Source organism: Zosterops lateralis (genome assembly GCF_965231275.1).
Source record: "Zosterops lateralis genome assembly, chromosome: 6".
NCBI lineage: Eukaryota > Metazoa > Chordata > Aves > Passeriformes > Zosteropidae > Zosterops > Zosterops lateralis.
This window is the reverse complement of record NC_139761.1, coordinates 42354003-42498181: the sequence shown is the minus strand read 5'-3', so window position 1 is coordinate 42498181 and position 144179 is coordinate 42354003. Positions and strand designations below refer to the sequence as shown.

General features: G+C 36.2%; 1 protein-coding gene across 2 annotated transcripts; it reads right to left on the bottom strand.

The window, feature by feature from the left end:
* Window positions 1-55238: 55238 nt before the first annotated feature.
* On the bottom strand, window positions 55239-143766 carry LRRC4C (leucine rich repeat containing 4C). Of its 2 annotated transcripts, none has more exons than XM_083864402.1 (2): window positions 141713-143766; window positions 55239-58122 (listed from the first exon to the last, which is right to left on the bottom strand). In XM_083864402.1, the coding sequence occupies exon 2, from the start codon at window positions 58078-58080 to the stop codon at window positions 56164-56166; it is 1917 nt and encodes a 638-aa protein (XP_083720528.1). In that variant the 5' UTR covers window positions 58081-58122; window positions 141713-143766; the 3' UTR covers window positions 55239-56163. The 2 variants fall into 2 exon arrangements, with proteins under 2 accessions (XP_083720528.1, XP_083720527.1); XM_083864401.1 differs by lacking the exon at window positions 141713-143766 and adding an exon at window positions 106072-106187.
* Between the last annotated feature and the right edge of the window lie 413 nt (window positions 143767-144179).

The following is a 144179-nucleotide window of genomic DNA, read 5'->3' as shown; positions in this document are numbered from 1 at the left end:
CCTGTGCCAGCTGGGGAAAGCATGCTCACTCCTCTTGAGCAAAGACTGAGAGGCTTGTCTTGAAATTATAGAGCAGCTGAACCTGAGGAAGAAAGAAGCAGAACAGTGAAGCCTTGACTTTACACATGAGTAGTCTAAATGACTTGTGAGGGTTTGATGGTTTGGCTGACTTTTATTGCTTCTACGATTGGAAGACTTAGATCTACTGCCACAATGCAAAGTCAATGAGGCTGACCCAATAATTCCTGCATGAGGCATGAAACATCAAGTCTCAAGTGAAGAATGCAAGTTTACATCCTTTTACTGCAACAGTTAGAAAATACAGACCTCACTTCCAATCTAAACTTACAGTGTTTACATTTCACTCTCCAGAGGTTCCATTTCTTGGTATGTTAGAAAGCCATGAATTACAAGACAATTCTATCACTTTGACTTTATTTTAGATGAACAGAAAAGAACTTCTTAACTCTTTCTAGAATTCAAAACTTTCTGTGCACACGAAAACTGGTGATATATTTTCATCACAGATAAGCAGGTCATGACAGAATCACAGAAGTCCACAGAAATTAACATATTAGCAAGTGCCTGAAAGGTTTTTTAGAAGCATTGAACCAATTAATGAAGATCATAATGTCTCAAGCTGTGTTGTCCTTGACAATGAGAAATTATAACGTGATCCAGCAAGGTTTATGAAAAATGAATCCGCACATCATTCAAATACAAATACAATACAAATATATGCATACTTGTAGAATTATAAACTTGGCTTAAAGACATGACCATGAAATTAAGGAGAGGATTGAAAAGTAAATTCATTCTTTAACTGAAAATGAGTGTTCTCAAATGCTTCTCTGTTATATTTATGCAGCACTACTCATTACTGTCCAATTTTGATTCAGCAGTAGATTGAATCATGATGTGATTTTATCATGTTCAACTCAAATCTTATCTAAGCAGTTTGGCTTTTCTGTTTTCTTGCAAAGAAGTTTTTAATTATGTCACATAAACTGGAGAAATTAGTTTTATTTTCAATATTCGAGAAGAAAAAATCTCTTCAATTACACTATTGCAGATGTCCTAGGTGGACTTGTGTTGTCTTTTGTTTGGCTCCCCACTTCTACCCTTTAGGTAACAATGCCTCATTTGGAAAAAGCTTCTCTCCTTTTTATATGTGCCACTGCAGCAGAATGTGCCATCAAAATTAACAGTGTGAGGCTCGCTTTTGGGATTTACATCAAAACAGCCTATATCAGGCTCACTTTGGGGATTAATTTCTATTTATCAAAGTATTTGTTATTTCAACATACAGTTTAGTATTTTAAGCATCAGTTTCTTACATATTCATAATAAAACAAAGCTCAAAAATGCTACCAGCACCAAGAGCAAAATTTAATTTTCCAACAAGCTGAAAATTTTGGGTTGCAAAATTTTGTGGTGAAGACAGAGTAGGAGGAGAGTTGAAAGAGGTGAGCAAAATGTGAAGGGAGAGGGGGAGGACACGGGGGAAGCATATGGGAAGGGCTTTTCTCTCTTTTAACATATTTCTTCTCTCCTCTTATCACCACAGTTCCTGACAAAGTAAAACCTGCTGTTGTTACTGTTGGGGGAAGAATAGTGGGCTAGATAGATCTTCAGTTCCCACCTAATAGAGCATTTATCAGGTTCTCAATTTTTCTCACTAGAAAGCTAAAAAAAGGAAAAAATTCTGGTAAACATGGTAAAACAGTGAGAAATGTGCACACTTAAACACACATGTATTACATAGACAAGTGTCATGCTCAAAGACAGAGAGCAAACCACAATAAAAAAAAAAAAAAAGTTCAATTATCAATCTAAGTCAAAGATTTATTCAAATGCCAACCTATTGCCACTACCAGATTTTAACCACATGATCTATGTTCCGATGACTGTCTGTAGTCATCTCTGATCTCTGACACAGGACTGTAATGACTGAGAACACAGACTAAGTAAAATAAGGAGGAAGTCAATAGCAAATCCTAAACCAGAATTATCCCAATTCAGGACATCAGTCCCTAAGCGAGCATTCTCTAACAAGCAGTAACATAAGAAGTAGATTTTATTTGAACCTTCTCCGGTTTTCATTATTATTCCCAGCTAGAGCACAGGAATTGGATAAAGTATACCAATAGTAGTTATGGCAGAAAAATACACAAATTCTCGCACTTACTTTATCTAAACATATTGATATGCATTAGTCCTCCTAAGTATAGTTTTGAAGGAAGGCCTGTGAGTCTCAGTTTAGCATCCCTTACCTAGAAGACACTGATTATACACCTGTTATAAACTCCTTTCTACTTGATACCAATAAAATATTTTATTCAGTTATGACAACAAACGAAGAATGCAGATGGTTTCGTGCAAGGGACATGTCTTTCCTATTACTACTTCCAAAGTTCTGTATCACTGTACGTATCTGTATATTTCAAACTTTGTCATCTATGATTTGGTGTGCTCCTTCCAAGTCATGGATGTTAAACAGCACATAGGCAATGACCAATTATTTTATTCTCTCTCTAAAACTACAGCAACTCAGTTTGTGGTATATTTTTCAGACCTACTACCTTGGTCTTTAATCTGTGATACATTGGTTATGTGTTATTTTTCTTTCTAAATTAAGAAGTAATATTATATTATACTAGTCATACTGTGAAAATTCTTTACTCTTAAAAAGTTTCTCAAAAATCTGTCATTGAGGGGGGATTTTCCCTTCCTTTTATCCATTTTCTATGAAGTAGTTCTATTATCTTAAATGGTGTAATTTTCCTTTTTTCTTTGTTAGCTATCCATTACCTTCCATTTCTACTCTTAACCAACATATAGTTTAAAAAATATGAGTGTTTTCCACTTTTTTCTTTTATATAATAAAATGGTTTTAATGTGACTCCCAGAAACCTTTCACATTTTCCCTTCTGGTACTTTTTGTCTACATTATTTAGATCACAGTTATTTTCCATAATGAAATCATACCAAATGAAAAAAAATTCTATGCCTTGGACAGCCTCTTTTGACTGATGAATGTATAATCTATATTTTCTTAGAAATTCTAGTGATATTTAGCTTTTGGTAAATATTCTAGTGAGCCTCTCAGATTAAAGTCCCCTATGATAACAAAGGTGTGTCATTTTCTTTTTTTTCCTAAAATAACAAATGTGTCCTTAGGGAGCCAGTCATCATCTTTCAGCCTCACACAGAAAGAGATCTCTTGCATAAAATGTCTCCTGATTATTTTCATCCACTAGCACAGCCCATCACCACTGATGCTATCTATCATTCTAGTCGTATGAATCACACCATCAAGCCTCATTAATGTCTGGTTTCTCATATATGTGCTCATAGGTGAGTAATTTCTCAGGCTTTGGATAACAGTCATGACAAGAATTCCACCAATGAATTATGATTCCCATTCATATAATCTCTGTGTCAAAATTTTGAACTAAATCTTTCATCTTTCAAGTTGCACTGTGTTTCAATGTCTTCTATCTCCACAAAGCACTTCAATAAGAAAACACAGCTGGTAAAAAGAAGGCCCTGGTCAGTAATACTGTGCCACTCCTTTTTAATGCAGTTTAAGCCATGTTTTGCAGTCTTCCCATGGGATAATGGACTTCTCACTGGGCTTGCCCAGTACACTAAGCCCAGACCCCTTTCTCTCTGAACCCATGAGTCATTTCATGATTGCCAGTTATATTGATCGTGTTTGGTTCCTGTTGGCTTTTTATTTTGCTAGGATGCCTACACAGTACATTACTAAAAGCGCAAAAAGCATCAGAAACCCAGCTAATGGTATGCAAGCAGACTCTTAAAACCATATTTTCTTCAGTTCATTTTGTACAAAAGTACCTTTCCTTGCTTTCATATTTGTTTCAAAGCTTAAAGTTTAACCTTTTCACATCATGGCCTATACATTAATTTTCATGGCTCAAATCAGCCTATTTGCAGTCTATTTTTACCTTTCTGAATTGATCCAACCAAAAAGACATTTGTTTAGCAGTTGCACTCACTGCTCACTTTATCAAATGAATATCAATGGTCAGGATAATAAAATTGGTTGATTAAATTCTCTTCTTCCTTGGTTGAAAACTGTCACTCTGCACAGACTTTACAGGACAAAGCGTTAACTATGACAGTAAGGGGAGCAATGATAATTTTTATGTACCTTGCCAAGCTGTCTTAAGAACTTCATCATAAATTCTCAAATAATGATACAGTATGTCCTTTTCTTTTTATCCATTCATTTATATTTGGTGCAATAATTATTAATGTAATTCTATAACAATTAAGTCAAATACAAATTTGCCACCTCTATTAAATTTACAACTAACAATTTTCCATAGGATGATGATGGAAACTGTTGATTGCCTAGTTGCTCCACACTGAATTCAACCACTTCTTTTAGGTAAGTAATATTACATGAGATTTGTTCATGCTTAAGGCATGGAGGATACTCCTGATGCAATATCACCATTTAAAATATCAAATGTCTTTGGTAATAATATAGTTCTAACACTCTGTCCTCTGTAGCTGCAGGGATACTTGAAAGTGATGACTTGGAATGACCTACTGGGAAAAATGGGATCTAGATTATAAAGTCACCCATTTTTATTTTCTTTTTTACCAGAATTTTTCAGTCAATGTCTGCTCTTAATAAAACATGCTGTCTCTTAAAAATTCTTTATCAAATTAAGGAAACAGCTTGTGAGGGGAGAAGTAAAAAAGCCTCCAAAACTGTAAAGAAAGAAAACTTACTGAATAGATATTAAGATATAGACAACATATACATCAGAGCCTGATATTGTAAAAATACAGATGAGTGTAGAACATGGTCCTCAGGATCTTGGGATGCTTCTAACCATTGTTGTTAGAGAAGATATGCACATCTTCTGATACCTGCAGAAAGATACTTGGATCTGCAGTAACCTATAGTAAATTAATCATAAAACATAGAATATAATTCACTGCTCTTTTTAGTTACAAGTACAGGACGAAACTTTAACAAGTCAGGCCTTGATCCAACAAGATTCTTTCAAATTCTTATTAAGGACACCCAATGTTTAACTGGTATTATCTCTGACTACATTTTTTTTAATGTTGGAGGGCATGATTGAGTGGACTTAATTGGATTTCTGTGGGTAAAAATAAATTCCGTAAAATGGTGAAAAGTATTTACTTTTTATATCGTTCTGTCAAATGCTTATATTTGGAGATGATAAAAGGTGAAATAGAACAAGCTCTTCCAATCAGTAAGTGGCAATCAGGTTATGTGATATGTTTTCAGAGACTACACAGCTCTTCATAATATAAAAATAGAGAAGTGCCTGTCTTCATCAGACTAAAAGGAAATTCCTACAATCCCCTTCCTAATGGAATTATACTTCTTCTGCCAAGACGAGGGATATTTAAGCACCCTAGAGAAGAGCTCAGAGAAGCTTATTCCAAGTACCCATCATCAGTACAAAACCACACTATCTTCACATTATCTTCTTTCTCCCCTAAACAAAATCACAAATAGCCACCAAATTCCCAATTCTTCTAGACAGCTAGATTGTAGTAACTGAAGTTCATATCCAATCAATGTAAATGATATTTGGTTGTGTGTTCCATTTTTCCTGTCCTAGCTGACTGGATTGTTGAGTTAGTGCACAGAAAACCAATGTACTTTGCTTTGCTTTCAAGGACTATGGATTACTAAGTGACAGAGTCATTAAAACAATTCCTAAGGAGAAAGAAACCACAATTGACACTAACATTAGTCTTGAAAAAATCTCCATCAAATTGTTGGCCAGAGGCACTGACTACATGTATTTTTAAAAATCATTATAAATAGTTCTAAGACTATTTAAAATCACCCAAATAAGAAAGAATGCGAGAAACAAAAATATATGTTCAAATGATGGTAAGCAGAAGAACACATACTGTATTTGGCAGAAGGTAAATCTACTATGAAATAGTAATGCTATCCATATGGGGGCTGAACATAAAGGGAAGGGAAAGAGCAGCAAATTCAACTCTTTTGCAGAGAGGAACAAAAGACATTTTATAGGACAAGTTTATAGGTTTGAAAAGAAGCCCCAGTTCTACTATGCATAAAGGAAGGAAATACAGGATAGGCTTGTATCACACTGTCTGTGATCCAGGGTTGTCTTTATACCAGAGTCCAGCAATGTGTGCAAATGCAGGTTCATTGTGCTGTTTCAGATGTCAGATCTATCATTAGGCCATTGGTTTTGTTTGATCCTATGAAGCTCTATACAGCTTCCCTTTTGGCCTTTCTGATGAGATTACCATAGTTCCTCATTTTAGATCATTGCTACTAATACTACATGCAATGTCTGAAAAAATAGAGAGACAATTCTTATATCAGTCCCAATGGGATTCTGACTGTACAACCATCATAACAAAATAGAAACAACTGCTATTTAAAATTAAAATGAGACTTGTGGACGGCTTCTAAAAAGAATATTTTTAAATGGTACCTTTCTCTTCTAGTAACTTAATATCCAAGATCACACTGGGGGTAATCCAAGATTCGAAGACAATTTTCTTTTGAATAAAAAAGATAAGAACGAAATATAGCATATGACCAGATAGTAAAAATGTCTCTGGAAACAAATTATCCACCAACAATCCAATTACTTGTTGCTTGCAGAACTTCAATCTGTTAATTATCTCCATTCATTCTGAGTAACTTCTTCATTACTGAGATTCATTACAGGTCCATTCAGGTCTCTGAAACTATTTAACACCTTTTGTGTCCGAAAAAAGTACATCATCATGAAGCTTTCAAATCTCAAAGGTAGGGCTTTGTCCTTGGATATATTTATGTATTACCTATTGCAGTCAAATAAATTGGAACACAATAACTGATCCAACAGGATTTTACTACTTTTTCACAGCTTAAAAGATTCTTCATGAATTTTTATGATGTCTAATATCATCTGGAGATTAGAGACAGCTTGATCCCTGTCTACCTAAATACCCGGAAAAAAAACCCAATCTAATATCCACATACAATCAGACCTTTTTTATTTCATTACATTGGCCCCTCAGTATGGTTCAGTACATATCTAGGACACTTAAGTTTTCACATAAAATTATTTTTTGAGAATGTATATCCACATAACTATGGGAAGATGCAGATTTGAGTGGAGTTATTCTAACAGACACTCAGGATGAAAACTGCATTCAAAAGACTACAATCATCATTAGAATATAAACACAGTGTGAAATTTAGCCATAGAATGTCCAGAGGAGCTGTAGGATCTTTATTGGAACACAACAATTAGGAACAACAATAGGGCATAAAATAAAACAAAATATCTATTCCCACAAAATAGCAAACTGAGCAGCTTTTTAGGAAATATTAAGGTTTGGGAGATGTCCAGATCTATCTTGTCAAAAACACTGAGAAAACAAAACTGAATCTAGAAGTAGATACTATCTTTACTTGTGATTTACAAGAACTGAGACAAATTTAATCATTTTGACTTTGATGAGAGAAGTGAAAACAAATGACTTTCATTACTTTAATATTTGACACAGCCATCAGGGATGAGGAAAATCAGGATATTTATTTAGTAAAATGTCAAGTCAATGGTTGATGGAAAGCTGAATATGGGTTAGCAGTGCCCTGGCAGCCAGGAGTGCCAGCTGTGTCCAGGAGGGCATCAGGCACAGCATCACCAGCCGGACAAGGGTGGATATTGTCCTGCTCTACATGTTCAGCCTGGAGAAGACGACACTGAGAGAAGACCTCACAGCAGCCTACAGTTTCCTCACTAGTGAGGTGACCAGTGCCAGGACCCAAGGGAATGGCCTGAAGTTGTGTCAGGGCAGGTTTAGGTTGGATATTAGAAAACGTTTTTTCACCCAGAGGTGTCTGGGCACTGGAACAGGCTCTCCAGGGAAGTGGCCACAGCACCAAACCTGACAGAGCTCAAGAAGTGTTTGGACAATGCTCTCAGGCACAGGTTGAGATTCTTGGGGTGTCCTGTGCAGGGCCAGGAGTTGAACTTGATGATCCTGATGGGTCCTTCCAACTCAGAATATTCTATGATTATATATATTATATATAATTTGTATATGTGTATTATATATAATTTTATTATCAAAACATATATTAATCTCTTCCTGATGTTTCTGAAGCAACATACCCTTCAAGGAGGCTCTAGATTTTAAATACTCTGAATTATGCATGAAAACACATCACCCATACTTCCATATTAACTCAAAATGGTACAACTTAAACAGCTAAGCATTGAAAAGAATCCATCATCACCCAGTTGTTGGCATGGTTTTCTATGAAGTCTAATGTTATAATCCAATTTGTCTCAGTACAAAAACACAGATCTGAAATCCATTTGTTCAGAACACAGAATTATTCTAACCGTGGGGAGGGAAGTTGCATGGAAAGGTAGGTGGTGTCTTCCTCATCTGTGTGTTGTAAAGACATCCTTCTTTTGAGAAGGCAGACTCAGTAAAATCCCTGAAATATCTTAGGTCCTCACTAAAGCCAAAAATACTTTATTCATAAAGTACTCTTCAGTCATGAAAATATCTCTGTGCATTTTAATAATTAACCTCTTCATACACTCTATCATCTATACATCTGGAATTGTGTAGGCAATATAACCCACTCTGCAGTTGGATACTAACAACAGTAGTGATACTGTTATTTCCTAACAAATGACTTAGAAAACAATAATGTAGGCAAACCAGAGTTTTTTCAGCACAATAATTCTCCTACATCCCAGCTTTTAAAAGCACTGGTCTTGTTATTCCAAAGATATCTGGATTTTTTTTTTTTTTTAAGCTTATTTCACCTAATTTAGGCTGTATTTGAAATGAAGCAAGCTGAATTGCCATACCCTATATTACTAACACCTATCAGAGTGCGTTACAGCCTAAATGAAGCCAAAATGACTAAGAAAAGTTTTGCTTTTAGAAATGTACTCTAGAAAAGGGAAAGTTCTCTTTTTTAGCAGTTTGTCGGCTTTATCTTAACTGACACCAGGTAAGTGGCTCTGCAATGCCCTCTGTGTATTTCAGTGTGAACTTTCACTTACAGCCCTGTTCACAATCCTTAATAAAGTGATATAAGTAACAGCAGTTGAAGCATATGTTCCTTAATACTCCTCATCAATACTACTGTAGTCTATAAAAACACATTTTTGACTTCCCCCACTTCCAGGAGAATAAGAAGATTTGTGCAGACATCATGGAAACAGAATATGGTCACTCAATCTTTAAAATCAATGAGTGTGAAACACAAAACACCCACTATGAGCAGCAGTCCACAAACTACATTTGTAGACCTAAGACTCACAAAAAAATAAAGCAATTATAATTACTCAAGAAATAAGCTAAAATAACAGCAGATCCCTCCTTCCCTAGATAATCTTCTGCCTACAAATTGAAGACATCTGATCTGCAAGCTTTGGAACATACTGAAGAACCTCACGTGACTCCCATAGCTGTTTTTGTATTTTAGAATAATTACTCTCCCCTAGCATGCAAAGCTACTGATTGTCTCTGACACTGATTTCCACTAGAATCTGAGAAAACATCCAACCCAACAAGGACTTGCTCTTTCCTGCAATACTGTCACATAAAAAGCTGGAGAGTTAAAAAGAATTTAAGTGCACCAGAGATGCATTCAGGCTGTGTTGACAGCCACAAAGACTTTCCAGGACTCTGTGGTTACAGTAAGTTAGGAGGCAGAGCTTACATTTTTCACTTACACTATGGTTTGACAGATATGATAATGGATCCTATTCCAGTGTTTATGAAAAACTGCAACATGCCGAGGATGTCTTACAGCTTTGGTTGCATAACTGGCAGCTATGAGCTGTTAGTGTGAGCTATTCAGAGTACCTTCGTGGAGTTAGATAGCTTACTTTAAAAATTAAAGTATTTGTATGTAAGAAATACTTCTTTAAGAATGAGGAACTGCTAATACCAAGATGGCAAAATGTTTACTGGAGCAAATGCATTATATTGATATGAGAACAAGCTTCTAAACTTAGCTCCTTAAAAAGGATGTAATTTCCAATAGCTGATCAAATCAAATCTATTTTGAGATATATTAGTCAGCCTTCTTGGAAGTCTGTAATTACTGAATCATTAGTTGGGTTGTCATATGCAAAATCTGATGCTAAATAGTTTTTATTTCTTACATTTAATTTTTTTTTCTCTAAGTCATGCTAAGGAATACAAACTGAAATAAAGTCATGTGTGTGAAATAAAAGACTCACTAAAGTTTCAGCTCACTATTTTCAGTGCCAAGAGACAGAAACACAGAAGTGTCATTTCCAAATGGACACATGTATATCTATTTAGGAATAGAACATGAATTCACAGGGTGGCAGTGTCAACCAATAAAACATAGGAAGAACACCCTATTAATTGTCTTCCAATTCTACCACAGTCCCAAATTCTTTAAGCCATTTACTTCAACCTGCACAACTGATAGCTGCAGAACAGAGATTTGATGTTAAAGTCACTGCAGGTTAAAGGGTGATAATTAATCTGCAGGGAACATAAAAAAGAGGGCAATGCAAGGTGTTTAAGGAGAGTTATTGTCAAAAAAAGGCCAATGTGAATTTGTTTAAACTGTATAACCTCAGAGAATGCCAGACTGAGCTTTCTTCATTTGTGTGCTTGCCTTTGATAAACCCAGTGAGGAAGCCTGCCAGCCTCATGCCAAGTTACTGGACTGAAGCTGTCCACCGTAAACAGCATAAATGAAAAGAGAAAGCAAAGGAAAAAATCCAAATAAAGAATGAAGAATTTCTCAACTATATGTTAAAAAGCATCTCTGGGAATCAATAAAAAGTTGAATGTTTGGTGTTATATCCCTTCCAGAGCATAGTATTATCCTTGCCAATCTATTGTTAACAGAACAGCACCAAAGGCATGCACACATTTACTAGTAAATATTACAAAAGATTTAAGGACTCTGCTATTAAATTATAACTTCTAAACTTACGGGGAAATGTTATTTTCTGGGCATTTCATAGACTGTTAGGCCCTTATCAATGAAAATCATTCATATGTGTGTCCTTAACCTTGTGTGTATCAGCAGCCTCTGGCTGTGCCCAGTTTCAAAGGTCCATTGTCCTTCAAGTTACATGTTTGAGCACGCAAAGAGAGGCTCCAGGCTCACAAGTTCTGTAGCTCACACCTGAATCTAGAATGGTCACATCTACTCATCTGTAAGCAAGTGCTCTCCCCTGATTATTCCCAAGGAATGTTTGACCTTGCTGGCATAGATCAAACCCCACTCACAGAATGTGCTAAGAGCTGTTCCCAGTTGTCATTTTGCATAGCAGAAACATCATTTTGGGAACAATAAGGCTGTTTAAGAATGCACACAAGAAAATCAATGCCACTTGACTCAGAGCCAGGAAATACTTTCTGGGCTAAGTTCAGGAAGCATCTTCAAATCTGGAGCCCAGTGATTAAGATTGTCTTCTAGGAGACAGGTTTTAGCTCCATTAGGCCAACTGAATTTTCACCTTTTTGTTTAACAACTGTTACAATTACTGTTGCAATAAGAAAGGTCTGAGAACATCATCCCCCACTAGAACTGGAAAGATTATCTTGTATGTAGGTATAAACGTTTCCTAACTGTACCCCAGAAGCAGAGTAGCATTTTCTTGCAAATTCCTGAGCTCTGGGGGCACAAGGAAAAGGGGTGGTTGAATAGGATCATATGGCTATAAGCATCTTGCTTAAAGTTGGGGTTTAATGTGAGTTTATACAGAGGCACTTAAATTCTTCATGCCTTCCAATTCTAAAAAATCCCTAAGAGAGAGTAGGCCTTAGTATTTTTTTACTGAGGCTCTACTCCAAAGTATTGCAAATGCATTAAACCTCTATCAAATACTGGGTTTGCTCTAAATTTGATTGTGTAGAATTCACTTATTCAAATTCACAAACCTTGCAGCCAGCATAATTCTTCTATTAAAAAAAAGTCTATAGATTTAACAGGGAAAAAATGAGTAACATACTTTGAGGTTCTCATTAATATTAGTCTGATCTTGAAGAGTGGCAGAAATGTATTCATTTTGGATTTATAAAAGACACACTGGACACCGTGATGTAATTTACTTAACTGAAAAACAAACAAAATAAAGATCACTCTAAACCTTGTCCTCTCATTATGCTTTCTCTGGTGCTGGAATATGGAAATGATACATAAGATTTACAACATATACTGAATGTAAGGATTAACACACTCAGCCTTCCTTAGACCAGCTAGAAAAGCTGATTGCACTATTAGTGACTCTAAAGCAGGACACTTACCAATTTTGCATACTTCCTTGGGATTAACTCATAGATTCATTTTGTTGTCATTCAGAAACGAAGCAAATAAATTATGCCTCAGTGAAATTGGGCTGGCATAAGCAAAACGTGCAAGAGCCAGACCATAACTTGTTTTCCACTTGTAATTCAAGACTACAAACCCTCAAACTTTGCAGTCTAAGGAATATCTTTCTGCATTATCTGTATCTCTGCACTACCTGTCTCTAGAGATGCTTATAAATGTGATATATGAGCTCATAAGGTGGCTGCTTCAGATCCTGTGCGGTTTAGGATCAGTGTAAATGTTGTATAAAGCAGACAGCAAGAATCTGGCAGTCACCCGCATGTGAATAATTTTTAAAATGAGGGTCAGAGGTGTAAAGTAGAAAAAAAAGTTATTAGATCATAGTTTCCAACTTAGTGAGTTCTCTGTCCCTGTAACCTTCAGTTCTCAGGTTGCTGAGCTGCATGAAGAACAGCTCTCCTAAATGGCAAAATAAAATCTTTTACTTCAATTACAATATATGCAGGATATTCCAGCGTAACTAAATTTAACACAACAGAGCATGTTGGCAAACACAGAGCACCAGCTGTCAGCACCCAGAGCTGACATGGTTATTCTTTGTTCAGTTAATTATCTAGGTCGGTTCATTGCTGTTTTGCAGCCTAATTAGAGTAGAAGTTATTTGATCACTTCTTTCACTGATCCTTCAGCTCTATGGGTCAAATCCTTGTTTCAGAAGAAAATTCTCTCATTTGTATAAATTTTGAGCTCTAGGTTACAGAGACAGGAACTGGGATTAATTTTCTTATTCTTTTTCATAATTCTAGTGACAGAATTTTTTGGGTTTTACACTCTTTAAGACTACCACTTCATTTAAGGTCAACAAAGTTATATGATGTGGTAGAAGTGAAAATTACACCTTAGACTTCCTTCTAGAGAACCAAATGATCTGAAATACTTAGGTCCCAGGAAAGGAGAGATTTTGTAATTGCTTTTTTAAATGTAGGATCTAAGTAGCTCTCGACATAGCAATCACAGAGGGGACAGCCTTAAATATTCCTTTGAGTTTGTTTTCAACTGGAATACTATGTAACAAGCTCTTGAAATTTGACAGGGATAGGAAAGTTTTAACTCAATAGGATTAAATGAGGTTTTGTGCTATCAAAAGCCAATCCAACCCACATAGACCATTTTTCTCTTCCTACAGAGCAGCAATGGAAATTTCATGAGAGACTCTACTAATGAAACAAGATAATAGTGAATATTATTTTGGAATAAAAAACAAGTTTTTATAAATGCCAATTATGAGAAATATATTTTATATATTCTGTATGGAGAATCCCATCATACACGTTGGGCATGTGGAACTATTAAACTGAAAGATAGAGACTTTTGTTAGGTGCTTTCAGCTTTAAGTAATCACTTTTTACCTTCAGATTTCTGTCATTTTATATGGATTTCAAAACAGTACTGACTGTGTTATTTAGTCAGGAAAGTGCTGGGAAGAAAAATGAATGTGAGTTTATTATGAAACCACTTTTAAGAAATATATTTACAAGGCACTTGCTACAAGTATTAGAAAAATTAGAAAAATTTTGAATGTTTAACAGAAAGGTCATTGCTTGCATCTAGTTTTGCACATGCAAAGACATGCTACTGAGGCACCTTGGAAAATTATGTTTGTCCTTAGTGAACTAAGAAAAGACTTTACTACAGACACTTGTACTGAACTTCTCTCTAACATGGCACTGCACCACACATCAAGTAGTTATCTCTTCAATTTATAATATAAAAGTCAATTTATAGCACAGAATAATGGGCATATTTCATTTCCAATTAAGATTACTCATCTATTCACACCCACTAAGATTTCTACCGTGCTTTTAATTTATCATTGCTTACTTTAATGCACCCAGTTTAATCACACTAGCATCAGGAATCAGATCATTATAACCAGAGCTGTACTGAACTAATTTAATCTTCTTGGGGGTGAAAAAAAAGTGTGAGAGAACATTTTATATTCAAAGTACTTGGGCTTTTCTTTTTGTAACATTACTTACCATCTCACTTCATATTTCAAAATTGCTTAAAATGATGAGGCTGGCATGCCAGTTTGACTAAGCTGACTCCAAAAAAGTGTCAGCTCTCCATCCAGAACCCTACAAAAAGAGGCACATATAACAGAGAGAGTTGATTTGATGCAGAGCTCATAAGCAACAACAACAACAAAAAGAATGTAAAGACAGGAAGATAGTTCATTAAAATTCCTTGGAGTGCTCATATTTTCTCTTGTACTTTTGCATGCTTCAAAAGCACCACAGAATTTTTTCCATGTCTGTGTGTTTCTGGGCAAGAGAGATCCAGATCCCAGCGATGTAGAAGATTGGGACTGAGATGTTCTGACAAAGCTGCCTCAGGAGTATAAGAAAGTTACTTTAGAAACTTGCTCTGGCCAAGATCAAAATGATTCATTGAAACAGTAGAGAGCTACAGATAAGAATTACTACTGTTTGTGATACCCAGGAGAGGTGAAGGAGCATGAGTCCTGACATTGAGAATACAGGGAGGGTTTAGGGCAGCAGTGAATCACAGCAGCAGCTGAAGGATCTCCTCTCACAATTTTCTCCTACAAAGGCATTTCCAGGACTTCAGTGTCATGGTTGAAAGATATAATTTTAGAAGGAAACAAATTTAGGGTTAAAACTTTGCTGCTTGCTATTTAACTCCAAATCTTTCACTCAAGGAAACAGAGGACTCAGGCTTGTTTTCTTGGTAAGAATTATTTTGCACTGTGTAGAGGAGATTTATTCACTATAGCATTTAGTCAGCAAAAACTTCAATCAGTAGAGAAGAAAGAAGAGTTACTTTCCAAGGTGAATGTTTTAGGCTGTGAATACTCCCTGGCCTAGGAGATGCACTGTTTATTGTAATGAAACGCACTTTAATTGCCTATGGTGTTTCAGGTAAGTCCCAGGCAAGGAGCACAGAGCAAGGAAATGTTAATATAATGACACTTGACTCTGTTTATGCTAACTGCTGTTCAAAGTGGGTACAAACACAGCCTTCAGGATCTAACCTGTGTAAAAATAACCACTGAAGAACAGATAAACTGTAAACTGGGATGGGATGATATGCTGATCTCCACGAGTAGTGAAATTGTGAAACCTTAATACCAGTACCAGCTTTACTTATATGCATCTCTGACAAAAAAGTCCTAGCAAAGAAAGAAAAAATTTGAAGGAACCACATGCATTAGCAACACATCTCAAAGGCACAGAAATAAAATTTCAGAAAGTGTTTCAAGTCAACAATGAAATGCAGTGTTAGAAGAGAAGTTGAATACAAAACAAACCCTCCAAACAACTAAGGTATGCTAGAAAATATAGAAATGTCTATTCTTAAATGCTTCCAAAGGCCAGAGACAAAGCAATGTGCACAAGACTGCAGCTCATGTCAGGAAATAAGGAACAAGTACACATAAGCAATTTTCATTAGAAGAAATTGTATTTTCCTCACAAGCTTTGTGGCACTAGTTGCTTGCTATTTATCAGCTTGTTGCTGTACAGGGAATGAAGCTTTTCCTGTCAAACCCAGTCAGCCTTCATTGCTTATGGTAATGAACAACATAGTTTTATCATTTGTCTCTTCTTAATTTCAAATGCTACTGTATAGGCAGTGATATACTTCTTTCTGTAAGGCACCTGTAATTTTCATGCTGGCTTGAAATACTTTTTCTTGTTCATCTGAAATAGATGAAACTAATCATTTTTTTTTTTTTTTTTTTCCTGCAAATGCTTTACAAATAGCATTCTCTTTATGGGTAAAAGATTGTAGGAATATGGACATACATCTGTCACTCCTACAAATAGTTATCACTAGAAATATTCAAAATATCCCTATAAATTCTCAGATTATTTCTGTACGGATTTTGGAAGATTATAAGGAACCACGCACCAGATATAAAAGTGAATATGCTTTCAAATATTTTCTAAAAATATGTCTACCTTCTTAGCAAATGACTGTTAGGAGAGATTTTTTACCTTTCCTACAAAAAAGGTAGTGCCATCATGGTCTTTTTTACATTTAATACATTGCAAGGGTTGAATGGTATCTTCCTGCACTCCAAACCCATGATTACTCTAACAAAAGAGTTGACACTTGAAGTTTCCAGAGATATTGTGGAAAGCAAATCCTAACCTTACCACAAGAAAGCACTTTGGAAGATAGAGAAAATAATTGTAAAATAGGAATTTAAATAATTAAATTCAAGACAAATCAACATTCTGCAATAAAGTGATCCCTCTACATTAATTTTTCTTGAGGTTGGAGCACACAGGTAAGCAAAAGGGGGATGTGGGTACCAGGTGGGGAGTCAGTTCAGTGCTGAATAGTGCTATGAATAAAGAGAACTTGATCTGAAGAATTGTAAATCTAGCCTTTTCACAGAATATAAAATTAATTAAATAACAAGACCAAAGCATTTCTCTGCCTCAATTTTTCCCTGGAAGTGATAGTTATGCTCACATATGTAAGAAGCTCCTGTATAAAGAAAAATCTATTAATCAGTTAATCAGGCCACACTTCAATAGAACCTTTAAAGCTGTGCATCCAGGGGTGCTTCACCAAAAGGCAAATTAAAAACTCAATTAATTATGAATTATTTTAATAAATTATTTGTAAGCTTGGATTTAAAGTAGGTATACATATGCCAATGTAACAAATTATCATGAGTGTGGGAACCCCAAAGCTATCATGAGCTGCAGCCTGGAAACTTCATAAATAGAGGAGGCTAAGAATTGGTTTCATCTGAATCTAGAAAAAATCTGAAAGCCATTGAATTTTGAAGATCTCAATAGAAATCTACCCCTGCAAGTCAAAGAGGAGGAAGAAAGTATAATGTATTAACGCTCCAAACTTCCTAGTGATTACCAGCATGCCAGATAATTTTAAAGTTTCAAAATTTACTATAAAAGAAAAAAAAAAAAAAAAGGTTTAATGGCTATGAAAAAGAAAAGCTTAATACAGGATTGAAGCTAAGTAGGTCACTTCATATATGCTCTGATATGAACACAGGCTGAAGCCAAGTACATGAGTGAACATCAAAAAGCCCCTTCATCTTCCTTTCCAGCTATGTAATAACTGTGCTATACTGCCATACCTAAAATGTGAAGCTGTTCCCGTGCCACATTCCTGTGCAGGACTGATGCAGAGATTTCAATTGTGCCTACAGATGTAATAATAATTTGTTTTTATGCAAGCATACTGTGTTGTCTTCAATGTAATTTAAAAAAAATGTTTTTAGGCTTTCTATTGCTTGAATAGTTATAATTTACTAGAAGCTTTCCTCATTCTACATGAGGAAAAAAAGAAATATGTAAACTGCAGTCTTCATAACTCCCTGAAGTACTCAAGACAGCTACGCAATCAAGGCAATAAAATGTACAATGTCATTATTTATTTGAAAAACAAAATAATTTTACTATCTGTGGTACTTGGGTATCATCAACTTTGTGTCTTTTGGTTATATTGGCATCCTCAGCATCACACAGCCTCACTCCTGTCAGCCCTGCTTTTAGCCCTCAGTGCCTCCTTACCCTTTACAAGACTTGAGCACTTGTAAATGGCTCTGACACCTTCCCATTGCTCTACTTTGTCTGAAAGGTGGTGAAAGCTGCCCCGGGCATGTGACCAGACTTTCAGAAGGCAGGAAAGGAGGACTCAGGAGATGTAACACCATCTTTGATGGGAAAAAAAAAAAAAAAAAAAAAAAAAAAAAAAAAAAAAAAAAAAGTAGAATGGAGAAAAGGAAGGTGAGAAAAATCTGGGACAACTTAATATTAACTGGATGTCACAGAGGCATAGAGTCCTCTGTGAGTATTTCTCATCTAAAATATTTTCAAGCAGAAAATTCTTATAGCAGTGTACATTAAAAAATCAGTCTGTCATCTTCTCTGAAGACTGTAGACTCAAGTGAAAAATCATATATTGTCCCAAAATTGTTCCATTGTTTTTGGAAAATGTTTTTCCCAAATGCAATATTTTTTTTTCTTTTGGCTAGGCAGTTTCATAATACAATATACAACTGTCCTCAACTGAAAGATTTCAAATAATTACCAAAGTAATTTTTTTATCACTGTAAGTCTGCTAGCCCTGGGTTGCATATGAAGCACATTTTCCTTTTCTACTTTCATTCATGTAATACCTTTTAGTTTTTACTAAGTACCTTACCAAAGGTACTTCAATTATACTTTCCTCATTTTTTTTAGATTTTTATTACCAAAATTGTGGAAGTGGAAAAGATGAGTGACTTATGATCAAAGATTAGAAATAAAGTAGCAGACTTTGTCAAAACATACAGCAGCTGTACTAGTCATGATATATTGGTACCAGCCCATGAGAGAATTGCTACACTGTAGGAACAATTCAAGGGCTCAAGGGTAGGAGTAGAAAATGAAAACTGCTACAGGGTGTGGAAAGAAAACAGACTTGGGGATATCAGAAAGTGAGTTACATTTGGAATTTATTATACCCAGCTGGAAGAGGCTAAAGAAAGTCCTAAAAATTTCCACAGCTTCATTTACAGGGCCATTAAAAGTTTAATTTACCTGAGGCAATGGTTTTTAAATTGCAAATTAGAACAAGGCACTGATATTTTAAATTTGTCCCATTGCTTTGCACTCATCAAGGATGATATTAAATCTCCTGAGTCCTTTGCATGATACAAAAACCACCATTTTCATAGAGTATTTTTCAGAAACCTACAGGTACTTCTGGTTTGCACCTGATGACATGAAAAATACAAGAATGCATAACATAAAAGGTAAACACAGACCTGGATTTCATGTAAATGTCAGTCTAGCCCAAAAATCTGAAGAGTGGTTATCCACTCCAAGCATTCAAGCCTGGAGAAAAAACTTATAATAAGAACCAGAACTAATAACATATACATTACATCAAAGCACAAAAATATTCAACAGTATGGCTTAAAAATCAACAGCTAGTCAACTTTGTTCTTCCAAAGACCATTTCTGCAAGTTTGACCACCTGATAAACTGTGGTGAACAAAGCATCCCTAGTGGAACACCTTAAAACACTCTGATCTCTCACCAATCTACTGTAAATTCTCTAATTTGCTGTTTTTAATCTATTCTAGTTCATAAATAACATAATCAGCAGCTGCTGAGCTGCAGTTCTAGTAAGTCACTAGTGCTTGCAGCAAAGTTTGTGCCAGGTTTTATATAATTTTGTGACATTTAGTAGTTTTATCATTTATCATTAGTATTCATTTATTTGAAACGGTATTTATTCTACCTTAACAAGGCACCATGCTGTTTAAGTCAAAGACAATTATAGGAGCACAGTTCCTATACATGTTTTATATACAGTGCAATACACAAACAGGTGCTTTTTCCACCACTACCTTAATCTTGAAGGCCTATGGTCATTTGTTGTCTAGAAGCACTCCTTCAGCCTTTTAACTTCCCTTCACTGAGGTCCCCAGACACAAGATGTGGTTTCAAAGCTTACCATGACCATGAGGTGCACAAAGAACCTCCCAACCTCAAGGAGTGACTTTGGGAGGTGTCCCTACTGAAGGGAGATCCTGGTGTGCAGCCTGCTGACGTGCAGGAGAGCTTGACAGGCCCTGGGCTGCCAACTGTTTATAAAGTAAGATGATTGATTTGTATTTGCATACAAGCAAGACATCTGGGTCACTGATCCCGACAGCCCTTGGCTACCATGCTGCCATCCACCCCCCAAGTCCAGAGTAGGCTGGAGGCAGCAACCACCACATCCATTGTTGGCTATGGCCTCAGCAGGACAGTGGAAGGCAGGGAAGACACACCACTACTGTCCTTTTCCTGAAGCTGTTTCAAGGATGAAGAGGGTAATTGCAATTTCAATGTCCAACTGAGACACAGGAAATGAGAGATGATGAATATATGGACCTTCATCTGAGGAACAAGGAGCTCTCAAGAGGCTGGGAAGCTCTGGACTCTTTGTTGCAACCAATATTTCTTATGAAATATTTTGATAGTTGTTTAAGTAATGGCTGGAATTTGTCCGCTGTTGAGACCAATAGGTTAATAGTCCAAGGAAAAAAAGCAACACAGAAACAGATTCACCAGGGTCATGCTGCCATGGTTTAGCTCCAGATGGCAACTGAGCCCCACGCAGGTGCCCTTCCATTACCACCCCCATCCAGTGCAATGGAGGAAAGAATTGCAAGAGTAAAAGTGGGAAAACTCATGGATTTAGATAAAAACAGTTTCATAGGTAAAGGCTAGCAAAGCCAAACGTGGAATTCACTGACCACCTCCCACAGGCAGGCAGGTTTTCAGCCCTTCCCAGGAGAGGGGATCACACATAACAGTTCTCGGGGAAGAAAAAGGCAGAGTACTACTGCTCTTTCTGATCCAAGTCCATAGACTCACATCACAAAATTGATCACAGTGCATAAAAAATGAGATTATTTTGCTTGTTTGTTTTTGATATGGTTTGTGTTTTCACCTTGTCCTATAATTGTTAATGTTATAAACACATTTTCTTCACACCAAAATTAATAAATTAAAAACAAAAAGCCATTTGAGAATTAGGAGGTGTTCAAAAAGTTCAGAAATTCTATACAGTGAAAATAATGCTTCCAAATACAGGAACTAACAAACTCATTTCTGCACTGCATTTCTACTAAATCCAATAATCTGAAGGAGCCCTTTGACACCTATTGAAATCAGTATGCATTGGCAAAACTAGCATAATGAAAGAATGCCTAAGTGGTCTAAGGTCATACATGCTTTTTATTGTACTATAGAATTAAACAGAATAATTTCGTGCAGTATAAATATTTACCTAAGCAAACTGGAAAGTTGTTTTTTCTACCATTTACTTGAGCTATAGTACAGTTTGGAAAATGGTTGCATGATCTTATCTCTGCTGAAAATGGGAAATCCAAATTGCAAAACCCCATAAGCAAAACCAACTTTTTTTTCTTATTTCAATACTACACTATTAAACCGTGTTACTCATTGAGAAGCTTATATTCTCTCAAGAAGATAAAATGAGCTGAATGTTTTTTAAAAAGTCAATGTTATCCTGAACTATAAGAATCAGCTCTTAAAAATTTGGAAAGAAAATTAAACTTCACAATTACCTCTGATTTTGGATGCATCCAAAATGCTAAAAGCAAAGACAAGAATGGATGTGGAAGTCTTAGTGTTGTCTGAAGCATTAAATATTGCACATTCTTGTATTTTTTGACATTACACAAACACACACTCTCACAAATAGTGCTTGGGTCTGGCTCATCACAGGAAAAATATCCTTGATTTCTTTTTACCAAAAATGAAAAATGTTTTTTACTTGAAATAGAAGTTGACTAGAATTTGAGACTACATAAAAGCAAAATAGGAATAGAATGACTGATGCTCTTGTAAAAAATATTATTTTTAAAATTTTCTTTAGTTCTATTTTTCCTATATGATACTATATGATACTATATAGTGAGATACTATACTTGCCATAAACATGGAAATTTTAATTAGGTGTATTGAAAATAATAGGCACTTAAAATAGCCTTTGGAAAGGAAAAAACTATAAAAAAGCAGAGATGCCAGATTATTAAAGCAAAAAAAATGGATCCAGGCTTGACTCTTCCTAATTAATTTCTTTCCAATTGGGTGCAATCTACTTGTATTCTCTTCAGGGTCATGACTTATAATGCATTGTTACAGCATTGCTTACAAATAAGAACCTATGTGACCTTCTGATGGACAGCACACCTTGTTATTAAACTTTCAGCTTAACTGAATATAACAAGTGATGATCATTGATAGGGTGATCTCTGGCTGCCCATCCACTTTGTGGATTTCAGAGTTCTGAAATGTCTGTTTAGCTCTGCTCTAACCTCTGAAGCCAGAAACTGAAGAACACTGAAGAACTGAAAAACACTGAAGAACTGAAGAACACTGAAGAACTGAAAAACACTGAAGAATTGAAGAACACTATTTACTTTAGAAAACTGTCTGCCCTGAATAATGACTTCCACATCAATGCTTCTCTGTAAAGCACAAAGATTTCTAATTTAAATTCATTACATTAAAAATGTTATTTAACATCAAGTAATAAATAAAACAAATTCATAAAACACAACCTATGTAAAATGAAAAAAAATATGATTACTAGATAAAGAAGCACAAGTGGAAAACTTAAACAAAACTTCAGATATTTTTCTCAGATTCCTTGTACTTTCTGTGAGTTTTTAAGCAGAGCAGTTTTAAATTCTTGTCTTATATTAAGGTGTTAAAGACATCAAATAATTCACTAAAGGCTTGATATTCTTTCTTGCTATATTTCTTGGAAAAAATTAATAGATAGCAATGAATATAAAATCCCTCTTGAAGCAATCTACTGTGAACTCATCAAAAGATCATTGCTCTAGGAAAATAATCAGAAAAAAATTTGGTTCCCCATAGTAGTAAAATTAAAGATTTTTTTTTTTTCTTCCAAGACACTACTTATAAGCAAAATTAATAAAGATTAGTAGAACACAGTCAGTAGGTACTTTCATGCTCAGAGACAACAAATACCTTAAAGTGTACTGTGGCTCCATCATTGCTATAATGTCCTTCATGTGCTTCAAGAACTTTATTTCCTCTCATTCAGCAGTGGAAATTGTTCATCTTCCCAGTCAAGAACTTCAATAAGTTAGTGCTTGGCCTTAAAAAATGCTGGGAACTGCAAAGATTAATACAAATGGAAATTATGAGTATACTCTAGGAGTTATAGATGAAATACAAAAATGTATTTCCTTGATTCTGTCTTGTCCATGATACCTTCAAAACAGATACCTTTCCCTCAAGGCAATAATTAATACTTGCAAGAAACAGTGTCTATAATTCCATGAAAATAATAATTCTTTTTTATTCTACCCTCACTTTATGTGCTTGGAAAAAAAATTCCCTCAGAAGGACATAACTAGCATAAAATCAATGAACTATAAAGCTGGATTTGTTTTTGTAGTTTATCACTGAATGTGAGAACAGGTTCAGAATCTACTTTTTATTTAGCAGGCATAAAGTCCTTTACAATCAACAAGAACCTATTGGAAATTACTCAACTTTTAAGAAATATATCAGTTTTTAAGACTAAACTAATTTTAATATTCACTAAACATGAATGGCAATTATTTGATTTTTTAAAATTACTGTGACCCCACAATTTTGTAATGGGAAATAATCCAATCCATACAAGACTCCCCAGCTATTTCAGGGCAAATCATACCTAATCCTTTGGCTAACTGATATTTTTCTAATATTCAGCTAACTGGTCATTCCAATGTATATTCTGCCCCACTATCACCAAAATAAGGGAATTTTCACAAGTGATCTTAATAGAGATCTTTAACTCCCTGTTGCAAAAATGTGAGATAAAGGTGATCCTATTAGATATCCATTAGATATCTAACTGTGGCTATTAGATATCTCATTTTTCAGAAGCTTAATCTTATAATGCAGACTTTCCAAAAAGGAAAAAAAAAAAAAAAAAAAAAAAGGGGGGGGAACCAAAACAAAACAAAAAATTCAAGCAACTGCATATGCAAAAAATCCCCAAGGCATTTGAACCACCAATGATAATAAAAATTTATGAAAACTAGATCTTTTAAAAATCAGTAGTAAAAAATCAGTTGAATTGAACTCCCATCTAGGTCTGAGTCAATCTATATTAGTACAGTCCTGATTACTTCATGCCATTTAATTCAGCAAACTTTATGTATTTTTTTCACTGATCTAAGATGTATTGAACTTACATAAGTGACATTTTGTTCCTGACTATACTGATATAAATTAAGATCAACTTCAGAAAATTCAACACCAAGATCAACTTTAGAGAAATCAGCATCAAATTTATGAAGCTGTTATTAAGAGCAAAATCCATTTCATTTGTTGCCATCATTCACCATTTAATGTTTGGATGTCATTTACATGCAGAGCTGAGACACTAGGAAGATGTTAATCACCCTCTTTTTATAATTATAGATTTTATTACCTTTGCTGAGAGTTCCAGATGGATAACATGGTTGAATTAAATTTCTTTATAAAGAGACAGACATGTTTAAGTCCCCCAAAAGTTTCACGTCATCTGTAATTTATTGTCAAAATATATGACACATAGAAGTTCAATCATTTTGTTTTCCATTCTGGTACAAAAGTTTATAGAAAAAGAAAAAAAAACACTTCCTGGGAAAATTCTGGAAAATACTGTGAAGATCAATGCTGTCTTTATCCTCGAAAGTTAAGGATGGAAAATTGATGGTCTCTGAGGGGTCATTTCACTTCAGCACCTGCTTTGAGTGGTGACTTCCTTGTGGGTTCCCATTAATAAATAATTTAAGTTGAATCTTTAAGTCACCTATATAACAAGTGAAAGCCTCATTCCAACTTCCGTACCAGCTAAATTCACTCGTCGTCACTCGTACATTTATTCTAGTGCTTAAATTGTTCTTCAGCTTTACGCAGTTTTCTTTCATCTCGATGTTTATCTTATGAGACATTCACACTGAACAGTCCTCTCCTCTCTCAGTCATACCTTTACTTGGTTAAGAATCACTTTATTCTAGACTCTAAAACAGGTTCTCTCTTCTCTTGATAATCTTATTTGCTCTTGCCTATACCTGCTCTTCTTTGAATTTAGCAGCCATGGACACTTGCTCTGGATGCATTCTTACTCATGATTTTTACAGAGGTATCAATATTTCTCTGCTGGTTCTTAAACTATTTTGCCTGTTACAGTCTGAAACTATATTTGATTTTTGAAAGCAGCTTGCTCTTGATAGATTTTAGTCTTTTCTAACTGCATTCCTCCATGGTGGAATACACATTGTGTAACAATCTGACCTATGATTAAAAAGTAATAGGTCTGAAACTGTATTAGCATGTGTTTAAATTTTAGTTGTTAAACAGATTCTTTTTAGCTGAATAATAACATACCTAAATTAAGGTGTTTATTATCACTGAGGCATTATTTGCTCAACAAACTTGGCACAGGATGTAGTGTCCAGCCTCAGACAAAATTTTGAATGGACTTGCTTTATGATTTTTCAACAAATATTTTATGATATTGATCTTTTCCATACAGTTTCAGCACTTCTGTTAGATACAGTACTTTGGATCAAAGTATTGCAACATTTTTTCATAACGAACTGTTAACCTTAAAGGAAGCTTGAGCAATCATGGTGATTTACATTGCCTCAAATATTGTTCATGTGTAGAACATTTTTGTCATTCTATTTAAATCTATTTAAAATTGTGTTAGTGCTCTACTCTGTGTGATCTCTTAGGGTTTTCTGGCTAACCTGGCAGAGCAAAACTCTTGGTGCTGAGGACTCAGAATCCACAGTGACATTACAAACAGGGTTAACTCTGGTCTGGAAACATGGCAGGATGACTTGCACAACTGGAATGCTGCAACGGGTGGTTATAAATAGGGCTGAGTGTTCACGTATAAGAATCAAGGAAAAGGCCAGCAAGGCAGATATCCCACTGGGAGTCTGTTATAGACTGCCCAACCAGGATGAAAAGACAGATGAAATACTCTATAGGCAACTAGGAAAAAATCTCACCAATCACTAGTCCTAGTTCTCATGGGGGACTTCAACTCACCAAATGTCTGCTGAAAGTACAGGACAGCAGAGAGAAGGCAGTCTGGGAGGTTCCTGCAGTGTGTGGCAGACAACTTCCTGACAGCTGTTGAGTGAACCAATTCGGGAAGGTGTCCCTCTGGACCTGCTGTGGAAGGACTGCTGGGTGATGTGACAGTTGGAGGCCGTCTTGGACAGAGTGATCATCAAATGATAGACTTTCCAGACAGCAAATCTTGTCCTATTTGGGAGACTGGCTGAGACAGTCCTTTGGGAGGCAATCTTGAAGGGCAAAGGAAGGCTGGACATGCTTCAAGAAGGATATTTTAAAAGTACAGAAGCAGGCTGTCCACACATTCCAGAAGATGAGCCAGTGGGCAGGAAGACCAGCCTCTCTTAACAAAGAACTTTGGCTAGAACTCAGAGAAAAAGAAAAGTTTATAACAGTTGAATGAAGGGGTAGGAAACTCAGGAAAAGTACAAGGATGTTTTGAAGTTGTGGTGGGCCAAAGCCCAGCTAGAATTTAATCTGGATGCTGTTGTAAAGGATTTTTTTAAAAATACATTAGCAGAAAAAAGAGGTCTAGAGAGAATTTCTATTCTTAATTAGATGAAGGGGAAAATGTAGTGACAAACGATGAGGAAAAGGTTAAGGTACTTAATGCCTTCTTTGCCTTAATTTTTTATGGCAAAACCAATTGTCTTCAGGCTCCCAGCCCTCTGAGCTGACAAAAGGGACAAAGGATAGAAACAGGGAAAAGAATCCCATAATCCAGGAGAAAATGGTCAGCAATCTGCTGCTCCACTTAGACACATGCAAGTCTATGGGGCCAAATGGAATCCACCCAAAGGTACTGAGGAAGCTGAGGGAAGAGCTCACCAAGCTGCTTTTAATCTAACAGGAGTCCTGGCTCACCAGAGAGATCCCAATTGACTGGAAGTCAGCAAATGTGATGGTCATTTACAGGAGATGTTGGAAGGAGGATCCAGGGATCCTGTCAGCCTGACCTTGGTGCCAGGGAAGCCATGGAGCAGATCATCCTGAGTGCCATCACATGGCATATGCAGGACAGCCAGAGCATTAGGCCCAACCAGTGCAGGTTTGTGAAAGAGGTCCTGCTTGAGCAGCCTGATCTTCTTATGAGAGGGTGACCCATTGAGGGGATGAGGGAAAGGCTGTGAATGTTGTCTACCTGGACTTCAGTTAAGCTTTTGACACCATTTCCTGGAGTAAATGGCCTCAAGTTGTGCCAGGGGAATGCTAGATTGGGTATTATGAAAAAATTGCTTCACTGAAGAGTGTTGAGGCAGTGGAACAGGGTGCCCAGGGATGTGATGGAATGCCTGGAAAGGTGCTTAAAAGGCACATAGATGTGGCACATAGGGACATGGTATAGTAGTGAGCATGGCACTGCTGGGTTAATGGCTGGACTTGATGATCTTAGAGATCTTAGAGGTCAAAATTAATGATTCTATCATTCTGTGATCTCAAGGTGCTGTATAGGAAAAATTGCATTTTCTTCCGCATCGCACAAGCCCCAGTAAAGCTTTGATGATCAATAGTGATTGACTTCAATAACTCTTAGTTAAAGCATCTACTGTGTGTACTGTAGAAACACTTATATGACCTTCTCTGAATTGATTAAATATGCCACTGACTCAAACAGATCAGAATCCTAGTCCTTTTGCCTAACAGTTGCAGAAGAAAACAGACCTTCCTAGGGAGCCACACAGCAGGCAAGCCAGGAGACAGGCTTTCCCTTGCAAAGCATTTGCTTAATTTAAATCTGGGGTGAAAGTAAGGTTAATTATCATTATGCCAGCATTTTGTTTATGTGTACCTACACAAACAGATTGTGGTGTTTAATTGCACTGTACCTAATTTATTAAAAGCTTATATAATAAAGGAACAAGGAAGGTTTTTTTTCAGAGACCGGTTCTTATCTCAGGAAAGACTGTCATATAAATGTTCATATGCACATATGTGTGTATATACTTTTAGTATTTAGGTGTCATATATACTTTTGGTAAACACACACATCTGTATTGACAGTTGAGGATGTTGCTATAATCTTTTACCTTATTTCAGCCTGAACTATGAACACATGCAGTCTAAGTCACTGATTTACAGTTCTTTTCATATCCCAAATCTCCATTTGTCTGTCTGTAAAACTGCACTGCAGGTAGATATGGTCTTTCCACAACAACTCATGGAACCCTTGGGACCTATTTTAGTATCTATAGCATCTATACTACCTACAAAACTTAGTACATGCATTTGAGGACATGCTTTTGGGGAGAAAATATTTACAGAGTTGGACTGATGCATCAACCATAATAAAGCATAGCTGAGTAGTGAAATGGCAGATTGTTACAGCCTCCTAGTTTTAGCATCTATTAAAAACAATCTCTGATGAAAGCCAGAAAATACAGTGCAAATACTAGGCAGTCTCCTGCCACATGAAGCTTGAGTACAAGGACATTGTTTATTAGTGGTCTCAAGCAGCTAAAGGCTGCTTTGGTTTTGAAAGTGTTGGCAAAACCAAAGCACTTTAAGCCACTGTGCTCATACAGAATGAGTTTGGAGACACCAATTATAGCTCAAATTATCACTGCTGGTATCCCTGTGATAACTGACCGAAAGATGCCAGCTATAAAATGAATTCCAGCATCTTTTCCAAGGCTTCATTCCCTCACAGATAGACAGGGATATTACGGCAAAACCTTAGAGCCCAATTAAGTTAACAGACTCTTACTTGGAGTACAGGAAGCAGAAAAAGGGTTTGTTCAGAACGTAACTCTCCATAGGATATCAGCAGTGGCCACGTGGGTCCTTCTGTGCTACACTGTGCCACTGCCTCTATCATCACGGTGAAGGCCCTACATGTAAAAATGAGCCAGCTAATTAATCACAAATCTTACTAAAACATTAACAAGAAATAAAAGTTCTGGTGCCACTTCTCAAAAGTATTAGGCCATGCCCATTTTATTCTGCTTTTTCCCATCAATTATGAAGCAGTCATTATATAAAGGTTTGGAATGAACTAACTTGCCCTACTTCCCATTTATCTCAGTGTGATGCATTTATTTTGAAATGGTTGATTACAAATAGATAATCCTGAAACTATAAAAGAAACTACTGTGGCTTTATTTTAAACACACAGTTTACCTTTTCATGTCTCCTAGGTACCTGTTCCATAAAAATTTTCCCCCTCCTTGTATATTAATTTCCTTATGCAATTTACAAGTCTGTTTGGTATATTAAACCCTACTAATCTAAGATAAGTGCAGATAGTATCAAATCTATTGAAATAAGGAAGTTGTGAGACAAAAGAAAGGGACAGAGGATTTTTTTATCAATCAAAGATGCTGAAGATTAAAACTCCATTCTCTTCACAGCAGGATCTCTGAATTCACCCAAAGGAGCCTTTGGACTTTACAGAAACCATTCATAATTAAAACAGAGAGCAGGCTGCGAGACTGAACTACTTGCTTGATCCAATCTTTACCATTTACCTGCAGTATAGGTATAAAGTTACCAGTTCTGATCTCCTTGTCAGCTCTAACCTCCATTAATTCTCCTCAGCCTCAGTGAGAATGCTTGTTGGAACTCGGAGCAGAACTGTAACAAATGCTGACTGCTGCTCAAGGTTTCAGCTACTGACTGAAGGATGTCTGGTCATCCATCCTGTTGATCCACCTTGTGTTTTACTGAGATGTGCTTGGTCCTTCCCAGCTTCAGCCGGGGCTGGAGGACAGTCATCCCACAGGGCTGACTTCAGAAGCTTAAGGCAATCACAGCAATACCCACAGTTTATGTTTCTTGAAATTTTATACTTGTTCACAATAACCTTTGTGTAGTGAAAGAGGGTAATACTTCCCTGCCACAGACATTATTTAGATGCTCTGATATGTCTGGTTCTATAATGATTACCACCATTAGGACGGATAATTTGACACTAAGAATCAGGCAACAGAGTTATTTTTGTTACAGGGTGAACTCAGTACTCTGGAGAATGGTGTCTAGTGTAGAAGGACTTCAGAACTCTGACACGAGTGCTTTAAAAGCAGATAAAGGAGCAAATACATAATGCATTTTAATAGGTACTTACATGTTAAATAGTGGCAGTGTATTATTCTGAGACATAGCTTTGAATTTATAAATTCTTTGGATTTATATATTTTTAAAGGTTTTTGATCCTACTTTTTATAATTAAAGCAATGTAGCCTAAATGCATGTAATAGAAAGTGGCAGAACATGCCAACACACCTTTGGGAGCATGATTGTGTGCTACTTCTTGCAGCTTTGTTTAGTCTCAGAAAATTGATGCTAACATTGATAAGCAACACTCATAAATTCAGGTCAGATAGTGCTGCTTTGTTTCATTCAGAGAAAAAAAATAATTTCAAAGACTTACTCTGCTGGGCTCAGAAGCTTGAATAACACCCTGGGCACTCAGACAATGGCCATCAGGGTTTCATCAATGGATCATCAAATTAAGCTTTATTTTAATGCTAATTTACATGTCTACATGAAGTTGTGGTTAGAAATGAGTACAGTTTCTTTTGACGTTTTGGTATCTGTAAATAACAAATGGATTTGTTTCTTGATAGCAGGATTGCTGACCTTTTTTTATAAAAAATATTTATCTTCTTTAAGAACTCACAGGGAGAAAATGTATAAATCTCTTATTTATTTTCAGGTCTATAAGGAGCAGAGCACATGTTTCAGGATAAATGAATTTTGAATCACAAATGGATCTGACTAGGTAAACTCCAGAGACTTCTAACAAGATACAGAGCATTTCACTCCTATGACACTGGTTTGAAATTAGCCCAGGTGAACAGAGAGCAGGAGTCATTTTCATCTAACGTCTGTTCAGCAGCCTACACAAAATGAGTTGCTGGGGTTTAATGCATGCATCTCCTTGGGGTCACACAGCTGCTTTTTATAAACCAACATTAATCAGTAGTCAGCCTGAATTATGAATATGCACAGACAAACTAGCAGTAGTATGCAAAGTAATCCACATGGGAAAGGGACTATTCTAACTAAACATACACAGCAGTAGACTCCAAAGGATCTGCTGCAATTCAGGAGAAAAATCTTGATATCAGCACTGGTATTTCTTTGAAATCATCAGCTCAAAGCATGAAGCTCAAAAGCAATCAGAAAGGCAAACAGATGTTCAAAGTCACTAGGAAATATACAGAGAGAACAGGAAGCATCCTCATTCCAATGATGTTAGTTCCACACCTGGAGAATTGTTTTCTTTTTTCATTACCTCATCATAAAAATACTGGAGATCTAGAAGAGTTCTTAAAAACATTCCTAGAAAATACAAGGAAGTAATGATAATCACCAGTTTGACACTAATTGAAAATAGAGAAAAATTAGTTAGACAATTCATCAGTCTGAAGGAGGGTCAATGAACAGGACATAGGAAAAAAAAGTGATATCATGCATGGCATGAAGAGAGAGAATCAGCATGTTTATTCATTTTTACCACATAAGAGAAAAACTAGGAGGCATTAAATGAAATCCCCAGGCTGCAGGTGTAAAATAAACAGATGCACTTTTCCATGCTATACCTAATTACATTATGGACCACATTGTGACAGGATGTTACAAAACCAAAACGTGTTTAGAAAGTGGCTAGAGAGGTCCATGGAAGTAAGGGCCATCAAGGGTAATTAACACAATGCAGTTGCAACCTCTTGTACTGGAATGCCCAAGCTGCTGATCACAAGTAGCTTAGAATATAAGCTTGGGGGAGTGTATTTCTATGGTACCATTTCATTTTTATGGTTTCCAAGATATTTGTCCCAGGCATCTACCATCAGCTATGCCAAGAGAGGCTTCCAGGCATGGCAGTTTCTACAACAGTCTGAAAAATACTAGTTGCCTATTATTTTTGTAAATATATTCAAAGCAAAGAACCAATTGTTTATTGTGGCAAATGTGCTTAAAAAGTATCCAGCATCTGATAAAAATGAGCATAAGAAGCAAATTATTTCTCAAGGGAAAAATACCCCTTAGAGGTTTTTTTTCTATTGGTTGTGGTGTGGCGGTACTAAATGCAGCTTTCTTCATAATTAATTCAAAGGTGCTGTGACAGTTGAATCTCTAAATATGGAAACTGAAAAATATATGTTGAACTTACTGGAGCAATAATATTGAATTCAAGAGAAAATCTGTTTAATACTTCAGGAAAAACAAAAATTATCTTCATCATCTTGTACTTCATAGGAAAAATATTTGTTTCAAATTTAACTCTACAAATGCTGACATTTTATAAACTCCTAAAGAACAAAAGCAGTCATTTCAGATTATCTCCTGTAGCATCCATTATGTTATAATTAAGAGATGGTTAGGAAGTTCTGTTCACATTGAAATTATCCTGTTCTTTATATCAATTGGAATTGTGTATTATAACACTTTCCCCCTGCATTTTCAAAATGAGAATTGCTGCCTACATTTTTTATAGAGAAAGTTGCCATTTTCTATCTCCGTGGAACCAGCTATGTACATACATATTATATATACCTTTTGTACTTTCTTTCCCTGGACTGCATAGTTTGTCAGATTTAAAAAACATAACAATTATTTTTATTTCTCTGTGTGCTCTTGCACATAAGTCTATGCTATATAAAATGTAACCATCTAGCATTTTCTTCTTTTAAATCGATAGATTGTGTTTTCAAAGAATTTTCAAGCATCTGGCATAAAAATATCTGCATTTTGCTTCAACAGAAAGAGCATCACAACGTGAGCTGCACATGGGTCAAGACAATGGCTGGAGGAACAGGACCAGTTTTGTAAGCCAATCAATTCTCCTGCACCCTTCTTCATGAGGGCCACAAACATTCATATATATATATTACATTTTTTCTCAAAATCTTAAAAAATATAAAATAGTAGCTCACATTGAGGTCTCATATCCAGAAGAATACTTAACTGTCTCTATGCTTAATTTAGGAATGTTTAACTTTTTATAGCCAAAATTTTCAAAGGAAAAGAAGGAAAAAAATATAGCAGCTTCACATGTTGGCACTAGTAGAAGAGTGGATCAGTAGAATTTGCTATTATTGCAGTAATCAAATTTGAATGTCTGGATCATTATCACACATAATGGATGGAAATTTTTTTTTAAGTGTTATTTCTTTCTATTTGATTTGAAGTACTGTTATGCATCATGAAAATGATATTTGAACCTGAAATCTGAACTCATCAGTCACTGGGAGCTGCTTATCCAGGCTATTAAAATATTTTTAAGTACATGTCTGGTTAAATTTGAAGCAAAAATGGAGATTTTAAATCTTCTAGCTGTCAAGAAACAAGGGAGCTGAACCATACTTATGAAAGCCTTCAGTACCAAATTGAAGGCTCTTCCTATAACAATGAGATGCCACTGAAAACTGACAAAACCACTTTAAAGGCTTCCACACTGGGGAATTAAGTCCTAGCTCAAGGGAAGGAGTAGAAACTTTGTGCTGACCCTAAATAGTTTAAGGAACAAACAACAACACAATAGAGAATAGTTAAACAGCACTATTCCTTTTAAAATATGGAGATAGCTTCAGTTATCTTCCCAAACAGCTACCGAGATTAAATTGTTTTAGAAAATTATAAGATATGCTTGAAAATTTTGTGCGATCTTCAAGGAAAAAGATCCAATCAGGCTGACTGCAGTGTGAAAGCTAATTTCTACAGAAATGCCCTTTAAAACTCCACTCACCAGAGGCTGCAGATCTTAAAAAAAGAGAAGGCAGATATTAGTGATGCAAAGATTACAGATAATCTTAACCAATAGATAAAATATATTGAAAATATGAAGATTGTACAAGAAAAGACCCCCAAAAAAGCACAAGTCTGTGTGAAACAGTTTTTTTACAAGGCAATATTCTACAATCACTGCCTCTCCTTTTGTGACCATGCTATGTCTCTCCAGCAATTATACCTATATTTGAAAACAAATCTCATTCTGTATTTACTTGTGTTCAATTAATTTGTATTTTCACTTGTGATAGGATAAACTTTTCTGGGTTTTCTATTATGATCATATTTATCTAGCAGACTAACTGAATAATTCATATAAATAATGCAGCTTATTTTCTGTCCTTTCCTTTACCTTTTGTAAGGCAGAAAATCTCACCTCATAGATTTTAAAAAATTAGGAAGATATCAAAATGAAATAAATAAAAAACATCATTATTCCACTCAATATAACCCTCTCACTGGGGTGCTAGTACACTCAATGAAGAGAAACATGTAGCGATGGGACAAGGGGGAATGGCTTTAAACTGAAAGATTAGATCCTGGATTTAGGTTAGAAGTCTCCAAGGCCAGGTTGGATGGGACTTTGAGCAACCTGGTGTGGTGGAAAGTGTCCCTGCCCATGGCAGGGGGGCTAGAATTAGGTGACCTTTAAGATCCCTTCCAACCCAAACCATTCTCTGATTCTGTGATAACCATACAGCTCTGGATTTGAGACCTGCTTCTGAAAATGAACAATGCAGCCCAACAACTGCGTGTGTGACTATGGAACTGCATCAGTATGCAAGTCTTTCTATATTCTATTTCCATATTTTTTTGCCTTCGGTTAATTAAGTTCTCCCTAGAATGTCTGACTATAGCAAGATAATCTCTACTTTGCAAAGATTAACCCCATTAATACCAATTAACACATAACAAAGAAGGCTTTTAATGTTTTACAGCGGCGGGCTAAGGAGGATGGTTCTGAGGAGGATTAGAGAGGATCACTTGTATCTGTAGTTTATGACATCTCATTAAATAGTCTATAATAACCATCAAACATTTTATAGTGATGAAGTTGTAAATGTTTAAGCAGTGGGATCCATTACTGCAGTGAAGAAGAGGAATTTCTCTCATACAGTTTAATACATGGGAAAAGAGGAAAATCACAGGTCCTACAGAAAGCAGACTCAAGATGGTATCAGTAGCATCACAGGTTTTCAAAATGAAATCTAGGTTTGTTTCCTTGCTTATAGAAAAAAAGAAAACCCAACAACTCACAAAAAAACCCACCCCCAAACAAATAGCCTGCACCCACTCTAAAGCACTCCAAATTCAATGGGGAAATTAGCTTTTTCCTGATTGTGGATAATGATTACACTGGCTCAATTTCTTCTTTTAATTTTATCCTAAGAAAATCTTGGACTAATGTCAGTGAGTTAATAGATTTTTCAGAATTTGAACTTCAAGCATTTTGTACTTTTTCACTGAAAATATAAAGTGTATATTTTAAAATAAAACCAATTACATTCTTCCTAACACTGAATTCTTATAATTTTTTACTAAATTGAGAATAGGATTCTTCTCTTCTACTGATCTCTGCAACAATTGTAAGTGGAGGTACAAAATGTACAAGGGACATAAAAAAGCAGATACTAAAATGAAATGTTATTATCCTGTGTTTACTGAGTGGATTTATGAACAGGACCATTTAATATATTTTTTCCTCAAACTACCGTAACTGTTTCTTTCTCCACTTTCCCATCAATATGATCAAACGCATATTAGAAAATAATGTTATGGACATATTAACATCAGAATTTATTGCATAAACAACAACTGAATCAGTAGTCTGTGCTTTTTTGTTTGGTTTTGTTGTTTTTTTTTTCCCTTTCAGACACAGAAGTTAAAAATATGTCAATGGATAAATGCATACTAAGATCCTTGGGAAGTATATTTGATATTTTTAGTGCAGAGAGAAACTGCAAAAGTAATTTTTTTTCCTCTGTACAGGCCAGTACCTTTACAGGGCATGAGAAAAATAGAACGTTGCATATTTGATAAGAGCCAATTAATCTCCAGTGTAATGCTCTGTTCTGTTCTGCTTTGCCACCCTCCTCTTCCTTCTACTGATATTTTATTCTTCTTCCAAGGATCTGAGAATATATTGGGCATGGAAGCTGCCACTCTGGCAGGTTCATGTGAGGAGATGAACCTGCTGTCAGACCTTGTCACGCTCACAGTTATTGCATTTCAGTAACTATGTCATTTAGCAGACATACCTATATAAATACAGCGACCTATATAAAGCCTGCTTCGCTGAACTGACACTATTGCTGCTGTGTACTGCCTCAGAGCCCTCCTGCTCCCACACTTCCTTCCTGCTTCTTGTTGCTAGGTAACCAGAAGGATTTCATAAGCCAGCCCAAAGCAGGTTTTCGGGTTTAGGGATGAACTTCAGTAATCTGTTAACTAGCAAATACAGAAATCAGAATTTGCCATCATTTGCTGCTGGTAAAATTACAACTTGAGGTTGTGTGTGTATGTGCCCATTGCTGGGCCCCAAGGCAGCATTTTTGTCAGAACAGAGCCATGGTGTCTTTTCCACATATTCCACAGGGATATCAACTGTAACCATCTGCTAAAAAATTGCATTATCTCCTACCTGAACATGATGTACCTTCTCAGAATTTTGAGAGGCCATTATGAACAGTGTGCTATTCAATAATTGATTGATATGTCAAACATCCTTTAAAACTTCAGATGAAGCAACAGAACAACAAAAAAAGGTACATATGTTTATGTATGTGTCTTCTTCATACTTTCATGTAAGCATATCTCAGATTATTGTGGAAATACAGAAATTATGCAAGTGTATGATTTTTTTCACTTCTAGCAGGGTTCAGAAGCACCTTTGAGAAAACAAAAACAAAAAAATGCACATGTGCACATCAACCTCCCACAACAAATCTGCTTACAGCATATTTTTGCCTTCATGGTATAGCCATAAAGAGTTATAATGGCAATATCAGAGTATACTAATCTCTCTGTAACTCCAGAAAGGGATATTTTACAGCAATTCAATTACTCAATTGGACAAGGTAGACTTGTATCATGTTCATTATCTTCTTCCTTACCATAGAAGTGCTCCCTTCAAAACTAATTTCTGACTTTTCTTCTCCAGCACCTGCCATTGAACTTTCTGTTTGACAGCCTGGAGACTCTTGTGTCTGTCCCAGTCTTCCATGATCTACTTCAGGCATTTTCCTTTAAAAGATGAAATTTCTAATAGACTAATAGTCCGAGGTTACCCCCTACTCTTTCATTGAGAAATATTAGAAAATCACGACAGTGAAAATTAGACCGCTTCCTGCAAATCACAGATTTTATAAGAGGTGATAAAATAACACTGTTCACTCAGTCAACTGGCTTTTGCTGCATCCCATCACTTTAACATCACATCTTTTTGTAAGAAATTCCCTTTGACTCCATTAGACCTCTTTTCTCTGTTCCCTGAGAAGACCAGCAGTGACAGAATTCTTCCAAGCCACAAACAACACTCAAAACATGACACAATAATCAGGAGCTGGGGAAAAAAATAATGATGCTCCACCTGAGTCCTCTGCATTGTTTGTATCATGTAAATTATAATGATGCCAAGCAATAAGCAAGTGCTCTGCATGTCCTGTGCTGAGGATGACATGCTTGCTTCCTAGCTGTTGAAATAGCTATAAGGAGCTAAAATAATCTTCCTGCACAACAGACAACAGCAAATATTTTCAACCCTCAGAAAACTGATCATACATGATTTAGCATAAAAACTTACTTGTCAAAATATTGCATTTAAATATGCCATTAGCATGTATGATTTTATTGACTCTACCATCTTTAAGTCCTCAGTGTCTTTGAATTAGTATCAGGAACAGAATTCTCTCTTTACAGAGGTTTAATTTGAGGTCAGTCGACATACTCAAATCTGATTTTCTGAGAATCTGCACATAGAAATCTGTATCACCATCAAAGTATCAAACAGACAGCAGCAGTATAACATTCAGAAAGCTCTAGTGCCAAAACATAGGGTGCATTGTTCCATTGTGAGCGGACCTGGCCATATTTTAGTATTGCCTATCTCAGCACAGACGAATCATCAAGCATCAAACACAGCTCCAGTGATCCTCAGGGGAAGGCTTTGCTCAAATGACAATGTGAAGTGATGCAAATGTGGAAAGGATTAATTCATGTATGTAACAAACTGCTCTCATGTTTGGGACTCACATCAGCACAGGTGTTTCTAACTGTAGTGCAGAAACCACAGAAATCTGTCAAGAGGATATGAGAAGCACTATGTCAACATGGTAACTTCATCATAACTTGAGTTTCCATTTAAAATATTCTTTCAAACAAAGAAAATCTGATCTAAACAATACGTCACTGATTCTTGATTCCAGAAAATCCATGAAAGTGAATGACTGTACATCTCAGCCCAGGGTATTTCCAAAATACATGATCAAAAAGATATTAAATGTTACATGTTTGATCAGCTGAAAAAGAGCCTGTATCTCTCTGGGCACAAATCCCATGTTATCCCATATTTTTGTCTTTAAAATGTTACATTTGTATGTTATTTCCCTTAGCAGTTTTCTGGAGAGAAAATATTAATCATTATATTTAAAGCATACATTGTGTGTTATGCATAAACATTACTATGTCCATATACTTGGATATATTGGAGGTTAAATTCAAAGTAAATACTGGAACATATTTAAGGGGTAAATTGCACATAAATTACTTTAAAAAGTAACTGCTTTTAAATGGCTACATAGTTCTTAGAGAATAGAATTAACCTTGAAGAATAAGTTCATTAAATCAAGAGAACTCCATTTTATTTGCATTGTAAAGAATTGAAAAAACCTATAAACTGGTCAAACCCTGCTATAGTCAACAAAAACTTCCAGCAAGTTCCAGTAAAACACTGATAGTACCTGTCATAGCTAGGAGTCAAGTTTGAAAAATGGTGCACCCTTGAGTACATTTTCTGAAAATGAATTTATGTAAGGGAAAATACTTTGCATTTCACTTTAAGGGTTAAGCCCAAATAATATGTTCCTTTTAACTGAAGCCATTCACTAGTAGAATTGTTCAGAAGAAAATAATAGGATTTGATTTAAGAACTCTTGATAGAAAAATCTTGAAAACTGTTCAGTGGATTGTTCAAAGATGAATACTTTTTTGTTGCTCAATGAAAGTGACTTTAGTAGCAGAATTTTCCATCAAAAGCAAATATCCTGGGAGGCAATTTCATATGCCTTTGTTTACTTTTTTCTGGTGTTGGCTGCACTGAAAAACTGTAAAAAGAACTGCTTTCCATTGACAACAAAGAAATTAAACCAAAACAAATTAAAAACAAATAAAACAAGCATGCCACTTAAAATTTCTGATAAGCTTTAAAAGAGTCAACATGGGATGAATTTTGCATGGGGCTTAATGTTTTCCTTTATGATATATGAAAGGGTTAGCACATCCTTCAGCATGATTCAGCTCTCATCAGACCATTAAGATATATAAATATTACATCTCTCCCAAGAGTATGCTTTCAAAAAGAACAAATAAATAAGCCCAAGGTTTTTTTAAATTATTTTTTCATTTACATTTAAAGTTTGAGCTCACTTAGTGATAAAGGACTACAGATTTGCCCCAAAAGCCTTATAGTTTTAGTAAAAAAAAATGCTATTCATTGCACATGCTGCACACAAGAGAAAAGAATGTTGACAAGGCTGTTTTTTACTTCATTGAAGACATTAATGAATGTAGTTCCTCACACACATGTATATACTCACATTCAGCCTCCTCCCAAAAAGGCTCAATCATCAACCTCAAATCAAATAAACATATATTACAAGAAATTAAATCTATGTGAGTGCTCTTCATAGCAGTACTCTTCATTAAAAGATTCTAAGATTAAAAATTTCGCTCACAAACTGACAACTGGGAAAAAAAAATAAAAAAAACACTTTGAAAGAAGTTTTTAAAGTACGGTATTTTGGGAGGCAAATTTACATTGACAATGAAACTCAACTCATCATTTATCTTCATTATGAAACCAAACTTCCTAATAAGGTATTAATCTTATGTTAAACCAAAAAGTAATGGTTTTGGACCCACTCTTCCAGTTTTAATCAGTTATGTAAAATATGCTTCACTCCTCTGGAGATTGCTGGCCTTTTATGCATCTCCAGATTTTGATTCCTTGCTTCCTGGAAGAAGTGGGACACCAGACATGATTTCATGTTTCTTGATTGCATCACCTTCTGCAGAATTCTACCTATCCTCTCCCACATTGCAACTTCATACTGCAGAAAATGGAGCTAGCAAGTTGCATACCTTTAAAAATTTTTGTTTGAGTACATTTTTACCCTAGTTTCTCTTCAAGGTTAGGTTAACAATCTGTCCGTATTAACCACCTGAATGCAGCAGTCCTAGCAGGGCTTTTTTTCAATCTGGCTGCTATTTCCTCTTCTATTTCCTTGTTACTTCCCAATATTATGCTGTTTTTCTATGTAATATATCATATTTGTATTTGTTCTCACGTACATATGGAAGCTGTGCTCTGCAGTCAACTTTCTAATCTGGGCAGCTCTAATCACAAACACTTCAAGATATTTTAGCTTCAGGAAACTAAAGATGCACAAAGGCATATATAAATATTCAAGAATACATACATATATATATATAGTCTTTTATATATATATATTCTAGTGTATATATATATATATATTCTGGTATGTATATATAGGAAAACTGGGATTTGAGAGTGGGATGCATGGGAAAAAAACAAAACAACAAACATCCAAACACCAGTAATTTAAGGAACCAGAATCTTTGTTGTAGATGAAAGGTCTCTGTGGAACAACTCTCTCTATTGTAAGTCCTTATTTTTTAAGTTTTTAATTAACAAATCAAACTATTACAGAACAAACAGTAACCTACATTCTGTAAACAGTGGCAATTTTCAAAACCTTCAAAAAGTCCACACTTCAATAAAATTTATTTTATGCCCTTAAAGAACAATTTTTTTAAATGCTTTGTAGGAAACATTCCTATGACAAATTGACCACTGGTAACCTTCCTGTAGACTACACAGCACCTGTGGAATTTCAGAACAGCCCTCATCACAGACCTGGTCTGGCACTTCCCTTCAAATTTCAATTGCAAATTACTTGCAGCACAGGTAGGAAAAGTAAATTGAAAACTTAGAAAGATGAAGGAGAGCCAGTTCCAATACCCAAGGCATGCATCTTGCTACCTGGAGTTGAAAGTCACTCTGATTTTATTGCTGGAAATTATTGTACAGCAATTATAAAAGAGAAGGTATAACACTCTTATGTATTCAAATAAAGGTGCAGATTTAATTTACAGAATTTCAATGAGAAGTGAAAGTGGCTCTTTGCAACACAATTCGAGAACAGCACAGTTCAATTCTTTTTGGTTACAAACATTCTCTGACAGGTGAGTTGTGCTCTTTCTTCCACATTGCAGTGGAATTGATTCATTGGCAAATGGGTGCAATTTAATCGCTTCTAGTCTACATGGCTTACAGCACAAAGGAGGGTTAATCATAGAAGCTTGAACACATTTTAAAAATAGTTTATTCAGAAGTGAGATTTCCAGTCTCTTGGATATTGCCTCACAATTCCTGTTTGTATCCTCATATACAAAATAATTACTGTTCAAAATATACTTGAAACTAGCTCAGTCTATTTCTTTATCTACTCTTTTTGACAGTCATTGCATTGAGGGAAGCAACATAATTGTCTTATTTCAGGCAATAAAACGGTCATCCCCCATAGACAAATAATCAAGCAATTTAAAATGTGGTCATGGTTGCCTGAGCAGCCAGATTCTGATTTTGAAAGGCCTAGCTACATAACCCTGAGTGTGTTGTGCTTTTTAAGGGAAAATCCTTTCACAAAATAAATATTACCTGGGGGCATGGGGGGAAGCTATAGAGCATTTATTGTTTTTGCAAACATCTTGTCTGGTGTCTGGATATAATAACATCAGAAATTCCTTAAACTTCAGAGTTTTGCTTCTCACACACACACAGAGGTAGAGAGTTTCCTGTCTGCTTTTCATATACACACATACGGGTGTGGGATATTTTTGGGTAGGTTGTTTTGTGTGGTTGATTTTTTTTTTTCTTTTTTAATCTAAGACTTTGAGCTGTGGACATTTTGTTAATTTATTATGATACTGTGAAAACTATGCAAAGCAGTTAATAAATCTTACAGATGAGAAATACGTTGGAGAAGGCTGGAAGACAGATGATAGTTACAGTAAAAGGAGCATGTTCTTGATGGCATAAAACTTATTTATACAGCCTTCACAGCCAGTCCTGAGGCACTGAATTCAAATGAAATTGACTGATGTCACACATACCAGTTACCAAGTTAGAATGCGCATCTTCATCTACCAGCTATTTGAGGTTCTTTGGTTAATATTTGGCTTAGTCTTCTTGAAGAGTTTAAGCCAGAGCCGGCTGTAGCAATCAACAGATGATAATATCTTGATTTGGACTCTTTTAAATATAATATCAATATCATATCAGGTAGCACAATTCTATTGAGTGTTTTAGAGCACAAGACCCATAAGACAAAGGAAGAAGGGGCAGATCTCATCCTTCTACTTTACTGATTTCCTTTTGACCATCAAATCTGATTTCCTGCAGGCCTTTTCTTTGTGGAGAGATATATTTTCTAACTTTCTAAGATGTGCATTCCACTCCATTCAAGGACCTGCTCTTTGTGTCTTTCCCTCAGCTGCAGGATCTGCCTTGTCAGCATTTCCCCAGCATCACTTACACCTCAGGATATGCAGAACTTCATTTGAAGGCAAAACCAATGGGACCCAGCACCACAGCACTGGGCAACCACCAAGGAAAGGGAAAAAAGCCAGGACCTCAGACATTCAGTGAACAGCTTTGTTATTGTTACATATAATGAATCTCAAGCTGTGATTCTATTAAAGTAAAATGCATTGTCCAGCGCCAAGCAGTAAAGCAGTAGGAACAGGGTGATTCCATCAGACTGGTGCTTAATGAGATCACCCATCCCAGCAGCCTAAGGCCTGCAGCCCATGACAACTCTCTCCTTTGCATCACACCAACTGCACAACTGGCTCTCAAACCCTTCCACAACCTATTCTCTCTGGCTTCCTCCAAGATAAGGCTTTCTCCTCAATTTTTATATATTGATTTATTAAAAAACTATGGACATTGATTTAATACCAATATCCAACTATGACGGACAAAGACTCTCTAACAGTTTAAAGTTAGAAAGTGTATGTTTATTACGACGCCGGGCAGCGTGAGGGATAGCTCCCAGAAACACACGCGCAATTTACAGATCATTACAGGGCCTTTTATCTACAGAAGTATTGAATACACAAACTACAAATGCATATTCATAGCTCTGATACCTCCCATTCCCCGCTTCGTATGGTAATTAGCCCAAAAAGCCACCAAGCATGCGTAGTTTGTTCTTTGAAATGGGTCGGTGGTCTTTTTAATGGGGTGGGGTCCCAAAATGATGAAGTAAGATTGTCTTCCTCAGCTCTGACTTTTTAACCTTTAGTGTTTGTGACAGCTAAATCCTGTTTTTCCCAGGACTGTTTGATTTATGATTGTATTGTATTCATGGGGTCTATTGATTATTCAGGATGCAGAAGCCCTAGTTTGACAGCTCCTCTGATTGATCGGTTCCTTCCAAGGATTATCAGTTCTTTCAGTCTGGCTTCTGTTAGCAAAAGGGAAGTCCTAGCTACATTATCTCAGCACTATCTATTTTGACTACAGTCTTTAATTCTTCTAAATCTATGCCTCAATATTATATAGCTATAATTAAGTCCCCTTTTCCCACAGTTCAGAAACCATAGACAACTGACAGCTCAGTCTCCCTCATGGACAGTTTTTCATTAAAAGGGTTTTTTTTAATAAATAATAATAAAAAAAAATCTGAATGCTCTTAGGTCAGCAAAATCCCCAGAAAACCATAACTATAATGAAAATAAGTCCTGTCAAATATTTTGTAAAATCACATGGAATTTTTCATTTATCTCAAAAAAGAAACTGCAAAAGTAGTTCCTATTCTTACCTACATTTGTTACTGACATTTCTATCCTAACTCACATGGACAATGACAACAACAAAACCATATTTGCTTATATGTTATTTTTCTAGACAATTATTCATGATGGCAAAAAAATTACTATTTTTTAACCATTTCTCCTAAATTAAAAACTGAAACACTGATGCAAATACTTTGTTAGTGACTTTCCACCTGTTTCAAAATTATTTTTCTTCAATGAAATTTCCAGAAATTTTCATGCTTTGCCTTGGGAAAATGAATTTAGACCTAGGAAAACTTGTGGCACTTTGGAGAACATCACTATCCCCCAGATTTTTCTTTGGGTTAGGTTTTCTGGGTTTTTTTGTTAGTGAAATAACGAGCTACAGAATATAAATTCCGTTTCCCCTGCTCCCGGAAATGAACAATATTAGAAGAAAATAAGTCAAATTTCCCCCTCATATCCACATCAGATTTTTATCATATGCTGCTCTGAGAGAATAAATAATTTTACTGTTGTCATATGTTTGCATATGTTTGCCTCATTATATCTTCTTGATAGTAGAACAATTTGCTGGCAGTAGCAATAAGACAAAGTTAATCATCAGGTAAAGAAATACACTTAAAATGTTTAAGCTGTGATGGTTATGCAAGATTTACTCAGTGACTCTACTGCTGATAATAATTTATTATTAAACTAAGATTTTAAGAATACAAATACCTTTCATAATCATTCATACTCTTCAGTGTTTATACTGCTCTTTTATACTTAACCATTCTACTTTGGAAAAAAGAATAGAGTTTCTTTTTAGCTTTGCTCTGAGCCCACACTGAGTCCAAAGATCTTGAAAAATTATTTATAATAAAAAAGTAAGAGACTTTTAAATATCCTTATTTATACTAAAATAATTTGTTTTCTGAAGAGATAAAAGGAAACAGAACTGATACTAGAATTATTTACAAATCAACATCCCTCCCCTTGCTCACTGTGCACTTCACTCACTGCTAGCTGCAAACCCTGCAACACCTCCGAGTTCCTAGCAAATCTGGTTTTCCATCAGAGAAGGGCAGAGCTCAGAGCAACATCCCTGCAGGATCTCAGCAGGCTTGTTTGCCCTCCCATCCACGAGATGCAAAAGCCTCCCCTCCCAAAAAGTGCCAAATATGTTCTGAGGAAAAGCCTCGGCAGAGGAACCCTCCACGCCCCAGGTGTTCACTGCACTCACTTCACACAGGGAGGAAATAACCCAGACACTATGGCAACTTCCCTCTATCAGCTGAAGAGGATGGAAATTGTAAACAACTATTTGAGAACTGCCTGAAAGACTGAAATCTTCCCGTGGAAAGATTTAGTGAAGCAGTGAATGACAGCAATTCCTCCTTAACCCTATCAGCATGAATATCCACTCTGTTTACAAGATGGAGTTAAGTTCTAGTTTAATGTGTTGTTTCCTTTCCATAAAGGCTTTCTGCCCTTTAGTTGAATCAATTTTCTTGAAGATGGAACACTTCATAGTCCATATTTAAGATGAGATTGAAACAGATAAGCCTAAATGTACTCTTAAAGGGCAAAAAATACCCACAACAATCTGCAAAAGCTTACTTATTCAAGAGAAACATTTTTCTATGAGGAAGAGAGAAGATATATCCTACAACTTTTCCCAAATTAAATACATCCCCCCATCTCTGCATCTCTTCTGATTGTTTCATGCATGTGTGCCTATACCTTTCCTGCCTCCCTTCGCTTTCTTCCTGGAGGATGGAATCGCTGATTGCTTTGCCCTTTCTATCAGAGCTAATGTTTGAGAAAGCTACAAGAGAAACAAAGGAGTCCCATTATTTGCTCACATCTCGCTCCATATGACTGTACTGTCCATGCCTTTGGCATTTGTCAATGCCTTTCACAGGTACTAAACAGGCACTAAACATGCCATATCCTTTAAATACCATAAAATCCTGTATTAGTTTCACTTGGAGACAATGACTCATTGACCCTTCCATTTGAAATTCTTGGAGAGGATCATTTAATTCTTGAGAAACACAAAAGAAAAGAAAAAAATAGTCTAATCCCAGCAAAGAGAGCAACAGCAGTTGCAGTTGATGAACCAACTTCACACTGCTTTTCGTGTCTGTGTTTCCCAATGCATTTTGTGAACAGGGAGATTGCTGCAAAAAGTGATATGAAGAGTTTATACATGTTGATTACAAAGACCAGTGGCAAAAATAGAATTACTATTGAAAGAGATATTCAGATATTCACTTTCTTCCACTTCCAGATACATCAACTTGAGTACTCTTTCCCACTGTTTATACATAAGGAACCATGGTGTCCTGTAAGAGAGCAGATCCTCCAGACGCACTGAGCTGTATGCATGGGGTCAGCTCTTACCTCAGGGACTGGGGGACTCTGCCCACACCAGAACTTTTCTCTTTAGTGAAAACCTCTTTGTCTCATTTTCTTCCTCTGCCACAGATGTCAGTGGGCAGCCTAACCACACAAAGAGAGGTGCACTACATCTCCTCTGTATCTGCTTTGCTTTCCAGAGCAGACCTGATGAAAAGCATCAAAAGAGTAGACTCATGTATGTATATATGTGTGTGTGTGTGTCTACAAAAGAGGAGTGAATGGATTTATATTTGTTTCTAATCTTTTGTGCCTTCACCGATCTATTTCTTGTAGTATTTTTTTTCATGGGCACTTCACTCAAACATTCCCCCTGCCTATGGAACTAGATGATCTATAGGCCTAGATGATCTATAAGTTCCCTTCCAACCCACACCATTCTGTGATTCTGTGATTATCTGGATGCACGTGTGTTGTGGAAGTACAATCACCAACTTCTTTCTTCTTGCCATTACTTGTGCCATTCCTTGGAAACACCCTGAGAAATGAAATGGAATAAAAAGAATTAATTGTATCAATTAGGATTGCAGAGAAACAGGATTATTGGAAGTTTCCATAGGGGATGGAGAGAGAGCAGTTTGTATCTAAACAACAGATATATAGTGATGACACTTTTAATTTTGCATAACTTACCCTGCAAACACAGGCTATCAGCTATCAAACACTTTGGAGCTGCACTAAAACAGAGCCTTTGATGGAAACTTAAATGAAGATATAGAAATTTAACCCAAGGCCAAACTCAGAAGCAAGAGGTATCAATACTTATTACCCCATGATGAATATCCTGCGGCCTATTTGCAATGTGTCTGGTATGTGTCTGATAGAGTTTATATCTTAGAGTGAATGCCAGACAGAGAACTGCATTTGTCACAGAAGACTGCTTGGAAGAGATGAACACTTCACATGTGCTTCTGGTATACCCTTAAAATCAAAGCTGCAGCACTGTCAGAGCAAAGCAATGCGAAAGATTTGGTTCTCAGCCCATCAGTTCTCCTAGGACTAAATTAACATTTTAAAAGAACAAAATAATTTCCCCTACTGAACCAATATAGGAACACATGTCAGATCAGAACTTTAAAATTAAAATAAAGCAACAGACCACTACCAGTGGATTAGATGTGATGAATTTGCACAACTGTAAAATTTTGGCATCGTTCCTAGCAATGTGCTTCCATAGCTGTGCTATCAGTACTTAAAAGACATTTTAAAAAAGACCTATAATTATCTGTGATCGGCACAAGGAAAATCCATTTAGAAGTAGGCTGATCCAATTTTTCAGTGATATCAACTGAATGACAATCTTGTGGCACCTCCACCAAGCATGCATGAAATAAGGTTGCAGTAATCTAAACTTCCAATAGATTTCAAAAATTTAAAATAAAGAAAAAGCTAAAAAAAAAAAAAAAAAAAAAAAAAAAAAAGAAAAACAACCTCTCCAAACAAACAAAAAAACAAACAGTTTTATTTTCACTTGGGTTGTAAAACACATTTTAGAGGACACAGAGTATAATATTCTCCTCTTCAGACGTAACATCTTCCTGTGTTAAGAGATGCACAAGAGATTACCTCACTCCAGTCAGGCTGTTCTGCTGACATCCTGCAGCCAAACCACAATTGCCACAGAAACCTGGAAAGTTTGAATTTACCATGTCATGCTGCTAAGCCTCAAAACAAGCACTGGGTAGTCGTACTGTTCTGCACTTCTATTTACTATCAACACTTTTGAGTTTGTGTGGAGGAGAAAATTCCTGATTACCATAGAGACTGACTCTCTATCAGACACAGAGACTGACCAAAAAATGCTCTGAGGGTACTGAATGAGACCAGACACTTCTAGGAAGTTTGGGATGAAACACAGCATCTTACAACCCTCCATCATGGAGAAAATATGTAATTAAAAATACTCAGGTTTTTAATTAAAAAATACATTGAGTGAAAACTGAAGGTACAGAAAACTGTTGAAACTGTAAATAGAGACAAAGGAAAAGGCTTCTAATCTGAAACATAATAAAATCTATTTAATATTAATTTGATGAGGGAAAGAAAACAGCATATTCATAACATAAAGAATCATGGAAAAAATTATAAGGCAGACTTATTTGGTTTTCCTACCCATTTTTGCAAACAAATTTGAATGAAATTAAAAAACAGTAGGAACATATAAATCTTACATGAAAATAATAAGGATATCTCGTACCTTCCAAAATTTCATCATAACGATAATTTTTCTATTTTATAACTTCCTTCTATTATATTTAAAGGCAAGAAAAAGCAACTTAAAACAAGGCAAAAAAAAAAAAAAAAAAAAAAAAAAAAGCTACAAAATTATCACGTTTCCCAAGGCATCTTTTTTTCCCCAAAAAATTCTAATATCAGTTTTATTAGACAGCCTTAAATGTTATCCCCACTTGAGGAGATAAAGGGGAAAAAATTGTAAGTCTCTTCTTAGTTCCTAATGAAAAATATTGTATGACTGAAAATAGCTTCAAAGGTAAAAATGGAAAGTTCTACGAAATTACTTATTTCACTACTGCCATCTTTGTCCATTCTATGCATTCTTGTGCTTCTTTCAGGTTGATTTTTATAAATCCAGTTTTAAAATCAGTAGAAGTTAACATTAAAATTACATGTACATTCAGAAATTGCTAATTGGGTTCTCCCAGAATGCAAATTTCTACTTTTTCTTTTGGGAAATTATTTTCTACTTGTAAAGTATGAACAGCCTATTTTTCAGAATTCCAACTTAAATCTCTTGCTACAGCAATCTTTATGAACAGCTTATTTTTCAGAATTCCAACTTAAATCTCTTACTAGAGCAATCTTTAAATGTCCTAGTAGAACATCATAACTACCTAAACAGTTCCCTGTGACTTTTTTGACCCACACAGGCCTAAGGAATGTTGCCTTTATTACATTTAAAATAATCCCTAGAAGAGTTTCCAACATGATGTATTTAAAATTAATTTATCAATGGGTTTGGCTATGATCCAGCTATACCAGGGAACACAATGCACAAAACGAGAAGGAAAGAATAGCGTCACACTCTTCTTCAACTTCCTTCATCTTTTCAAAGTATTTTTTTCCCTCCTGTAATGTTTATTTTCTCAGGGCACTTCCCTCACCATTACCACTGCATTTTATTTCATTCTTCATTGCCTGGTTCAGCCCTTTTTTATTTTATTGTTTTGTGAGGGGGACAAAAGCTTTTTCTGCAATACAGAATTGATTTCTTCCCCACAGGAGTGTCAGAAATCAGCAGGGAGTTGAAAAAATAAACATCCGGAGACAGTGTTTCTCCAGATAGGAACAGGAGGGGACAATATTTCCAACAACAATTACTCATGTCCATCTTAATGGAAACACTCCTGACATAGGAATGAGGATTTATTTAAAAAATAAAAATAAGAGAACAGAACAATCTCTGTCAAGGAAGTTTTAGCAAAAGCCATGGAAGTTGTCAATTCCTCTTTTTTATTCAGTCTATTAAGGTCATGATGACTTTGTTTATGTATTTGCTTTCTAAGAATCTTAGAGTATTGCTATTTACTGTCTTGGTTTGTTTTTGTTTTTTGGGTTTGGTTTTTTTTTTGTTTGTTTGTTTGTTTTTAATGTAGTTTCATTCAATTTGTAATCCTTTGATAGTTTTAATATTTAAAGATATTCATAAGTCTTTCAAGTCTTTATAATTTGATCAAATTCTTGATTTTGATCTTCCTTCATCAGAAAGAAACATATATTCCAACAGGGAAAAAAAAAGAAAAAAAGACCGTTTTAACATGGAAGATAATTAATTAATGCATGGCATGTGATCAACAACCTTAATCTTATATACAATACTCAAAACATATACATTATTTACGAAACTACTTCACGTTATTGAATAGGAATGAGTTGTTTAGGAATTAGTGAACTTAAACACCAAGTACTGCAGAGGTTCCGCTTAGGAACACAACACTGACCTTTGTCTCACTGACCACTGGAATTCACTCCCAACACAGGCTGGACAGGTGGTGCCTCAGGAAGGCACTTCCAGAAAATGATAACTGAAGAGCTCAACAGCCATGTTGAGCCCAGGAGGACAAAGAAAAGGAAAACCCGCTTGATATCAAGTGGGTGCTGAAAGAAACAGAACTTGGCTTTCCACCTCCTTTTTTAGACAACTAACTGTCCTTTTGAGGAATTAAATGAGCAAATTGAATCAAATTGAATTACATCGTATGGAATTAAATTAGTTATAGGGGTTGGATTAATTCTGTGGTCCACTAACTCCAGTTCTGTTTTACTAGATTCTCTCTTGGCTCATTTATTCTCCCTTATTTTCTTTTTTATATATTTCTTCCTTTAGTCTTTAATCTCACCTGTAGAACCACTTTTTAAATAATACACATATACAGACCCATCTTCATGCAGAACATTCCAAGATAATTTCTCTGTTTTCTTTTTTCTTACTTTTTTTTTTTTTTTTGCGCTTTAGTTGCATTTAACTGAGCTAGTGTGAAAGGAATTTTCAAGTATTTTTTCAAGTTAATAGAACTCAAAATATTTCACTAAAATAAAATACAATTGCAGAGATTTAAGAGAATTTCCTTTCATATTCTGGGTGAGAACTTGTTGCAGGGCTAAAAGCCCAGATTTTGTCATACATGTACTGCAAAATGGAAGAAGAAAACAGAAAAATATGGATAAAGCAGAATCCTTGCAGAAGCTGAATGATACACAAAAAGTAACTAATTTTTGAGTTTGCAAACTGTGGTGTTAGGAAATATGTAAAGCTTTTCTGGGATATATAACTCCTACTTCTTGCTTTAAACATTACTTACTGTTCCTTTCAAGTCCAATAATACTCCAAATGATTCTGGCTTGCTGGTGTTTTTTTTGTGTTTTTTTTTTTTGTTTTTTTTTTTTTTTTTGTTTGTTTGTTTGTTTGTTTGTTTGTTTGTTTGTTTTTCTTATTGTTTTGGTTTTGGTTTTGTTTTTGTTTTGTGGGGTTTTTTTTTGTTTTGTTTTTTCTTTGCTAAGAATCTCTATCTTAACAAAAACATATTTTTTTTCAAAGTTCTCAAAAATTGCAAAGTATTTTCCTCTTTTTTATTTTACAAAAGATGACCATGAAGTTATCTGATGATGTAACCAGTTCAGTGTGTCTCCCTCATTCCAAAATATCATACCTCACTGGAGTTACACTACATGAAGGATTTGCCTCCTACGAAATTCAGTCAGAATTCACTGATTTGGCCCTTTGGAGAGCACTGTGATTATCAGACAATCTGGATGTATTTTAGAAACATGAGAACAAGGAGTAAACCCAAGAGAAATTAAACTAAATATTTCCTTACACATTTCTCACCTAATAAAAACATGGGTTATTCTTACTGAAATAAATAGCATGTAACTATTAAGTACAGATCTCCTTTGTCCTAATAGAGTTAATACTGAAAAAACTATCCCAGAGTCAATCAAAACAACATCCATATTTTTTCAAAGCATGATTTTGCCATTTGTGTAATACTTACATTCTAAACCCGTGACTTACTTTATTCTTCAAGTTTTCCATTATTTAGTTTAACTTTCCAAGGTAAGCCTTACAACCTACTTGTGATTAAATGCGGTGAACAAATAAAAAGGAATTATCCTCATTTTTTCTCATACACTGTATGTCTGGACCTGAGCTATTGGCTGTTATGCTGATTACTTCTGGATCCATGCTCTTAAGTGAGGAGCAGTCAATGAAGTTGTTCCCAACCCAAATCTCTTCTGCCCTGCTGTGCTCTTCCAGTCACAAACTAGACACAGCCACAATGTTTCCTTGGGGCACCACCACAAGTGAGGTTGCAGGGTCAACAGGAATTGCAGAGTAGCTGGTAGGTTTCCCAGAATTTCCACAAGCCCATCCCCTGCTGATGAACCTGTTCTATGACAATAGCACTGGCTCCATGCATTAGCCTTTTATAATAATAATATATAATATCACCTCTGTAATGAAATATCCACCCCCACCTTTGGACTAACTGCAGACCAAATTTTAAAAATGAGATTTTTCTTGGCAACACCTGCACAAATGAGAAGATAAATTTAATAGTTTGACTAAGAAAAATTAAATAGTTCTATTAAGAAAAAGAGAAACCCAGGGACTAAAGTTGAACTGCTTTTACTACATCTAGAAGATAAATTATTTCTTCATTTACTTCTTTTGGTATGAAATTGCAAAGTAGCTCCTGACATTTCTTAGACCTTCACCTCCTGGTCTTGAAAAAAAAAAGAAAGTGAGAATTTCAAAAATTATGTATTTAGCTCATGTAAAAATGGGATATAACCTTTAGAAAATGGTGAAAAAGTTGAAGAGATTTTCCATGCTCATTGAAAAGACTACACTAAGCGTCACACCTGACACATAAAAGCTTGTAACAGCTGTTATGAAATATCTTTCATAAAAGTATAAAGCTGGTATAACAAAGTAGAATATTAATTAACTTGTCTTTTCTCTAATTCTGTGATCAATCTGTGATCAGTGGGGACAGGGAATCTTTAAATGATGAAATATAATTTTTAATGTGTTAGAATATTTTAGCAAAAAATACAATTATTCTATTACTTTTCATACATTTAGCCCTTTTTGAAGGAAAATAAAATGTCCATCTTCTATGATGAATTGAATGGAACTCACTTGGTTTGCTTTTCACATGTTATTTCATGTATACGGCACAATTCGCAAGACTTGATGAAAATTCGAGAAAGAAAATGCTTTGCAGTTTCTATTTGTACAGGACAGCAGATAAACATCTTGAAACTCCATCAAATGAATTGAAGAATAATTCATAATTTCTCATGAGCCCACTAGAAAGTGATAGATCATAATCAAGAACACATTTTTTTTTTTCACAACTGTTTTACATTACACACAATGTAATCACCTGCAAGAGAAATTCCATTAGAACTTTCTGTCAGTTATGCTCTGTCATACAGGAGATACACGCTTTCTTCTTAATATTGTTGTCTCTGGAGCAGTAACAGGAGGCATTGGAATGTGATTTGAACATCAAAACAAAAGAGCACAGCACTCCTTTCACTTTATTGCAGAGCCCAGTTCATAATTCAAACTATGATTTTCTCTAATGCTGGTATTTAATTCACCAGCAAAAGTACAGTTTTGTGGAAGTAGGAGGGAATCAGAAGTGATACCTGTGGTTCTAGAAAGAATAGGGAACATGATGGGAAAATCCTAACTAATATGATTGACAGGTAACACATATATACTTACCCAACCAAACACATCCAAATGCTTTTCTTTTCTGATTATTATGATCAAGTAGAAATATCTGGTTTTTTGATTGGCCAATAAAACCAGATTAATACTCAGTGAGAATTAATATATTTAAAACAGCCACTGATAGTATTTTGCATTACTGCAAAAAGGATCAAAGATTGTCACTGATCCATGTTGCATTTGACAATAACTATTCCTGTTTTCTCATAGGCCTCCTGCTAACCAACTTCAGGGTCAGTAAAATACTACATGTTTATAAAACCATGTTGACCATAACTGCTTTCATAAATATTGGTTAGCATAGCCATAATTTGTTAACATAAACCCATTAATTACAGATTTAAATAGTTCAGATTTAGGTTTCTTGAATGGATTTTTTTTTTCAGTTTTCACATTAGCATTGGCCATGGACTGACTGTCACTAGCCACACGGGCAAAGAACACAGAGGAATGTGTAACTGTAGTAGTTTTGTATAGAAGCGATCACAATGCTTAAAAGAAATCACCTATGAAATATGCAATTGCACTCAGAAGAAACAGGCAAACGTAGGAATCACAGCTGCAATACTTTAAATTCAGGTCCGTCTTTGCCCTCTATTAAAATTCCCTTTGAGTAGATATTATTTTTCATGTAGCACACCAAAGGATAATGCCTTGCCAAATGTTTCTTAGAGATTGTTAGAGAACTTTGGGTTTCATTCAGTATTATACTTATCAGACTCCTTGCAGAGTGTGATTCATTGTCACCTATCTCCACTGTGCCCTCTTTAAATCAGGCCTTTGTACTACAACATTCACTTGCAACCTTGAGAACTGTGCATCCAACAGGAGATGTTTACCTCCTCAATATAGCAGAATTCCATTTTTAACTGACAGAATAGAAGTATATATTTCAGTAGGGTCTTCATCCTGCATGCTATTCTGTACTAGAAAGATCCAAACAGATTTTGCTAAGAATATTATTTACCTGGCACAAGACCCCAGAAACCCTCAGTAAGGGTGGTTAAGAAAGAAAACAGGTGAAAAGCTGTTCAGAAATATATAAGATTCCTTTTTTTCCCCTAATTTAAACCATCTTAAAATGCTTCTGTTCAGCTGCCAATGCATAAAGATGTTTAATTTGGCAGAACTTCTTCTTGGAAGAACACAATGTCCTGAAGTGAGTTTTCTTATAGAAAGCCTTCCTATTAGCTCTCAGTATGCTCAATATCCACCAGTGCTACACCAATAAGCTAAACCCAGAGAACATATATAAACAAAAAGGCAAAGGGTGTGTATTTCCCATTGGTAAATGAGTCTGAGTTTAAATTAATGGAAACTGGGTACTCTACAGGGAGTCTAATTGTCATGCAGATTACAAAAACTTATCCTATGATTTGTCTGACTTTGTTCTTTCTATTTTTCAAACCCAAATCCTCATATTTTTTCCTGTGATTTTCCTCCATGAACATCACTTTGATTTGATTTTGCACATAGGGATACAGCTCTTATTACAGGTATTATTATGGCTAATCTTCTTTCATATTTGTGCCCAGAAGTCCCAGAACAACTCAACTGGAAACCACTAGCTTTGATATAAAGACGGATTTTCTTATTGACAGTAAAAAATAATAAAAAACAGAAAAAAAGTTTTCAGTTTTGTCTAATAAATTCAGTGACAACTGAAGCTCCTTGCAAAACTTTTCTGGCATTGTGAAAAGCATCTTGTGATGTAATAGAGATAATTGCAAACACCATTAGAAGGAATGATCTCAATCTTGCCTTAGAAATCAAACACTCTTATTTGCCAGTATGTTGTTTTCATAAACTAAAATGAAAACTGTGATATCCTTCAGCAATGATCCAAAATGGTTTAATTATTCTCTTTAAAGTGGTTGTGTTTTGGACCATCAGGGCAGATTATCATAAGAATTTTAACAAACTTTTCATGTTTAAAGCCACACTAAGAATGAGCTATATCCAAGTACAGAAAAAAACCAATATTTTATTTATAATCTTAGTTTAGTGTTTGAACTACAAATTCTGGTTCTAGAATTGCTTAAAAGATCATGGGTTTTATAGGCTTTCACAAGTAAATTGATTTTTGGTTGTTTTTTTTTTTTACTTTTTTTCCATTTTTTTCACAGAATGGTGCTTTCGGTAAATACAGAGCAAATCATTACATGGAGCAAAAAAAGGTTTACTTGTTTTTCTCACTTGCAAAGTTACTGGTATTACTCCATTCTCTGCTGAATAATTTCAAAAAGGGCATGAGAAAACAAAAGAAAAAAGAGAAAGTGACAAAATAGACCGAATTTCACCACTAGAATTCACCATAAAAATTCCCAAAGTGTAACAGAATTCTTACAAAATTTCCTAGATCAGTTCTTTTAGGGAATCAAGATCTCCTATGAAAAATATGGCAAATGGGAGTCAGGGTAGGTTGGGCAGGAAAACGGGAAGGAGGAGGGTAAATAACTGCAGCAAAAACAGGTTCTGAGGAATACACATAATTTTGTCTGCTTTAGATCACAATAGAATTTTTAATAAATAAATTTCTTTTTCTTTGTAAAGACACTTTTGAAACAGTAGATTTAGCCCAGTCATTTGTGTCATTTGTTTTATAAACCATCTTTTGTTGTCCCCCCACCCCACCCCTTAATGTCATAAATGTTTTAGATTTGAGTCTCTTGAACATTGTCTTTAGAGTTCATTCGGATCAATAACGGTTCATGCACTGAACTGTGTATTGAATTTATTGTGTTAACTGTTGTTGTGTGGTTGAAAGGAGATTTATAAGAGTTATAGTGATTTAAGTGCTCATGCTCTATTGCTGGCATGGGCAAATGACTCTCTATGGGTGTGTCACCTGCAAGCTCATCATCCACATTAATGATCTCTACAGTCCGTGTTGGAGCATGATGGTTCTGCCGGTGATGCTGTTTCCTCATTTTGTAGAAAATTACCAGCATCACAGCAGCCATGAGAGTGATAGCCACAAAACAACCAATTATGATTTTGGTAGTCTTCATAACCTCATCTATTCCTGGGATCCCGTTGTTTGCGTCCGTCACAGGAATGGTGAATGTTTTTTCTGTTGATCTTGTGCTCTGTGGAGTGAGTGAGGTTGTCATGTTAATGGTTTCCCAGTTGGTAACTGGTGTGGGCCCAACCTGCTCTGTGGTCTGTGCCTCATCCTGAGAAGGTTCCACAGTCTCTACCGTGACGGTTGAGAAGTATGTGTAACCAGGGTTATCCAGGGCGGTCACATTCAGCGTGGCAGAAGCCGTGGTATTCCCAACAGAGTTACTCACCATGCATGTGTACAAACCCGTGTCTTGCACAGTTACCTTTGTAAAATTTAATGTGCCATCGCTGAGCACAGCAATCCGAACTCTGTATGCCCCATGCGTCATTACAGATCCATTTGGAGTAATCCAAGATACGGAGGTCAGGGAGGTCGATGCCCGGCATTTCATCTCTGCAGCCATGCCTTCTGTGACGTTGAGGTCTGCTGGTGGCTCCACTATGACTGGAGCATAACATGTGAAGTAATTCAGGTCCAGCTCTCCAATGTACCTTCCTTTTAAACTGGGAGGCGTGTGGCAACGGGCACAGCATGCAGTATTGGAAGGTGCCTTGTCTTTAATCCACCAGCTGAGCCAAAGGATATCACAGTTGCAGTTCCAAGGATTGTGATGCAAGTGGATCCTTTCTAGGCGGAGCGGTGTGAACAGGTCATGAGGCAGTAGTGTTAGATTGTTGTGTGCCAGGTTGATCTCTACAAGTGACTGAAGGTTATCAAAAGCATTCCTTTCTATCACTTGAATCTGGGACTGTATCATCCACAATTTCTGAAGATGCAGTAACCCTTGGAAAGAACCCGGCCGGATGGCAGTCAGGTGATTCCCAGAAAGATCTAACTCATCCAGTTTTACAAGTGGAGTAAGGTTAGGAATCTCTCGAAGATTGCACATGGCAAGGTTCAAATACCTCAAGTTGGACAGACCTTCAAAGGCACCTTCTGAGATGTATGAAAGCCTTTTCAATTCCCCCAAATCCAACCTCCGGAGAGAAGGGATTCTGTTAAAAGCATAAGAAGGGATGCTCTCAATGGGGTTGTTTCTCAACCACAGTTCTTTCAGTTTTGACAGGTATACAAAAGCCCCATTTGGGATAGTGGTCAGACGATTGTCAAAGAGTTCCAAAGTGTTGAGATTGGCCAGACCATTGAAAGCCCCTATTTCAATTGTTCTGATGTGATTCCTGCTGAGCTGCAGGATTTCTAGGTGCCTCAGATGTTTGAAGCTATTAACTTTAATGATTTGGATCTGGTTCTCATGGAGATTGAGTAGCCGGGTGTTGGTGGAGATGCCGTCTGGCACGTCTCTAAGATTTTTCCGTACACAAATCACCTTACTGAACTGGTTGCTGCAGGAGCAGACAGAAGGGCAAGTTTGAGCCCTCACTAAACCAGCCACCACAAGAAGCTGAAGAGCCAACAGCACCACAAGCAGGGGGTCAAATAGGGCCCTGTTAAACCTAGGACCTATCATTATCTGCTGTGGATGTAAGGTCATCTTGTTCAACATTCATAATTTATTTGGTGTGGGTCCTTCTGGAGTTTGAATCGTCTGAAAAAAAGGAAGAAAGGAGGAGAACATTAAATTAATCTTAAATAATTGTGTTCTCTTAACAAAGGCTTCTGAAATCCTTTCAGTCAACTCTACCAATTTCTCAAAATTTATTAGTGAGAACAGGTATAGAATTTCTAATATTATTTTTCTGTACAGATATGTATGTCAGCTGCAAGTGCCAATGAGATAAGAAATAGCCATACATTGGTTCTCCTGCACGTTCCAATGTAAAATGTACATAGGTGGATGGCAGATATGAAGTCGAACCACCATGAATACCTAAAAGAAATGTAACTCAGGGGAGAGTTGAAAGAAAGGACCAGCATCTCAAAAGGCAAAAGTTAGTAACATAGGAATCTACTAAGATAGGAGCTAGCACAGTATTCAAGGTGTTAAACTTTTTTACACATTGCAAGTCAAGACAACAAATAATATGAAAAGCAAGTGTAGATTCCTGTCTGGTATGGGTAAAAATCTTTGTTTAGACAAACAAGATTCCTGAATCAGAGTTTAACTAGAAGCAAGTCTCTAAAACTGAGTGTCACGCAGATGACAGGGCAAGATCTTGCCTATAAGAATTAAAAAAATAAAATTAAAATAAAGAAGCATGCTGAGCACCACCCAATTTAATGATATGTCCTCTTCAACTCTTTCGTTTGTCACCAGCAGCAGAGAAACACTCATCAACAAATGTGTGCTGAACACAGAAATGAGAATAGCCATTTATTTAAAAATGCTGAAAAATATCCCTGTAGCTGCAGGGTTGGAAGTTTCATTGGTACCTTGAAAAAACTCTCAAAATTTTCTTACTGCAAAGAGAAAAAAGACCTTTACACTACAAATGATCATTACCATTTTAAGAACTTCAGTACTGATTTATGTGTGGCAGTTTTTGTAGTCTCCAGCCTTCATTTCAGTTCATTTTCAATCTGCTGCTCAGTTCAAGATTCCTCTGTTGCTGAGATTAATGAAATTTCTTATAAATCAGCCAAAAGTGAAGTCTTAGAAATTACAGCAAGCTTAAACCATATTTATAACCGAGAGCATCCAGAGAGATAGTATATATATATATTCAGGAAAAAGAAATACCATAAAGAAATGGTTTTCCACTCTGGGCTCCGAACTGATTCATTTTGTTTAAAGAAAGAGACCTTTCTTAAAAAAAAAAAAAAAAAAACAAACAAAAAAAAAAAAAACAAAAAAAACACCCAAAACATTAAAAAAAACCCAAACAAATAAACAAACAACCTCCCCTCCCAAACGATATTAAAAACTCCCAACATCCCCCCCAAAAAAAAACCAAAAAAAAAAAAAAAAAAAGAACAAAAACCCAAACCAGGAAAATATATTAACTTTCATCTCACAGCAATTCATTTAATGAAAGACTTTTTTTTTTCTAATTATATATTCAGACAATGTGTTTTTGAGAATTCATTTCTGCATTTTTAAAAAACCTGTTATAAGGGTTTAGAGCTAGCAAGTGTTCTCATCTCATTTTTAATAATTTACTTCAGAGAAAGCCAATATAATGGTTAAAAAACTATGAAGGGAACTAGAAAGTCTGGGCTGTATCTGTATGTTTGATCTCTCTGTACGTGCTATTTATAAAACATCACTCTTGTCATGAAAGATTCATGAAACTAATGTGTTTTGCAACCTTGTGCAAGTCACTCAACTTTCTCTCTCTGCAGCTTACACTTCTGTCCCATGGCTCTGAAGAATCCTGTGGCTGTAGTGTCAGATGTTACTGCTCCCACCCCTCCATTTCTTCCCTCTGCTAACAGCTGTACTCCTGAGCATCAGCTTCATGGGTTTAGGATAATATACTAGAGTAGATGAGGGGTGGCTGCTCTACACACCTTCCTTTTCACTGCAGGCTCACAAGGTCACTCTTCTGTTCAGAGGGGTTGAACAGGATATATGGAGAAACACTCTAATCACTAAAATTCAAGTTCACTTGTAAAAGTCCAAGTGTAGTAAAACTATCTTCAAAAAGCAGGTGAAAAGGCCGTAGTTCCCATCTTTTTTACACAGTTGTGAAGAAAAGCTGTAGTTGTGGTCAGAAGAATTCTATTAGAGCCTAATATCAATTTTGATGTCCTTAGTTAAGATCTGTGACCCATGAATTTTGCTGCTGAATAGTAATTAACCATCATCTGTGATAGTTAATTTATTGTATTAGCATTTTTGTCACTTTTTAATTTTTTTTTTTTTCTCATTTTCAAAATTCTTCTAAAACTTATACCCTAAGGACTTGGACTGAATAATGAATTCCATTAACAAGTAATAAAACAGACACAGAAACACAACAAACCAATTATTTTACCATTGCACTGGTGCAATGTTTTTGTCTTCACTGAAACTGGGATGAGAACTGAGTGTGCGATGTCTGCCTCCAGAGCTGCCAATTATCCTTGACAAGGCTGGTGAGGCACAGGCAGCATGTGAGGCTTGCTGAGATACCAGAATCTTCTTCTCAGACCAATTCACTACTAAAGTGAATTAGTAGTGTTAAATAATCAGCTTTTGTAGGATGTCATAGAGTTTCTCTACCTTTCTTATTGTGTCTGCTCTCAGTCCTCCTGGATTCCCTGAAGGACCAGGAAAACTGTAGCACCTGTAGAACAAAAAAGGACAGAGAAATAAGAAAGGCCATGGGAGAGCATGAAACCTCAACATCAGACTGTGTATGCACCAAGTCCCTTCAGCTGCTCTTTCCTAGCCTCCATAAAGCTGATGATCCCAAGCCATGCTGCAAGCACTCCAAGGTACTTTCCTCCTGTTCCAATTACTTGAACCTGATGGCATCTCCCAACATTTCCTTTACCTAGTTCTTCATCCAAAAATCTTCCCTTTTCATCACTACACATATGCTCCATGGGGGGAAAAAAATCATTTTACTTGAATACAGTACATCATTGCAACAAATAAATTATCTAGTTATGAGACTGATCAGTAAATGTTGTCTAACCCAAACCAAAATGTTTCCATGTCTCAGTTGCAAATAGATTTTTGAAATGAATGCTTTTATCTTCTTAAGATAAATTCCCTATACCCTTCCTATTTTTGGTTATTGACTGAAACAATGAGTCATTCACATAGAACAGCTTTTTCCTTCTGCTGAAGGCCAAAATTGCCTTTGGCTTCTACATTTACTGTTCTCCCTACTCCTGTGCTAGAGGATGTCTCAATCAAACATATGCCTCAGTACAATGATCTATCAAAGACCTCCGGAGAAATCTGACACCTCAAGTTTCTGTACAATTCAAGTCTGTGCATACTTCAAATACAAGTTTGGTTACTGGCTAATTGATAGCTTCTCTGAGTCTATAATTGTGAAGAGAGAATCACAATTTTGTGATATCTGAATAGAAAGTTCTAGATATGTTTTCACATGTATTGCTATGTTTGATATTTCTGTGTCTGTCTAAGCCATATCTTGTTTAATATATAAGTACAGAATATCCATATTGCCATTCCTCTCAAAGATTTACCAGGAGGCAGTGAGAGCAAATCTTAGCTTTTGCAGCCAATATTTGATTTAACTTTAGATTTATTTATATTACTTGACCTTTTCCCCTCTTCTTTGGCAACACAGGAAGCAAAATGCAGTTTTTAGGACAAGACCACTAAGCAGACTTCGTCCTGCTAAAGTACAGCAGAGCTGATGATCCAAAAAAGTGACCATGATCTGCAGAAAATATACTAGGCAATACCTTGCTAGTTCTCGCTTCCATCTAGTGAGGTTTGCATGAGGCTGACATATGGCAGTAAGATTCCTACTTGCAGGAAGAATATAGTAGAAAGATCCTCTCTTTTATGCTAGTTGTTTTTCAGAGCTCATAGCTTAAATATTCAGGAAGTCTTGGTGCAGGTATTTCATATCAGGGTAATTTTAAATCATAAATATCTTGGAAATACCCTGGAAAAAAATTAGCCAGCACAAAATCACAGTGGAAAATTAATTTAAAGCCTTGAAGGGTGTTATGGAAATATTTTAATGGGCTTTACATGAAGATCCATCTGGAGCTCTGTACCAGAGTAATTTATTATTCAATACCTATTTATGCTAGAGACACATGAAGGTTTAGATTTACAAACCCACACATGGAACACAGACCATCAACCAGCTTCTTTAGTCTTTGTTGACACCTCTTTGTCTTCCAAGTAATTTTTTTTTTCATATTTCTAGTACCAAAATAGCAACTCTATGGTCAATTCAATACCACGAGTGCCCTCTGCTGTATAGTCAAAAAAATTAGCTTAAAATGTTAAGAATTTCCTTACTGCACAGTCGGTTCCCCAGACACAGTACAATTATCAAATGTGTTTCCAAACATGACCTTAAGTCTGTCTGTGGCACTGCTCTAATCACCACAGCATACATCATCTGGGTTTTTTTGCAGAGTAATGTATATTCTCTTTATGACCATGGAGACATTCCCAGACATATATGGAGAGTTGTTTGTTTGGTTTTCTGTTTGCACAGAAATTAAAAAAATCTTTATTTCTGAAATTGAAATTTGATATGCATGTTCTCCTCTGTATAGCTTATCTGACTCTTTGTTACTTGATGTACAACATATTTTCCTCTGAGCTACAAGCAGTGCCCTCTCAAGATCCAGAGCAGAAGATGAAGCAAGGAATGACAGAGATAATCTACCTCTGCAGCAATGCACAGTGCAGCTTTCCTTAGGGACAGCTTGAAGGACGCTGTAGTTACCCTATTGAAATGTAACTTTGCCAAATGTGTTTGCAGAGATGCTTTCCTTATGGGCATTGTAACAGTACCTCCCTTCATTTATTTATTTATTTATTTATTTTTAATTTGATCTCTGGCTTCATATGTTTTGCTCTCCCTTTGCTATATCACCAGGACAAAGTGACTATGCTCCCTCTGATTGCTGAAGGATTTTCCTGTAACAGGCGGCTTTGATAACAAAAGAGAACTTCCACACCATTTCCAAAGATCTGCCTAATGAGGTATGGCAGGTGGCAAAGATATTTCCCCAAGCTCCAGTGACCCTTAGCTGGATCACTGGCAGTTTAGTTGCTGTTGGCAACTCTTACTTTGCTTTCTGTCTTGTCTGTGGGCCTGTGAATAACAGTCTCAGCAGCAGAGCTGTGCAGTGCAAAGGCCATGGCTTTATCCCAATATCTGGTTTAAGATACAGTATGATCTAGCACACTTTGGTTCATGCTGTACAGCTGCCCTGACAAAAATTGAGATGTGATGTTATATGTACTGCACTGAAAATATAGTCAGAATTTATCAAGTATCAGGTGTTTAAACTATCACAGTACAATTGCATCATCATGAATACATCACAGTTAAGTCTCAGCTGAAGAACTGTTAAATCACAAAAATTCTCTCTCAGCCATGTCCCAGAAAATTTCAGGGTGAGAAGTATTCAAATCACCTTATTCAAATTTTTTCAAGTTGACAAATATGCGGATGCATTCAGAAAATGCATCTTTGCTTCACTCTATATAGCACAGTTATGTATGCTGTACCTCACACCCTTTTAAAGAGGTTTTCTGAGAGAACAACCCCTTTGCAATATCTGCATTTTTTCAGAAAACAAGCCACTCTACAGTTGCAAATTAAACAGCAAATTTCCAAACATGTGAGGAGGAGCTAGGTGCATCAAGCAGCTAATTATGTTGGGAAGTCTCTTTTGGTAGCATCAGCACCAGAGAATTGAAAATAGTTTCTGTATGGAAAAGAGCTTGGAGTACAGCAATAAAAATAGGTCCAAATCCCAGGATGACCTTATGCAGAAGTAACTCTTTTGACTCTCTTTTCAGGAACTCTGAATGCTCCAAGGGCCTGAGACTGATCCCCTTTTGGCAGCAATGCCAGCAGAAGCAGCCAAGGGAATTTCAGTGCAGAGACATGCACACAATATGCTTTAGCTCCACAAAGTACTGAAACACATGAGGGTTAACCTTCGCCCCAGAACAGAGACTGAACCGTGGGCAGGGAGTTCCACTGGGGTCAGAAATCCTCCATCAACATCTGCTCTGCAAATGCTCCAGCAGCCTCACATGTGTGTCCCCATATGGCTGCACAGGGTTGGGCCTATGGAACCGCATTGCCAGGGATTCACTCACCATAACCTTCTGCCCACCGCACCTCCCCCTTTTTCTCTCTGGAAATACCTTTCCACCTGGCTGAGCCCTCAAGGACTTGAGCTCTCAGTTTAAGAGCAGTGCAAACAGTTTGCATGCTGTTCCCTGCCCCTACACAGTGCAATGATATCATTCTCTTTTTCCATGGGATGCTTTTGTCACCAAAAAAGGAACACATGCTATGCTCTTAACAGAGAACTACAATGCATCATCATGGAAAATCAGTGAAATGGTTTACAGTAGATCTTGTATCTTCCTCTTCCTAATCTGATTTTTCATTTCTTTGTGGATTGACTCCTGTCAGAGGTGTTTGGCTTTTTAAAACAGATTGGTTTACAATGAATCCCCATGACTGTGATTGTAGAACTGGGTAACTGTATCTACATTCTTAAAAATGAGTTTTCCCTTTTCTCTGCTATAGGATTTTAAAAGTCTCAACAACAGTTAAGGGAGCCATTGCAATAATGTCTAAAAACCTGGGAGGTTTCAAAGCCCAGCAGTTTTTATCTATTTGTTTCTATTTTATTTTTTAGTTAAATAAAGTGGAGGCCAAAGCAGGCTAGATAGACAGCCCTGCAATGCAAACTGATTACTCATGAGACCAGACAAATCAAAACACTCACAATGCAAATTATTCTCCTCTTTGTATGTTTCACTGTTTTGTTCTGGGACATAGTTCCGTGGCCTCGTGAAACATTTAAGTGTAGGAGGCAGAGTGGATATTTCTGTACCATAGATACTTCCTTCGCAAGCCTTTTCAGACTCAGCTGAATCACTAAGACACTGATCTGAAAGACCTAAATGTGATTGGACACATTCAATCCTCCTGAATCACCATTGATTTCAGGGAAGTTCAATCAAGGGTGAGTTTGACCCAGTCTGCCTTTTTCTTCTTGTCTTTCATTTTGTTATACAGAAAACAGCTTTATTTCACCCACCTCCTTTTCCAGCATGATTTAATTTTTCCTCTCTCATTTCTTCCTAAGGTTTAAAATTTTATCTTTAACATCAGGTAAAGGTAATTAATATGAAATAAACATTTTTAAAATGAGAATTTGAGTGTACATTGGTCTAAGCAAAAATATTTGCATTTTAGTTAGAAATTAAGATATTTCACAATGTTTGAATCTCAGTCTGGCATTTCTCTTTATTTATAAATATAATTTTACTCTTAAGTATCACTCACAGTTTGTATCCTCAATAAAACTAATTTCACAGGAAAATTATAGAAAACATCAGATGATATGTAATGAATATTTCTTTAGGACAAACAGATTTTTAAAGAGGAATTATATGATTTCTTTGTTGTCCTCTCCCTGGATGTCACTCCAAGGGTAATGAGGACAAAACAATCCTAACTCCTCTGTTCACACTGTTCACAGTGGTATAAATAGGAGCAATCTATGAACTATTCATGATGAACTAACATTCTTTCATAAAATCCACTGCAATACAGCTTGGTTTTAGTGCATCCAGAAACATTCTAGAATTTTAATTGGAAATAACTTTTAAGTGGGTTAATTCTATTGCATTAAATCTTAGTGTGGACATTCTTATTTAGAATTTAATTTAAGCTAAATTGAATCAAAGCCACTGTAACTTCAATTAAGAGTGTCCATAAAAGGATGTAATGTAGTTTAGTTAGTCCCTTTTCAAAGTTAATTTGGATTCATTTTCTCGAGACCCCGTATAGACATTAGTAACTTTTGTTCTGTATTGACTTGGGCTTGATTCAAACCAATTACATAAGGTAAAAAGGTTTTCTACCTCATCACTGATCCCCCTGGGTTACCGAAGTTCCATTTTGCTTCACTAATTCAGTTGATAAAATACATTTTCTCTGTCATTTAGTTGTTTGTTTCATCTCATACTCCTTCTGGACAGATATTTATGTAGCAGAAAACAGGCAACTGAACAATGGAAATTTTACAATTGCCTGATAATAAAATTCTCTTAATTACAGAAGTCTGTCACGGCACCTCATGTGCCAACCATGATATAAGGGGAAGGCATAAAAGCACCTTCAAGATTTCCCTCTCTAATGGCAGAAATATCTCAGTGAGCAATAGTTAAACTGCACTATTTCTATAACTACTGTTTCTTATTGGTTTTTCATTTATTAGCAAACTAAAATCACAGATCCATGTTAGGAAGGCATCTGAGAACCACAACAAAATTTGCATAAAAACAACTCTTAATAAAAAATTATGTGCTGTTCTAAAGCACTGCTCCAAAACATTGCAGGTTTTAGTCCTGTCAGACTGGGGTCATTTTTTTAAATACTATAGTATTTTTGGGGATTTAGCAATGATTTAAGAACATCTATTTTCACAGAGTACAGTGACACTTTATTTCAAAGAAATTAGTTTTGGTCTGGCAGAATATTATCAATTTTTATACATGAAAACATTAAATTGTAAATTGACATCCTTTTCAAAAATATACTAGAACATTTCAAATTGGTAACTAAAAATCTGCACTCTAACTACATGTAATATTAAAGTTTGTGTCTTTTCAAAAATTGAAAGGTAAAAATGTGCAAGGCTCATGGAATCCAGGGTATTAGCCCAGATTACTTCCAGAATTGTCTCTCTACCCACAAATGATAAAAAGAGATGTGGGAAATGTTAGGTCAGAACAACCTAAGAATGCATATATAAATGTAGCCACTATGATGAAGAGAAACAAACCAACTAAGAAAAAAAAAAAAATTAGAGTGTATATCTGCACTTAAGAAAGTTTCATCCTAACCTTAGAAAATTGGAATCTAGTTTTTAAAGTCCAAAAAACTAATTTCTTAAATTACAGTATTTGCACTTGTCTCCTGAATGTGCTAATGCTGAATATTCTTGTCACCCATATACGTCATCTTCTGAGCCTTGCTGAGCTCTTACCTCAGCAGATAACATAGACAAGAAGACAAAAATATTTCAGTTTGATGAACAAGTTTTCTATACTTCTCTACAGTTTGGCAACAGAGATACTCTGGTAAAATCCAAAGTAATTTTAAAATATTTGAAGATTACTTTGATATCATCAAATCAGAGAATTGTCCATTTCAGTGGCATGAAAAGATGTACCATAACAGCTGCAGTTTTTCCAAATGCACTTTGTATTAGGTAAAACAGAAGAGACTGAGGAATGAAAGGAAATTATGTATATTAAATCAGTATATGGAAAACCTGCATCAATATTTTTTGGAGTATGATTTAGAATAGGTTTCTGCCTAAATACTTCTATGCCATGATGATGTGTCAAAAATGGTGTTTTTCTGTTTTCCTTTTTTAACTGCTGAATTATTTCATGCTGAGTTGGGGAAGTGGTTGGTAGGTATTTCATAACCTTGATAACAATAGGCTGTATTGTTAGCATGTATCATTTCAAAATACCTTCTGGGAAAAACATACCCAACTAACAACACACTAAAGCACCAGAGTCCATTTTGCATCACTGCATTTGTAGTGGCTAACTGAGTCCAAATTACTCCCTCATTCTGTTAATAAACAAAGCAGCAAAGAGAAAAAGAGACATGAGTTAAAAAGTTGAGGCTTCAAATAGCCTCCAGTCTGGCAAATGATGGTTAAACTTCTTGTCCTTGTAACTATGGAAACCCCTTAAGGTAAGAGTGGAACACAGGCACTTTGTGGTCTGCAATTTACAAGCTGTTTATTTAATTATGAAGGAATATGAAACTGTTAGGGGCAATGCAATTATCCTACTGTGATAGTGTTTTGAGGGAAAAAAATAGGTACAGAGAAATATAAGAAGTTAATTTTTTGGAAAATTACTTGTTTTAGGATTTCTATGAAACTGCAGCACATTGTTTTTTTTACTGAAATCTGTTTTTTTTTTTCCCCAAAGACATTGAGGAGCCTGAATTAGTAATACGACATTTTGCCATAATATCCCTCAGTAGATTCATAGAAATTATGTCCATTCTATGCTTCATGAACAAAACCAATGTCAGGGTGTATTTCAATTAAACCCTAGGTGTTACCAAGGTGCAGTACAGCCAGAATAGCAAGCACATTATTACCAGATCTATCACTGCTGGGCAATGAACAGGTCACAGGTGCTCTTGCCCACAGCTTTTGTACACCTTTAAATATTACAAGTGGGAGAATGTTTCAATTCAATTTAGGAGGCAGCTAGTGAAATAAAATTAAGAGTGAAACTATGTGGTGACTCAGGGGGACTATAACAACTACTTACAAGTATTTTCCTGGATCTGAACAACAATCTTTGACCTGAGAGTTCTATTATTGGGAATTGCATGAATGTAGGGCCCTTTGCACACAATGGGAGTTTTTGGTGTCAATTCCGTCATTCATTGGATTGCTGTAATTAGATGTCAAACAAAAATGCACCCTCACAAGGCCTCTGGAAAAAGATAGACAATATTATTCTCATTTACAGCTGAAGAAACTGAGGCAACAATGGATTAAATCAGTTGCCAAAATTTAGTATGTGTATATAAGACACTTAGCAAACAATGAGCTTCACACTCCACACTGGCCAGATGCAATACATGTATTATCTAGTATCTGCTGCACTATAGCAGAAAATCCGATGATGACACTATAGATGGCAAAGCTGAAGAAATATTTTGAGAGTTTGAAACTGCAATTTATAATGCTATTCCTACTTGAAACTCATTGGACATCTCTTCTACCCAGAGAACAAAGCAGAGACATCAGTCTGGATCACTTGAAATGCAGTCCAATCCTTCCAACAATGATGATGATAAAATTACTACAATGATAAAAGCTGAAAGAAAATTCCTTCCATAGGCTTCTATAACTGACGAAATATGGCATGCACTATAATTTGGGGCCATCCAACTAAGTAGGCATAAAGCCCTTGAAAAAGAGCAACAGTTCACCTTCAAGGAACTAGCCTCAGTAGCTGAAGAAGGAAAGGGAAGACCAACTGGATTTAAAACTCCATCCAGCACCACTCTCCATGCCCAGCCACCCAGCCAGGATTTTACCCAATGAAATATTCACCTGTCCACACCATGGGAAGCTAGTTTCTCCAGGAAAATGCTGCAGAAGACACTGCCAAAGGCTTCACTAAATTCCAAGAGGACATCCACAGCCCTTCCCACATCCACATGGCAGGTCACCTTGTCACAGAAAGGAGAGCAGGCTAGTGAAACACAAGCTGCCTTTCCTAAACCCATCCTGGCTGGGCCTGATCCTCTGGTTGTCCTACACATGCTGAGTGATGGCACACAAGGTAATCTGCTCCATGACCTTCCCTGGCATGAGGTCATACTTATATAAACTCTACAAATCTCATTTTCGTTAGCTGTATCCTCTCTAACAAACATATATTTCTGACCTGGTGAAGGACTGATGGTATTGCAATACTGTTGAAAGATAATGTTTCAAAAAGAGTTTCACCCTAAACTGACTAATTACTAAAGTTTTAATTTCTAGATTCCAATAATTGTTTTATTCAAATGTTAAATTAATTCTGGAGTAACTTAATATTGCAGCATTGTGTTTCTCTATATGTGCTGAAATATGACACTAGCAAAATCCCTTATCACCCATCCCAATGTGTTTTCTTGAGGCATCCAAGACATAGTGCATATCTTTTCAGAATATATCATCTGATTAAAGAATTGATAGTTTAGATCTGCCTAGCAAGTTATGATTAACAAAGAGAGCTTTGAATGCAGCTTGGTGAAAATCCAAGGCTTTAAAGGAATTTGTGAGAAAATGTGGCAAATTATATGAGTTATTTTCTCTGTCCAGACCATCTATAAATCCAAGAATCATAAATTATAAAGATAGAATAGATGTTATCTCTCTGGAACTTTATACTACACTAAGCCTTATAGAGAAAAATAATAGATTAGTTCTCACAAAGACATAGTTTTAAGATTGATGCATACACATTCATTTAGTGGAATATTTTCTCTATGTAGGCTCCTTATAGCCTACTTGTCAAAATCACCAGCCAAATTCAAAGTATTATTACACCAATGTGAAATTCATACCAGATCCAGGAAAGCTAGCTGATAATACTTTAGCAGATGCTAATTTTCACCATGGTGCTGTACATCTGCTCTAAGTTACCAACAGGCTCTAATGCCCAGTATCAGCAGTGCTGCCTGCTTGTTCAGCTGTTCAGACTCTTAAACGCTGATACAGTATTGTATGTTCATGAGCTCACCACATACTTGCATTTTTAACTAGTTCCATGAGAGAAAATCATAGGTAAAAATTTGCTCCTACAAGAGGGAGTTTTGCATTTGGTTTCAGTGGAGTCAGGACTCTATGCCGTATATCAATAAGAATTTGCTATATAATGCCAATTGCAGATTATTGCTGATGTAAGCACTAGGGCTTTGATGACATTCTTTTAGGATAGTTTTCAGGGAGATGAAAATGTAATTTTCATTTAATTAAAACTGTCACAGAACATAAAAGGAAAAAATAGTAAGTGAGACAGCTAAAAAAAGAGTTCCTATATATAAAAGTCAGCTATAAAAACCCAGTAATATAATATTTTAAAATGTCAGTATATTAATGTAGCTGATTTAAAGCAGCTGTCATACCTTATGGTAACAAGCAGCTTCCAGAAAAGCTTTACTGATAAAGACCTAAGTACTGAATTTTGGTTATTTTTTTCATTTTGTTCACTGAAAGATACAGAGGTTACCATTGGCAGCACATGATCTGGTCAACAGATTAAAGATAATAATAAAACATACCCAGTGAAGCTTTTATTCAAACTCATTTATTTCTACATGCATAGCTATACCCAATACACCTAAAGATACCTCACCAATATTTTTTTAAAGCCACTTATTTGTTTTCTACCAAGAAAATACTTTCTGAATTTTTGATTTCCTACAGCTACTCTAGCCTGAGTACATCAAAAGTACAGCTGAAGGACAAAACTGCTAATGTGTCTAGTTCTCTTTGGCTCAAAATTATTTTCTGGATTCTTGTGTATACTTCCTACTCCAGAGAGATGCATGAAGGCAAGGACATGAAATATTTCCAAGGTCTCATTAACAGGCACCCAGGTAAGCACTTACAGTAGGCATGGATAACACAGTCCTCCTGTGAAGTATCTCAAGACTTTTGGTATCACCAGGCACTCTCTCACTAGAATACTTCACACCAGTTCCATGTGGTTGTGAGCTACTAAAAGCAGTGATAAATATAAGTGCTAATTTGCATTTAAATATCAGTGATACACAGTATGTGCATCCCCAACACTGCGATGCCTTGCAGACCTGCATCACATAGTGGACTTTTTAGACTAGAAGATTACACAATTAACTGTAGAGTGGATTTTGCTATCTGCCTATAGGCAAATACAGTTCTTTGCCTGTTTCTAGATGTATCCACTTGTGCAAGAATGCCTAATGGCAGCTATTACCAAGTAATTGTCTGTCATTGTCTGCCTTTGTTCTGCAAGAATGGTTTTAAAACTTGGGTTAAAGCATCTTCAGAAAAGCACCTTAATTTCTTTATTCATACTGCTGTTCATATGTTCAGTACTTAAGAAAGCTCAGAAAGTGACAAAATGTAATCACAGCAACTAGTACCAGCAAAGACTTCAGGGACTTCTGTCTCACATCCTTCACATAGAAGCACAGAGATTTCCTTTACTAGACCTGATTTCTGAACTGGGATCTAAATCTCAGAAGGATTTCATGGAAGATGGGACAGCTTGTGTGTATCAGAGATAAGGAACATGCACAGATTTAAGAATTTCCTTTAACACTGCAGCCATAGATCTAAATCTAAACTATGACTAGCTGGGAGGGGATGATAGAAAAAAAAAAATTATATAAGGAAATGAAAGTGATATACATAATACTTTGCTGCGGCTGGTCTTTATAATTTTTTTCTTTTTCAGTAGAGTGAAGGCAACATTTTTCTCTGTAATTTTAAGAAATTGTCTGAACTTAGTCCAATTTCCCAGATGGGGTAAACTGGAGTTACTTCATTCAAGTCAATGAAACCGGATGATTTTTATTCCAGCTGAAGATTGTGATCCTTGGTACCCTCTAATCTAGACTTATCCATTCTTGAAAAATAAGTTTTCTAGGAAGACCTTAGAGCAGCCATCCAATACCTAAATGGGGCATACAAGAAAGATGGAGAGGGGCTTTTTACAAGGGCATGCAGTAACAGAATGTGAGAGAATGGCTTTAAAATGAAAGAAGGCAGATGTAGGTCAGATATTAGGAAGAAATTCTTTACTGTGAGGCACTGGAACAGGTTGCTCAGAGAAGCTGTGGATGGCCCATCCCTGGAATTGTTCAAGGCCCAGCTGGATGGGGTTTGAGTAACCTGGTCTAGCCAAAGATGTCTCTGCCCATGGCAGAGGGGGCTGGACTGGATGATCTTTAAGGTTCCATCCAACCCAAATCATTCTATAATTTTATCGGTTTATGAATATTAAGAGGTTCAGACAGCCAACTGCTGTGAAAATTGAGCTTTTATAAAATAGGCTTAGAATGGTAAAGAGAAAACTAACAGTTTTAATTATATAATAAAGAATTCTGATTGCTAAATGCTGAAAGAACAGTAATCATACCTTAAGAGTGGACCTAGTTTTAGCTCTCAAGAAACAAACTTTCTTTTTCCTGAATAATTAATTATTTCCTTTCTTTTTCTCTTTCTTCTTCCTTAGTGCGATAAATTATAGGATTGCAATTGAAATTATGAAATAGAAACAGTGGACACAATCCACATCGAGCAAAGACAGGTTCCTATCTCCTCCTTTACAATGTTGTCTGGTGTACATGGAATTTAAGAGGTTTTACATTGACTAATAGATGGCAATAGCTTTGCGTTATATATTGACTTTTATCCAGGTGTTTCCCTCTGAGTTTTAAATCCTTCATTGAAAAAAATTTATCTGTCTGTCTGTCTGTCTATCTATCTATCCTACCATAGTTACTTTATTTCCCACTGAAACCTAAGTATTTCTGGAGAGACTCATAGAAGGTTTTTTATAGTTTACCATGTTATATCAAGAAATATTGAAGGCTGCTCTCTTCAACTGAAATCAAAGGCAAACTTTAGAAATGTGGGTTATATATCTATGCTCAAATTTGACATAAAGCAACTAGGGTAAACTTCCCTAGTGTTTTGGAAAATACATATTTGGATAATGATTTGACTCCAAGTAGAGGGGATTTCTCATTCACTTCTGACATGTTAAAGAACAGTTATTTATGTCAGAACAGCACTAGAGCACTGCTGTAGAATCAGGTTGGGAGAACAATCTGATTTTATGAATTTGACAGAACAGCTTCTTGCAACTTTCCATTTTGTTCAGCAGGTGCAATGGATCCTTTTTAGAGAGACACAAAGCTAGGTACCTGATGGGAAGAGACTCGTATCCTACATCCTGTAGTTAACAGTGAACTGAGCACACTAATAATCTTTCTATCAGTATTTGCAGAAGCATGTGCCAGACAGTGTCTTTTCCCTGGCATTTGTCCTGAGTGAGACAGTGTGTGAGAGATTACTTGGGAAACAGGCATGAATTATCTTATCTCGTCCTCAGAGAGTAGCCATCATTTGGTGGGATCTATTAACATTCAGTATTTGCTGTCCAGACTGCCCTGGGCAACATTTCTTACTTAAAACAGGTAAAAAATTTAATGTTCAGTGGCAAATACCAGGATTTAAAGGTCCCTCTATAAGTAACCACAAGAAGAGAGCAAAGCTATATTAAAATCTTTTCATAATACTTTACGGCTGTTTAAAGAGGGAGTGTTTTCCGCGGCTCCACAAAGCAGCCCAGCAAGTCTTCAGTATATTGAAGTCAGCAAAACAGCTTAATAGTTTCTCCTTAATGTATAAAAGTAGCATAGTAAGGCACCTTTCAATTTAATTAAGGGTCTTCTAAGACTGACAAAATTAATTTCATCTTCATAAAGAATATGAAATCCTTCTTTTAAAATTTACCTGCAGTCTGGTGTCCAAGTTGTCAGCAATTTCTTTTTTTTTTTTCCTAAAGTGTAGTACAAATTACTAAGTTCAAAATTATATAGCAGCAAAAAGAAAAGATCTTCTTCTTTTAATGGTTTGAGGTGCTTTTCTTCTCACCAGGATCCCTCACATTTCTACTGAGTACAGGTTCATTTCTTAAAATGAAATTTAACAAGCTGTACTTAAGAGTGAGAAATGCACTTACTAGACCATATTCAATTTTCTTTGACGTAATTCTTTATCTCCAAATTTTTACTAAAAGGCAAAGTAAGAACATACTAGGAAATGAGAGGAATACTTTTATTAGTCATTGCTGAACAATACAAACAGAAAATGTAAAACCAGCAGACAGTATACCTGGAGTTCGTACACAGCTATTGCTGTCCTTGTGAAATTCTGATTTTCAGACTGTTGATTCAAGGACTTTGAACTGGGCTTTGTTTCACCTTCCTTGCAGACTGCAAGGAATAATGACCAATTCCATTTTCACTCCAATGACCCTTGGCCATGACACTCTGCCCATCATATAATGGCACAATCACCAAAAGCATGAATAAAATTCAAAGATCCATACTTCATACTACAACCAAAATTATTTGACTTTTTATGCTCTTTTTCTCTGAACACATGCTGAATTTTGCTATTTTTGGAATGTTCTCTCAACGGGAAGTTTCAATATCAATTCAGTGCATAGTGATCACTTCATTCAACACCAAATTAGTTATGGATGCTGAGCCAGTGCTCAATGCCATGAAGAATGCCTGTAGAAAGTCCTGACTGTGCTGTAATAGTGGTTACTGTCAAAAATAAAATTCACAGGCCAGATCCACAGCTTGTATAAATCAGTGCAGCTTCACGGGCACAGGCTCTGTCTCACTGCATCCATTTAAATAGTTTCTCAAATTCCTGATCCAACATTTTTATCCAAGTGCTGGTTCAGGTAACTGTGGGCCAAAATACATACACTTAAGAAAGCCAACAACAAAAACAAAGGATATCATCTGTCTTTGTTCACTGTTAATGAGCAGGAATGAAGATTAGTTTTTTTAATATTTGTCTGGAAATTAATTCATATATTCGTATGGAAATTATGTTTAATGCAGTATTTCTCAAAAATGTTTCCACTTAATCAACAGCAGAGTCATAGAGATCCTCTACAGCAATTTGTGTCTCTGTCCTTTACAATGACAATTGGATTTCTGTCACAAGGAATAAACAAGGGGAGGTTCCCAGTATATGTGGATGACGGTTATGAGGAATTCAGTGATATGCACGAGAATCCTCTGGAATGAAGGCATTAAAATGTTTGGATTATAAGTACTTAAATTTAAATTCCATTTTCACTCCTCGTCTGATGAATTGTTACTTGCCAAATCCATGCCAAAATTAACAAACAAATTCAGAATCAAAAGTCTCAAGTTCAGATTTCTTTTTTAGTGTAAACAAGGTTGTTTTCACAATAATACTAAATCTGGTACTAAATCAGCTATTTTGAACTGCATAAACCAAACTAATATCTTTGTCTCCCCTATTTACCCAGTCACCTCACTCAAGGATAACTCCTGTGCCATTGACCAATGAAGTGATTAAGAGGACTTCAGAAGAGAAGTTGGAATGTTTCTATGACATTGCTGTTTCCCCCTTGTCTCTTCAGTAAAATGTCATACCCCTCACATTCTCTTATGCAATATGAGGAAATATCACCTTTCTGTTTAAAGTTACAGATTTATCTTAAACATGAGTTAATTGGAGAAGGTAAGAGCCTTCCATTATTTTGAATGTTTGATCTTAGTGAGGCCTCACAACACTTCAGTTGAAAAAAAAAATACATAAAACTATCAGGACTGTATTAGAAAAAAGCAACCATAATCTTTGATGCCGATTCCTTTCTTACTCACAGGTATGAGCCACTATTTTTCTTTTACTTAAAACAGCTGGCTGCAAAATCTGGAAAATGCAAAAAGGCTTTGCTAAGAGAATGAACTTCAAAAATTGTTCTGTAGTTTAAGACCTGTAATCTATTGTCCAAATTGCATTTAAAAGTGCAATGGTGATATATTTTACAGTATCACTCAAAAGGTTGGTATCGGAAAAAAAATAATATTCGTACTTATTTCATAGGGTAGAACTAAAGGTTTGCTGGAAAGTAACATTTGTCCAAACAAGTCGGTCTTTCAGGGATTTTTTTTCCCCCCTATACTTCCTTCCTTACATGTAGTATCAGATACCTGATGTATCTGAAAGATCAGTCTTCACAAGTTAATCTTAAACCTGTTATAGAAAAACAGAATTAAAACTTGGCTTTTGTAAGCAGCATAGAGATTTTTTACTCTGCCCCTTGTTCATTCACAGCAAAGCTGAGTGATGTTTGGGACATTTGCCATTAGCTGCAACTCTTGGTTGAAGAAAGCTACATCCTGTGCCACAGCTAATGGGGTAATTCCTGGAGTACATGTAGCAGAACTTTTGTGTTGCAATACTGAGGATTATAAATTTACACCCTGCTGCTGAAAGATGCTGTTGGGGTCATTACTCAGTCTGAGCTAAAGCTGATTTGATCTTGAAACTCAGCAGAGTAGCTTCCTGACTAAAGATCATAGAGTTATAGAGGTTTTCTGAATAAAGGGTCACATTAAAAAAAAAATAATAAAAAGAAATCACAGGGGGGCAAAAAATCAAGACGCTCATTTCAGCTAATTACTACCACCATATCTGGCTCATTAGAGCCACTGACTCATGTGGTGTGAAAAACCAACTGAAAAGGTTGCACACCAGCAAACTAAACATGAAAAATACTCTTTTGTAATTATAAATGAAATAGAATAATTGATTTACGGTCAGTTAATCTTCTGACCAACTGATATAATTTAAGTGGTAAATAGGTTTAAAATGCAAAAAACATAGTGAGAAAAACATAATGAGAAAAAAAAATTAGAAAATATATTGTCTTAATAAGCCCGTTTCTTTCTATTTTATTTTTTTTTCTTAACTTTGTCTCCTCCCCTTATCCAAAACTACTGCCAAGAGAACTTACTGGACAATAGCCTGTTATGCAATACCATGAAATGTACACAGTGTTTTTGATGATAATAAACTATTCAAAAGCCTGGAAATACTTTTTGCAGAGCCTGAGGATAAAAATCTAAAGAATTTAATTTCTGCAGACTTTACAAGAGAGTTTTATCCATCCTACAAGATAATCCCCAATTGCTATATAAAAAAAAATAATTTTAGTTAGGTTCTGGGGAGGAAACACTGGCCCCAGTAAAATAATACTTTATTACCATAAGAGGTTCATTACACTCCATATATTTTAAGAAGAAAAGAAATGTAGTCCTGTTTAATTTTTTAGAAGATCTCTATTCTTTTCATGCCTGTTAAATTCTACATCAGGTCCTTTCTCACTCATATGCATTTTTTGTGAGTTATTTAGTGATAAGCACAAATTCACGCAGATTTAAAGGACTGAAGCCAGCATGCTTCAAGATAATCAAATCTTTAATTCCTAAAATAGGAGTAAGGTACCTACCTAATTTTGAGGATCTGAGCCAGAGGTATTCTTTGCAGCTTGTTTTTGCATTGTTCGTAGCAATTTTTTAGAATTTTAACATCTTTCTTCTGCTGTGTTCAGTAGAGTAATATATAGATCATCTGTTTCTAAGCTAGAAAGGGAGCCATGTTGTGATGTCCTCTATCCCTAATTTAGGGTCATCCACCCCTCTCACTAGTGTGTGCACTCCAGATAGAAATAAGAAAGAATTATGGAGAAGAGAAAGCGCAGAGTTATAGTATTGCAGTGCATGTTTATGCAGAGGATCTGAAACCATTACCAGTCCTTGGAGACAGTCCTGAGAGACTAGGATTCAACAACCTGAATATTGTGCCATGCAAATGAAACTGAATTGCTTCTGGGGAGAGGTAATGAAATGGGAAGATGAGTGTCTTCGTTACCATTTTCTATTTCATAGAATAATCATGCCTTTAAGCTGCTGAGACCAGTTCCTCAGATACTTGTTTGCAGTGTGGGGTTCCAGACAAATCATGACATTTACAAATGCTGTTTCATCCTGCCATGGATGTCCGCCTAGCTGACTGTCTAGTCTGTTGGTAGTTGAGAGGTGAATATATAAACATACCAAAACATATATATTTCATAGAGACACATCCTTAAAAAGAGATAGGGACTGGAATTAAGGTCTCAAAAGAGGAAATTAACTCACTTGCCTACTGACTCACCCTAGCCTAGCCTTGTTTGAGGATAGGCACGTGATCCATTAATTTGAAATCTAATTATGCTCTACTACTAAGCACAAATGCAGGGAACTGCATGTACCCGAGGAGACATTTCAAAGAGCTTTCCGCTGTGGAATGTCTGCAATACCTATTTTTAAATCAGGACCCAAGATTTTGCCTTCACTGAAATGAAGCTAATCTCTGCACAGTGAACCAAAAGAGCATTCCCTTAATTAGTGGTGTCTGTGTTGGGCCAGACACAAACAAGAAAGAAATGCATTCCCTCCCCAGAATTACTCAAAATCTCCTTCAAGTGTGTCTTGTTGAATTGGCAAATATATGTTCTTATGTGACTAAAAACCTGCTTTAAAAAAAAAAAAAAAAAAAAAAAAAAAAAAGTTGCTAACTCAGTATTTTAATTTCATTAAATTTTCAGCTCCAGTTTATCCTTTGGACTTAGCAGCAAAGGGAAACAAATCTATCAAAATAGGAACAGATCTGTGTAATCTGTCTAAAATTCACCCCAACTTTTCTAAGATGGATTCATATGGGAAATCTTCCTTTGTTTCTTTTAAAAAAACAGTTCTTATGGTGCAATTGATACCCCTATATCCTTATAAAATACTATAAGTGCTGCATTAAGTGTTTCATTGGAAAACACACCCAACCAGCAGCATAACAGAAATGTACAGCTCACTGCAGCTGGGATTCACCACACACTAAGATGAACTCCTAAAACTCTGCATTATCAAAGGTTTCATCTAAAAATTTGTCACCCATGGTTTTATTCCTTCTGAAACCTTGAAAATCAAATTACGTTAAACAGAACACTTCGGTCTTATTATCACTGTCAGCATAAACAATTCAATCAAAATTATCACAGCCAATAAAATCAGCAAGGATCACAGGTTTTAAAAATTACCTGATCATTAGACCAGGGAAATCACTATCAGTTTCTAAAAACAGCTGTGGATGTGCTTTTATAACCCATTAAAAGTATCTTAATTTGTACAGTTATCAGGGTTCCCCTATTTCACATTGGTGCTTCAGAGGAGCTTTATCTGAACACAGTGTTCCATACCAGCAGCCCTGCAATCAGCACTAAAATATAATGAACCAGTGTTAACAGCACAGTGTGCTAGGTTTAGCAGCATGTCAGTCAATGGTTTTGTTAGTTTGGCCAGGAAAACTCCAACTTGCCTGTAAATTCAGGTAGATAGAAAATACCTTTCTCACAAAATCTGTGCAGCAGATGTCATCTCTGGCTCTCACTATGTTTTTTCCCCAGATCGACTAAAGACAGCTTGTCAGTATTGCTAAACTATTTCTAAGTCCAGCTCCAGACACAGACGGGAGCCATGGATTTATGGTTTATTATGCAATTAGCTGGGTTTTCAATTCCATAGGCACCCAGAGAAAATAAAATAAACTCTTCCCTTCTGCCACATACAGTTCTCCAGTTACATTGTTAGGTGCTTTCAGCTTCATTTAAAACATCAGGTACTGGTCATTGCTTAAAGCAAGATGCTGGATGTCACGGTTGTGTGACCGGATCCAATGTGGTAAAACGTCTCCCTGCAGGGAGCAGACATCTCTCTAGATAACTGCGGCTGCTGCTGTGGCCATCACCCTGCGTGCAGTGCTGTGTCTGCAGGGGGAATTTATGGGCATGCACTGCAGGCAAAGGAGGCTGGAAAGCTGGGGGCAGAGCAGCCAGAGTGTGGAAACATCGTGGATGGCCAGCAGTCCCCATCGGGCTGTACTGCAGCAGAAAATGAGTGTGCGAGGGAGCTGCTGACAGCCCACACACTGGATGATGGGTTTCTTTCTGAAATGAGGAAAGTAAAACAACACTCAGCAGTGATGAAAAGACGTAAAAGAGCAGCCCTGAACTATCACTTCTTTCAGTGTTGCAGGGACTGGCTCTGTGCCCAAGGCAGAACTACATCTAAACTCTCACACACAGCTGAGCAGCTGAGAGGGAAATGGTGGTGTGTGCAAGGACTATCTGAGTTAAGTTCCCATTTCTAATTGATCCTAAAAGAAGCTGAAGATTCCAAGCTCAAGATTCAGCCTAAATGTTATGAATGTCTATTTTTTGCAGTCTTGTGCAGCCAAATGTAGCATTGTGAAGTGATACCAGAGTGTCCCTATAGGACACGTAAAAGTTCTTATTCAGGAAAGCTGCAGCTCACAGAAACAGTTCCCCAGTGCTGTGCTCTCACATCTGCGCTCCACTAAACCAAGGAACCTCTATAAACACTGATGCCCTCCCCAAAAAAGCAGCTGGTCTCTGCTATTCACCAAGAGCTATCACCAGGGTAGAGGCTTGTCTAGATTTAAATGTGGGGGTCAATGGTGTTTGTTGGTATTGCAAACATCTCAAAAGTTTTAAATGCACAACTTTACTTAACTGAATAAAAGAGCTACAAAGCCCTGGAATTTAGAGCATTGATATATTTATTGAGATGAATTTAAAAGAAAACTCTGTTACACACAGGTTATTTTATTACTGCCATCTGTCAAGGAATACTATATTTTCCACTAGTGCATTTGTACAGCCCACTCTCAGGGATGAGAAAAATGGAAGAATATAATCTCTAAATTGAGCCAGTAAGGCAGTTCCTCAACTGTTTCCCTGCATATGAGGGAAAGTATGAGTGAGGCTACAGATGGGCCAGCTCCAAGACAGACGGCTATTTCATTTTTTAAATGATGAACAACAGATAACATTGCCAGCCATCTAAAGCCATGTTGTTAGCTGTTCTTTATGCTGAGTTAGGGTCACTGCCTGTGAAATCAGCTTGCCTGAGAATAATCAACATACTGTTCTCAACTATTTCCAGGGGAAACAGAGCTGGTTTTGTTTCCTGTCATTTCAAGTTTAATTTTCTCTTCTTAATCTGAGTTTTAAAGGATCTCACAGAAGTGTCAACTCTGTGTTGCTTGATGAAGGAATTTCATTAGTCTAAGGTGACATTTTAGGTTTTGTTTAAATCATTTCTAGTGTTATTGCTTCCTGCAGAGAAGGATTCTTTTAAATCACCAACACATTGCTGTGCACAGTAGAGACCTCCCTTGGCAGGATATGAAAGAAAAATCACGTACTGATAGCTATTCATACTCTAAAAGTGGGCAGAAAGTAATGAGGAAAAAGGCAGTCAGAGAAACTCTGAGCATGGACAATTTTTGCAGAAAGAGTAATTAGAGGACAAGGCATGTTCCAAAGTTGTTGACTAAAAGCTTTTCACATAAAGAAGCAATTAAAACTCCCGTGACCACAGTTCAAAAATAAATCTACGGCATTTCCTTCTGCACCATGCTTAAAACTAAGTATGTATATGCATAAGGAGAAAACATGAGTGAATGCATTGCACTTCATTTGCATCAGCAATATCCTTAAAAAAGAATTAGAAATATTCAGCAAAATATGATATACAAGAAAGGCAGGAAACTGTCACAAAATTCTCTAGACCACAGCTGTCAAAGTCTGTCTCTGTATTTTCCAACTTACCTAGCATTTCTATAAATTTACCCCAGCCAGCTTGGCTTTATTAAAATCAATGCCCAGTTCCCAAACACTATGCTATTAATTGTTCTAAAGTTGACTCTTGGAAAGCAAACTCAAGTGCCTGAATGTAACATACTCAAAATGTATTTTAAAATTGTTTTATTGATGATGGCTACAAGTAAGATTTAAGCATTCAAAAATTTAGCAAGGTACAAAAATTATTGACAAAATTATTTTTTATATCTCCTACCTCCATGTCTTTTCAGCTCAAAGACAAAGCATTTTTAATTACTTTTTTTTCATAGATCTCTCTAAAGCTTAAGATCTGTCTAAAATATAGTTTTTTCCTACATGCAAAAATTAATTTTTTTATTAGAAAGATGTTGAAGAGAAATGGCAATCTCAATGAGATTATCAAAGCCATTTGGCACATATTTAAATGTGCATTCTTTAGTTATTTATATTTCCCATTAAAGAAACAACTATTACAGGAATGTACCGTCAACAGAAAATTTAATTTAAACCCAAGGGATTATTTGCCTTTTTCACCTTTTTTTCTTTATATTTTAACATTTTCCTGCAGAGCTATGATCTCAAATAACAGCATTATGTTGGCACACGAACTGCAGAAACAAAACCTTATTGGTGTTTATTCATTGTCCGTGCCGAAGAAAGTGCAGAGTGCAAGGCGCACATGCATGAGCAATAAAAATTCTGTCCACTTTAATAATTTATGCTATTATTAGTAACACTGTGTGAGCAGGCATATTTCCCAGGATTCTCTATACAAAAGGCAGAGTTCAAAATTCACGTATGTCCTGTGGTTAGGCTTTATTATTGCATGAAAAGTAACAAATTAGCTTAACATTTAAAAATATGAATGTTTCTATATAGACCTCCTCAAATTCAGCTGCTGGTGTTTGTCCTTCCTCAGGATGCCTTAATCTTTTCTTTTTTACAGAGCCATTCCTACTTCTTTTCTATTTAGGTCATGATAATGAGTACCTGCTTTGGTGAGTCATTGTGCTGCTATTGACAATCCTTACGATTTATAATGGGGTATTATTTTTAAGTGTCAAATTATTTTACCATCTTGCTGTCAGACTCAATATTTCTGCTCTTTAAAATGACTACTGGCTACACACATATATATATACTGGAATTTGCTGCAGGATTTGGTACAGTCCATGTGTAAATATTCACTGGGTTTTTTTCTGTTTTTAATAAAATAAAGCCCAACTTCCCTGAGAGTTAATGGTCACCTCCTAGATTTGATTTAATGCTTAGTGGGCTGAATAATAAGACTGGTCAGGAATTTTACAAGACCTTTTTTTTTTTTTTTTTCCCCACAAAATCCTTGGCAATAAAACAAATTTTTCAGAGCTTCCAGTAGAGTGGGAAGTCCAGAGAGTGTGTCAGCCCTATTTAGAGATGTTATCTAAGACCATCTCTCTGTTTGCTACAGAGTGAGGGACCTGGTGGTCCTGGAGCTTGATCCTTTGAAGTTCTGTAAATCCGGCTTAGCCGATTCTCCAAAATTCTTGTTGTCCATATTTGCACCTAAGTTTATGTAAGAAGGAACAAGGGTTTCCAGAGCACCTCAGGAATCCTAATGTTTTAGTTATTTTTCTTGCTTTAGTTTGCTTGAAACAGTATCTTAGACTTCCCAGAACACATGGAATTTGTGAAGTTTTTTCTGCAATTCATTTTTTTCTCTTATTATTTATTAACCCTGTCCTTATTGGATTGATATCTGCATTTGGAATGGACTGTAACCAGCTGGTTACATTTATAATTTCCTTTCCTTAAGTCCAATATTTAAAAAAATAAGAACCACAAACTTCAAGATATCTTAGTTCAAGCACTGTATAAATTTGTTGTCAGTGGAAGTCTTTTCCAATAACAGAGGAAAATAATAAAAAATTCTACACGTGGGTTAGAAGTCTGAAAGAAAAATTCTATCAAGTATTTTCAGTGGAACTCTACTAGACAGTAGACTGTGCTCTACCACAGTACAAAGAAAATACCTAAGTAATATCAGAATTCCCTGCTATTCACCAGGAATGCAGACAGAAATACTTCATTTTCCTGATTTTGAACAGTTTACATTCTGCCAATGTTACATAATGAAGTTAGATGAATAGAAAACAATGAATTGCTTTCCCTAAGTGGGCTTAAAGTTAACATTCATAGCAAGAAAACACAACAAACAGAAATTTTTGACACAAGAATGCTACAGACACATATATTCCAACATGTGCACACATTTGCAAATTTTTGCACACGTGCAAATTTTTGTTTCTCATTCACACACCTTCTAGATTGTTTTTACCTCCTAAATCACTTTGAACAGATGAAAAAAAAAAAAAAAAAAAAAAAAAAAAAAAAAAAAAAAGCTTTGTACTTGATTAGGTATTTGGCCAAAATTTTGTTGCCAGCAATGGAATTTGATCAGTTTTTGAATCCTTGATATAGTTACTGTAGATATTAAAGAATTGATTGCCACTGTAACTTATTTTGCATTAAATACTACTTCTTTACTTATACCCCAAGATTCAATATGGTAGAACATCTTCCAGATGAAGAAGCTGAAATTGCAAAGCAAATTCAGGAGCAAAGCAAAACCTAAAGATACAGAGAGAAGCTAATCCCTGAAAATAACTCACTTTTTTCCCTCTAGCATTTATTATTATTATTGCATGGCATAATATAGTCTGCTCATACTCTCACAAGCCAAGATGAACCTTGATCCATCCTTATTCCAAATTCCACAAATTCAACACAGCTGAGGCAACTTCTGATTGTCTGAAGACATACTTCCATCTCTTTCCATCCCAATGTGTCAGAATTTTGCTATGAAGTGTTTTCTAGTAAATAGTCAAGGGTTTTTTTGGTTTCAGTCGGGTTGGGTTTTTTCTCATTTTTGTTTTTTTAACTATTATTATTCATTACAAACTCAGGAGCATTTTATGACACTGCTGCATAAGCACTAAACTTCATTAAATTTTGACTCTTTATTAGCCTAACTCTGGTGTTAGAGAAATCAATTAAGTGGGTGCAAAGACAGATTCAAATATCTTTCTCCTATTCATCATAGACATATTAAAATGATAACTCAATTGAAAACCTTGGAGTTTACATTCATTGAACTCAATGTCTTCTATATTTTAGAGTTCAAAGTGTTTTTAGTTGCATGCTCCAGAGTCATATAGGCATTTTTGTGCACTCACATCTTAATTACATTAGTTTCTCCTCTTTTCTTTCTCAAGGATCTGTCACTGAGATTAAAATTGTTGTTCAAAGCACATCTAAGCAAGAAGGTGACTTTAGGGTTCATTATGTAATTGATCAAACAACCTGCTAATTAAATGTATCTGGGCCTAATCAAAGCAGAGACATAATGCAGCAGCAACACAGTGAAACTGTCAGCAAGGCGCGTGAGGCTCGCACCATCAAGGCGAATGGAGCTCACTATGCTGCTTAATTACATTAAAGCTAAGGTTTTCCAAGGAGCCTAGCCGAGAGAATTGGATGTGTATCTTCTGTTGCTCTGGATATGTAAGACTGTGGTTTGGAAGTGCCTGAGTCTTAGAATAAGCTCTGCTTCACATGACTGCTCTTGCCAAGCTTGCTCAGCTCCTAAAGCCTTGACTCAGCACATTTGAGGGTAGCGTAAAATCTGGGCTGAATGACCTAAATGAATGGTCTTCTTCATGGTTCCATAGTGAAAGCCAGACATATAGATCTGCTGTATCTTCAGTGTCCAACAACCCTCCTTGTTTCTATTGTTCAAAAATAATGAGCTGCAATGAGATTTACATAAACTGCCTTGTGCTCTTCCTTAATTCTAAAGCCAGTAGTGTTTTCTTTTTCATTAAGGTCTATCCCCATTCTGAAAGTAAAAACAAATAGCTGACTAATCTCTATAAATCTGCTAATGGCAATGACTCATCTAAAAAGAAAAGGAGATTGGGGGAAACTACTCTCCACACTTTTTGCTACTACAAGATAAAACAGCAACTCTATCCATTGAGGAAAGATTTAACAGTCTAGACTGATAACATGGGTTGGAGACAGATGAAATATATTCTTAGATCTATTGGAATAATAGGTAGGTCTTACTGACTGAATGCTAATCTATTTAATCAAGGCTAATGTATACTTTATAACTAATATTTCTTATGCAAAGATGAACTATGATATTTTTCATCATAAGTATTGCATTTATTGCAGTAGCATCTGGAAGTGCAAATCATGGTGGTAATGCTGAAAGAATCTTACCCCAAAACTGACCTTAACTGTGGGGACAGAGGTAAGATTATTTGTTTAATCCCATGAAAAAATCAGAAGCACATCTATGACCCAAGCTCTCCAACATCGGTCTTCTGCTTGAACTTGTGGGCAAAACTCCAATTGTTTAATGATGTGGATAAAACTTCTAAAGCATGCCTCTGCCTGGTGTCACTCCTGGTTAGTGAACAGTTGTACACTGCTGCAATATAGATTGCCCTGGAGCCAGCACAGTTTCCCTATTATTTAATAGAGTGGCATCTTCAAAATGGAAGAAATTAGCCACTAATTATGATCACACACTGCTGCCACATATGCCTTAATTTTTTTGAGTATTTTCAAACTTCTCACTACTGTGAAAGATACATAGCAATAGCCTCCAACACAGAGAAATATCTTCTGCCAAAGAGGACATTTGTAGCCATTTGCCTGGTAGAGATGTCCAGTTATAATTCATATGGAAGTGTTTCCCCAAGTCCAAGTATAATGGTTCTCACACTGTGCCTCTAAAGCCAAAACCAGTAAAAGGTAATATGATTTTATAAATCTGAAATAAATAAAAGTAAGTTCCAAAGTACAGATCTAATGAAATTCACTTCAGTGTGAAGAGAATAAGAGGTAAGGATAGAAGGAAAAAGAAAAATTAAAAGCCTATGTTTTTACACAGATTTTGCAACCAAGTCAGACTTCAGGAGTTCTACCTGTAATTATATTCACAAACATTGTTCCTGGGAAGCATCAGCTGCTTTTAAATCTCCTTACTTCTAAGATTAGTTCAATATGTTTGCAACTAGCTCCCCAAACTTGACTGAAATACTTTGATTTGAATCTTAACCATTGTGGGTATATCTAGCACCTGTATGTGAGTTTCCTATCAAATCCAGTGTCATTTCATAAGCTCCAAAGACTATTACAGCAACAGAAATTACAACATAATGCTTTAATTGAAAGCATTTTTGCAATCAACAAAAATTTTGATGGAAAGTTCATGTGGAGGTCAGGAAGAAAGCATGCACATATAGTAATATATGTTTGAATATGTATATGAACTAAAATATGAAAATCCAGGTTTGTTATCAAAGAAATTTCATATCTGACTTGCAGCTTCCAGACGCAGCAGGCCACTAATCATCAGTGCTATTCAATTCCCAGCAGCCCTTTCAGTTCTTTAGTTTTACTTTTGACGTATTTGTACAAAGAGATGAACCAACTGGTTTTGTCTAAATGCAAAAGAAAGCAACCAAAAAACCCCAAACCAATCACCCAAACCCAAACCCCATATCTTAATAAGTATGTACAACTTCAAAAAAAGAGAAAATCTTGCAGCTTTTGTCTAGATAACAGGCTAGGAAAAAGAAGCATTAGTTCAGAGACAGAAGTTGCCTGCTGTTTCAAAAGTTTATACAGATAGAAATTTCACTACTAGATGATGTCAAGGACACAGATTTGGGGAAGGAGTTTCATTGGATAAACCTGTAAAGTTTTGAAGTATTTAGGCTGGCAGAAGCGGAGGGGCCTGATGCAGATTTTCTTTACTTCACAATTAGGGCACTCAAGGAAAGTTCAAGGAATTCGAAGAGCATGGAAAACAGGCATTAACACCAACAAGAGTCAAGCAACAGCCTTTGCACCCTAGAACCTGAACTACTTCTTTATCAAGAGCAATGGCTTAACTTTCTAATGTTTTGCTATATATGAGACAGAGGAAACATCTCAGTTTTTCTGAATTCTCTAGTGTGCTGCTGTAGGCAATCAGCAACTTTACTTGTTCCAGGAAACTCTTTTGCAATGTTTAAAATCTCAAGAGTTCATTAGAAAAAAGCCAAAGAGAAAAATTTTTTTCTCATTTTGATTACAAAGGATTGCCATTTTGAGGTTTCTATTTCTCTAGAGGTTTTTAGAATTGAATTTTATAACTTTCCTTACAGAGATTTTGTAAGAGAAGAAACATTTAATTATCAAGTACTCCATAAATATACTATTTATAATATTATCTTAAAAAGAGTGAGGTTTTTTTTTTTTTTAAAAAAAAGAGTTAATATAGACCCTTGGGTAGCAACCATCAAAGATGAAATCTGAGAAGTTTCATTGAAGCCAACAACTTACCAAAGTCATTGTCTAATTAAGAAGACTTTTGATTTGACTTTTTCTAGACTTCCAATAACATAAAGGAAATCAAGAAGGCAAGAGCAGGAGATTTGTTTCATGCTCACACTCCATGTCTTTGCCAAAATGTCACCTTCCTTCCTGTTATGAAAAGAGACATCTAGCCCTCACAATCTGGCTTTATTAGATTTTACAGCATTCAAGTGAGGACAGGTATTTTTTGCATCAACATGGTGAATGTCTAGCAGCCTGCAAATACACAGAAAAAGTAAATTTACAGGAGCAAGGCAATCCTCCTTACACTCTGCTACTGAAATGTGGGCACTGTAGCAGAACATTAATAGTCATATTTTAAAACATGTTGGGGATGTTACAAAGGAAAATAACAATCGGAGTTCCTGAGGGTTGGAGGGAACATTTAAGGGATGGAAATAACAAATTGTGACTTCAAAATTATTTACTTGTATGTTCTTTTGAAAGGGGTCATTGCCTCTCCTGTTTCTGGCCAAAGTGGACCTCAAGCAGGGAAAGGTGTGATGCCTTGGCATAGGCACATCAGTGGCAAAACAAGGAGAATTCAGATCTCTGACTTAGCTCGATTTATTTTCTCTACAGCAGATTCATTATTTACTAAATGAGGCGTTGATTCATCCAGATCAGTGAGTACTTGGACTCATCCTATTCCAGCAACCTGCATTTTATATTTCTTTACAGTTTTAACAAATACAGTGCAAAATGCTCAGCCAAATGAGAACAGTTTTCATTCCTTGAAATCCTTGCATGATTTGCAGTTGCTGTATTAATTATGAAAAAAATCTATTTACTTACGATTTTTCTAAGCTACTCCACAAGTAAAACCATTTAAATGTTGATTCAGCTTCAGTGCCCAAGAGAACTGCCCCCAAGGAATCCCAGCCACTGAATCACTTGAAAATGCCCTTGTAAATTAGCAAGCATTGCACAAACACTGCTGGCAAATTCAATCATTTCTGTGTCATGCTGCATTGTTAACTCCTGCTCACTTAGAGAGCTGAAGTTCATTCTGCCTTGATTCCATGTAGGCTGGTGAGATGATACGAATGACTTTGGTTAAGTAGCACTGACTCTATTAATATTTAAATACAGAGAATAATAAAGCCAGAGCAGAGAGACTTAGAAATTAAACTACCAATTGCACGGTGTTTCTTCATGTTCTCCCTTTTTTTAATAGCCATCATCTCTTCAACAGTATTTTTCCATTTTAAATATTCCTTTGTATTTAATGTAGAGCTATTAGAAGAAAGAAATGCAAAAGATCAAGGTTCAAGCTACAGTATCTCTAATGTCTCTCGATCCCTATGGGCTTTCAAAGATTAACCAGGGTCAGAATTTTGAAAACAGATGCTGTTGCCTATGCACAGACATCAACACCTTTTAGAGATGTTGCTATACCAGCACTTTCAGAAATCAGAGCCTTGATACAATAAAATCAATCTCTTGTTTATTCTTTGAATGATTGCTTCATAAATTACAGGAAACTGAGAAAAATATTGAAAACTATAATATCACACGTATCCCTCCAACAACAAAGGCAACAAAAATGTGTAAAGCTATCACATGAACCCCATGTCAAAAATAATACCTACCATATTCCTAATAAAAAACTCTATTACACCTGCAAGTAGCAATTTGTTAGTCAAGACTATCTAAAGGATAAAAAGCTAGATTTTAGAATTTATTCTCATCTGTTATAAAATGCTTCTTAAATTTTAGACTTCATGAATTCATACTTATTTTGATCATGTTATAAAATTATCTCAGTGTTTTATATGGTTACATAAGTAAATGTTTAAAACGCCTGAGGTATTATTGCAAATTAAATATAAATACAGAAAAAAAGACTATGTTCTGGTTGTCCTGGGTTTTTTTCCAAGATTAGGAGATGGTTCAAAATTCTATAAAAATAAACAAACCTGCTACATGACTTTTCATTTCATCAGGGTTAAAAGTGTTAACTCTCTGTGGAGCAGTGAGGATATAATTAAAGTGTGCAGATGCTGTGTTTTTTTTTGATATTTGTAAAGGTGTGTGAAAGACATGCACAATAATTCTTACTATGGTATTACAAGTGTTATTATCTGGCAGTCTATTATTATTTTCCCCATTTTATTCCCTAAACTCAAGTAATGTTAATATGGTTCTCAGGCATATTACAAAGGTTCCACCTATTCTGTTCTTTTAGTTTTATAAGCCCACGTAAATTGGTGTCAACTATATTTGTATAGATAAATATTATTTAATAATTTCTCAACCAATAAATAGAAATGATTAAGCAATAGTTGGGTAAAGAACTATAGCCTTAGTTGTCTGCTCCTCCTGCAGCTAATATTTCAGCTGACTAATGAAGTTAGTCATCTTGCATTAGATATAACAGTGCCAGGCAAATTGTCAGCGATGCCAATAACTTGGCAACTTTCTGAAAAGCCACTTTAGCTGTTAAATTGTCCTAGTTCTTCATTCTCATGGACTTGCTAGAGAAATAATTTGAAAATAAGGTGATCTAAAAATCTAGAAAATAAAAATAAAATGCAGTATTTTGCTCTAACACAGGATGAGGATGCCATTCTTGGGTCCTGATCTTAAAAGTACTTAATACAGCCGTGTTTTTACTTATGCATGAGATGTACTTACATTGTGTCATAAGATTCTTGTCACATATGAACCTGGAGTAGATTTTAATATAGGAAGGAAATTGAAATGGACAATTTGCTGCAGAAGTGCTTCCACATGAATCTCATGAAGTTTAACAAAACCAAGTAGAACCTCCTGCACCTGGGTCAGGGCAACCCCTGGTGTCAATACCTGCTGGAGGATGAAAGGATTGGGAGCAGCCCTGCTGAGAAGGGCTGAGGGTACTGTTGGATGAAAAGCTGAACAAGACTCAGCAAAGTGTGCTTGCAGCCCAGCATGAGAGCCAAACATGTCCTGGGCTGAATCCAAAACAGCGTGGGCAGCAGGGTAAGGGAGGGGATTCTGCCCCTCTGCTCTGCTCTGGTGAGACCCCACCTGCAGTGCTGGGGGGTAAAACTTTATGGTACCAAAGAGTATTAATAATACTCTACATGTTCAGGCCTCTGTAAGACCCTCACTGCAGGATATATCCCTCACCTGTAAACAGCACATTTTTGCTGCATGCTTCTAAACTGCAGACAAGGTTGAAAGGAAAATAATCTGCATTTTTCAAGAGGCTTATTTTAGAATGAAGGACTCCAGTGGTTCATATGGAGTATGAATTATCTTTAAAATTCTCTTTGATACATCTATTCACAAGAAACAATCATTACTTAGAGGTGGATATGAGAAGTGAAGGAACTTAGTTATGACCCACAAAATAAAGCTCTGTGTGGGGAAAGTAAAATAAAGTAGCACTCCCAAATCCATATGATACTGGGCTGAAACACAGGAAATAAAATAAATGTATTGCTATGATTATTATGTATTTATAGAGCACCTTATAAATGGGAACTTCAAAGGATTTTTCAAAGGATTCATTAATTAGTTCACAATAATCCAGTGAATTAAGTATTATGGTATTCATTTTAAACACCATTAAATTTAGGCAGCTTAAATGACATACCCAAGAGTGTATACACAAAACAGGGGCAAAAGAATGAATTGGGCCCTTCAGTTCCTTTGAAGACTCTGGGCTGAGGCTTCAACTTTCTTTTACGAACAAGACAGTAAGAAAAATATATGTTCTGTTCATGAAAGAGGGTTTTGACCATCACAGATTTAAAAGTAAGTGCAATATAGGATCAAAACTCAGTGAGAAGCAATGAGCGTACTGAGCCTAGAAAACTTGGTAAATAAATAACAAGTTTTATCTCTGAAGTGTGATTTAGTTAGCAAGTGAGACAACAGCCTAACATGAACTATTTTCATAGTAGACATTTGCTAGATACCAACCTGATCACAAGAGGTAAAATGAGGTGGAGATGATAATTGAAATGCAAAACAGGCAGATAAAAAGATGGCATAGGTTGCAATTGATGGGGGGTTTCAACAGCTGCCCGGACAAGTGCTGGAATACATTACACTGGATCAAAAAATATCACCAGTGCAGCAGCCAGTCAGATTCAGTTTATAGTAGTTTGGAATAGAGAAGAGATCATGTTTCATTAGGATTATTCGTGTTTCCTTTTAACATAGTTCCTAGAATATCATGGAAAAAGTGATACAGCGATATAGTTTCAATTTTCACAACTTGTCAGGTTTCCTCAACGCACGCACCACTGTCATTTTAAATACTTATCTGCAGCGTATATTTCTGCTGCAGCTTTGCTTGCAGCAATGTAATCGCATCTCCCACACTGCATATATCACTTCAAAAAGCAGCTAAAATTTTTAAATTCCAAATATCTAAAACTTGATTACCACAGAGCTCTTTAACAAACAGTATCTATCAAAGCCTATCTTGCTTTCTTCTGCTTGCCATCTTTCCCACTCTTTTTCAATTCTAGATATCCACCATTGAGCACTTGTTGCTTATTGTCCACACAAGTCTGGTCATAGTTCCTCTCCAAAACACCACACTTTTTGAAGACATGCATTAAAGCAAGCTACTGTAAGACCCCAATATCAAATCAAATTTTCCATATTAGCTTTTCTTGTTTCACCCCAAAGAAAAAAAAAAAAAGGCAAATCCTAATATTTTAAAATACTACCTATCATTTTTTCATCATTCATCTTAGAAGCTCTAGCTCCCCAATAGTCAGCTTTTTGCACGTGAGGGTCATGACTAAAGCAGCACTACTGCTTAGCTGATTAGTTTCTCAATTATGTAGATGTCCAGGTATTTTCAGAGCTCAGAGTGTAATAGGCACTATAACCAGAGAGAATTAAATGCATTTCCAAAGATTGTTTAAAAATATTTTCTATTGTTTAAAATTTTTCTATAATCTTGGTTTCAAAATGCAGCTAGTTTTTCTCTTACATTTATAATATGCCAAATATCTAAGCCTTCAGACATAAAAGTTACGGATTGCAGCACTAAGCCAGAGATCTGAATTTTGGAAAGAATTGGTCACCCTAAAGCATCACAACTTGAAACAGAACATAAAAGTACTTAGACCCTCACAGCATCAGTTATTACTTGAAGTGGTACAACAAAACTTCTGGGAATGCTCTGGGGCTCCTAAAAACCAGGTATTTAATGGAAAGGCACATGAACTGTTGCCAAAAGATGTGGGATGTGTTGGAGTGGTACAATGCCCTGCAGATTTTGGTCTAAGGTTTAAACTTCTTGTCTGATTTTCTTGGGCTTCTCTTCTGTTCCCTCCAAGTTATATTGGAACACTTTCCACATCATATGGATTGTAGTAGCCAAATTTGTCAAATTAATTTGTTATGTGAACTATAATATGAATTAAAACAATGACAGAAAAGAAACCAGGCAATAAAACATAAGAAGAATCTCTTGTATTCTTTAGAATGGAGAAGCAAATACTGCAAAATTGAACTCATTTCAAATTATAGTCATATTATGTAAGTATCAAATTTTACCCTGCTATAAAGTTGATAAAAAATCGGTGAATATATCTGATACGATTTCATCATACCAAGCCCACATTCTAATATTGAAGGATATCTTGCAGCACCCAAAAAAGCTTAAAATTTACTAACAATTTACTTTGGTAAACAATAACAGCAAGAACATTTGAGATGAAACCAGATTGGGATCAGCTCCAAAAAAATGCTGAGAAAAAAAATTAAGCATGCTTTTAAATCTGTATCCCTCAGTGGCTAATATAAGTAAAAACAAAGCAAAACAAATCAACCAACCAACAAAAAAACAAAACCAAAAACAAACAAACAAACAAAAAACAAAACAAAACAAAACAAACCCAAAAAAACCCCCAAAAAACAAAAAGACAAACAAACAAAAAAACCCACCAAAAAACCCCATATATATATATATATATATATATATATATATATATATGTATGTATGTATGGGAGAAACTGCAGTCATTTTTGTCCACTAATGGGGAAGAATACCCATTTTTTTGTAAATAATACGATCCCAAACTCTCAACTGGAAACCAGGCCCAACAGTTTTCAGCACCTTACATCATCCTCCTCAAATATAGAATTCCTGACAATTCACAATCCTTGCAGTGGAACAGGAGCCAGCTCCTCCCATAGCAACACAGATTCGGCACAATTTTATGAAATGCATATCTCTGTCAGTAAAACAGAGTGTAAAGACAGCTAAGAGCAAAAACTAGGTAAGAAGGCATCATCTTTATGTCATCACTTGTCATTCCTTGTCCTGAGGTTCCGTCCAATTGGATCTCATGTCCTTGGCTTCTACTTACTCATGCCTAGCTAACTTAAACTGCTTAACAAGTTCTCTGCATGCATGGCTTCACATTCTGTCCGCAAATCTCCTAGTAGTACCAATACTCCATGTTGTATTTCTCCTGATGGTATTCCAAAGGATCGGGGGCATAAGAGAAGAGCAGATGACACATTTTATTCACAGAAAGGTGACATCTGAGACCAAGTAGGGCACTAGATTAGTGCTGTTTTCTCTGACTGTGAGTCATAAATCCCTGGCAGGTCACACAAAGGTTAAAAAAGAGAGCTATCAGTGAGCAACAGCTCAGTCCCTGCAGGGTTGTGAAATAAGAGACACTATTATTACTTACTCCAATTTTTACACTTCCCAGAAAACTCAAATTACCTTTAATTGCTGGAAACAGTTCAGCTCCTCCAAAATGAAGAAGTCAATAAGTGCAGTTGTTTTTCACTCCCCTGTCCTGGAGGGACTTGTTAATACTGATTAGTGAAGATCACGCCAAAACAGATGAGCTGAGAGGGTCTTTAACTTTCAGAAAGTTAGATAAATGTAATCAATAAAGTGAAAGATCTGAGGAGAGATGGCAAGGGAATAGACCATTGTTCCACAGCCATTTCTCTTGGCAACTGCCTTTCTCTGGAAGATCCTGCCTCCTGTGTCCCCAGCCAGGTTTCCATCCCCTGAACATGCATTTGGTCGTGCTGGTGTAATCCCACTCACTGCAGAGGTTTCCAGGAAAGCGGGTTATAACTCTCAGGTTAATAACAAGCCTTCCTGTAAAGGCAGAATACTTTTAAAATAGATCTTTCTATTTCATCGTGCAACCCCATTAACACTCATGGGGCAAATAATAAGGATAGAATAAACTTAAGCAGAATGTACTTGTCTATCAGAATGGAGGGGAAATAGAGCCAGAGGACACAAGGACAAGGACTAATTACTAACTAGAACACCAATCTGGAAGACAGAATGACAGACTACACATATCTGGAGTAGAGAAGGACAGGGTGAGTCAGCAACATAAGAAATATTAAAAAAACCAACAACATCATTTTAATGCAGACAAAATCAATGAGATGATAGAAGAATTGTTTCCAAGAAGAATTGTTTTCAGTGCTTTCCATGAGGTCTTTAAAAGAACTAAACATGATGAGGCTCTTGAAGATTTCAAGGATAGAACCACAAGACAGACAAAGTGAATACAGAAGCATTGATAAAATGCAGAGTAAGAGTACATCAAAGAAGACCAAAAACATCTCTTCAGAGTTGCAGGAGGAAAAAATTGGAAAGCTAATCAATTTTTCTTTTAGCTTATATAAACAATACCAAGTTAAACCAAATGTCATATTATAAATGCATACCTCTTTCTTTTGGAAAGAAACTGACAGAGTGTAAAATATGCAAATAGCAGCACAAGTCAGGGCATCTGGAGTATTTAGTCCTTGACATCCCTTCTTTTTGTACTACCTCCTGTCAGAGGAAAAAAAAATCAAGTCTAGGGAAGAACCCTCCTTTCTCAGATGCACTGCTGAGCTCAACTCAATAGTCTGCTTCCCCTCTGTGTGCAGATCTCCAGCTGTTTATACTGGGAGTTCCGAGCATGCACTGGAATAGTTTTAAATTCCTAATAATAACAGAGAAAACTGTATTGCATCTAAAACACAAACAATGTGCTCCATCCAACTAAAAAAAACCAACAACCCAGAATCAAAAAAACTTTCTTTCAATTGTAAAGACAAACATTCAAAAAAAAATCCCAAAATGTCTTTGCAGTTCCTTTTTCAAGCCATCCTCTCCAACAAATGAGGCAAGGTCTGAATCGATGGTGAATGTAAGGGAAGGAATGACTAAAACATGATCACACACTTGAGAATAATAAAATAATATTTATATTGATGTATTCAGCATAACCATTCTGTCCCTCTCACATTTTACTGAAAATATAAAGGATTTTCTACCATAGCAATTCTTACATATGTACTACATTCCTTTTGAAGAGGGGAAACAAAGAAGGTGAAGTATGGCAAATTTCTGGTTCAGAAAAGGAAGAAAGTAAAAAGTAGAGCTGTTGATGAATTGTGCATCCACACTTGTATAGGAGTAACACAGCAAAAAATCATAAAAAAAATTTGAATAAAATAATTAAGCTAAGAAGTTCCAAATTAATTTATCATTAATAACTTTTACAAACATCATAAATTTTAATGCCCAAAATAATTAATAAAGCTCTATATGGAGAAGGGTAAGGATCAACATAGTTGTCTACATATTCAGTTCAATATAATTCCTTACATGCCCTAAATTCACAGGCATGACTAGGGAATATGGAGTCTTTTCAAGTGAAGAACGTAATGTATAATAATGAGACTGAATTTGTCCTTTTCATCTGCAGGGCACTGGAGATAATAACTGTGATGTCTTTGAAATGACAGCATGGCAGGTATGGTTTTAAGCACCATATGTCAGTGGCTCTGAAACTTCCCTCTGAACTGAGATAATTTAATTTTTTTTTCCAAATAAAACTCAACTATTGTAGCAAAACCCTAGCTCTTCTGCATTCTAAATTAGCCCATCCTAAATTTCATTTCAGTTGTTTACAACACTTCTGAAGTTTATGCTCTTTCTGTAGAAATGTGGAAATAATCAAAATCCATACATACAATTTAATCATCAATCAAGAATTTTCTGTCCAAGCCAGCATGAAAGAAAAAAAAAAAAAAAAAAAAAAAGAAAAAAATCAAGTGTGTTTATATCTTCATATATCTGGATGGACAGGCAATATATTATAAAGCCAAAGCTCTAACACTCCTCTTGAAAGTCAGAGAGTGTCTTTCCATCAGAATTAAGAGGTTTCAGACAGGCTATGTTTACCATAGTCTATTGTGTTCTGAAAATGTTCACTTTTTCCTCTTCTCTTGTTTGTTCTGTCATGGCTTCAGAGATAAAAGTAGCAAATGCCTGGAAAACTTGCTGAAATCTCTTTCTGAGACTAAAAACGAAAGCTATATCCTTCATTATAATAACAAAATTTCTCTCATCTGAATGATCCCTAAGTTAGTTTTACATGTCCCTTGATTATATTAATAACTTGAAAACAGAGGGATTAATAATGTGATGTCCTGTGAGGACCTCGAATACTTTTTTTAAGAAAGTCAATTCTCAGTTTAATGGAACAAAGTTTCCTTGTTATTTCATTCTGTTGATAGCATAGCTTAGTTTTAACTCCAAAATTCTCACCAAATTCCACATTAGACTCTACTACAGAAAATTCTGTGTTCACACTTGGCTCAGGAATATATGAAAGTTTTGCAAGTAAGATAAGTAATGTCTAATATTCTATATCCATAAATGAAGGAAGCTGAAGAATACATTTAGCAAAGTGGAACAGAAGATGCATGCCAATAAGTTCAAGCAAAGCACGCCTAAATAGAAGATTGGCTTTACATTTCTCACACATCCAATTAAACCTCATGAAAATCTGATTTCTCTTTTCATCTTATAAAACCTTATTCATGTTGTGTTTTTTAATCAAGGAAAAATAGAAAATAAAAAGATAAAATTTACATCTATTATGAATGGCTGTACATTTTTTAATTATGATTTTCTTATTAGGCTTCAGTTGTTATTTGAATCTCATCAGCCTGTTATACTGGGACAGTGGAAAGGTCATCGGAAACACATTTCTGGTGGCATTTTGTCTGCACAGAATCATTAGAAGGAAAAAAGCCTGGGAGTGTTACAGAAGAAAATAGCAACAAAACCATACATCACAAGCATGGAGTTCAGAAAGGATGCAAATCATCACTTGACCTTGATCTACTGCTCGAGAGATTCATCAGCTAACACTGTCTGACCACCTGACTCTGACATAGCAGGGGCACAGCAATGGTGTCATTGCTTTGCTCAAATACCTAAGCCCAGCATACATTTTCTACTCTTTTGCTGCTAATCAGGTAAATAAGAATTTTGATGTAAGCAAGTGAATGACCATTGATTTCAGTCTGCAACCATCCAGGATGCATAAAATTTATATGAAGTTTGAATTTGTTATTGCTAACACAGATCAATCCAATTCAGTGTGCAAGCTTGATTTTTCACTTTTTTTCCTTTTGGACCATGCCTTTTTTTTTTTTTAATATTTTTCTTGAAACTAAAAATTTCATTTTTGAATTATCAGCAATTCAGTATCAAATGACAATTTCTACTTATAGAGCTCTTCTTCTTCATACTGGCAATTTTAAATTTAACTTTTAGCTCTAGTAAAGGAATGGTGGCTCCCAGATTTGTCACTAGGGGATATTTGCCAACATTAATTATTATTATGGAACTCAGCAGCTAGTTGCAATGCTTAATATATAAGAGATCAGGACAGGAGAAAGAGGAACATCTCTTGCTAATAACTCAAAACATAGTGGACTGCATGGTGCCAAAACTTTAGTATTCCCAGCAAAACTAAATAGAGATACTTATGCAACTGAACAGTATTTTCTAGTTTAGCTAATTATCCCTTGCTATATAAACTGCTGCTTTATTTTTAAGGCAGTGTATGGGACTGGAGACAGGACCATCCTTACCTCTCTCTATGCAACATCCATAACTAAGACAGCTTTTCTCTGTTTAGACAGGTTAAGGTAATTTTCAATTGTAGTATCTTAGATCCTCAAAGAGCTATAAAGATATGCAATAATAAATTCAAACAGACTAAATGGAGCTTTCTGTGGGGAAAATAGCCCAGATTTCCAGATCAAATACAGTAGGGAAGAGGTTCTACCCCCAACTTTCTTAATGCTGCATCTCTGTCTGTAAAACTGGAATAATGATCAAACAGAAGTTGCAAAGTTAAATTACCTACTCATTTTCACTTAAACTGCTTCTAAACGTGAAATTTTGCTATAGAATCAATATTCAGAGAAGCTGAGCATGTCTGTGCTGCTTGGTTATTAAATAAATTAACCAGTGTCATTTTTGTTCTGATGTAGTGTGTTTTCTGTATTCATCAGAGACTTATTGTGTACAGAGCATTACTTCATGTATCTAAAGGAGTGAATGATTCTGAAGTCAAATACTCTTGTATTCAAAAGTTTTAAAAGAGATAGAAGTCAATAGCTGTAAATCAAGAGGATTAAATACACTGGGTCCCTCATTGCAGCATCTGAATGATATAGACCTCTCTTTTATTTTGTGCTCAAATATCTCTTTTCATAAAACATCAAAGGTACTGCCATAACTTAACAATGTTAGAAAACTATTAGAAATAATACTATGACAAAGTATAGTAATTGACTTGGCCAATATCAAGCAGTGCTGTAATACATAAGAAATATATTCACAGTTTAGTTCTGTTAGCTGCTATGTTCCATGCAGTATAAAATCAGCCTTGTTTGTACTGCTCACTTGCTTTATATAAAAAAGTGCAAGGATTACCCTCAAAATAATTTTTGGCTTTTTCTAAGTCAATTCAAATATCTGTATGATTGAAATGAACAATGACTTACTGGATTAAAGCTGTTCTTCAGCCTACAGAGGCACAGAATACCCAGGTCTGCCTGGTGATGTGGGCTTCCTCTTTGCCATCTGCTTCTAAGCAGGAGGAACAGAGAACTGTTCTGCCAGAGGGAATTCCTTCCCAAAGGCTGATACTTGGCATTCACAGTTCCCATAATGATGCTTAACAGAGCAGTAGGAAGTGCTCTCAGTACTCATGTCTCGAGGTGCAGCTCCTTTTCCACTGCATACATATTCTCCTGACCTTTTACCCCTAGCCATGCTGACAGCCCTACTGTCTCACTGTGATGCATCTTGCTCCCCAGCACAAGACAGGCTTACACAGAAAAAAGCTATACCTAGCAAAATCTGAGCTTAAGGCTTTAAGTAAAGCAAGCAGAGTATTGTGAGATAAAAATAAACTCCAAAACCCGTCATAAAACATACATCTATGCTTACAAGTATGCTTCATTCATACCCTCATGCACATTTCTTTCAATGTGCTCTTGCTCAAAGGCCACATAGACATGAATTCTGTCTCTTCCCCTCACTTTATGAGATTACACAAGAACAATTTCTATCTCCAGCTACTTTGTATGGATTTAAATGTCCTGGGAAGTTCTAGCTGCAGTCAGACACCTTAAGTATGTAAGGTGTATTCATTTGTTTTGTTAATAGTCATATTGTCTAATCCAGCCTGTTCAATCTTCAATTCTTCAATCTTTCAGATTTCAATAACTTCATGATAAATATTACATCAGACACTGGATATGAACAAAAGATGTTATGTATCTGAAGTCTGGTGTGTTAACAATTTCTCACAGAGATCTCACCTTCTACAGCAGATGCAAATGTCACCTTAATAAAAAGTGATCAACTTGATGCATTTGAGAGTAAATTTTTTCCCTCTCCTTCACCCTGCTTTAACATGTTTTCTTTTGCAAGAAAGGCTTAAAGTAGTTTGGAGCTGATTTTTTGGTATCTATCAATTTTATGTTGCCAAATCAACAACTAATTTTTTTCCAAATCCCCGATTTGTCAAGGGAATAAAGGAAAAATAATTTCTATTTGGTATTCAGAACAACTCTTCCACACTCAGTTTTATTCTACTGTAGTCAAAGCAAAAGAATCCACTAAAGGAAGTGTTAAAAATTGCAGGAAATAATGCTGGAACAGTACAGGAATCACAATATTAAGAGGAAGGTACCTGAACATCGTCTTACAAAGAGTTAAGAACACAAACTGTTCTCCTTCAGTATCAGATGACAAGTTTTCTGCCACCACAACAGAACTTGAGAAATGAAATGGGAAATAATTTATAAAAGAAAGAGAAGCATAATTGGAAAGAAATTAAATAATAACAGAGAGAAAATACCAGGAAAAAATGGCATATGAACGAAGTTCAACCCTACAGAAATGAGGAAAAGAAAGAAGTAAATTGAGAGAGCGAATCATTGGCATTCTGACACACGAAGGGGACCAGCTTTTCAACCATTTTTTAATGAAAGAAGAATTTCACACTATAAGTTTAAACAAAAAGAATATGAAGCATAAGAAATGCATTATAAACAGTGTTATCAGCTGTGAAGAGAGTCATTTAAATGGCATTCAATAATGCAGGTGAAGGCTGTCTGGTTAGCTCATCTCTTTCATATTTGATTTCTCAGATCATTTCAGAGATCCAATGGTCGACCCTTGTCATGTCACACTCTTTAGTCCTTTTGTGAAATATTGAAAGAATTATTGCTGACTTGTCCTGTCTCTATTTGACTCTTAAGGATTATTGACTTTGGTTCTGTCTAAGCATTCTTTCTTCTAAGACAAAACCCTCGAGACCTCTTGGCGCTGTCTTGCCTGCTAGCAAAGGCCACTGCCAGTTTTGCATGCTCATGCTGTGTGACTGTAGTCTTATTAATCTCCAGCTGTGTAGAGATAGTTTTGCCCACACAGACATTCAAGAGACAAGCTTTGTTCTAAACATGGCTATGGGATTTGTTAGGTGAAAAGAACTTCTGTTTTGATTTGAATATCTCATTTCTTCTGTTTCAAACTCTGGGGCATGCTTCATTTTCAAATAGAGATTTTCATTATGTTTAAGAACATAATTAATTCTGAAGCTGCATACACTTCACTTAATTTGAAAGGTTTGGACTTTTTCATAAATCATGGAAGACAACTGGTTTCCCAGCAGTTAAAAAACAGGAAACAAAACCAAACACTGCATTGACTACCATGACTTTACTCTAAATACCCTCAAAGGGGCACAGTGATTGAAAATTCAGAACCATTCATCTTGAAATGTACCAAAAGAAAGTATTGATCAAACAGAACAGCAAAATGCAGCCACTTGTAAACTGACCAGCCAAAGATACACACAGAAAGAGCTCCATTTGCTAGGACAATGTGAAACATTTGTCATTCACACCAGAAGAAGAACCTGGTCAGAATTCAAGGATATGTACTTAGTACTGGTATCAGATCAATATCACTAGAGTCCAATGAAGATGAAAGCCTCTTACTGAAAATACAAATTACCTTTTACCATCAAGATTTCAAGTTATATTAAAACAGCACTCTTATCTTCCCCTACTTTCAGTCAAAATGACATTTCAAGAACAGTTCACATGAAACACAATTTAAGCAGAGAATCAGAGACTGAACATCAATCCATTAGGCTTCCTGTTTCTCAGAAAGCCTTAAGAGTGGAGAAGTTTGAACTTCATTTAATATGTTGCAGATGAAGATATCATAATATCATCCCCTCTAATTTCAATTTCTTTCCATATTTGTCTTGAGGGGTTGTAACTTCTTTTCCCAGTGTAAAGCCTGAAATACAAATGATTCTCTATGGCATTGAGTTTGGATTCATAGAACCATAGAATATCTAGAGTTGAAAGGATCATCAAGTCCAACTCCCTGTTTCTCACAGGACTACCTAAAATTAAATCATGTGACAAACAGCATCATCCAGATGTTCCTTGAACTCTCCCAGGCCTAGGGCCATGAACATTTCCCTGGGGAATCCTGTGCCAGTGACCAACCACCCACCAAGTGAGGAATCTCCAATCTGAAGTTCCCCTGGTGCAGCTTTATTCCATTTCCTTGTGTCTTGTTGCTGGTCACTAGAGAGAGGAGATCAGCACCTTCCCCTTTGCTGCTCCCCCTGAGGATGATGATCCCCCTGCAATGGGGTCACCCTACTCTTCTCCAAGCCGAGCAAACCAAGTGACCTTAGATGCTCCTCACAAATATTGCTCTCAAGACCTTTTACCATGTTGGTTGGCTGTGGACACAGTCTAATAAGTGGGTGTACTTCTTTAGAGGCCCCCAAAACTGCACTCAGTACTCAAGGTGGGGCTGCAGTGTATAACAATACAGTGATAATAATCTCCCTCCAACCAGTGATGCTGTGCCTGATATACCCCACGACACCACTGGCTCTTTTGGTTACCAGGGCACTGCATGTTCAATTAGCCACTGACCCAGTTCCCCAGATCTTATTCTGCAGGGTTTTCCAGACTCTTCCTCTGATTTGTACGTACAACCACATTGACCTGTTCCCAGTGGAGAATCCTGCTCTTGCTCTTGTGATTCAAATTGCAGAAGTGTGTGGAGAACTGTTGCCTGTAGGGTGGACTCACAATGGAGAAGTTCATAGAGAACCATCTCCCTTGGGAGGGACTCCACACTGGAGCAGGGGAAGGACTCCTTTCCCTGAGCAGTGGCAGAAACAACCCAGGATTAACTATTATAACCTTCACTCCCTGTCTCCCTGCACTGCTGGATGAGGAAAGGTAGAGCTGAGAATGAGGGAGGGATGAGGGGAGGGTGTACTTAAGATTTACTTCCCTCTTGTCATCCTGCTCTGAGTCTGTTAATACTAAGTTCTATTAATATCCCCAGTCTGAGTCTGTTTTGCCCATGATGGTACTTGGGGAGGGATCTCTCTCAGTCCTGATCTCAATGCATTAAATTTTCTTTATATTTTCTCTCTCCTATCCAGTTGTGGAGGGGATTGACAGAGCAGCTTTGGTGGGTGCCTAGCATCAGGCCAGGGTCAACCCCACTGCACCGCTCATGCTGTCTATATTAGTATAAAGGCATTTCAAATGTGCTCAGGTGTACTCAGCAGACCATCGAAGGACCTGCTAGCACACCATCCCACAAACACTGGCATGTTACTCCCAGGCTTTTCTCTAGTGAGCCTGGTTTTATTCCTTTCTCCCTTCAAATCTAATTTAAAGCTCTTTTAATGACATCTTTCCCTCAAGGGAAAAGATCCCTTTTCCCCTTTGAGAAGGGATTGTTGCTAAGGCATCAACAAAAGAACATTACAGAAGTTCCATGAGAGTCTGTCCACATTGCATGTAGAAAAATGCAACCAAGGAGACACCTGAAACACAGTAAGGGACTGACACTAGGTCCTCTGGATCTCAGACCAGTTCCAACCATAAGCAAGCTATTCCTGTCTTTTGTTTACAGTAAAATACCTAAGACAAATTGGTGCAATTTTTGTAATAATTACTGGGCCCTCACTAAAAAAAGCTAAATAAACTCATTTCTACTAGATAATAGAAAACCAAATTATGTCTGGACAAGCTAGGTTGAATTGATTAGCAACAAGTTTGACTGAAAGATTGTTGAAAAGCAGATCATAAGCTGATACCCAGATATATAAATGCAGGAGGTGAGGCCTCCCTTTCCTGCATCAAATATTTCTTCTGTCACAAATTTGTGAATTGTAGCAGCGGATTCTGTGAACTGTTTTAATGAATGAATTTCAGGGAGCTGGAGGGAGCTCATCAGCAAAAAGAAAGGTATTTCCCAGACACATTTGAAAGCCTAACCTAGTATTCAACCAGCCAAAATATCTATACTGAAAAAAAAAAAAAAATCCCCATTAAATGATATTTTATGTGTTTTGGTGTCTCATGAGATGTGGGAATAGATCCTTACGAAAACTTTTGCATCAAAACTCCCATTCTATTTCCTACCAGTGTGATTTTCCATTGTTATTTTTCTTGCACTCTGCATACATTAAGGCACATTAATAAAAGGAAGAAGCAAAGCAGCCTGTCAGATATTTCATAATGTACCATGGGAAATGATTGGTTTAGGATGAGTGAACAAAAACTGTTTATTCAGCAAACTTAATTTTAGCTGAGAACCAAGAAATGAGTGTATAACATGGACATATGATAAGGTAACTGGGCTTAAAAATACACCTATAGCTGGGCTTTTGGGACAGCAGAAAATGTTTTGATCCTTCATGGCTCAATTCTACCTCTTAACATGAATGAGGAAGCATTACAGTTACTCTGAAGGATGAAAGATTTTTAGTTTGCACATTCTCTTGGACTTCTGCAATGCTAGTAACAAAAACATCCATAGTTGAGGCTTCAGGATAGGAAGAGAGCCTCCACAAACAGTAGCTAAGGTGAGACTGAAAAATCCCAATAAAACGAGATTATGTTCTTTAAAGTAAATTCAACTAGTAGCTCTCCCTGTGAAAGAACATTTTACTCTGCTAAATTGTTATAAGGCTTTTAAGCTGGCATATTCAGGGTTTTAATTCCTATAAGGAATTTCTTGGAAAGTTACTGTAAATTTGTGATTTATATTCTCTAACAGGTCCATGGGAAAACAAGAAAATCCTGTAAGATACAGCATTCAAATTCTCTCTCTCATGAGGATGGGAATTGGAACTCAGCACAGTTTAAGAAGCTCTGGAAAGACATTCAGGAGATGCTATATGAACAGTTAGACAACAACAAAGGCTCGTGCTCCCCTTCCCTACCAGTTTTCTGCCATGCATTCCAGCATATCCATGGAGCCTGAAAGGTTGACTTGCATACCAATATCCTAACATTAATTACCTTTTCAGTAGGTTTACCGTCTCGGGAGGTGATGTTTCTCCTCGTTTCCCAAACTACCCCTGGACCTTCTCATCCTACTAGCCCACTGGAGACTGTTCCACAGAGCTGCCTGGACCCCCCCAACAGCATCCACCCTGTGGAAGAAACACAGATTGAGAAACTGTGATACAACAATTGCATCTTCTCTAGACATAAACTGAAGATATTGAGAGAGAACAACTCAGGTAGATTAAAACATGATCTAGAGCTGTCATACACAATCTGAGATGGGAGAGGAGTTGTAGGATTACAGTGCTCCCTCAATGTATGTGGATATGACAGAACTGCTGAAGACACACTTAATTTCAAGAAGACTTTTAAGGCACAAATATAAACAGAGATTTCAAAGGCAGCAATTAGCAATAATGTGATCACCTAATAGTGCAGATGACAACCTTGCCTTGCATGTTAGAAATGCCTGTATTTTTGCACACTTAGCAGTAATAGGAAGGTGGTTACTTCTGCATTTCTGTAAGGAGTAGCTTCATCATATACCATACAGGCAAGGTGATAGAAATTAGGCCTTTTCCTGTCTTTAGTGACAGTCAAACACATCTGTGTACACCTCCTGAGGGCAAGGAACATTGGAAATTTTCTTTTTCTAGAGTCTTATATGGTAAAAATTAAATTTGGAAAAAAAGATTAAAAATCAATTAATTTGATAAATATTTTTCAAATTATAGCCTCTATATACTGCATCAAATTTCTGCATCACTAACAAGCAAAGATTAGAAATAATAATCATGCATAAAATTTCATAGCTTGAAAACATAGATAAGTATGAGATATTAAACAGGACTTTTTAAATCAAATCTTTTTAAAACATTGTTCATTTGCTAAAGAAAAATAAATTCTACTGTCTCTTGTTTATGACAAAAGACAATTGAGTAAATCATGACTTCAGATAACCCATAAGTCACTGATTCTGTTTTTCAAAGACCTGCCTGCTTTCTCTTCCTTTGGCCTTGGCTGCCTAGCAACCTCCACAGAGCTTTCTTAGTCTATACTAATTCTGGAGAGTTTTCATTTATATATTTATTTCTGAGAATGTCTATAAGGAGAATACAGAAACAAAGAGCTGTTTGTTCCTTCCTTCTAACAGAGGATTCCAAACATGTCATGTCTACTGAAGCGAAGGACACAGTCCTTGGTTTTGCAGAGAGGTACCTGCCTCCTTGATTTTGCTTGGGAACTAAGCAAATCTCAGTTTCTGTTAAACAAAAGCTTACTCTCTGTAGGAAGCTACTGATGTAATAGGCACTGGTATTTCTTGCCCTCCCTGTTGGTTTGATTTATTAGTGTTTTCACCCTGAAATCCTAGGTGCTATGGAAGGTTACAGTGCTCATGCAGCCTGCAGCTCTTACTTAACATGAAAATAGTTTGTACTACAGCTCTGGGTCACCACCAGTTCCCGTATCAACCAAGCTCTTGAGGGAAATGGAGATTAAAGCTGATCTGCTGTGTCTGAGACTCAAAGAAGGACAGTCAGGAAAGTTTGGATAGGACTGCTTGTTAGTTTGAAACAGGATATGGACTGTCTTTCCCTGAGACAACTATCGGCTTTGCATGGAAAATACTATTTTCCAACAAAAAAAGGGGCTTTTTTTTTTTTTTTTTCCTTTATTATAAGTGCAAAATTGAGGATGTCACAGAAAATATCTCTATGCTCCATTAACAGAATACTTATTCTCTTGCGAGTTCTGTTTGACTTGTGCTTTGTAAATAGTTTTTGTCCTTATCAACACAGCAATCTCCTCCAATCGAAAAGAAGGAAAAAAAAAAAAAAGAGAGGAAGAGATGGTCAAATATGTGCTCTGAAGAGCTTAACAAGCTCTCTCAAATGATGTGGTAAAGAAATGCCAGGTATTCATAGCCTGCAGTTACATGATGGAGGTGTGGGGTTCGTGTCTCACTATTTCCAACCCTGAACTCAGATGGAAGAACTTGCATTTAATTCTGGATCAAACTGAAGCCTGAAACACAACAAATCAATATGTCTTAAGATATCTCAATATGCCTTAATCACTTCATGCAATTTTTTTCTGATTAGGTTGACCTTTAGCTGTTTTGTCCTTACAGGATGTGCAGGGGACCTGTGACAGAACATAAACTTCTAACTTCAATTCAATTTCTTACCAACAGATCTACATACTTAAAGATTAGGTTGTTGTAAGCTTGTAGGATTATGGAAGAATTTTTAAATCTTGGTGTTTACATATACTTATGCATCAGTAAAAATTTAGTCCCAATTCAACAGTAGGAAAAGAATATATTTTAAAAATCTCCTCAATATTGTAACAGGCAATAAAAATATATATCTTGGGTGGTGTATCCATGTCCAATGAAATAAAATAAGAGTAACAAAATGAATGATAGGAATTATTCAAAAACAGCCTGCTGATTAAAAGAGTGACATTTTCTACAGCAACTTATGAACAATGAAAATACCCACAGAAACTAAAATGGGCAAAATTATCCAATTAAAAGGAGAAAAAGTTACTGGGAGTAAACAGAGATCTGGGATTTCTTTTTTCTATTTGTAGGCTAACTATAAACAATGTTTTTAGTTCCTTTCCCTCTGTCATTCCACACAGTAATGTAACTTTGTAGTTTAGCAGCAAATATGTCAATTTGTACTCCTCTGAGTTATTGTAATACAAATAAACTCCAAATATAATCCAAAACTAAGTAGTTGCTTATTGGAAATGAGTTTCCATACGTATGTTCATTTTTCACAGAGCATGATTATTATAGCAAAACTTGAGCATGTGGTGTTTCCTCCCCTTACAAAGTATGAGCACAATTACATATGTTTTTAAATGTTAAGTCAAACTCTCTGAAAATAAACTTACTGAAGAATACCAGAAGCACAGACTTACATGTCTGCTTTCTCACTTACTCTTGTGAGAAGTCTGCTTTTGAGTTGTTCAAGGGCATGTAAACAAACAATAGAGAAAATGACTTTTTCATGCCTTTTTATAAAAAAATTATAATAGGGTTTTCTACAGAATGAATAAACTGAACCATGCCAAAACAACTAGCAAAGGAAATTCAACCAGAGAAAATGAACTTTTTCAAGGTATATGGAAAAATAAGTTGCAAGCACCCTCATCCAAAATTTCAGAGACTATAATTAGGTACTAAATTTACTACATTTGCACTGGAAAACCTCACCTGCCATGCACTTATGCTCCCAAAAGAAGAGTATACCAAAAAGAGAGATCCATCCTTCCTTCCCAAAAGAGTATACCAAAAAGAGAGTCCTTCCTTCCTTCCTTCCTCCCTCCCTTCCTTCCCTCCTTGAAAAGAGAGAGATGCAAAATGCCCTCATTTTTTAAATATGGAGTACAGAAAAATGAGATGCTAAGGATGGTTTGGAAAAAGGTCATTACAAAAGAAATGAAGCTTTAGGGGGGAAAAGAGAACAAGAAAATGGTCATCAATATGAAAGTATAATCTTTGCTTAAATAACTAACTCACCAAGGAGAACTGCAAGAAACCTTTTGAAAACAATCAATACTATTTTTAAAAAACACACCTCCTTACTTCAAGTCGACTGATTTTACTTCAGACTTAGGCCAGTAAATGATCACAATTTGGTCTGAAATAATTAAATATTTTCTAGTGATTCATTATGGCAGTAAGGAAGAAAAACTCATTGAAGTTAGAACTGGATTTTCTCAATTGTTCTCAAAGCAGCTATATTTTTATAGATTGCAAAGGGATGAAAAGAGCTGCAGTAAAAGGAAGATTTATGAAAGAAAGACTAAACATAGTAACATATGCTACCATGATGACAGTAAGGAACATAAATCAGCAGAAGAGAAAACACAGTTACCCAGTTTTTGCTATTTTTAATAAATATCATTAAGGGTAACATTCAACTGCCAAAAGAAAGGAGGCTGTTATACTTTGTTACTATGTCTGGCCCTGAGTTGCCCTTCAAGAAGAGTACAAGTTTCTTGTAGATGCAAGGCCTTATCTGCCTGCTCCTGAAGTCTTGGATATCCTAGGATGTGTGAAATAGCATTAGATTCTGTTATTTATGAATCTGAATCACTTGCAAGCTGTTAGTAGAAATGTGTGTGAGGGCTGGGTACTTACATGTTTAAGTAACAAGAGTAAAATCAGTAAAACAGAAAATCGTAGTGTGCTATGCTCACATAAGACTTTCAACTCAGGGTACAAAGAGAAAATACTACAAAGTTCCTTTAAGAAAGGTGTCTGTATACAAGTTCTTTACTAGTAGTAAATATAAAGAACTTAGAGTTAAATCTCACCTCTGACTCTTGACTCACTGTGCAGTAAAACAAGCTACTGGTGTTTCCTTGATGGTTTGAAAAAGTGTTCTTGTTAGCTTTCATTCCCTTCAGGTTTTTTTTACATATTCTGCTATTTCACAGTTCTATTTTATTGAACATGCTTAACAGAATAGAACTTTTTTTAGATTTCAGAACTGGCTGAACCTCCATAAACCCTGATTATTTATGGCCAAGGATGTAACTACATTTTGTCCTGATCTTTTAGCTTAGTTAAACCCTTAGTAAGGATTATTCTCCTGCAGAAGACCTGTACTTTCTATATATACTGCACTTCTGTTTTTTCTTCTTTCAAGAATGCCAGATGGAAACAAACCAAAGAATAGTTGCATGCCTGGTACACTAATATTTTTATACTTCTGCATTTGAGTTAAGCAGATGAGGATTAGGTAATTCTGCATGGATACTTCTCCACAACCAGTTCAGATAAGGTATACATTCTAAATTCTAAATTAATTTTCTCTGTGATCTGCTGCAGCAAAAATATTCACTCATCCACTATTGATTGGAAATGTTTTTTGTACATCTAATCAATAAATGAGTTAATATGTGTTAAACCAATACTCTAGACTATTTGTCTTGCTCAGCCTAACTAATACAAAGCTGTGAGTGATTCATTTCGGAGCAGCAGTATTGTGTGAAAACCAGACTGGTGTCTATTTAATGTGAGTGTCTGTGTGTGCTTATAAACACAAAATGTCATTAAAAATATTTTCCCCTGACAATATTTCCCCCATTTTAAGATCAGTTCTATTGATTTGTAATAATGGTCTCTAGATACTCATCTGACAAATGGCTGTTTAATTTATTTTTTACTGTGAAAGATTTGACCTGGTTTGTTCATCTATAAATACACATTTTGGTGATGTAGACACAAATCTGCATTTGTTTTAGCTTTCATCCCTGCTGTGTTTGTATAACACAGTGTGATATTCACAAACAGAAAGAAAAGAGATTGAAGAACATGTGATAGTGTTGTCTAGCATTTTAAATACAACAAAATAAATAAATTAGTGGCCACTAATGTGCTAAATTCAGTATGGCTGAAATGGAAGAGAGAGTAGACCAAAGAGAAAAAAAATCTCCATCTTTGGCGGAAAAACAACTCACGTTGTCGGCAAAGGAACAGGGTAAGTGCTACTGAGTTCTACTGAACTGATAATTTTAAACCTATATTCACATTCCCTACTAGCATATTGGAAGTAGCTCCAGCTTAGCAATAATTATAAGGAATTTTGCCACACCAGAATGTCATATCATCACAGGAGCCTCAAAATCTTTATCTCTGCAAAGAAAAAAAAAAAAAGGAAGGTGACAGTCTTAAAAGATCTAGAGCCACAGAAAAATTCAGCAAGCAATTTTGAGTTTGAGAATCCTATTTTAATCACAGTAAGACACAAGTGATTATTTTTGAAAAGCAGCTAAACCAATTATTTTTTCTTTTCAAATTGAAAACTAAAATTCTTTATTAGTAGTAGTATTGTTATTGTTATTATTTATGTGACTTATTCCTATTTTCTATTCCTCTTCTGGTGTATATGTTACTTATATCAAAATTCTATTAATATTTTGCCTACCCAATACTATTTTGTAGAGTTTTCAATGGTTAATTTGAAGTGAATTTATGTAAATCAGCTTCAGAAACAAAGCATGGAGGAGCAGCGGCTGGCACTAAATTATTATTAAGATCTGTTCTGATTCAAACAATTTTATAATTCTGTTACATGAAAGGAATTACAGGATGCTCCTACTCACTAGTTCATGTGGATACTATTCATTTCCCACATCAGAGAGTTTCCGAATACAGAAAATTTTGATTATATTAATAACGCCAGAGGCCTACCCCCTTATTTAATCTATTTTCTGCCCTTTGTACCCTCAAGGTATTGTGAAAGAAAGTGGCATCTTTTTCTAGTGTTGCACATGGGAAAAAAACTTATTCCCTGATCTATCAGAAAGAAAGATTTTGAAAGACGCCTGCTTTGTAGCTGAAGAACTCTTTTCAGAAGGATTTGAAGAATATGATTTGTCTTGTACTAATGAAGAAGATGATTTATTTTACAGTATATGTGCATAGTCACATATCATTGTTACTCTTGAGGTGGAAACTGACAAGCAGGGACTGAAGCATAGCTAATATTACTTCCTGCAACATACTGAGTAGAAAATATCTGAGACTTGCATTGCTGGAAGTTGGTATGCACTGCTACCTGCAAAAGAACAGGGAAAAAAACCCAAATCGTTATTAAAAACTGAAAAAAACCCCAACAAACAATTGGTGTAGAGCCATTAGAGATTAAAGATCAAAACATTTTCACTGCGTGCTATTGCAACAGTGTAGTATACTAGTACAAAACAAGGCAGCTAAAAATATCAGTTGCTTTCTTATCTGCAAATTGTTCATAAATTAGTGATGTATTTCTTTGCTAAAGATGATATTTTCAAAAATTTTCCAAAAATAAATACAGCTAAAAACAATAAAACCTATAAACTAGCAGATTGATTATGCGTGATTGGTCATATAGTACAATGTTGATGGTTCAGACTGAATGATCCAATTTTAAAAGATAGAAACAGGCAAAAAAAATATTCAAACACCTTCGGGAAAAGAAACTGAGGCTTTAAACATGAAAAGAATGTAGAAATCATCTTCTCTCCTTTAAAAAGAAGATGTTTTGGAAAGTATGTTCAATTTAAAACTAGTTCTCTTCTCTCTGAAAAGTAAAAAGGGAATAGTCACCATATCTCTACCAGGAACATTTGCTTCCTGTTACACTGATTACCAAGATGTGAAAAATACCATCAGTTCCAGCTCAATACTCCAGTTTTCCAAAACTGTCAAAACCATATTCATGCAAAAGAAGTATTCATACAAGCATAATGAAACAAACTGATAGAAAATGGCACAAACATAACCAGAGGCAGTGATGCCCAGCTCTTGAACCCTCATTAAGATACATGAACTCAGCTTGTAAATTTTTCTCTCCAAAATATGCAGTGCCTATTTTCACACTGCAAATTTGGAATCAAATAAAGTTACTATTTAGTAGGCCTTATAAAGTCTCAGCCAAATCCAGCAAACATTTAATTTTTCTGTAATAAGAAACTCTTTCATGCAAAACTTTGTGATGTGTATGATTGCCTTTGTGACAGCTGTTCTTACCTACTGGTTACTGGTCTGCTGGAAAGGCACTAATATGAATAGATATTGTACCCAATTGACTAAAAACCCCTAAGAAAACCCACAAACTCAGCAAATTATGCTGCTATCAGACTTCAGAAATTGGAGTTCACAGACCATCATATTTGTGACACTTGGTGGGTTTAGTGGTTTAGAGAAATATTAAATTCTCTCATGAAGAATTTCAGATATCCTCTTTACAGATCATTCTCCACATTTTCCCTGACTTGCCTATTCTGTGGCCAAAATCTCACAGTAGCTGAGTACAGCACCCAAGCTCCTGACACAACCACATGGAGACGGTGATTGCACCATATCCAATTCTCCATCGATTCTCTTGTCAGAGGTTACAAGTTATTATCTCCAAAGTCTTCATTTTCTTCAATTCGAATCATGCAATACAGTTATGAGGTGAAAACTCATGTTTTGTTGACTTGCTAATTAAGAAGTAGATGGAATACTTGAGACATGTATTACTTTTTTTCTGTTGTTCCTGTCAAGAAGGCTAACACAATTTGTGAAAGCTTGGAAATGCTAGCTGTTGCATTTTTATTCATATTTATTCATTAGAAAAATCAAAATTAAGCAAAGAAAATTGGCATACAGGTCTGAAAGACAGCTTTAGAATGAGATGGAAACTTGCAATCTCCTTAATTTCTATGCTTAAAGAATAATCAGTGCAGAGAAAGAATACCTAATTTACAAACATTCATTCAATTCTTTGCTTTATCAGCTAAGGTAGTCAAGAGGAATGTCATCATACAAAACTGATGTTTGCTTCAGTAGCAGAGGGAATGAGAAGAGAACACCTCCAAGGAATTGATAAGGGATGACTGCAGTTATCAGCATCAGAGACATAGACAAGGAGCTTCTCAGCCATTGCTAATGCCACAGGCTACCCAATCTCTCCATCTGTAATGACACCCACGGGAAAATATCTGGGATCATATTCTGTATACTTCCAAAACATCCAGCACTGAGCATTTCTTCCTCCTAAATACATATTGCAAAAGAGTTTCTATTGAACTATTAAGTGAATTTATATATTCATAATTCAGTGGATTCCTGACTGCTGGCTTCTTTCAATGGGTTAGAGTTGCTAGTACCTGGAAAATTTATTTTACTTCAGGTGGATCACTTCTCTGTCTGTGTAAAAGAAGAATGCAAATTCTACATTGTATCTTATTAAGTTCCAGATGGTCACAGACAGCAGAACAGTGACAAACATAACCTTCCTGAGTAATCACAAACATGCTAATAGGTACAGCATCTACAGCATACCTGAACTGTTACCTTGACTGACTTTCTATGTGTGAATTACTTCTTCAGAAATTAAATAACTGTTGGGTTAGCCCATGGGTTTATTGCTTTTCTGACTCACACATACAGCTAATGGTTCCGATTCCCATCCTAAGAAATATGCATAGCACAGGCAGATTTTGCTGTACTGCAGCCACGGCAGGGCTGTTTAAGCAAATGAAAATGTCTCCTTAAGAGCTGGTTTCTTTCTGTGCTTGTTTGCATCACAGAGAAATAGAGCTAATGCTACGCTCCTATGAGTGCTTTATGCATTCTGACAAACCAAACGAGGTTTGTCAGGAGAGGCTCTAGGCAGCATGGAACTGCTGCAATTTTACATCTCATTGATTACCGCAGTGGGAATTGAAAATGGTTCTCTGCTTTCGACGTGATATTAAAAATACTGTTGCAGATCTCAGAAAAATATGCAGGTCCTTCAATGCAGGGAGAACTTTGTACAGCATTATTTCCTCTTGAATTTGAGTCAGGCCCATCTGACCTTTACGAAGGCTAATAATAAAGCAATAAGGTGACACGCAGTAAAGCATGTCATTCTGTGGGTTGTTCTGCAAGAGGATACATGAAACAAAAGGGCAGTTCAATACCCTGAGGCTTTGGGGATCTGCTTGTTTTGTGGTGTGTGCACCCTGCTTACTGCTGGCATTACACAGAGTATATGGGAACTCACATGTCACAACAAACAATACTAAAAGAACAAGGCCTAAAAACAACTGTAAGAAAATTAAGATTTATTATTACTGTCACACTGCCTTTGTCATTGGCTGGCTTGATATGTCGGAGAGGTTTTCTATTAATTTTTCAGAAGAATGATTATTGCTTTTACACAAAAATCTCAAATTTTTTCTGTTCCCATGTCTTCGGTGATTTATTTTTGCTGGATCCAGCAGTCCCCATCCACAGAATGTTACCATTTTATGAGGGACAGACTCACATTTTAAGCACAGCAAAACAACCCCAAAAGCACAGAGAATAATCTACAGTGACAGCAGTAGAAGTTTGTTCTACTCCGAGATTGCAAATGACATATGTAGTACCATGTGCTAAGCAAGCTGTGATAGTCACTAACCCTTTGAGGTGCCTAGCAACCCTCAGCAGCATTCAGGAGGAAGAGAAGATTTTCAGCACTCAACAGAATTAAATACCTAATAAAACTGTTTACTCAGAACCCTAGCAGCCCTCAGTGGTCTCTAAAATCAGGCAGAGGAAAGCATACTTAGCACAACACCAAGTCATTGGTGTCCTGGTTTAGGGAAAATTTGGGAGACATTTACTGCAATCACAGCATCAAAATCAATTTAATTTAAAAAGGAAATATCTGCATTTAAAAATAATCTCAGGCTTATAGAACTTTCAGTGGACTGGTCAACAAACTGGGAATCAGAAGATCAAAGCTCTGAATTTCATAATATCTTACTGATATTTTTACTGTATTATATCTATATACAAATACCTATACCAGTCCTTTGCATTAACATACAATTCAGATAAATTTTTCAGCACATATACCATATAAACGACAATTAGTATAACAGGCAACCTAATCAATGGAGTTTGAAATGATGCAAAAATTGAAAACCAAGTTTCAGTAAATTAATGACATCTGTGGTATTCCCACCAGTAATATCAAATCACAGGAAGTTGGATGCAAAAATTAAACACAGATATTTCCAGTGATCCACATTAGGACATACTGGGATCCATGTATCAGCTAAAACTAGGTCTGTATGATAAAGAAAGAAGTCATTCAATTAAAAAAAAGAAGCAAAACCCCAAATGACACTCAAATACTGTCAAGCAGTCAATAAGAGCTAAGCTATATGTGAGGACAACTGTTAGTGTGATGGGTAGCAGAACAGGAATAGAAAATCCTTCTCATAGACGAAAGGTAGCTTTTGAGAATTCACAAATATCTTGTCCTTGCTGGAGAATAATATGATAAAGGCAACAGTCTGCCTAGAAATCCAATAAGTAATCTCAGGAATCATCTTAAGGACATAAAAGACTAAGAATAAATTTGTATTAAAAAATATTGTCTTGGATGTCTTGATCCTTTGATATAAAGCAAGATAAAGAGAAATGAAACAAAGCCAAATTATATGGTGATGGGACAAGCCTCCTGAGTCCACTTGAAAAAACTGATATTTCCAGAACAGAAGTCATATGTTAGCCAAACCCAGCAAACATTTAATTTTTCTGTAATAAGAAACTCTTTCACACAAAACTTTGTGATGAGTATGATTGCTTTTGTGACAGCTGTTTTCACCTACTGGTTACTGGTCTGCTGGAAAGGCACTAATATGAACTTTAATACTAATGGAATCATGATCACCCTTTGGGTTTTTTTATACATACATATATATCCTTAGTAACCTATCACCTACAACTTCATATGGAGATGGTGCTTCATAGAACAAAACCCATTGCAGACTTTTTGGTATACTGAACACAAAGAATATGCTTTTCTATGTTTGGAGTTTTTTAATTTTTGTACATGCTATGTATCTATATAAACTAAACCTTATAATACCAACAGCAACTTAAACATCTGAGACATAGAATATTTAAAATTTTAAAAAAACAAACAAACCCAGAAATAAGGAAGTACTTGATACACATCAATTAATTATAACAGTTTCTAACACCAATAAAGAGTTTTAGATTGGCTATTCTTCAGTAGAACTGGCTTCAGCTGTTCCAGAAGGTCATCAGCTGCTACGAAATGCCTAACCTGATAACAGCCACTGAGAGTTCTGTAAAGAAAACAGGGAAATAGTAATTTTATTAGCATAGCTCTTACACAGAGCAGTGTATTGGAATACCATTGAATTACAGAAAGGCTGAGGTTGGAAGTGACCTCTGTAAATCATCTGATACAAAACCCATTCCCAAGCCCCTAGATGTGGTGGCCTCTGGGTTGTTCCTCCTCAGGTACAGAACTTTGCATCCCTCTGTGTTGAATTTTGTGAAGTTCCTGTCAGCCCATTTCTCATGCCTTTCACGATCCCTCTGGATGGCAGCACAACACTCTGAAGATGCATACATAACACATTCTTGGGTCACTTGTTTAATACACTGCTAATTTTGTGACTTCACCTTTTCTTTTTTTTTTATTTCTTGCTGTGAAATATAAAAACATGAACTTTCTCCTTCTTCTTTTTACCATTTTCTGAATCAATAATGTATGCATTATGTGGCTTTTTAGTAGAGACTGAATTTTTTTCTTACTTTCTGGGAAGTATCTATTACATTTCAAATGCTGCTACAAGAATAAAACATTGCAGCTTGGGCCTATTAGGCTCACAATGAATAATAATATAAAAAATGTGATACTATAAATCAAACATCTATGATCTTATCTTGGTGCTCTACTAAAAGTCTAGGGGCCTAAAGAGCTGAATAATAGCCAAAGAGATTTTTTGGTTGTTTTGTCTGGTTTGGGATTATTTTGAAAAAGAAAAGAAATAAACTAAGGCACTAAAGTTCTGATTTTGGATACCCAGTGATGGAAATCTTACGGCCTGAACTTCAGGGCAACTGAAGTCCCAGAGAATTCAAAATTAGACATCATCAGCATTTTGTAAATTCAGACTTTGCAGGTACTTAAACTTGGTTACTTGCATACCATCACATCCAACATAGAAAATTCAAAAATGTATGGCAATCCAGTCCTTTGAAAAAGGATTATGTAATTTTAACCACCTTTTTAAAAGTGGAATGATTGTAATCAGTGAAAATCAATAAAATATTCTATAAATTGAATTCTACATAATTTTTAAGTTTTATTACACTATTATTTTGTATTTAAATGAATAAAAATTAAATAAAGCAGGTACAAAGCCCTGAATAACTTTGAAACTTTAAACTACATTTACTTTAAATTGCATTGTTAATACATATATACCGAATCTCATTTATGCTGCATTAGTGGCAGTCTCAGTGTAAAGAAAATCTCTAGAAGAATGTTTCAAACCAAATTGACAAAAATACAAATTTTCTCTCAGATTTGCCTTCAGAGCAGAGGGAAACCAAAAACTTGTCCTTTTTCCCTGCTCTTATCCACTGACAAGGATTGATGGCCTCTGAGGAAGAGATTCTCCTGGTCACCACAGCCATGATCATGTATATGGCTGGCACCTGGAGGAATTTTGGATTCCAAACATTATTGGATGACAAATAAATTTTACCAGTATATCTCACATTATCTTAGTCCATCATCTCCTTCAGGTATATACGTTACATGAGTCAGATGAAATCATAGGTGCAAAGTCACCTTAAGTCTAAGCGATCTTTTAACTAAAATGATAATGACAAGTAGGATATTCAGAGATGAAAGAGTGACCAGAAAAGCTCATTTTAGAAGGACAGATTAGTCCAACAAGACTAAATTAAAAAAAAAAAAAAAGTGATTTTATGACTATCTGAAGGTTACAGATCTTGAGGAAGAAAATTTAGCATGATACAGCAAGAATGAAATGCCAATAAAACAACAATAGTATGAAATGAAGGTAATAAGCTGAATAGTAGCAAAACACTTAATGAGACTGAAATCTACCCAATAGAGACAAAATTCTGTACAGCAGGAATATTTGGAAATAGAGTAGACAAAGCATGAGACAGCATGAAACAATTGTGTACTGATGACACAGAAGGCTAAATCATCTATATTTGCCTTTTTGTCTTTGAGATTACTTCTTCTAGTCAATCATTCTGGAGCACCACTACATTTTAACACCTCTTTCTTTCATTTTCTTTCTCCCTTCCTCTTCCTTTTGAAAGCACTACCAAAATAGATGTGACCTCATTTCCCTTCTTTTTCCTCTGGCTTTAAAGGAACAATCTGTATAATCACTATGTTTACCCAAATGTTTTCACATTTGGTTCTTTACATCTGATAACCTATTTAAAGCAACATCTGGACACAGTGTTCAACATTCCTCTCTTAAAATGTAGTTTTCTGTAGTCACATGATTTTTATAAGGTCACCTATCACAAAAGTCAGTGACCTTATAAAAAGTAGATGAATGACTGAGGAAAGATTTGGGCTGGAGAAAATGTTAAGTATCATGACTGTTTACCACAAGCATACATCCGTATACAAAGTTCATTCACAAAGAATAGACTGAGGCTCTTTCAAAGAGAGCAAAAAGCCTAGAAGCCTGCAAGCATTTTAGAGAAAAAGATTTTAATACAAGTCTAGAAAATAGTATTCAAAAGTTCCTGATGACAGAAGAAAAAAAATGCTTCTCTCTCCCTATTTAAAAAAAAAAAAAAAAAATCAAACCAGTTTTGGCTTTACTGGGAAACTATTTTAAATGCAAGAGTATCTGTACATGTCTGTATCTGTACATGTCTGTATCTGCTAAAGGGGATGTGTAAAGAATTTCTATGATGTTTTTAGTAAAATTCAATTTTTTCCCAAGAATTTTTTTCAAGCATTTTTAAATGTCAAAGAAAAAAAGAGAAAAAATACAAAGATAGTTACTATACTAATCATATCCTAATAGTATATTTTCTGCCAGTAGCTGCTAATATTTAATGTAATATTTATTTTAAATAAGTTATGCCTGTTATGAAGTGTTTTTCACTTTTTCAACACAAAAATTTTTATCTACTTTGAGTCTCTTGTACCAAGTGTCTGAAATATAAGATTTTTGTATCGCAATCCTCTCAACATTGTCACTATTACATTTGATGTTAAGAAATAGAAATTTCATGTCATTCAATAAAATGCCAAAGTTTTTGGTCCCAATGAAATAAATAATTATAATTTTTAAAATTTCCACATTTTATTTGCTTTGATTAATTTGATTTTCACTTTTAGTCTGCAATTGAGGGATTATGAAAAAGCTCCTACTGCCTTTCGTTGGAGTACATGCAATAAATAAAAATATCCATATAGTTATTTACAGACTTGATGGTATTTGGTGTATAAGGACAGGTTCTTTTAAAAGAAGTAAATCTTTCCCCACTTGTTTCTTCACATATGCTAAAAAGTGAGGCATAATTTGGACTTATTTTATTAAATTCTCGGCAGTTCTTATCGGCCTTCTCACTTCAACTCCAGGAAAAATAACATATTTTGGTTGATAGTTTGAAAGTATGATACAGACTCATATATTTCACACCCTCTATTAAATTAAATACTGGTGAAATTCAGCAATTAGCAGAATGCACTGAAGACACAAGAATGACATAACAGGTTCTGCATATCTGTGACTGTGTGGGAAAGAAGATGTGATAGAAAAGTTTACTAAATAAAATATTAAAAAGTAAACAAAATTAAGAAGTAAATACAGAAATAAGTAAATAATGAAGTAAGAATAAAGTAAGACTAAGATAAATAATTCATAATAATAACAAAGTAAAACATAAATAACTTGTGGTACTACATCACATGGCCCACTGATACTTTGTATATGAGAGGAACCTGCAGAATGCAGGAATTCTAGACAGAAGAATGTACAAAAGTACTTGAATAAAATGTAGCTTTGTATCCCTGAAAAACTATAAGTACTGAGATAGGTTTAGAAAACACATCCCAAAGAATACTATTGAAGCATTGCTGGCTCCCCTTGAACACTAATCTGGTTTGAATTCAAAGGAGATCTTAGAGTTTTATTCTCTTATTTATAATAAAATAAAAGGAAACTTTGAAATTAAAATTCATTTCAAGCAGAAGCCTGCCCCCCCCCAAAAAAATCCCCAGAAATAAACAAGAAAAACAAACAATAAACCCTAACCCAACCACAATATTTGTATTCATTTCTGATGAACAGTAAGAAATGTTACGGCAATTTACTGAAGTCAAGTAGAACCTGGTGAGTTTCTTGCTATGGTAACCTTTAGTGCCTCTTAGGATAGGTATTGTGAGATAAGTGAATGATTGCCTTGGAAGAACAAATGGTTTAGCCTAACTTGACTCAAAGGCTCCATCATTTGTAAAGGACAGTTAAATAAGAAACTGTTCCGTCCAACCAGTCTCATTTTAGGGCTATTATAAGGAGTATAATACGCGGTGATATGTCTATTATGTATAAATAAGGAAGAACATTTTCTGAACATTCCATATTTTATTATAGAAAATGGGTTTTTTGTTATCGTTACAGAACACTGAGAACAGCTAAAAAAGCTGTTTTACATGAGGTTCAAAGTTGACAGATTCTGGATTTTTAGTTTTATGATCAGGTTATTCTCAACATGTTCTGGAAACCAGGAGCCAATCCTCTGAGCAAACTATGACTGGCAAAACTGAGTTATGATTGACATCTTGCTTTGCTCTAATGGAGATAGGGAACCAAATAACTACAGCAGCACTTGGATCCTTTAGCTGCCATGTCCTGGCCTAGGCACTCAGTTCTGGCTGAAAACCAGAAGGGTATCCACAATATTTACCTTTGATGCTGTGCTTATAGAATCATCAGTCATAACAAAATACTGTAAATAAAAATACTGTATATTTATCACACACCTGCAAACCAGAGAAATTATGTGAGTTTACCAAGGAATGCAGAGAAAATAATATATTTTAAAAGACACTTATTCTTTTTATTTAACAAAAATGGGAAGCAAACTCCAATTCCTTAAATCTGTAAAGAAGCAATCTAAACCCAGAACCATATTTTTCAACAGCCATTACGTAACAAACAGCTGTTTCTTGAAAGAAGGGGATTTTGAAAAACCTAAGGCCTGGGTCAACAGAAATATCTGAAAGTTCAAGGAATGCAAATGTCTGCAACCAGCACGGCTCAATCCAGGCACACTGACTGTTCAAGCAGAAACTCTGAGGGACAGAACTGCGAGGTCCTGCAGGATGCCAGGCTGAGCACAAGCATTTCCACTGAGTACACTGGGAGGGCAAGTGGCCATGATGATTTCTAATAGTGCTTTCCATGCAATAACTTCCTGATTTTATTTAATTATAAAATTAGCAAAATTTGCATAGACATATTCAGAAATATTTTCTCTTAAATACACCATAAAATTAATTAACGACTTAAAATATGCCAGAATTAAGTAGAAGTTTAACAATTTTATGTAGTTGGAAGAGTTTAGGCACTCAAGTTGGAAAAAAAAGTCCAGAAATCTTAGAAAAAAGCATTTGTTATCTAAACATCCAACTTACAGAAACAGATGTAGGGGAAAAACATGAATCATGGTTTAATTTTTTTACGTAATGGATATACTTTTATAGGTGTCATGAACTAAATTTTATATCTGATATAATCCAATATTATGCACAATAATTAAATTTTTTAAACTAATAACCAGTATTTTGAAAGAACAGAATGCTTATTTCTAAACCCACTCTCATTTGTTTCCCAAAGGGTCTGAAAGGTGCTGAACAACTCCAGCCTCTAATGACTTTGTAATCCTATTTTGCACTTGGCTTATTATAGCAACTTGCATTTCTCTTCAATGGCTCAATCCTGCACGGTAGAGAGATCTAGTCCTGATCCAGCAAAGCACCCTGACTCCTGCAGGCTGTATCCAGATCACAGTCTGCAAATACTTCCTTTTCAGAAAGGATGGTAGAAAAAGTAGGAGGGAGAGTCTTAACATTGCTTTGCCAACACAGGAGAGAGCTGAAAAAGGCTTATGTAAAGAAGGCAATAAAATGAACAGATTGCAATAAATTGTTTTCTTTATGGATCAAGGTATTGTCTGATTTGGAACTGTAACTAAACCACAGTTTCCTTCCTCAGATTTTTCTTGGATATTCCTTTCTCTGCTGAAGGAGTTGAACAGCTGTTCAGTCTAGCTTCTCATTTACTGTCATCTGTATTGTCTTCTCGTGCACAATAAAATACCTTGAATTTTCAAGATAACTTTTTAGATAGGTGTGAGTCTTTTGTTCATGACCCAATTATACTTTTTAATAAACTTCTTTGCTTTTATATTTGAGTTACCGTTATTTCAAGTGTTAGGGGGTTTTGTTACTCTATTTTTTATTAATTAATACATTTATAATGGTTTACATGTAACAGCTGCTAAATTTTGCTGCACTTACTGTGCCCTACAGAAAAGCAAGGATAAAATTATTGCCTTTTAGGAAAACGGCTCCATTTAATGTTAATAATTCTGGGTTCCTATATCTTGATTAGTCTGGAGTTCCTTCAGTCCATTTTACCTGTGCAACAACTCAGAATAGTGGTAGAAGCATGGGAAAAAATTATAAGAAATGACAATGTCTTTTAAGAATTAACACTGTATTAAATGCCTTTGGATGAAGGAGGGATGAAAGGGGGAAATGGTTCTTTTAATGACTGGGGCACTCTATTTGGACTTTGATAGGATCTAATGCATCAACACGAACAATGAGAATAATTACTCAATGACTTTTGATTTAATTTTCTTGGCCAGCTCTGGGACACTGCAAAAGGAACCCAGCTGTTCCTTGATTGCACATTTGATATTAAATGGTGTTATATTTTCCTCAGTGCAACGCAGGGAGTTACTAACACAGCAAGTTGGTTACTATCTATGCTCTCTCTAATACTCCAATCTTAGCAAATTGAAAAGAGATTTTATAAAAGAATTAGGTAAGGAAGAAAGATAAAGAACACCATGGAAATGTTGTACATGCCACTCTGATATACATACAGCAGGACTGGATTTAGGACTGGACTGTGTTGTATATACATAGAGATTGGATCTTGCAATAAATGCAATTGCACAGTTAAGCTAAACTACATTTATCAGTTCTATTTAATAAGTGTTTGTATAGCCTGTACCATAGGACTGTGATCATTCATCTTCCAGGCTATTCAAGTACACTGATGTAATCTAACATAAGCTTTGAAAAGATAAACATAAAACCAAGCTACACTAATTATTTTTATTTGAAAGACGAGTCTGATTAAAAACATTTACTTTGTGTTAGAAGTCAACATTTTTAATGGTAAAATAGGAAACTCATAAGAACTGCAGATCTTGAGATCTTTGACACAGGCAAACTATATATGTAAAGTGTTCAGATGTAAGTTGAGTTGTCTTGCCCAAAGAACTGAAGTTTGAGGGCTTCAGTTTACACCCTCTGCTACCACAGTTAATGATGGTAGCTAATTCCCATGCCTTCTGCAACAGTGGTGATAAAGAAACTAGAAACACAAACCTCGTAAAATTTAAATTTAGGATTCTTTGTCCCAAGGCATTAATGTTGTGTACGCTTGTTGTTTGAAGAGAATTCGCCCCAGACCATCACTTCTTGCTTTTTAGTCATGGTGCGTAACAACTCTCTCATTTACTCAAATCTCATTCACATTTATTCAAGAAAATGAATCTAACTAGGAATATCTATTTACACTGTTTATGTAAGTCTGCTGGTAGCATAAGCCAAAATACAATGATCTTTAAAATTAATTAAGATTTTAAAAAACAGTTTTTTGTGGTTTTTTTTCTTTTCAGCTCTTTAAAAATATTGCTGACAAGTATTTTAAAAATATTTCTACTTTTGCACCTACTGCCTGAAGAATGATAAATTCTCAGTTTAATTCATTTTCCATCTGGTAACAGGCATTTAGTTCCTTCTAAAGATGACTGATGTGCTGATCATCTTTCAATGCAAGAAAGTATCACCAAATAAGGCCAGAATTTTCCATTCGCTTCTGTTGTATTTAGGCAATACTTGTTCTGAAGAATGTTCTAGTTTTTCACCCATATTTAGAAAACGTATTGTGTACCATGGTGAGATAGTCTGATTCTTGCCAGATTTGAACAAAAAGGCAATACAACGTTAGATAATTTTAGTCATAATGATACCATTCAGTGGAATCACAGTTATGCAATGCTATGTTTTCACAGCATTGTGGAGTTGTGTTAGGATACTAATTTCTTGGCATTGTAGCCCATTTATTTTCATTTATGAACTCAGAGGGTGGAGGGAAATTTGCCATGCTAAAATTTGAAGCAGTCCTTTAGCTTTCTACTTTGAGTCCACTGTTGCACATACACTATTACCATAATAGCAGAACAACTCTGCTATTTCAGAACAAGCAAATCAGATGGATTTAAAAAATAGAGGAACACTGTCAGGAGTCCACTGTCAGGAATTTTTTGATGAACAGTAAAGGAGAGGAGTTTAATGTGTAGAAAAGTCATGTATGAAGCAGATCTCCTTTGTGGAATGCGAGCCAAAGCAAAATCCAAAAATAAGTACCATCTTATTCTCTTCATCAACTGAAGTTTATGCAGACATCTCTTAACCTAACACCCACCACAAAAAATAAAGAAAAATACAGTATGTTTGGGAGACAAAAGTGTCAATTATTTTCTTTAAATTCCTAGACGTTCATTGCTCTGACTCATCCCATTTTCTCAGTTTAATAAAATATGACCCTGTGGGAGTAGCCTGTTGCAAAATTTACCATAACTATCTTCTGCCTCCAGTGTGAGAAATGAATTCTGAAAATGTGGACAATTTCTCCTTTATTTGGTTAGTTAACTGTTGAGGTACCTCTATGTAACTTCTATCCTCATCATTCTGACAAGATGGAATTTATGCAATGCACAAAAATTTGATATGGATTGCTGAATTAATGCAGACTTTTCCAAGAACTTTTTCAAAAGAAAATGAAATTGGGGGAGGAAAGAATAAAATCCAGAATAATTATGAAATCAATAACAATTAAGCAATTCACCAAAGCTACTCAAAATACCACAGCACCAAAAAACAAAGACCCTATGTTAAACTCAATTCATAAAAGATACTTAATATGCCAGGCAGAGGCAAGCAAGCGATATCCATTTCAGTGTTTTAATTGTGTTGTTACCTCCACACATAATAAATAAAAATAAAATTAAAGATGAAAAAAAAGGAAACAACCTAACACTACATTTTTTCCCTTTCCTTAAGTCTGATAAAATTTTATTGCACTGAATTTGCAATTTATAAGCAGTGATTTATATATAAGCACAGTACACTGGATACATTACATTCAGCCGAACTTCTGATATTGAAAACCCCTTCTGAAATAAACAGGTTTTACTCATCAGAGTATTTCTGATTCAGTAGCAGACATTCCTTCCTGTGCAAACTCATGGCAACTGACAATGTGAGAAATCGAGACATCACCAAGCCCTCTGGCTGAGCTGGGAATTTCCTGGGGGTAGGTTGGTCACAGTAAATTGTCCTTAGCTGTGAATTTCACTTTCCTCCCGAGACTCTAAATCTCTTGACCTCTGAGTCACATTTCAAAGTCCACATACTCTCCACCTGCTTGTTTGCAGAGAAAGGAGAGGACGAGTGTCTGCAGAACTAGAGAGAAGGTTGAAAGGAGATGATTTAATATCAGAGATTACGCTACCATTTCAATAACAATGCACAACGCCAGTTGCTGACTTTATACCTTTCCATGCATGTTTGTTATAAATCAATAAGCAAATACTGTCATGACTAAATACCTCTGACAAAAGATAAGGTTTATCTACATCAGGTCCGAAGCCTTAAGACAATCAAAACTCTTATAGCTTCTTGCACATATACATTATACTTAGCAATTGACTGTCTAGATTTTTGTCATTCATTTGATCCAAACCTTCCAGTAAGACAAAGTAAAGAAATCAATGTTCTGGGTCCAAGGTAAAAAGGGACATCTTTCTATTAGTGAGGTGCTATAGAAACTTGTCCTCCATCAGTAGGAAGTGGTTCATCTACTAAATGCATAACAAGCTGATTTCAAATGGAAGCGACCAATGTTGTGAATTATGACAAAAAGAACTTTATAGCCTTAATCCTGTGAACACTGACAATTGGCAGAGTAGATAACATTTCACAGTGTACAGTAAAAAGAGAATTTGTGCTTTTCAACCATTATAGTGTATGAATTAAAAATAAATTAATAAGAATTTGGGTGTAAAATATGTAGAAAGCCTGATAAGATTTTGCTTGAATGCTTCTTATTTACTTATTTAGAGCTACAATATTGAAGCAATATTTAAACAAGCCTTGCAATTATGTACTCTTAAGATTAAAAACTGGTGTAGGCTTATGATCTTGCTTAATTTTAGGGAAAGAAATTTTTTTGTTTGGTTTTTTTTTGTGCAAATCAATTTATGCCCAGATTAAAGTAAGTTAATAAGAAAAATGTCACTAAGAGTCTGAATATAAAATAGGGGTATGAAATTGCTGGCAGATCAGGAAAAAAACTTTCTTATCTATGAAAAGACAAGAAAAAAGAATGACCAATGTCTCCAAAATTATTTAATTAATTGAATATTTAAGATAAAAGATTATGTATTTTTTTGTTTTCATCTCTTACTCTGCACTGAAGTACTGTTTTATGTATGGTGATAGAGATTGCAATAAAAAACCATGCTCACAAAATGCCTTTCATTCAACTACCTTTCACACAACTTAAACCTTATGTTGACAAAATCTCTCCTTAATTCCCATTCCCACTTCTTAAAATACATTAAATTTGTTTTGATATCTGAACTCTTATAGATAGAGTGTTGGCTGCTTACATTGTGGAAGGATCTGTCCTGCAATATGAGAATGTAATTTCTCGTAAGTTACAAAGAAGTTAAAAGGAGCACATAGAGTCTGTGCGCTTTGTTTCAAACAATGAGTAAGAGGCCACAGAAAGATCAGAGTTAAGAAATCTCTAGTGGTGCCCACTATAAGACTGACTATTCCACTGTATTTAAATATATCTCCTAATTGCTTTTTCCTTTCAAAAGGTATAATTTGAAAAGACAGAGGTGAGAAAGATGTGAAACAAGATCTGTTTTCTCGTGTTTGGTAGGTGGGTGATAGTTACATTACTGGCTTTGGAAAAAACTTATTCTTAAACCTTTCTGAAAGCAGTTCCTTTTTTTACCTAACTGCCATGCAGTTGGTGTTATAAATCATCAGAGATCTAGATGAATAATGTGTGGAGATTTATATCCGACTCCTACAAAAACTACAACAAGAAATGGAAACAGCTGCTTTGCTAAATATATATAAAAAATACTATTTCCCTGTGACTTTTCTACAATGCAACCACAGCTGCAAAGAATCATGACCTTAATATGTCATAAGGCCAAATGCACTCCAAAACTTTCAAGAGCAATCTATCCACTTAAACATGCATACATACACTTATAGAAATATACAGCTTTAGCAATGAAAGTAGTTCAGCTCATGCCAGTGAAATCAAATTGACAGCTCCTCTAGTACATTTTTGTCTCAATATAGAATCTGTTTTAGTTTCAGCGAGGCTTCATTTTGGTCCATAGCTCCATCTGTATGGAAAAGCTGACAAGAACAGTGTTGTATCCTAGAAGTTTTTAACTTTTCATTAAAAAGAGTTACAGAAATTTTCAGAATCAGGCAACAGTACACTTTCCTTTGTCTCCCCACACACCTCTCCCCAGTGCCATGATCATTCAGTGATAGTTCTTGTCTTCCAGAGACCTCTGGGAGCAAAGCACTCTTTGGAAACTACAACGTGAGAGAAAGAACTCCAGAACCCTGCTGCCTCTGAGGACAGAGATGAGCTATCGACAGACAATACTCATAAGGTCCTCTAGTCAAACATTAAGCAACAGCCCTATCACAGTTATATTTCCTAGTAAGTAAACCAATTCTGTCCTGGTCTCTGTAATCATGTGGCTGGTCCCAAGCAAGGTCAATGGTTTGAGAAGCAGTTACATGAACTTCTGACAAGAGAATTTGTAGAAGGGACCAGGAGGGAGGTAAGAGAAAAGGACCATCCCAAACAGAATTTCAGTAGTAGAGAAATTTACTGGTTTCTGTTGTAGGGGAGCAGTAAAGGATATTCAGTCTCCTTCCTTGAAAATCCAGGACTACACTATATGGAACACACATGAGGAATAATGCATAAGGGTTAAGATGGGGCATGAATTTTCAAAATGCTGATTACAACACTGACTACCTAGACAGATATTCTCAGTCACTATTAACAGGGCTTTTGGATAATATATCCTAACATGCACTAGCTATGCCAGCAATCTTAGTGCAAGCTCAGTGCAGGCTAGTATTTTATACTCATGTGATGCTCGCTGTTTTCTCCTATAAACAAGCACATGAGATCATCCAATTCATTTTTAGAATTCCTGCAAAAGGATTGTTATCTATCCAAAGACAGGGTAAAGGGTGCAAAAAGGAGAATACAGAAAAGAAGCATAACTGTCTCTAAACTCACCCAGAGCTTCCTAACATTAGGAATGACCTTTGCTACCTCAGAGAATATCTTCCCACATTCCAGGACCTTTTGGACTAACCACTCAGCTGTAACAATGAAATTGTTCTCTATTCCAGAGAGGCTCATGAATGGAGGAAACCAAATTTATATGACAAAATTGACTTGGGCTACAGAATTCTAAACTGAGAAAGCGAACATCTACCTCACCAGAGGTATGAAAGATGTATATTTATTTTAGATCTCCATCAGCAATTTTTTTTTGGAAATGTTCAGTGCAAACAGTGTCCAAGGAAGGTGAAGAGTAGCTAGAAATATGAGAAGATAGCCCATTGAGACTGCATGTAATTTCAACCTATACTACCAAAAACTACTATGCAGAGATGTAGGGGAAAGTTCATTTAATTCTTTCTTCCTATCTGTCTTCCCAAACCTAAGATGAGAATTAGCAATCAAAATAACTAAAATCAAGTCCACAAATGGAGTTATTTTATGAAGACAGAAATGCACATTTCTAGTCTGAAATGCTTAGCAGCCATTCACAGCAAGAAAAGGATGTGTTCAAAGAAATCACTAGTGTCCTGTAAGCAGAGAGCATGTTGGTTGTACCATCTTTGACACCTTTATATTATGTCCATTTCAGACCTGGAAAGTAGTCTGGCATCTATTGCAAAATAGGTGCCATCTGACCAACTACTGCAGAAATTCATATCTGGATTCATATCAGAAGCCTAAACTGGATACAAGCTCAGAGACAATAATTTTGGGGTTTTTGATTTAGATGTTGAAGACCTGGATCAGCTTAAACAAATGGAATTCTTCAAGCTGGAGGCCCAGGTTGCTGAAAAGGCAGTGTTTCAGAAGTACACCTAAAGTTTGCAAACCTCTACACCACAAAGAGAACTCTGAAGGAGGTAGAATCTTGGTCACATAAAAGTTTGTGAATTGGGTACCATGTGAACAAGTAAATAAAAATGATATTTTTTCACCCACAGCACAGCTTTCAAAATTAATTTTTATAGAACATTTCAGATTTGACAAATTCACAGATTTCAAAGGACATTTTTCCAACCAAGCAGAAGTCTGATGCACTGAGTCAGAGTACTGTCATAAAGCAGCAGATGACCCAAAAACTTCTTTGGTGTTCTGATAACTATCTTAGCAGAGAGGGAATGATGGACTGCAGACTGAAATCCTTGGAGGTGTTTTGCTCGTAGCAAGCTACACATATTTGTTGATGGAAGTTCCAGTGTTCCAGGATTGGAAGCCTGGTTATAGATGCCCAGGCTATATTCCTCCTACCTGCAGGTACAGGGACCTCAGAATCATCTACTCTGCCTTTCTGAATTACCAACACATACAAAACACAATAAGGCATACTTCACTACAACAGTCTTCCACAGAGACCCCAAGAGATAGAGAAAATGCTTCTCTGTGAATTTAAAAAATGGTAAATTATATACCCTTAATTTCTATTATGAATTTATGAGACCTCAGCTTCCATCTATTGTTCCTTCTTAGAATTTGGTATATTACAAAACTTTTAAACATCTATTTTTTCCCCTTAAACCAATCACATCAGTTCTTGATATTCTTAATAAATAGCTTGATGTTAAAGTACTAATTTTTTCCTCCTTATTCAGCACTGAATATTTTTGTGGCTCTACTCTTTTCAACAAAATTTTTAAAATGTGGACAAACTCAAATGGAAACAGCATTCCAGTTTTCTCACCAACGTTGGTAAAATCACTATTCTGTCTCTGGAATGTCATAATATTTGATCACTAGCACTGTGGGAGCTCATGTGGAAATTCTTGCCTGTTGCGAACTCAAATTCTCTTCAGAGCTGGTTTTACAGATGAGTGTCCTTCATTCAGAATTTCTCCTTCTTATGTGTAACCCAATATTACTCAGAGTGCCTTTCTTATTTATCATGCTGCCTCACTTGGTCTCAAGGAAAACTTCTCACTCCTTCTGACTGAAATCACATCTCTATGGCCAACAACATTTAATTAACTGGCACTCTCTGCCAGCTCAGGATCAACAATGCAACAAAAAAACCATCATACCAGACACTTATAAAACATCAATAAATACCTAAATACTTTATAAAACCTTAAAAAAAAAAAAAAATCACTCAGATATCCTCACAGGCTGTGCTGGTTATGAGTATGTCCACACTCCTGGGAGTGCAGGCTCTTCTACTTGCTCACTCTGCCTCTCAAGACACGGGTTTCCAACTCCAGGTGTTCCCATGGTATGTGCCAATGGGCAGGCTGGGAAGAAGGCACTCCCAGTTCATGCATGCTCTTAAAAGGAGCAGGTCACCCTGTGCAGCCACTCCACCAGGTGGATGGTGGCCCCTGACAGTGCCCAGCACAGCTTGGTCAGACCAAGCCAAAGGTTGCAATGAAAGGGGTCAATGTCTGGCAGCCTCTCAAGAAGTGTTTTTGCTCTGTTTCTCTAGCCTCTCCAGTGATCCATGCTTTAAAAGCGTCATGCTTCTTTCAGATTCTTATTCAAGCTTTGTTTTGTGAGTTTTTTTAAATTATTTTTGATTATTAGAGTGTTTGTGCTTTTTCCTGGTTTAAGGATTTGTCTCTGGTTTTGTCTTTTTTTTTTTTTTTTTTTTTTTTTTTTTTTTTTTTTTTTTTTTTCAATTATCCTCTCTAGCATTATCAGTTTTGGGAAATGTCCTCTCAGTTAGCTCAGTTAATCTTATTTACCCAGTTTACCCTCACATACCCATCCTAACAGATGTTCTTATCAAGGTTATTTTGCTAACTGTAGGCTCTACACTTATGTTAAGTGTAATTTTATGTCAATGATTTGTCTAGAACATTCGTACAATTATTGTAAACAGAGTTAGAATATCTGCATAATCCATTAAAAAATATTTCCTCACTTTACTTACTTTTAAATATCTCACAAGGGCTTCTAAGCTACTTAAATATCCTATGTTTTTCAAAGTTTGAGTGTATTTTATTTCCATGGTAACTTCTATCTACCAGCCAGCCAGTATAAAAGGGTCAAATTGTTTGCTTGATAGAAAATACTTCCCATAATACCATACTATTGACATTAATTTTTTCCCTGCCTTAAGTTTCTACCAGTTGAATCCTGTATTGCACTTTCAGTTACTTTGTCTAAAATTTATGTCACGGGAAATGGTCAATGGTTACCACATCCATATAAGTTTCACTCATATCATTAGAATGTTTTCTAGCTACATACTCTAGACAACTTTTTGAAAAAGTAAAACATTACTGTTGATTTAAGAATATTTGTCCCCTAATAAATATTCCCCAAAATCCTTTCACCTGCTTTCTCTTTTCACAATAATTTTTTTATAATATTTTTTCCAGACAGAGAATAGAAATTTTAATTGAATTATTCTGATAGTTATGCATCACTACTGCCAATAGCTCTTCACAGGATGTGGCCAATAAAAACAACAAAAAGAACAGCAATACTCCCTTATTTCTCCCTTATTTCTCACTTGTGGCTAGGAAAATGAATAGAACAAGTGCCTGGATAATTTAATAAGGCAATTTGCAAATCTTCTGACTTCTGTAATGCCCAATAAAAATATTGCTTTTTAAAGATGAGTAAATTACTGTGAAATCTTGGCCCGCTATAGCCAGCAATCTTGCTCTAGCTCTGATTACAATTTGAGCCACTGTTTCCATTGTTGTAAATACTGTTTTTGTTTTTAAGGTAAAAAGACCCATTCTATTATTAACAGAGAATCTTTTGCAAAAGCATCCCATTGAAATATGAGACCATACAACTGCATATTTTCTCCTTAGAAAACACCTTATTTCTGGTGTTTTCTAAGGCTACCACACAATCACAACACTTATATCCTATGACACCAATTTTACTCCTTTAATACCTTATTTTTTAACAGAGGTTGTTATATGATTTCCCCTTTTTTCCCTACTATGTACTAGTTAGTTTTGATATCAGTTTTGGTTTAGTTGTTAAGTTTTTACTTCCTTTCCTTGTATCAAAGACAGACTCAAAGTCAAATATGAACTCTTTTAGGAATTGGGTTTTTCTGTGGCAAACCAATATATTCCTAGATACTGACCGGTTTATACTCACAGCCTTCTGTTTATATGTCCTTTCCAATCAATTTTTCTCATAATTTTCCTCAGGTTTAGAATATAGATATTTCTGAAGCAGCATCATTGACTGCTTTTTATCTTTGACTTGCCATAGGCAATCATCAACTTCATCTTTCTTTGCCACAAAAAAAATCTTACCTGGATCATATTTTAAATTAGATGCAATACCTTTTGCAATAGGAATTTATTATCTACACTTCTTTGCAACTCTTAATGACATTCTACTACTGCTGCATGACATTTTCATATATATCCTCAAACCTTAAATTTCCCATTAGAAAATGCAATTATGTTTTTCCACATGCTATGGAAAGTTACCTAAGGACTGAGCCATCCTCCACTACAGTTTGATTCAGTAGTCTTCAACAGATACCTCCAGGCCTTTACTTAATGTATGTAACTCAATCTTCAGGGCCAGACCACTCATGAAAATGCACATTACAGAAAGAGGGACAGCAACATGAACATCCACTGAAGGTGAGGTTTTCTGACCTCTTTCTGGTTCAAAGGAGAAATCCATTATGGTTTTATTTCCCTGCACCATATACAGTCAAAATTCACACGGGCGTTAAATGCAATAAAACTCTTACTGAAGTAGTAGACTGTGCACTGCATATGAGCAGCCTGAAAGGCTAATGGAGTTGCCATCTTTCCCCTCTGGTAGCTGTGTCATCAACAAGCTTAACAAAAATGAGCCTCAGTTCTATAAAGGCTGTAACAAATATAAAAAGCTTTCCTCTGGAAAAATAATATATAACCACTTGTAGAAGAAGCTGCCTGTCCAATAAGGGCTCACAAAGTGAGTAGAGGAAAAGAAAATCCTTGTAAAACCAAACAGCTAAGTAAAGAATCCTTAACACAGCATATATGCCCTTTGGCAAAGAAGGTCATGGAATTGAATATATTTGTGCACATTTCATTTGAAACTTGCATGTACTGAGGGAAGGAAAAGCACGACTCCTTAACCAACTTCTTTCTGTCCCTGTAAAGCCTCTCCTAGCTTTTAAAAGGAAAAAGATTTTTGTTGAACTGATTATAATATGTCACAAGATTCAGTTCTTGACATACATAATCAACACACAGTGATTGCACCACCCTAAGGACTGAGAATTCAGACTTAAATTATATAATTTTTTTAAAAAAGCTGCTTCTGTTAGCATAAGGTGAGATTTTTCTGTGGCAGTGAGATTAATTCATCAATTATTCCATTACACACTGATGAAAAAGATGCACTAACACCTGGAATGTCAGCAAGGATGGCAAAAGAACATAGAACCCTTGGAAATTTTGAAGCTTGTAGCATATTAACTCAAAATGGTATTCAGATCATCTTTTTATATCTGTAAATATAAATACCCACTCATAATTTATCTCTGGAAATAAAGAAAAAAGAAAACAAAAACCTACAGAGCAAGATCAGTTCTGTTGAAGTAATTACTAAATATCTGATTGAGATCAGTTGGAGCAAGATTGGGTTTATGACAATAACAGAAGAAAAAGACCTAATGGGCAACACAATAACAGAAGAAAAAGCAATGTAAAAAAAAAAATTAAACTGGAAGGGTTGCTACAGAACCAACTAGCTCATACACTTTACAATGCTAAATGACAACTAAAAAATGGGCATTAGCGAATAAAAAACCCAATTCTTTTAATTAATTACTGCAAGAGAGAAATCTCACTTCTACCCATTCATGGAGAGACTGTCATCCTCTTCTCTTACATGAATAGTCCACTAATAGCTGCTTTTGGAGATTAACAAGAAACTAAAACGTTGGCCTATAGCTGATAAAGATATGAAACTTTCATCCTCTACTTCCTACCATAATAAGTTCCAATCAAGACAATGGAATCTGACGATCTTCAGTAATTTGAAGAGTGGGCACAGTGCATGAGAAGTGAGGTGAGTACCCCCCCATCCCAGTCACCGATGGCCACCTTTTTGCCATTGCAAAGATTCTGGGGTAAACTCAAAGTACATGAACAGAATTAGTGCCTGCTTAAAGCCTTAAGATAGTCTTTAGCTTAAGATCATGTCTAAGGTGTGATGATAAGCAGTGTGAAGAAAACTGTACTGTTATAACTCTTGCTGCACCCCCCACACTGATAACCAGGATCTTTGTGTGCTTGGCTTTATTTCCCATGTAACACGGCATGGGAGGGAGGAGATTATTGCCATGAAAGTGAAGAAAGGCTTGTAAGCAAAATCAAAATGTGCTGCAGATCTGAAGGACACTAATACTTTCTGGAATTTACTATCAGGTCAGATCCTTTGGGCGATCATTCTTATATGTATGGGGAAATAAAAGCACCAACCCCTCTGCCTTCTAGAAGTCAGGTCACAATATACTGTCCATACAAATATGAAAGGAAATCACATCCATATTTCTGAGGATTATTTTAATGCACAGGACTGTATGAATCCCATAATCCCATAGCTGTCAACTAACTGATTCCTCAGACACAAAGAGCATTAATGATTGCTCTGATTTGCTGCTGGTTTGCAGAGAAAACATCATTTATTTAACTTATCTTGCTGTGAAACTTCTAAGTAAGCTTTATCTAGTTGCAAGTGAAATAATTGTTGATGGAATCTTTTGCTTTGTTTTGAGGGTGGTTGGTTTCCTTTTTAATTCTGCTAGTTCCTGGTTATATTGCTCCCCCACAGTCCTGACATAACAAGTACAAGCTTGGCAGCAAAACTATGGTAGATTTTATTCAGTGGTCTGATGCTGCCTCTCTCCCTTTCACAGGCAGCAAAGGTAAATCTTGTCTTAGCACTGTGAAAATAAAATTTTAAGACTTATTGCAGTGGTGTTAGTATTTAAATTTACACAAGCTATGCTACATACCTGAAATGCATTTTAATATGCCCAAGGAATAGATTCAGTCCTAGAAAGTTCATTGTTGTTTCTAATTGTCAGCGACTGCTACACTTTGCTTGCCTGCAGCTATCCAATTAACATATCACCACTACAGAAAATATTGTAATATGCTCGATGTCCTAACAACAATAAGTCTCCCACTCCACTTCTATCTAACAATTTCCTTCTAATTGGGTTTCCAACATATTAGCAAATATCAGTGAAGAGCATACAGGCAGTTATGCCATCAGATAATGCAGCCTGCAAACACCTTTTCCTATTGCAGTGCAAAGTTCTGCTGCGGAGATATTCCTGGTAGTTTAGAGTATCAGAGAGACACAGAGAGAGAGAGAGAGAAAGAAGGAAAGCTCAACTCCAGAAGTGGAAAACATGTAACTTGTGCCCTGAGATATCACTATGGCAACATTTAAACAATGAACAGAAAGCCCTGCAGGATTCTGCTCTCGCTTCCTTGGATACCAAATGTAAATCCTGATTCTCTTTTATTGTGTGCATGCACAAACGTCTGATTTTTGCCTTTTTTGCTAACAGATAGCAAAGTATCCAGACCTCCTATCAGGAACTATGCATTAATTCACTTCCACGTACTGCAGTGTGTGAATATGCAACTAAAACACACCACTGGCATAATCATTTCCCTCTTGTGACCCCATTTCTACCCCTTAGGAGAAGAAAAAAGACCATGATAGTAGAGTTAAATAACAGGTACTTTTTTTTTTTTTTTTTTTTTTTTTTTTTTTTTTTTTTTTTTTTTACTGAATAAAATCATTAAATAAACCACTCAAGTGTCACAAACCAATCCGCAGTGTCTTCTGCCATGGCAGGAAGTAGAGGCAGGATCCTTTCCAAGGGCTGCTCCTTCTCCAAGCTGCTAGACTCAAGCATGCTTCAAGGCTGCCTTCCAGATCAGCATGGCTGCTGCTATTGCTAAATCCTTCTCATCTGGGTTATCCTCTGGGGGGCTAGAAGAGGCTTGTATTTCTTTATGATTTTCATGGAGCAGCTGGCAATGGGATGAAAGGCCTCTGAGAATGGTAACCCAAAATCCGGTCAGCTTCACTACTCTAGAAAATACTTAGTAGGTGCCAACTGCATATCTTCAGAGTAATTTTCATCCCAGACTGAAAACGGCACTAATTCCAGCATCCTTCCCTCTCCCCTTGTTCCCTCACTAGCCATCAGGAACAAAAGCATATCTCCAAGCCAACATGAAGCCACTCTGGCAAGAGCGAGATGGAGGCACTCGCTCTCACACTGCTGCTGTGCACAGTGCACTCCTTCAGTGAATATACTGCAACTTGGATAGCCTGCCTTGGGATTTTTTTTTACCAGCACCAAGCTCTTTCAAAATGTGCTAAAATCCTGTCCTGAGCCCCATCCAAAATCTTCCTGCCTCATGTTTTAACAGCAAGAATCTTCATGCCAAATGGGAGACAGCTTTTTAGGTCACAGGCAAATGATTTTGAAGCCTACATATAGGAAGCCATAGCAACACCTCTGGAATCCCTTTGTTTTTCTCCAGTCCCATATGATTGCTTGTATTGGCTCACGTCTATTCTTGGGTCTCACCTAATCTGAAAGCCCATTTTTCACTTGTCAGTGGTATCAGGCTGGGAGATATTGTGACACGATTTGCCGCTCCAGCAAACTGAACCTGCTTCAATTCTAGATCAGTACAAATCATTCCTGACATGAGAAAAGACACAAACCAGCCACCCACTTGCATTAATAACTTACACTTTGCCTGAAGTTTGAGGTATGCGATCTCTGACATTCTGGAAAACAATTAGACCAAACAGAGCAGGACCTTCCAATACAGCTTTATCTTTCCTCCTTTAGAAGCATTTAGTCCCTAAATATACACAGAATGTTTCCCGGTACAGTGCCAAAATCCCAGCTGCCTGGGGTCACTACCAAAATATCATCCATGGTTTGAAGAGGAGACAGCCCTCAGGACCAGCTTATGCCACTGAATGATACACCTGTGCTCAGACACCTGTGAGGGAAGCAGCAGAGACAGCCAGCTCGAGCCTCTGGTTGAGGAGATATGTTGCTTCTCACTTAGCTGGATGTTTGGATTAATGTTTTGGGTATTTATTTTATCGTCAGCCCTTCAGGCTCTGGAGAAGCCTCAGCACAAATGCTGAGAAATGCTATACTCATTCCCACTTTGATATTGAATGAGTTAATCTCTGGGTTGCTCCATGTATCTTTTGGCTACTGTATTAAGTGAATGATTCACTGAAGTGTGAAACTGTTGCCTCTTTGGAAGCAGACACACATCCCTAGCTTTTTAATGTTGACAAGGTTTGCCTATTTCAGCCCAAACTGGTGATTAATTTTCCCTGTGCTTCCTTATCATGTTAAGAAAATACTCCTGCTAGTTATTGTACAAAATGAATGGGGCACCTATGACAGCTTTCTATTGTCCAAAACTGGAGTTGCTCCATCAAATTTTCTGTTTGCGTGTTCACTTGACAGCATTCCAGGGAAAAGCTTGGAGATGCCTTTTCCTTAGCCAGCTTCTTTTTCCTTCAGTAATTACTGAGCAGCAGCTTAACATAAATTTAGCTTTTCTATTACTGCAACTGCTGAAGTAATTGTAGCCCACAACAGGGCACAGGCTTATCATGATACATGAAGGAATGAAGAAGAGAGAGTTTTGCACTTGTTTTCAGATCCTGACAAACTTATTACCCATTTAGTGTCCCACCAGGAAACATGGGTCCAGAGAAAAACAAAAGGAGGTTAAAGCACTTCACACTAAAACAATTTAGCTATGTTGAGAAGGATGAGAGTAATTGAAGCTGGATGGAACAATTTTTGCTGTGCCTGCTTCCTTCTTTTTCTGAGCACAACTGCATAAAGGGTCTGATTTGTTCGCGTGGCCAAAGAAAAACTCCCAGAGATTTCCTTAGGAACAGAATTGAATCCTAAATCTTAATCCTTTTCAAGTAGCCAGTGTTTAAGAGGCATGACCTCCAAACAGAAGCACATGGGACACTCCTGAGAAGCAAAAGTTCTCACTTGCATTATGCCAAAAGATTCAGGACATTTACATGAAGTAACAGTAGTGATGCAGGTGAATGAAGAAAGGGGGGAAAAGGATGAGGCTAATAATGGTTTATGTATTTATCCAGGGAACTTACAGCTCTTTTTTTGTTGTTGTTTCATACAGGCAGCTTGTGAAGTGAGAAATGATGCCAGAAATTAAAAGAGCTAAAATCTGGATCTACCAACTCTTCTTTCCTTCCTGAAACTTCTTCCTGACCGCTCTCCCCTTCTCCAGATTACTACTGCTAGAGGAAAGTAAAATGAGTGGCAAAGCTACTTCTGCACCTTGGCTGCCCCCCCACAAAAGATCTAACCAACAAAAAGCATTCCTATTCAATGGCTCATTTAATTAGTTGTTTCGCTCTCTCTTGCTGCACCAGTTTTGGCCTAGTACCTTCAGTTGGAGCCTTAACATGTGAAGGCCTGGGTTGAAGAGGGCAGAGGTGAAGAAGGGGAAGAAAAAAAAGAAATCTCCCTACCCACGAGCTATGCAGTCATGCCAAGAGAGGGGACGGAAGTAGCACTCTTCCCCACAGGAAAACATGGACCTCTATTTTAAAGGGAGGATATCAGGTTTTCCTCCCTTTATTCCACACTCCCACACCACATTTCTCCAGGAAGGGAGAGAGATTTACTGGTCTGTTACACATCATTGCTAATTTGTGAACCCCACCATTTAGAAGCCACTTTTTAATTATTTTCATTACCAGCATAATAAAAAAAAAACAGTCTCCTGACACCTCAGAATCCTCTCACTGCTTGTCAACCAAAGTAAATCTCTTTCAACTGCCATGAAAGTCCAAAGGGACCCTGAAGGATTCACCACAAAATCACAAAGAATTTCCTAGGAGATCCGGAGGGCATGGGTGGCCAATACAGCAGTTCTCTAAACTCCCCTTTAATAGAAGAATGTCCTCTCTCTGCCTGTTACTGTCCTTTCTTAGCAAGGATGGAAGTCTAAACATGTAATTTCTCTCAGAGCAGCATCCTCAAAATCCATTAAAAGCTCCTGCCCCACACCCCCCCACTCCCGCCAAAAGTCATCCTTCACCTCTCTGCTTGAATATAAAATGCTCCTGTTAATACACCATATCGACCTGCAATGTCAGATTGGATACCAGCATTTAAATTAGAGCCTTGAACTATTTCAAACACTTAGTAAATAAATAAACAAACCTCCTCTGTGCATCTAATTCCATGCAACTTGCATCCATTTGTAGAGACTGGGCAATCAGGCAGCACCCCCCCACTCACACCAAGGGCTTTCTCAAAAGATTTCTTTGCTAGTGAACATTTACAAATGCTATAGAGACACACAGGCAGGTGTCTGCAACACCCTACCGAGGCTGGAGTTTTAGGAATTTGAGCTACTGTGAGAATTCAGCTCTATCTTCATTCCTTCCCTTCCCTCTTTCCACCCCCCCTTCCCTCCAGCCATTACCAAAATACAGCCAGGTTCTTTATTCAGGTGGGGGGAAAGACCGAGAAAGGCAGAACAAGGATGAAAGAAGAGAAGCAATGGGGCACATTTCCTTTCCCAAAAAATAGTAAAATGGAAAGTATACTCACTGTATCCTCAAAGACTATCCAGCTGGAAATCCGAGTGATTATGAAAAACCAGGGTGGGGGAGGGGTTAGAAAACTATTTCATTTCAACAACCAAACCAAAATTAAAAACAAGAAAGGAAATAAAAGAAAAAGGATATCCAATTGCAATTTCCCAGCAATTTCAGTCCATACAGGTGCCAATCCAACCCGGCACTGCTGAACTCTCCCCCTCTGGCAATTTGCTTTCTTCTTCTCTGTCCTTTATTTTCTCTGTGGCTTTCAACTTTTCTGCTGAAAATTTCTGTAGTGGTAATGTTGACGGTTGCCTTCACTGAAGAATAGTGGTTTAAAATAACAGGAAAAAAAAGAAAATCCTTGAGGAGGATGAATGGTCCTTTTCCTTTCCGAAACTTTTCATTCCACTGTGGATCGTTTGCCTAGTTTCCTTTTTCTGAGGTTTTCTGCCTCTCTGGCTCCAATGCCCCCCATTGCTCTCTATTTGTTTTTTCTCTGAAGAGCAGAAATAACTGTATTTCCTTTTAAGCAATCCTCCATCTGCATTTTTTAATGTAATTTTGTTGTGACCCTTAAGATCCAGGTCTTGGCAGGCAATTTTCTTTTTCCCCCTTCTTTGCTGCACTATCAATTATCCAATCCATGAGTCTCCACATTAGAATGGGGATTCCCATTCTTCTTTTCCTCTATACCCCACACTCCTTTAGAAAAGAATCACCTTTTGCATTTAAATTTTTATTCCTGTCTGTCAAAAAAATAAACTTTTAGTCTCTCTCCCCCCTCTCCAAAGATCTGATTAGATTTCCAATCACAACCCAGTGCGCAATTGGATTTTTGATTTCGGCAAGAAGCCAGCAATCCACAGCATCAGCACCCTCTCCTTGTTTCAAACTCCACGTTATATCCTTTTGCCTTCCCTCCAACTCCTCTGCATTTTCATAATTTCACATTAAATGAAATAAAGAAGGGAGGGAGTAGAGAAAAATTCAAGGTTCCCACCAGCTGTCGAGAATAAATCCATCACCTCGTTATTTTCTAAACACTTGGGATGGGTATTTTTAACGCCCACTCTCGCCTTTGCCCCCCCCACTTCTCAAAATCCTTCAGACGTTAAAACTCCCCCGATGGGGCATAAAGAAAGCCGAGAAGATGTGATTTGTCCTCTTAGCTGTAAATTTCAGAAGCACACTTTGCTTTTCATTTTAGCTTCCTCTCCATCTTTTGTCCAGCAGCTATATGAATCCAGAAGCACCGAGACGGATAAACTTCTATTTCTTCTTTGAGGAGAGAGAGGGAAAGAGAGACAGGAAGGAGGATGAAAGCTCTCCCGTCTCTGCCTCCCTTTTCCTCCCTTTCTGTGTTTCAATGCAGGTCTGATCTCATTTCCAAGCTGAGCCTGGTGTATTTCAGATGTACAAGTTGGATTTCCCTTCTGCACAGCAGTGAGTTAGTCTCCCATCTTCTTGCACATGTCAGTTATCTTCCCCCTTTTCTTCCTTCCTTCCTGCCTCCTTCCCTTCCAAGATGACACAGTCCCAGGAGCGCAGCCGCTTCTTTCAGCTTTTAGTTTCATCCCTGACATGCATAGCCTTTTGCACAGCCAAAACGCTTCCTTCCTCCTACGAGCTGCGGCTTCAATTCTCCCCGTGTGTGCATGTAGAGAGGCATGTATGTGTATATCCAGCTCCTGACAGCTGCTGTTGTTGCTGGGAGTAGCTCCGCTTTTCAGTCGCTCTGGTTTTCTGTTACTCCCCACCCTTCAGTGGCACCCTAGGATTTGTAGGATTTGCAAATGTCCCAGGGCCGGTCTCTCTGGCTACACTCCTCCTTCTCCCCTTCCGTTCTCTCCCCTCTTCCTCTGTTGCGTTTTTTTTTTTTTTTTTTTTTTTTTTTTTTTTTTTTCTTTACTCCCCTCTCTCCTCTCCTTCTCTCCCCCCCTTCCCTTTTTCTTTGCTTGTGATCAGTAAAATACAATTACCCAATTACCTCCCATCATCTTAGCACTGATTGGCCAATTGCATTAACACTTGATGTCAGGGAAAGGGGCCGGGAGCTGCTGCGACGTGGCATTGCTGCCACCTGCTTGACAGACTGGGAACAAACTCAGGGTTACCTTAAAAAATCTCCGAGTCAGAAAGCAGTAATTGAAAAACAAGGGATCATCTTAAGGAAGGGAATGTCAAAACTCATTTTCTTAAAAGCCTGCCTGATTCTGACAGTTCAACCAGTATTTGCAGGTTCCAGCCTAGCTGCTGAGGCAGAGTAAATGACAGCAAGATGAAATGAGGTATAAAGTTGTCTTTGCAAAAAAGTACAGGGCACTCAGTACTCACAGATACCAGCTCTGGCCACAGATGCAGAGACACGATAACAATATGAAACAAGGTATAAAGTTACCTTTGCAAAAAACTGCAACAGTGAAAATAATTTGCATTGAAAGACAATCTGCTTTCCAATTACAGAAATCAATGTT

Coding starts and splice junctions, on each gene's coding strand:
- LRRC4C (XM_083864402.1), bottom strand. CDS start 58,080: ATGTTGAACAAGATGACCTTACATCCACAGCAGATAATGATAGGTCCT.